Genomic DNA, 144,179 nt, shown 5'->3' on the forward strand with positions numbered 1-144,179 from the left:
TGAGGAGGGGAAGGGAGAAAGAAATAACATTCACACGTAAGAGGAATTAGACGTGTTTGGTCTGGCCCCACCATGCTCAGGACATTCAGATATTTTTCTGCCTTTCCCTCTATATTATCCATTCTGTCACTGGACCAACTCTGTAACAATGAGAGCTTCCCCAAAGTGGAATGGGCTTCTTCAGAACAGAGTGGGTCCTCTCTCGCTGGAGGTCATCCAATAGACTGGATGCTCATATGCTGGAGGCACTGTAGAAGGAGTTCTTGGGTAGAGATGGCTTGAACTACATGGCCTCTGAGGTCCTTTTCAACTGGGATTCAGTATCCCTTATATGTATGCTATAGATATATAGTGAGGGCAGGGCCAAACCAACTGAATAAAATTTGATCAGAAGAGAAGATTATGTACAGTATGGTGGCTGGAACGACAAAATAAAATTCTCTTTTTGATATACTCAGGACCGCCCAGAGAGAATTCAAACAAGTTAATGTTCAGCCAGGTAAAAATTTACTTGGTTGAGAATCAAAGGTTAACACAGCCAAATGCTGAATTGCTACCATATTTTGGCAGTTCAGCCTGACCAGGAAATACATATAAAGGAATCCTGAGCAACTGTGGCGGTCCTATTGGGGGTGGCCTGGAACATGTCAGCTTCCAAGTGACTATAGGTGGGCTGTACCTTAAAAGGCATGTTTGAGGCTGATCCTTGTTGTCTCCTTGGCATTGTCTTTAACGTGCTACCCACGAACATGTCGTGGCCAGATCAACAGTAATTGCCCATATACTATATCACCATCTGTCCTCTGGTTTTCAAATCCACTTACCTAATTGGATTAGAATGTTCTCCTGTTGTACAGCTTCTGTTTTAAGTGACAGCCATCGGAGTGTAACTGCAGCCTTTTTGGTTAATAATCATTGCCTTCTGTTCTCATTTACCAAGGCATTTGGAAAAGGTAACTTCTTCATTGGATGGTTCTTTGAGGCCTACTTGGATATAGGTAAATTTCAGTGGTGGTCCTATTGTCTTTCTTCATGGGTTGAGCTCAGTAGGTAGCCCTAGAATTGAAATGACCATCCTATTTCTAGGGAGTTGGAAGGGGTGATGCAGTCCATCCCCTTGCCTCTACATAGTTTGGCACCTGAATAATGACAAACAATTCTGTACAGCTCCAGGTTTGTGGAGCTATAGCTACTTTGGGGTAGACCAAGCTAGTATTCCTGGCTAAGCTGGTGCCTCCTAGCCAGGCTCTGATAGATCCCTCCAATCTAGTGTGGCATGCTCCAGCAATTTCCCTTAGGCTATAAGGGAGGCTATATGTCAGTGGTGTAGAGATTAATATGGTTCAGTGTATATGGATCACATACATATTTTGACAGTGAGAAATGTAGGGCTTATAAATCTCCCTCTGTGCTTCTGGCTATCTCTAAAAATATCCATCTACTCCTCAGTAGACATTTATTAAATGCCTACTGTGTGCAGAACATTCTGCTAGATGATGAAGGAGAAACTGAGGTTTTAGTTAGAAAAGACAGTCCTGTCATTATGAGACTTGCAGTGTAATAAGAGCTAGTTTTTTATAGACTTTTAAGGTTTGTAAAGCACCTTGCAGACATCTTATTTGTTCTTCATGACAACTCTGTGAAGTAGATGTTAGTATTATCCCTATCTTAGAGATGAAGAAACTGAAGCTGAGAGGTCAGGGTTAACTCAACTAATATGTGAATGGGGTCTTCCTGCTTACAAATCTAGCATGCTAGCCGCTGTCCTTGCCTAGGTGACACTACACAAACACAGATAGCTATAACATACAGTGTTATGTAAATGCACCAGAGAGGCACAAAATGAGGGAGAAGTCTGTTACTGACCTGACCTGGACCAGCACAGGTCATGGAGAAGGTGACGTTGGAGTTAGGCTTTAAAAGGTATCTCACAATTTCATGACCAAATTGGGAAGGGAAAAGATTGTAGGCATATGAATTGGCTTTGGTCAAAGACACAGAGGTGGGAAAGTACAGGGCATTTTAGGTAGATAGCAAGTAGTCCAGGTTGACTGGGAGGGTCGAGTGCATAGAGGACAGTATTAGGGAAGATTAGGTGATGCTATATCAGGGAGGACTGAGAATTTCCCTGGGCTTAGCCTCATTATCTGTATCAAGAATGACCTTAACATCTGAGTGGAAATGTGCTGGGAACATTTGGAGGGGTATATGTGGAGCTTCAGAAGAAAAATCAGACTTGGCTGGGGGTGTGGATTTGAGAGACATCTGCATAAAAGTGACTTGACAAAGCTATGGATGGGGTGAAACATGAGATGGCCAAGATCTCAGTTCCAAAGTATGTCCCAAAAATCTTAGTGCAGTTTGAAGCTATTAAAAGCTTTTTGTTAAACGTAATTACGTTTGGTACTTAAAAATACATTAAGACTTCTGGGACATCCCGTATAAAGAACAACTGTAGGCCAAGGATAGAACCTTGGAGAGTGCCACCAAGGGTTTGGGAAACAGATGAGGGACCAACAAAGAAGGCAGAAAACTGCAGTGCCTTACAACCCAGGGGTTGGCTAAACATGGAGGATGCCACAGTGCTGGACTGAATGGACCATTGGCACTATTTGGGAACACAGCATCTGGACAAAGTCTGGAAAAACTTCTGCTTTGTGTGTATCTTCTATATTTCTCTGTCATGTTCATTGTTTCTTATGGTTCAGTCATTCTATTACAGTCATCGTTGCATACTACAATTTGTCAATTCATTCACTCCCTGATGGGCACCTATTTTGCTGCCAGTTCATTGCTTTCCCTGAAAGGGCTACTGTAAATAGTTTGTATGTGAATCACCTTCCTCTTTCTTTGGTCTTTTTGGGATGGGCCTAGGAGTGGTATTTCAGGGTCCAAGAGTGAGTTTTAGGGCTTTATTCAAAATTAATTTTTACACTGACGGGCTAAACCAAGTCACAACTCCATCCACAAAAATTCACTTCCTTATTCAAGCCTTTTTTATGGTTTTCTTTGTATATTGAAATGCTTGTGCTTGTTAATGATTAAGCTCATAATAAATAAGGAGCATTTAACCAATTTAACTGGATTAATACAGAACTGTGGCTAAGAATTTTTGTGGTTGGGGCAAAGGGTGTAACTGGGGTGGGGGAAGAAGATACATGTACCAGGACATACTGAGGTTTCTGTTCTACTGAAGGACTAGGCACTGTTGGGGATGGATAAAGGTGGGAGGGAAAGGAAACACACCCTGGGGTGGTGTTATGGGTACCCTATAGATGTCACTGCTCTGAGACAACACCCCAGTTGCCCCCACCCTAGTTAAAGCTCTGCATCCATATGCCTCTTTATGTGAATCCTGATAGATTTATCCAAGCTGTGAATTTTAACATGGTTTTGAGATAAAAGGACTCGGTGAAACGTGACTTCATGACGTTTTTGGTCTTCAGTGCTAGGGATTTAACAAAGTTTCCTTTTGGCTAATAATCTTCCTTCTTTTCCTGCAGTACACAGTTTGGAACTTTCTTCCGAAGAATCTTTTTGAACAGTTTCGGAGAATCGCAAATTTTTATTTCCTGATCATTTTCCTCGTCCAGGTAAGGCCTACACAAGTAGAAATCCCATTTTAAAGGTGTGGCTACTTCAAGCAATGCATTACTCTTTCTATTATTGGTAATTAAAAGCTTTTAGTGAGCTTCATTAAAAATGAAGCTTGGTAAAAGAGGGTTTGGGACTTGCTGCTGACATGCATAATCTTTGTAAGAGGAAGTAGACATTTGTGGTCATTTACATATGTCTCTCATATAAGATCATAGTCTTAGGGTTGGAGGGGTCTTACAGATCATTGAGTCCAAACTTGCCATTTTACAGATGAGGAAACTGAGGCAAACAGAGGTAAATGACTTTTCCAGGGTCACATAGCTAGTAAGTGTCTGGGGTCCAATTTGAACGCAGGCCTTTCTGACTCCAGGCCCAGTGCTCTATCCACCGCACCAACTAACTGCCTACATACATATTCATATCATCTTATATCTTAGTAGTTTTTTAAAAAAGGCTTAAAAAAGGGTAGAATTTCATATCTGTGTCCATTAGGGAATCGACATTGGTTTACATAGCAATTTTCACCTTTCTTTACCCCCATCCAAGCTTATAGTTTGGCCTGTTGTTCGCAATTATAGATATTGAGGTCTTCATCCATTATTAAAGTTGTTGGTTAGATGTAATATGTCATCTTAGAAAGTGCCTGGTCTGCTTCAGAATAAATCCTCCCAGCTTTGAAAGCTAGAGTACACAAGAGCCACATGTTTGACTTTTTTTTTCCATACACTAAGACCCCTAATATGACCATTGCAGCCAGTGAGATGCCAGGAATGTATATATATATCCATGTTTATGTAACTCTTGAGAATTCTCTGATCAATCTTGGGTTGTTAAAGTCGAAAACAGTGAACATTATTAGAGCTCTCTTAACCCAGTCATGGCCCCTAAAGGCCATATTAAGACTCCTTTCCTTGTATCCAACCAAAGGCACTTTGTTTCAAAGAAACTCTAAAAATCGTGTCCACCGTAGTGAGCTCTCTTTATTTGCTGGGATCGTGGCCTCTTCAGGTCCCATCAGGGGATATGCATTTACTTTGGGCAAGTGGGTTGAGATGCTCATTTTTCATTGTCTCTGGACTTTCTTGGAAGCTTAAGGGCACAGACTTCATCAGTGAGCATATAAGGTAACCCATGCTCAGGAAGCGGCCGGTGACACTGTCTCCTGCCCTCAAGTTGTGGGGTAACTACAGGGAAAGGTATAGCTTTGTGGGGAGAAGCTACCTAGGGTTTCATCATATGGGACAAATAAAAGGTCACAAACACAGAGGAACATAGAAAGTCGGAGGAAGGGAAAAATACCAGCCAGTGAAAAGATTTTCTCATTTCTTTGTTTTCCTAGTTGGTTCAGGGGCGCGCGCGCCTGTGTGTGTGCACATGTGTGTGCATGCACGCATGTGTGTTTTCATGTGTTCATGTGTTTTTATGTGCGTGTGCCGAGTAGATATCAAGACAGTTTCAGAGTCAGGAAGACTTGGGTTCAAATCTCACCTCTGATACTGACTGTGACCCTGGGCAACTCACTTGGCCTCTCAATGTTCTAGGCAACTCTCAGACCAGCAATTATAGAGAAGATGCCAACCTGCATTGGTGGAGGGAGCTTTCCTCATCTGGGAGTTCTCTACATCAGTGAAATCATGGGTTTGGACCAATATCTGTATGTCTACATGCAACTTTTCTTTTTCTCCATCTGCCTCTAATTTTTCTTTGTATCTCCAGCCCAGGGTGCCTGGCATACAGTAGGAGCTTAATAAATAAATACTCATTGAGTTGGACAAGTGCTTTGGCACGGGGGTAGAGAATATCAAATGTTTAAATGTAAAATATTACTATGAGGAAGGCCAGGATGCCATTTGGGGAATTTTAACATTTGAGGAGACCTTCCAATGGTTCTTTAGGCACTTAACACCCTCGATAGTCGTTAGCAGAATGAAACACTCTTACTCTAGTTTCCTGGCGATTTTGGAGGAAAGCCAAGCAAAACCACCTCGTACACGCATGCTCACACACATACACGTGCATTTGAAAAAATGTGAAATACTCGTTAGTGTTTCCGAGACAGAAGGGATGTTGGATGCCTCCCAGGGAATCCACATATACCCAAACCATGGCCTGAGGAGTTGGCAGCTGGATAGCCAACCTTCAGAGTGCTTTCCCTCCCCTTCCCAAACTAGGGGAGAAGTCTGCGAGTTTGGCCTGGTTGCCCCAAGTGCCAAGAGTTCCTTGCTCTGGAGGGTTCCTAAAGGCCCCCTGCTTTTGACTAGACAAATATAGCAAGGGGCAGGGGATTCTGGGAGGGGAGCACAGCAGAGGTTTGAACTTCAGGGTCCACATTGGGAAGAGAGGAAAGTGAAGCTAGAGCAAAGACAGAGATGAAGTAGTGCCTGCCCTCAGGCAGCTTCCTGCTGAGTGTTTGAGGTGGGGATAGGGTGCAATGCACTTGAATGAGTGTTAAGTTCAGAACCAGAAAAGCTGCCTCTTGCTACCTATATGATCTTGAGCCAGTCATTTCTGGGTTACATTCCTTAGGTGTAAAATGTTGAGCGATGGGGTTTCTGAACTAGATGACCTCTAAAATCTCTGACATTCTACAGTCTTATGACCCATATGTCAAAGAATGGTACTTTTGTCAGTGTGTTGGATTATCTTTTGGGGACAATGTGATCCTTCCACTCCCCACCCCCTCAAAAAAGGCATCTCCTGTTGGCTAAATTGCCTTTTATGGGCCTGGCTTTCAATCTAGGATTCTGTGAGTTTGTCTACATGACAAGGTCCAGATTGAAAGCTGGGAGAGATCTCAGAAGCCATATGGTCTGACCTCCTCATTTTACAGTTGAGGAAACTGACACCTAGGGAACTTAAGTGACTTCCCCAAGGTCATACATGTAGAGCTGTGTCAGAGGTGCCATTTGAGCCCGTATCCTCTGATTCTGGTGATTCTGGAGCTGCTGTTCTTCTTTGCCCCAGAGAGCAGAACTGGATGCCCAGGATTGCTGAGAGGCATATCTAAGCTTATGGTCAGGAAGAACTTCCCGCAGACTAGAGCTATGCCTGCATTGAATGGACTGACTGCCTCAGTTGTCACTGCTGGTTCCCCTGAATGTCTGGTCGATCATGTTTCGGAGTCACTGTAAGGGGAATCCTTGTTCAGATGTGCTCTGGACTAGAGGCTCTTACAACTCTGGGTTTCTCTGATTCATAGGATCCTCAATCGAGAGCCAGGAGAGACGTCAGAGGCAGCTAGTCCAACCTGCTTACTTTATGGAGAGGGAAACAGGCCCAGGGAGATGCTAAAGTCATACAGCTAACACCATGGCCTAGTTGAAATCTGAACCCAGATCTTCCTGGGTCTAAGTCCAATACTTTATCCACCATTCCAGAATCTGTGAAAGAAATTGGCCTCTTCCCCATTGGGGTCATTTTTTTATACCTTGTCCCCAAATAGAAGTGGGAGGGTTTCCTGGCAAAGACAAAATGACCTCATTGGAGCCCAATGTTCTGTTACACTAGGAAACACAGACACCCTCTGCAGCCTTTTATCCATAGCTGAGGTCCCACATGGTCAAGGCTCTGCTGTCTCCCAGTGATTTCCCAAGCATGAATAATCTTTCGGAGGGTGGGAAGCAGGTCTGATTATCCTTGAAGCCAGGGGGCGGCTCGGTATCCTGCCCACAGCCTCCCGATGCATGAGGAGCGGCCTACTATAATCCTATGGCAGAGGCCTCGTGACTGCGCTCAGATCAAGATCGCTAGTGGGCTGCTCGCTTTGGTTTGAATGAAAATTGAGCTCCACCCCAGTCTTTGAAAATTAGCTGGGCTTGGTCTACATGTTTCTGACCGGAACATAAGCTCTAGTGGCCACGTATATAAATTAGGACCGTAGGATCATAGGTTCAGAGGGGGAAGGGACCTCAGAAGCTATTGAATCCAATCCCCCCTCATTTTGCAGAAGTGGAGACTGAGGCCTGGGGAGGGAAAGTGGTGTGTTATATCCCCCAATTAGCATGTGAAGTCCTTTAGGCCAGGGACTATGTTTTTGCCCTTCTTTGTGTCCCCAACACGGAGCACAGTTTGGCCCATGGTAGGTGCTTAATAAATGCTTGTTGACTGACTACAGTTGACCTACCCAAGGTCACACTGATAGTGGGAGAGTTAGGATTTGAACCTTGGACTTTTGACTATCAATCCAATACTTATTTCAATTTATTATGCTTTGTTTCTGTTTTACCCTAAATTGGATTTCTCTCTGTTCGTAGGTCACGGTAGATACACCAACCAGCCCAGTGACCAGTGGACTCCCACTTTTCTTTGTGATAACTGTCACTGCCATTAAACAGGTAACCCAACACTTCTTCATACAAATAACATGTGGTACACCTCATGTGCCCCTCCATGGGGGGAGGCACATATTGGGGGTTTGCCTTGCCCATTAGCTTCCACATTGTTAACTTGTCTCCCAGTCACAGCCCAGATCGAAGCCTTTCTTCTCATCACTCCCCAGTTCCCTTGTGACCTCTCTGCTCCTCTTCTTCTGCCATTTCCAGTATGGCCCTATTGAATATTGAACCACAGCTCCAGAATGATCTTACAGTGGGTGCTAAGTGTCCTCCTTCTTATTCCTGCCTTCCTTTAATTTTTGTTTTATCTGAACCCATGCTTGCTTTAGGGTGGGGAACTCCCAGTGTGAAAACTCCCTTCACCGATGCAATTTGACCACCCTGGTACTCCACCTTAGAGCACTGGAGATCTTAAGGCTCTCTTTCGGGGTCACAGGGACAGGATGTATCAGATTTAAGACCTGAACTTAGGTCTTCCTGACTACAAATCTGGCCCCATATTCCCTATCCCACTCTGCCTCCTTATTTCTAAATGAAGAACAACTATTCTCTTGTATCACTTTCTGTCATCTTTAGCTGAGAATGAAGATTAAATAAGCACAGGTCCTTCTGTAGGTAGGCCTAGAGAGGCAGTGGGACATATTGTATAGTATCCTGAATTTGAGTTCAAATCCTTCCTTTTATACTTAGTAGCCATGTGACCCTGCACAAGTCATTTCTCACCATTCTTGGTTTCCTCATCTGTAACCTTCTAGCAGTAGTACTTGTCTACAGTAGAGGTGTAGTGAAGCAGAACCAAAGGCCAACCTTGGAATCTCAAACGCTGGAGTTCAAGTCAATTGGTCATGTGACCTTGACCAAGTCACTAAACTCTCAGTACCCCAGGCACCTCTCCAAGACACCAAATTTTAGGTGACATGCCTTATCTGCATTGGTGTTAGATAGTAGTTTCCATATTGGGAATTAAAACAGATGAAATCACAGGTTTGGACAAAAAAGCCAAACATGTTTTTTAAAAAAAAGCATTCACTTCCAGGCCTGTTGTGAGAATTTGTGGACACACAGCACATTATCAACCTGTATACCTGTCAGTTATTACTCAGAATATTCCATAAGATTTGCTACATCCTCAATGTAGGCATTCCTTCCAATGATAGAGATTGCCATCAGTCCATAGTTACTTATCCTGAACGACTCCCATCTGTGTCCTCCCCAAGTTTTCCCCTGGGGTCCAGCCACTGTCAGCTGTTATTTGTATCCTTCATCGAGGACTGGCCACAGTCGGTGGTGTTGATATCTGGCCTTCGAGCTCTCCTCTCAGGGAGGGGGAGCTCCATTGCCTCCATTGCCTCTGGGAGTGACTTTTGCAAACTGAATGTTGACTTGGGGGGATTGGGAGAACGGGTGGACTTGAAATCCTTCAAATATACCTTGACAGTTCTGGGTTCTCGGCTTATTAAAAAATATACTGTTCGACAGTGATTTATCGAGACACTTAAAAAAGAGACCCAAAGAAGGCAACTATTCTGAGCTCTGTTAAGCAGCAGGGAGCAGCCCAGATCCCTCTCTTTCCTCTTGGGGTGCTCTGCTCTCCTCTTGCCTATCAGATACGGCAAGAATATTTTAGGAAGCCCTTGGCTGCTAAATAAAGACCTAAGAATGGTTTCCTCTCAGTCCTGTCTTGTCCACCCCTTCCTCCCTTGCCCCCGGGACTGCAAAGATTATTTTTTCCTTTTTTAATGACAGTCTATTTATCAAAGATTATTTTCTTAAACATCACTGAATTTCTGTTTCCAAGAATAGCCGTGTATAGTTTTCAAAAGCTGTTCGCGATTTATCTTCTCTCAATTAACATTCATCCCCTGGTCACTTCATGGGTATCTCTAGAAGTACCCTCTGGAGCCATTATCTGGAATTGCCAAAAGGAAGAGGAAGAGATTAAATACAAGCCACAGGAAAGAAAAAGGGCTTGGGAGGGAGAGAAAGAAATGCTTAGGAAATTTTCCTTTTTAATAAGTTTTGTTGGATGTGTTTTTTAAAATCACATTCATTTCCAGATCTGTTTCTTCTCCCAAACTCCCCCTTCTCCCTCACTCTTTTATAACAAAGAAAAGCAGTTAAGAAACAAAAAAAAACCACCCTAATACAGTGACCATATGTAATGTAGTGACCATGTATATAGCATGCTGCCTCTCTGTTCAGAGCACAGGGATATGTGTTATTATCTGGGCTTCTGGGCTATGATGGGGTTCTTAGATACACAGAATTCATCTTCCTCATTCTGTTTTTCAAGCAGCTCTCTTTGAAAGGGAGCAGAGATCATTACAGTAAAAAGCTATGATCTGCTGAATGAGACGAGATCATGCCTTAGTGGCCCTAGGTAGCAGGTGCAGCTTGGAACTTCTTCCTTCCTTTGATTCATCCCAGATAGAAGGCCAAAAGTGAAAGCAAACACTCTCCTGCTTTTTCTTAGTTTGTGAAAATGAATGAAGGCACTTTACTAAACCTGAGCCTCAGTTTCTTTATCTGTAAAGTGAGAAGTTGAACAGGATGGTAGCTGAGGTCCCTTCTAGCTATAGATCCTATGACCAGCTGGCCTCTAAGGTACCCTTCAGCTCTAAATCTGTAGTCTTATGATTATAGGATCTGTCCTGGGGGGATAAAAAGGACCCAAAGCACATTGAAACCCAAGCCTGTTCTGGTAAAAGGATGACAAGATTTGGTATGAGGGAGGCTGGATCTAAACCCCTCCCCATAATTTTGCCGTTGACTAGAGTCAGGAAGACTTCTCTTCCTGAGTTCAAATCTGGCTTCAGACACTAACTGTGTGATCCTGGGCAAGTCACTTCACCCTGTTTGCCTCAGTTTCCTCATCTGTAAAATGAGCTGGAGAAGGAAATGGCAAACTACTCCAGTATCTTTGCCAAAAAAACTGCATATGGGGTCATGAAGAGTTGAATGTGACCGCAAAATGAGTAAACATCAACAGCACCGGAACCCTAAGCATGTCAAATTATTTCCCCTCTCATTCCTTACTTACCCCATCTGTAAAATGGGAATAATACCATTTGTGTCACAAATGGCACTGAATTATTATTTATCTCAAAGTAATGCTTCTAAAGTGTCTTGTTAGTATAAGTCAGCTGGTCAAGTTCTTATGATTTTAGCCTCTAGTTTGGCAATTCATACCACCAATTCAGGTGGTCCCTCCTCTTTAACTTAGCAGATAATTCACAGTGTTGCCAGAAGCTTAGAGAATTCAGGTCACTTGCTCATGGTCACATAGGTAGTTAGTGCCCTAGGTGGGATTCGAACTCAGGTCTTCCTGGCCAAGCCCGGTACTCTCTCCACTCTGCCATGCTAGACACGTGCTCTTTTGTGTTTCACGTTTTGTTTTTTCTCATATACACAGTTTCATAAATCAAGCCAGCATAGTCACTTGTCATTTTTGATAGCTACATCACATTCTACCGCACGTTTCCTTATATGCCTGAGTTTCCAATGCATTTCCACTTATCTTGGTAATACAGACCATTTAAAAACAATTAAGCTATTTCCATCAGGGCCAACCCGATTGTGCGTCTGCTTTGTGTTATCTGGTGTCTTGGATCTTTGGAATGTTCCCCGGGTGACAAGATTCCCCGGGAGGGTGATGTCTAAAGTGTGACTGGAGAGCTCGATGATTCATTTTGCAAGGGGCTGGCTGAATTTGCTAATGTCTTTGCTTCATTCTCTGAGACTGACTGGGGAGTTGGTTGTTTTTTTTTTTTTTTTTTTTTTTGCATCTAGGGATATGAAGACTGGCTTAGACACCGAGCTGACAAAGAAGTAAATAAAAGCATTGTCTATGTTATTGAAAAAGCAAAGCGAGTGAAGAAAGAGAGTGAAGCCATAAAGGTAACTTTTCCATTTTAATTCACTGATTTCCTTATTTTTAAAGATTTATCGATGTCTTTAAAAAGAAAATACACATCACAGACATTTCCAGATCCACTCTTCTCTCCACCTCCCTTCCACCCCAGTGACCCTTCCCTTAAGGTCCACACAGTTACCGCCTCTGACAGGGAATGCCGAGGTCCTTACCTATAGTCGCCACAAAAGGAGTCTTTTATTCTACTCATCTCTGGAACCTCATGAGGTTGGTCACTATAATTACATGGTGGTGAGTTTTGGGTTTTTTTTTAAGAAAAGAATCTATTTGTGTGCCACGGAGGCTTAAAACTCGAATGCTACTAAAAATCACTTCCCTTCTTCCCACCTGTCAAGAGAGGGAGGAAACATGATAGGAAGGGGGAAAAAAAAAGAAAAAAACTGTTGATGAGAGAAGTGTCTGAGGCTGTATTTGAACTCAGGTCATCCTGACTCCAGTAGTGTGTTGGTAAACAACCAGCTCTGATACACTTTTAAGTTTAATTTGCATTCTTAACATCTTCTCCACCATTTTCTTAAATCTGGACTGGCAACAACACAATGGATCAGGCCCTGAATTTGTAGCACTTGCTCATTTCTAGAGTATAAATGCTCACGCTGAAAACTTGATACTCAGCTCTCACGATCCTGTTTGACCTGGCTCCAGCACACTCATGGGAACAGGTATCATCTGGGCCTGTTTTGGGGATGCTCAGAGATGTCCTAAGATGAATTACAGCTCATGGGAGATTCATTTCCCATACTCCCAACTCTTGTTGAATTTATGATTGGTCTATGAGGCCTCCAGTATTTATGGGCTAGGTTCTAGTGGACCCCTGAAATAAACCTAAAGATGAAGGCAGTACAGGGAGCCATGCGAAGGAGTTACCTGAGAATAGGGATTTTAGCCTTTTTAAAGCATTTTAAAAAAAATAAATGTTTTATTGATACCTTTTTTAAACCATTACTGTCATATCCTAATGAATCCCCCCACCCTCTGCAATAAAACCCTTTCCTGTTAGCAAAGAATTGTGCACCTCTTATACTTGGAATGAAAGAAATCAACACATTGGCTGTTTAGGTCACTGTGCTGCTAAGGCTTTAGAGTTCTATCTTTCTTTTTTGGTCACCATCCAAATTATTCTCCTGGTTCTGCTTACCTCCCTTGGCGTGAGGTCATTAAATTTCTCTCAATTCTTCATTTTCAGATTCTGATTTCTATCTCATCCTTTTCCTCCCTTCTCCCATCTCTCCCTTCCAGAATAGACTTGACATCTCACTCTTGCATCGGCAGTATAGAGTATAAAGTACAGTAGAGGAGTTGGAGGACCTGAGTCCAAATGTCACTTCTGATGCTTCTTATGTGACCTTGGATAAATCACTTGACCTCTCTGGGTCTCCATTTCCCCACCTACAAAATGAGGGGGTTGGATTAGGTGAATTCTAAGGTCCCTTGGAACCCTAGAACCCCATGATTCTGTATGTGACCTTGGTTAAGTCATTTCAGTCCCCTGGGCCTCCCTTTCTTCCTCTGTAAAATGAGGAGGTTGGACTACCTGGTTTCAGAGGTCCCCTCTGGGGATAGATATAGGATCCTAGGATCCCCAGAGGCACAGGCAGCAACCACCACAGACAGCTAGATCTAGGATCTTAGGATCCCTGGAGTCACAGGCAGCAACTACCCACAGGCAGACTGGCGACTTGGGCCAAGTTCTTCTGCGTCTTCCCCACCTCCCTCCTCCTCATCTTGTACCCTGCCGACCTTTTCATCCCCCTTAGGCTGCTGTCCATAGTGTTCAAAGCCTGAGGTCCCATGATTTCATCACACGTGCCCTTGCTTCATAGCTACCCCTTCTCTACCTACCCCCATTCTGACTCGGTCTGATCACTGAGGCTAATCTCAGCTAAGTATTGATTTGATGAAAGCAATCTAAGGTGAGAGCAAACCTTAACCCTATCAGGGAAAGTAGCTGCTTCCTCAGAGACAAACTTGGCAATAGAGGCTGGGTATTCTCAAAGTGGAGTCTGGGGACCCCTTTCAGATGGTTTGTGAGGTTGAAACTCTTTTCTTATTTTAATTTCCAGTATAGTAAATATTTTAAAAATTTCTAATACAGTAAATACTGCTAGATACAACACACAAAAGTTCTTTGGGGGTGCTTTTAATATTTAAGAATATAAAGGAGTCCTCCAATTCCCTCATTTTATAGATAAGAATAGGGGTAGCTAGGTGGCACTGCAGTGTTGAGCGCCAGGCCTGGAGTCAGAAAGACCCCTTTTCCTGAGTTCAAATTCAGCCTCAGATACTTCCTAGCTGTCTGACCCCAGGCAAGTCACTTAACCCTGTTGGCCTCAGTTTCCTCATCTGTAAAATGAGCTGAAGAAGGAAATGGCAAACCACTGCAGTATCTTTGCCAAGAAAACCCCAAATGGAACCATGAAGAATTGGACATGACTGAACAGCAACAACATAGATAGGAATACTGAGGCCTTAATCACAGGCTCATACTATCTTAGATTTTAACCCCAGAGATTAGAGGAGGCAAGTTACTTGATAAAGGTGATGAAAGGACATGGTGGAAGCAGAACTAGAACACAGGTCTCCTGCCTCTCAGCTCAGTAGCCTGTTCTGCCAGATGGTTGATGGAATATGGGGAGAGCTATGTTTTTGAGCAGAGGACAGCCTATCTCTTTGATTCCATGTGCTATTGCCTGCTCGCTCTATCTAGGCAGAAAAAAAACATTGGAGTCAAGAGTTGCATGAAACTGTACCTTCAAACAAACCACTTCTTCACCTTTGCAAGTATACCTACAGCACACTGGGCCTTCATCCAAACCAAATCCTCATTGGGTGAGAGAAGGCAGTTGGGCACAATGCCTGTTCAAAACTCAGAACGGCAAATCAGGGAATGATAGGTAATGTTTGTCTGCCAGTAGTGCGCTAGGTACAAAGTTAGGCCCTTTGGAGTCGAGGAGTCAATCAGTAACATTTCTTGGACATCTCATATATGAGGTTTGGGTCATGGGTTGAACAAAGGCCTAGGAGAGGGAGAGGACTGGACATAAATGAGGTTCAGAGAGTAGCCAATTGTCTTAGAAAATAGAATGTGGTTAGACTAGAAATTCTAAGCCTTTTTGGTATCCTGGATCCATTGGGCAGTCTGATGAAACCTATGGACCTCTTCTTAGAATCATGTGTTTAAAAGCTTGAGTAAAATATTATATATTACATATTACAAAGGAAACCAATTATATTGGAATGCAGTTCTCAAAAGATTTTTTTTCAAAAAGAAATTCCTGGGCCTCAGGTCAGGAACTCTTGGATTAGGGGCTCTTTAGTTCCAAGCCTGGCTTCTTCATAGGCCCTGTTGCTTCTTACCAAATTTTTAGCTCACTTTATTTGTTTGTATTCAATTTAGATGATTGATCGAGGGCTTCCTGTGTGGTAGGCCCTGTGCTAGGTACTGTGAGAGACAAAGATTAAGAAGAAACAACAGCCCCTGCCCTCAAGGAGTTTCCATTCTGTTGGGGGATGCAGCACATACACAGATTGGTTCCATACAATGTCATTTGAGGTGGAAGCCAGTGCTGACATCTTGGGGGAATGAAGGAAGGTTTCCTATAGGACGTGGCACCTGAGCTGAGCCTTCAAGGAAACCAGGGATGCCAAGAGGAGGAGGCAAGGAGGGTGATGATTTTGCAGATAAATACCCCAGTGATCACTATATCAAAAGCTGTAATGAAGGGTGTGATTTTCATGTTTCCCTTTGAAATTGAACCAGAGTAGAAATAATTTAATCGGTGCTTTAAATAATCGGAACATTTAAAAAAATCTGACATTGGATTTACCAGAAGCGCTAAAGATGCATGATCCATTGCAAATTGGTGATAAAGCAGCTCCAGGCTCTTTGATTGCTTTTCCATAGAAGTTTTGTGGTAGGTTTTCTCCTATCTAAGGTTCCTTCCCTTCACTATGGGAGCTTGTGTGCTCCTGGATGAAGTAATCATTTACTGTGTTTAAAAAATAAATGTTTGTTGATTTTTTTAAAATCCATTGTTGTTACTTTCAAGTGGCTGGAGCCTATTCCCCACCCTCCACCCCCAAATGCAAATTATCCCCAGCCACTGGGCTCCATGTATGCCATATGCCACACCTGTAGTTTACCACCTCCCCCCAGAGAGGAGAGAAGCATACTTCACTGTCTGTCCTCTGTAGTTATGAGAATGAATTGATTTTCAGGGTGCTGGCTGACTGTATGGCTAGTGGTCCATAGGTGAAATTATTTTATATTCATGTATGATGTTCATGGGAGTGGCAGAGGGAATATATATGGAGTCTAGGTTCCTTCTGGTCGCAGATTGTTTTGTTTTGTCCATGTATCCCAAAGGTCTAACAAAGGGACTTCTGCACAGCAGGTACTTAATAAATGCCTACTGAATCAAGTAGATTTGACCAGGAATTCCTCTCAGCCAGCAAAGAAAGAGCCAGTCCAGAATACAGAATAATTATAACACCTCAGCCAATGTGTCTTTCCTGATTTGTCACACAGACTTTTCTGTGAGCACATTTACGAATAAAGGCATTTGGACATATCTGGAAAATATCATTGTCAGTCAGGACAGGGAAGAAATGAGAAACGTGATTCCCATGTAATTGGTGGAGGGCTAAGGTCAGCCTGGGCAGCCTATGAGTCTCATAAAGTACCAGAGGATTTCTCTTCTGTCCTTATGACCTTCAGGGAGGATTCTTGTCATTCACACAGTATGATTTCCCCACCTTGACATGATACAGGACTGATGAGTCTCTTGGTTCCAAAAGGGAGGTCTTTGGGGCTAATCTACTGTGCGCATAGAATTTTCTCTTGCTCCAGTGAGAATTCTGCCTAGAAAACGAATGAATGCCTTGAAAGGGACTAAGCTTATTTATCATTCTTTTCCCTTCCAGGTTGGCGACATTGTTGAGGTGCACGCGGATGAAACGTTTCCTTGTGATATTATCCTCCTGTCATCAGGCAGTGATGATGGGACCTGTTATGTAACAACGGCCAGTCTTGATGGGGAATCCAACTGCAAGGTAATGTGGCAAGGACTCGCATTCTTTGCTTCCAGCTCGGGGCAATTAATCTTTCAGAGGGAATTTGTGTTTTTCTGCTGTCTTGGTAGGTCTTGTTGGAAAGTGGTTTTGGTGCAATTATCTTTGGAGGTTATTTACCCCCAGTTTCATCTGCACAAGTGTGCTCAGCTTGGGTAGTGCGAGTGGAATTCCAAAAGGCAAAAACAAAACAGTCTTTGCTCTCAGATAAATTCCTTTCTACTGGGAGAGATACCCTGTGGTCTTAGATAAATAAGGTGGGAGAGATGGTGCTGACATCTGCGAGGGGGTAGAATCGGAAAACACTTCCCAGAAGATCACAGATTTAAAGCCAAAAGGGAGTATAGAAACTGAGGCCAATCTCTTCATTTTACAGGTAAGGAAACTGAGGCACAGAGAGTAAAAGTTACCTGTCTTAGGTTGCACAGCTAGAAAGTGTCTGAGGTCAGATATGAACTTAGGTGTTCTTGATTCCAAGTCCAGTGCCCTATTCACCATCCTGCAGCTGGGTGGCCCCCAAGGTGAGCCTTGAAGGAAGACAAGGCTTCTGAGAGGTTGGGGTGAGGAAAGAGTGAATCCCAAGCATGGAGGATGACCTGTGGGAACTCAGGAAGCTGGACAATGGAAGGTCAAGTTCAGGCTAGAATACAGAGTTTGTAAAGGGAAGTAGTGTTACATGTTGTCAAACTGTGGAAGGCCTTAAAGGGTTGACTCTAGGGGCAGTAGAGAGCTCTTGATGCTTTTTAGCAGGAGTATGATATAGACAGATCTTTACCTCAAAATGATTATTTCGGCAACTGTATGGAGGCTTGATTGCAGAGGGGAGACAGTTGAGGCAAAAAACCAATTACTAGGCTAGTCCATTAGTCCAAGTGAGGGCTGATAGGGCTCGAACTAAGGTGATAGGCACGTGGGTGGAGAGAAGTCGGGGAACAGGACTGGTGTACAAGGCATTTTGGAAATGCTTGTTGGATAGACTTGGCAACTGGCTGGCTCCAGACGGGTGAGACCAGTTATAAATCTCTCAAAGTGGGGCGGAGGCTGGTTAAAAAAAACAAACACAAGTCTATAAAACAAACCGCACCGACATTTTTATGACCTACTATTTATTGGTGACTGTTCATCTAATTGGTGAAAACTTGGTAATGAGCATATTCCAAGGTGGTAAAGTTGAGGCCCAATTTCATGGAGCTGAACTTGCTGGCTTCTGTCTGGTGTTGACATTGAATCTTTTCCAAGTGAGGAATACTCTCTTGACAGAATGGCCTCTTTCCCAGGGTGCAAGTAATATGATTTGAAGGAATTTGATCACCCCTTTCAGTCCTTTAGGGCACAATTTCATAAATTATTGTTGGGAAGAATTATGAATGTGTGAAAATACATTTACTTAAGCCAGTGAATAAGGTACTCACCTGATCGGCTCTGTCAATGTCATCTCCAGCTCCACGTGGTGTAATAACCCTTCAAAGCCATGGGGAAGAGAAGACTTTTTATGTATTGAGCCTTTGGGGAAGGAGGAAGAGATGTTCTCTGGCCTCTGGCCCAAGTGATGCTACCATGCCTTGGAGCCTGGGAGCTGGAGGCTTAGCTGTCATTTAAACTGTAGATTCAGTTGAATTTGTTAAGCTTTCATTAGATGCCTACTGTGTGCCAAGGGCTTATTCAGCCTTTAAAGAGAATAGCATTTAATTGTATTCAATAGCATAGGATGATAGCTGTGGAGTTAGATGGAAACTCAGAGGCAACCACTTCATTTTACAAATAAGGAAACTGTAGTCTAGAGAGGGCAAGTGATTTAACCAAGGTCATGGGATCATAGGATCATAGGACCTTGGAGGTGATCTAGTTCAGTCCTCTCATTTTTCACACAAGTAAACTGAGGCCCAGAGAAGTGATGTAACTTGCCCAAGGTCACATAGGAACAGGGAGAGATGGGTGTGAACATTCAAACATGAAATTTCCATTTATTTTCTCTTGATTAAAAAATGGACAGAGCTGAGCTTGCATCCTGAAATTATTTTTGAGTCTCTTTGTCGAGAGTGGAAACCTTTTAAATGACTTCTCTCTGAAGGAGCTAAAAGGAAGGGGTGAGGGGCAGGGGTTCAATTTCTGGAGCTAGGCTGCTAAGCATGACTCAGACATTTCCTTAATATCCCACTTAGAAAATGACACCAACCTTCATCCAAGATGAGTCCTTTGTATCTGCATTAGGCCTTGGTTGGGGGGGTGGGGGTGGGGGTGGCTTTATAAGATGTCTCAACTGGCGCCATACTTTCCATGTGAAATTAATCAAGTACATAATATATAGCAAGAGAAAGGTCCAAAGGCCTGAATAAAAGTAGGCGCATAATCCCTCTCACCTCAATCTCAAATGTAGTCGCTTGGAAGCCTCTTAGATTTCATTAATAAAGCTATTTGGGTAATGGCACTCCTAATGCTGGTTCTTGCTCCTGGCAGAATTGGAGCATTTTCAACACCGAGAGGCGGCTGCTTAGTTTGTGCATGTTGAGCCAAGTCAGTCCACTGTGGCGAGGGCAATAATAGGACTCAGTTCCTTGAATAGGATAAAACTATGAATATGTTGATTTTTTTTTTCTGTGGGCTTCTCAGTTAATTACATGCGTGCTGCAAACTGAAATCTCCCAGCAGTAGGTCATGAGAATGGTTTCAAGTTCTTCAATATCATTGAAATCCCAAAGCAGCAGGGGGAGCATCTAATTACCTCTGATACATTTTAAGAATAATATTGTACAACTTATTTGTGGGTAATATGCGTCAATATTTGTAGGCTTCTGCCAGAGAGGCTCGCTGAGCCATACTGTGTTCCTAGAATTCCGTGGGTAGATGTTTACAAAAAAACCCACTTTTTTCTTTCTTTCTTTCTTTTTTTTTCTTTTTTGGGTTTTCACTTCTGCTTTCACCCAGACACAATATGCTATCCGTGATACCAGTTCGCTTAATACGGCTCATTCCATTGATACCCTCCAAGCCACGATCGAGTGTGAGCAGCCTCAACCTGACCTGTACAAGTAAGGAGTCCCAGGTTTCCTTTACTACTGTCTGTGGTCTGGTTTCCTTTCATGCAAGCACTACACAGAAATGCAAAGCCTTCGGCCAGCCCTTTTGCCTTTGTGTTTGTAAGACCTGTTCCTTCCCTTGGCAGCAAAATAATTCAAAAATCAGCTTTGCTCATCACGGTCCTGGCAAAACTCATCATGGTCCTGGGAAACTTAAGATTGTCCTTTTGTTTTGAATTTACCAACACAGTTGTCTATTAGACATTCAACTCATGAGCATAAGGCTTCCCATTCAGAATGCCGGGATTTTAGGATTGGAAGGGACCTTAGAAGTAAGGCATCCAGTCCGTTCCTCTCATCTCTCTACTCCTCCCTCTGCTCTTTTTTCTGTCTAGGACAGTCTCCCTCCCACTTCTCTTTCCGATTATTCTCATACTCTCTTTAAAATAATTCTTTCCAGAATTTTCCTGGAGCTGTAGTTTTAGGAATACATCTTTTCCCCCTTTTACTTGAACACTTAGGATGTTTTCCTGGCCCCAGGCAATTGGCATTTTTCCTGATCTCCATTATTACTTAAAGATTACTCACAGTAGTTCAGGGATTATAGGATCATGAGATTATTATATAGATTTCAAGCTGGAAGGGATCTTGAAGTCATTGAGTTCAACTCCTTCATTTTACAGATGAGCAAACTGAGATCTAAAGAGGTTAAGGGACCTGCCCAGGGTCACATGGCTGGTGTGTGTCTGAGGCAAGATTTGAACCCAGGTCTTTCTGACTCTAGGTCCAGTGCTTTGTCCATTATAACATGCTGCTTCACATGGGGAAATTCTTTGAAGACCCTGGGATAGAACTGATGTGGGTCAGGAAATGGTAACTCGTTTAAATCAGTGCTGTCAAAAATAGAAACAGATCCCTATGGACTGCATATTGACTTAGAAAACCACATATTAGCATTATTTATGTCTTATTGTATTTTTGTTTATTTTGCTAAACATTTCGTACTTACATTTTAATTTGATTGGGAGTTTTGCAGGGATGGACTTGACACCTGACTTAAAGTATCTAGGTGCTCTCTTATCTATTGGGGTGCATTTCTCTTAGCTTTGTTTGCTCCACCCTTTTCTATTTTACATTTTCCTCAACAATAAAGGTGGAAGTAATCTTGAGTGAGTATTTCTGCTTCCTCACTGTTGTTTGCCAACGTTACACCATCTGGGAGCAATGAGCCTATCTCCTCCCTTTTTTAAAAGCTGACTTCATAGTCTTTAACATTTTTCTTTAGCCTCAACTAATTTCTGTCGTTATTCCCTGTCATCCTCTAACCTTTTGTATTTGTTCACAGTTATATGTCCTTGCTTCCATCTTTTGTACCCATTCTGTAAAAAATTAACTGGACAGCTAGGTGGCACTGCAATGGATAGAGCACTGGGCCTGGAGTCAGGAGGACCTGAGTTCAAATCCAGCCTCAGACATTTACTAGCTATGTGACCCTGAGCAAGTCATTTAACCCTGTTTGCCTCAGTTTCCTCATCTGTAAAATGACCTGGAGAAGAAAATGCCAAATTACTCCAATATCTTTGCCAAGAAAATCTCAAATAGGGGTCACAGAGTCGGACATGACTGAAACAACTGAATGGCAGCAGTGACAAAATTTAAGCTCCCTCAAGAGCTGCATATGTAGTCACAACATTCTCATTAGATATCTCCGTTTCTTCCTCATTGGCATTATTTATAATTGTTTTGTCAGATTTTCATTTTTTAAGGTCTCCCATCTTTCTTAGAATCACTAATCCTTTCTACCCATGTTATCACTAACCTTCCATCAATCTTCCACTGAGAATTCATTCAACATAGTGTAGAGTTTCATCTAACCCACATGTCATAAAAGCATCCAGGGCCCCATTTACTCTTCTTAACTAGATTAAAATGTGATTAGATAGTATTTAACAATATGAATAAAAATGCAGTAGATCATGGATCAGGAGTGGGGAACCTGCGGCCGTCTAGATCCTTAAGTGAAACCTAAAAATTTGGATTCAGTCAAAAGGCTGCACTTAAGGATCTAGAAGGCCACAAGTTCCTCACCCTTGGCATAGATAATGTTAATATATGGTTTTCCAAGTTATTTGGGACCTGCAGGAATCCTTATGTACAGTTTATTATCTTTCATTTCTATTTCAGTTTGATACCACTGCCCTAAACCTCCCAACATTTCATGGTACCATGGTCCATACTGGTGCCTATTGCCTGATTCTCCCTACATAGAATTGCAGTAGCTTGCTTTCCCTTGTAGCCACCTCACAGTGACCAGAAATGTGTAGGAAACTTTCCCATAAAAAGGATAACATTCTTGTCTTTCTTTTGCTTTCAGCCCTACAAGGCCCCAAGCTCCTGACACTGGGTGACCTAGAGCATTGTCACTTCCCCTTTCTGGGTCTTAGTTTCCCCATTTGTACATTGATGGAGTTGGACTAGTTTCATGGTCCCTGAGGTCTTTCCAGCTCTGATGTTCTTTAATAATTCATAATAGCTTTCCAAATCACTAGAATGGATACATAACACGGAATTTTCTTAGCATCACTTTGTGACACATACCTAATAGGCTTTCTACTTTATTCTGAAGACCCATATAAATCCATTTTTCACATTATTTGATTCCTGCTGATACTAGTGGTGGTCAATTATCAATTGAATGTAACAACAAAATCTCATTCTATTATGTTCTTTTTCCAGGTTTGTTGGGAAGATCAATATCTACGGCAATAATGCAGAACCCATTGCCAGGTTAGTTCCTTTACCATTCACTGGTTCCTTCTAGATGTTTCTATTTGCACCTTGTGTAAATATCTTCTAATGCTTTTCCTTTGGAAAGCGATGCCAAGATTGCCTGGCCTCCCTCTAAGCTATGGTGGTGGTGCTGTGGTGGTGGTGGTGGTGGTGGTGAGTTGTTCTTCTAGGATGCTTTGTGCTCGTTATCAATGGGGTTTGGGAAATAGAGGTGCACAATTGTGGGCCAGGGGAGGCAATGAATGGACTGGAAAACTACCTGAATTTTAAGGCAAGTGAAAAGACTAAGACAGAATTATCTGGGTAATTAAAGTCTTTAGAACATACACACAATTTCGGGAAAGAGGTAGTATGGCTTAGGGCATAGGAGGTGAGACTGGGAGCCAGGAACACCTGGATTCAAGTCTTACACTTAATATGTATACTAGTCATATGCCCTGGGAAGACCTGAAGACTATAAAGGATGTATTGTGTTGGTGGAAAGAATTTCCACACTAGATGTCCCCCACACATTTACAATCACATTTTTACATCTCCCCGTCTTCCCAAAGGAAAACAGTTAAAAAGCCTTTCACTAAAAGTGTGGGTCTCTCTCATGCCTTCAATTAGACTTATGATTGTCTCAGCTCTCTACTTCGGATGACTAGAAGCAGCCACAGGATGTTAAGAATGTGGTGGGAGTTAGGGAGCTGAAGGCTACCCACAGGTCCCTGCTGAGGCCTGTCTCATTTTGTGTAGAAGGTTCATATTCTCTCCTAGTGTCTGTTTTTCTCTTTCTCTCCCCATTTCCTCATCTCTCTGCCTTTCTGAGGCTCAGCCCCTCTCTATCTCTGTCTCCGTCCTTCCCATGTCTCCTTGTCTAAGCCTCTAGCTCTCTTTGTTTTTTCTCTGTGGGCATCTGTCTGTCCAGGCCCACACGTGCCTGCCAGAGATTGGGGCTTGGAATTGTATGGAGGCATGAGCCCACTTTTTTATGCTACACACAGACAGATAGATATGAAGCCTCTGGGCAGAGGGGATGTAGGGAGGGGGAAAAGCACCCCAGAAATTTGATGATGATACTGGATTTTGTGGATAAACAATATTCACTTTCTGTTTAGGTCTTTGGGGCCTGAAAATCTATTGCTGAAAGGAGCTACTCTAAAAAATACCAAGAAGATTTATGGTGAACATTTTAAAGAATTTATTTATCAGAAATATACTTTATAATGCCTCTGAATAATAACTGAATTTTAAGTAACCATAGCAGATAATAATAAACATTAATGGAAACCTATTTCTAGGTGTTATGTTTTTTATAGTGTGACATGCTTAAAGAGAATATAAATAAAATGAAAATGTTTTAGGGATATTAATTGTATGAATTATACCTTATATTATTTCTTAAGCCTAGTGTAACAAGTCACGTGTAGGGAAATGTTTGAAATTCTGGTTTTTGGTTTTTTTTAATTAATATCAGAAGGGGATGAGGCTTAAAGGGTTTGTTGGTCACATGGGATTGGGAGTTGGTCAGTTGTAAACCTAGTTTAATTATACTTTATTGCTCTTCAGGAGTTGCTGTTTACACAGGAATGGAAAGCAAAATGGCTTTGAATTACCAAGGGAAATCTCAGAAGCGCTCCGCTGTGGAAAAGTAAGGATACACCTGAAAATTGGGTTGCACCAATCAGTGCGGGGCTTGGCTCTGGTTAAAAAGCCTTAGGAAATTTTTCCGAGGACTTCAACCTTTTGTTTACTTGGATTCTGTGGCAAATCGAGCTGGTAGTTTGGGAGGGGCTGGGAGAGGTGGACTATGCTAGCTGGTAGAAGACTGACTGAAGTCTCCATTTGATAGAACATGCTGGCTGATCATGAGCTTGGTTGCTACTCCCCCATTCTTTGCTTCCCTAGCTAGCCCAGATTTCTGAACTCTAGCCTACTTCCTCAGAAATGGATTGGCCTGATGTGTGAGGGCTGTAGGCCACCTCTTCACGAACCTCAATGTTCTAGGGCTTTTGGGGTTCTAGGTAGGTAAAGGGGCTGGGATTCACTAGAGATTTAAGGGTGCCAGGGATACCTATATTCCCGTTCTCATCCCAGGGTTCCGAATAGGGCTATTTGAGCCTTGCTGTGAGAGGATAAGGCTGTATTCGTGAGTCCGTGCACATGGGGGAAGTGGTGGTATTCTCTGACAAATAACTCCAACTTCTCTTCCACTTGCCCGTTTCAGCAATACTGATGACAGTGATGATGATAGCAAGCATTCATAGAACACTTTAAAGTTTTCAAAGTGTTTCACTTGTTATCTACTTTGATCCTTACAACAACCCCATAAGACAGGTGCTCTTACTATCTCGGTTTTACTGAGGAGGAAAGTGATGCACAAATAAAGTCAAGTGACTCTGCCTGGGGTCACACAGCTAAGAAGTATCTGAGGCAGCTTTTGACCTCAGGCCTTCCCGAGTTCAGGAAGGTTCAGCATTCTACCTCCTCTACCACCTACATGCCTGTAATTATAATGACAATCCTTAATATGCCTAATAGGCCTTTTTAGTTACAAAAATCTTAAAAAACAAACCAACAACAACCCTGTGAAATAGATAGAACAAGGGTTAGTATCCCAATTTTACAAAAAAGGGAAAATGGGCTCAGATGATCAGAGTAACTGAGCTGGGGTCATGGTGATGGAATTTCAAGGGCTCTGACAGGACTTGGATCTCCTCTTCAGAGTAGAAAGATGGGGCTTAGTACCTAGTTAGCAAGTCAAGTCCATAAACATTTATTAAAAGCTTACTATGTGTAGCACTGTGTTGCAAAAACAAGAATTAGCATTTTAATGGGAGAGACAACAGGCAAGTAACTATGTATACCTATGATTTATAAAGCGTAAGTGGCATATAATCTCAGAGGGCAGGCACTAGCAATTGAGAGGGTGGGATGGGGAGGATGAAGGAGGGAGGGCGGCCCATGGGAAATGATTAGCAAGAATAATCAGCTCAAATGAGAAGCTAGCTAGCAGATGGCATTCTTCATTCCTGTCTTCAGGTGAGCTCTTCCATAGCCCATGCTTCCCTACTATTCCTCATATCCGCTCGTCTCCTCTTCATACTCCAGGAAATCCTCACTCCCCGCAATTGATTGCCCTATGTGCCAAAAGTGCTAGTTCTGACTCTGCTGTGGTCAGTTGACTGACTTGTTCCAAGTCAGACATTTGCATGAGAATAGAACTGGGCCTCAAATTTAGTTCATCTGATTTCAAGTTTACTATACCATACTCTGTCCAAGATATCTTTGTCCAAGATATATTTGCCTAGGCTTCTATTGTCGTGAACAGTCCTTAACCATAACTAAATGACCAAATTAATTTTTTAAAATCAGCCATCTTTTCTTTTTCAGATCTATCAACGGCTTCCTGATTGTGTACTTGTGCATCCTCTTGTCCAAAGCTGCTATTTGTACCGCCATGAAGTATGTGTGGCAGAGTGTCCCCCACAATGATGAGCCTTGGTACAACCAAAGGACCCAGCGTGACCGAGACACCGCAAAGGTAATCAGTTTAATGTTTTCAATCCTGAAGATATAATTTGATGTTCAATAAATGTCAAGAAAACAGTGAATTGATTATTATTACTACAGATGTTTTTTTCTAGTTGTATCCTCTTCTTTAAAATTTTAAGCTTTTTTTTAAGTCAATAACTTCATTTATACTTAGGCCTGACTTTTCAACCAGGACCTGCCTACAAGCTGTTTGGCAAGCAGCTATGATACTTTAATACCTTTGATTTGTAGCCTCCTGAAATCACAAAATATCCATGTGGGAAGGGCCCTCAGTGGGCATTTTGTCACTCATCTTCTTCTTGAAGCCCTCCTGTAATGGAGGGACCCCCTACTTCAGAGGCAGCCCATTTCACTGGGGGACAACTCTAATCATTAGGAAGGGTTTTTTCAGTGTTGAGCCTAAATTGCCTTCTCAGCAAATTCTAGCCCTTCTTCCTAACTCTACCCTTTGGTTCTTTGTTTCGATATAGGGTCAAAGGATCATAGATTTTAGAACTTGAAGTCACATTAGAGCCCATTGAGTTCAATCTTCTCATTTTTCAGATGAGAAAACTGAGGCACAGGGTGACTTAGAGTCAAGCTGCGTTATCAAGTGTCAGAGGCAGGATCTGAACCCAGGTCTTCTGGACACTAAGGCCAGCTCTCTATTCAGTATACCATGCTGCCCTTCTGGGAGATGATAAAAACATTTGATCTTTCTGCCAGATACCACTGGATTTCACCTAGAGGTTAAGTGGGACAGGGTTAAGATTTAAGGAGGAGAAAAAATACTATTGCCTCTTAAAAAACCCTAAAAAGAAGCATTTTGGAAGAAACTATGATATTCATTAAAAAAATTAAGGATGACTTTTCACAGATGTTCAAAATCTGCCTTTGTTTCTGTACTTGAAGATTTACCCTTTTGTTAAGAAGTGTCCTTTGGGAAGAATTTTTTTCCATATCAAGCACAATTTCCTCAGCATTGAAGCTGAGAGTCGGAAAGGCTTCCTAACAATTAGAGCCATCCCCAGGCAGAATGGGCTGCCTTGATGGGTAGTGAGTCCCCCCATCCCCACCCCCTGCCACACACACACACACACACACACACACACACACGGAGTGGAGGTTGTCTAACAGAGGTGAGATGGCTGATCATTGGGGATCTTGTAGAGAGATGAGAGATTCCTGTTCAGCTGTGAACTGGCCTAGCTGGCTGCTGAAGACCCTTCCAACTCAGGTTGGAATTTGATGCAATAAAGACCAGACAGTATAAGGCTAGCCCTCCTTCTCACACCTTTGCAGAGGTTAGGGGGTGGAGGAGAAGGTCAGTAGGTGGAACATTGCCTAGAACATTAGATTTTCTTCAACATGATGACTGATTTTGCTGAATTTTTTTGTTATTTAAAACAAAATCCTTTGTTATAAGGGATTGCTGGAGGGGGTGGATAGGATATGGGGGCTCTGAATGTAAGGCACTTTGAATACTTTAAAGTCCTATAATTAATTATCATCCATTATAAATAAATTCTTCTTAATTATGATAACTATAATTACTCTTTCTAGGTGATGTCAAAACAAGACTATCAAAAATCTATTATTAAAAAAAAACTAAAGACCAGATTTTTCACATTCCCTTCTCTTTTTAATGTCTCCACAGGAGAAGCCTGCCTCTGGTTACCATGACTTATCTCTTTTCTTCCAGGTTCTGAAAATATTCACAGACTTCTTGTCATTTATGGTCCTGTTCAATTTCATTATCCCCGTTTCCATGTACGTTACTGTGGAAATGCAGAAATTCTTGGGGTCCTTTTTCATTGCTTGGGATAAAGACTTTTATGATGAAGAAATACAAGAAGGTGCTCTGGTGAATACATCCGACCTCAATGAAGAGCTTGGGCAGGTTAGAATGCATTTTAAAAGATCTCCCCAACAAAATGAATTGCTTCCAATGTATTGCTAATATTTTTTCATAATGTTAAGCTTACTATCTGGTGACTTCATTTCGTATCACTCCATCTGATTCCTCAGGGCCTGTATGTAATCTGACTCTCCTATACCTAGAATCCTTTGTCTTCTCACCTGTGCCTCTTGGAATCTTGAGCTGCCTTCGAGGCTCAGCCTAGATCTACACAAGCCTCTCTTACCCCCAATTGTTGGTGTCTTCTCTTTGAATTATTTTTACATTTGTTTTATGTATTTTTTCATTCATTTATCTGTGTAGATGTTATCTTCTCCAGCAGAATATGATGTCATTAGTAGCAGAGATTTTGATTTTTGTCTTAGCACGGTGTTGGGCACATGGTAATAAATGCTCATTGTTAATCAGGCATGCTAGAGAAATTGAGTATTGGGAAGGACATATCTCATTTTTAAAACTTCAGCTTTATGGATGCCTTCTATTTTTGATATCATAGACATTTCCTGATATCCCCCTCCTCCCAAAGATCCTTGCCTTGTCACAAAGAAAAACAGTTGAGCCAAACTGGCCAAAGCAGTGTCCTCCATCCCCCTAGAGGAGAAGAGGAGGGGGAGTTAGCAGGAAACAAGTCTTCCGAGAATAGCAGTGCTGTCCCAGACAGGGGGAGGGGGCGCCCTGCTGCTCTGCTAGCCTTTTAAAACATTTTTTTAGGCACCTTGATTTCTCAATTATACTCGAACATCCTCCCAGTACTCTTTAAGGCTCACCTGGTGGTAGATTATGGGTTTATTGCTTCAGTGCTGGCGTCTGTAATTGTCCTCATTAACAACAAACATTTATTGAATTTCTGGAACAAAGGGAGAGGCAATGTTCTCCTCTGGAGACGTGTTCCCTGGAGAAATGCAGCGAGAGATTTGTATGCTTTCCACGAACCTGATTGACCAGAGTTAGGCCCGTGACATTTTCCAGACCTCTTTCTGATCAGATGCATCATAGACATAGTTGCTTGCTTTACAAGAGGCATTTCAATGAAGGCAGCATTTGATGGAAGTACGCTCTTGTTTCTTAAAATCCCAATGTAATGCAGGAGCTGACCTCTTCTCTCCTTTGAAAAAAAATACATGTTTTATTGATGGGTTTTTTTCCACATTGCTGTCACTTCCTGATCACTGCCTTAGATTGGCAGGCCCCCCTGCCCCCCTTCCCAACCTGCCCTTGTGAGAATTAAGGTCAAACAAAACAGATCAACACATTGGCTGTGTCTGATGGTGCATGCCTCATCTCACACCTGTAGTCTACCACCTTTCTTTTGAGAAGAGTGAGATGTAGCCCATATCATTAGTTTGCTGGAATCAACTGCCTGTATCCCTGCCCCCCCACCTTTTCTAATTCTTTTCTATTAAAAAAGTGCTGTTATAAATTAATTTTGTGTCTGTGAGGCCTTTCCCTCTAGCTTTTTTCTCCTTAGCATGGTGGGAACTATAATTCCCTCTGAGATGCATACCCATCATGGGGTCAAAGGATATGTGCAGTTTAGTGTCTTTTTCTCAATGCCAAATTGTTGCAGAGAACAGTTGGACCGCTTCACAATTCCACTAACAGGTCCTCCGGCCTCTCCAGCATTTGGCCCCTTTGTCTTTTTGTCATCTGATGCACTTATTTACCTTTGCTGTGGTTCCTCAGGTGGTGACTTTTCTCATCAGTATTCAAATCTTATTCCTTTGGCTGTTTTTAGCATGTTTCATGATCTTTGTGATCTGGGAAGCTTCCTGGCTTCTAGTAAATGTTCATGATACTGTGGAAATGTCAGTTCCATGACTCGGAAATGGGGGTTGGGTTAATAGAGGAACGTGGAGGGAAGAAGACCTTACCCACTTTGGGGTGTGCTTTTTTTCTACCTCTCAGAACTTCTTTGTCTAACATTCATACCTTTGCCATATATGAAATCAGACGACTGAATGGGGTCATCAAAGGTCATATGCTCTATTCAGACTACCAGCCTTGTCCCAGAGGTCAAATGGGTCGTGGTGGGGAGGGTGACTCTAATGCTGAAGAGGGTGAGGCTGTACTTGGTGAATCTCAAGCAATGGGTCAGAGTGCTAAACTTGAAACCAAGAAGATCCTACTTCAGATCTTGCCTCAGACACTTCCTAGCTGTGAACCCTTGGCAAGTTACTTAACTTCTGCTTGCCTCAACTTTCTCATCTATAAAATGGGGTTAATAACGGTACTTACCTACCAGGGCTGTTATGAGAATCACATGCGATAACATGTAAAGCATTTGGCAGACCTCAGAGTGTTATACAAATGTGGTGGCAATGATGACCCAAGACCCCTTGCCTCGGGGGCCACAAGGCCTCTACATCCTGCAGAACATGTACACCCCAGATGGGACACATGGCTGTTGACTAGTTTAAGGGGACTGATTCTCCTCAGGAAGCTGTTCCAGCTTGTTCTGTGGAGTCTGCAGAATAGCTCAGTACCATTTAGAATGAGTGCCGCAGCCTACAGCTTCCTCATCTGTGCTCCAGCACCATTTTCTACCTCAGCCATCTCAGGAATGAATCTTTTCTGTTCTTAAACATTGCCGACTGTTATATGTGGAGGTCTAAAACTTAGCCCAAGGTTGTTGAGGTACAGTTTTGGATAGTTGCTCTATCAGGAATATAAGCTCTAGGCTATCTCAGGAAGGCCTTGTCATCACAGCCACAACAGTCCTGGAAGACTGATATCCCCATTAATTGTCCCCCTAGTCTTCAGGGAGGTTCTAAGGGTGCATGGCCATAGCCCACATGCCCATGGGAAGAGAAAATGCAGACATAGCACGTAGTTCCCCTGGGCACCTTCCTACAGGTTATCGTGTACCAGGGAAGAAACAGTAACATCCTTAGCAAGGAACTGTTCCAAGGATCTTGGACAATGTTGCTGTGCCCTACCGAGGCTTATCTGGGTATGAAACTCTAGCCATAAACCATAGAATCTCCCATGGAGCACCACATTCGAATTCCTATAATAGCAACTGTGCCGCCCCTTTTTAATTCCCTTTATTACCCTCGGCACCCCTCTTGTATCCATAATGCCTTTCTCTGGCTTTGCTTCAGGAATGATCAAAGGTGTTGCTCTCTGTTTCACCACTAACCATGGCTGTGACATAGCTAGATACCAGCTAGCCCAAATTAATCCTAGAAATGCAGTCCAGTACTAAACTCTAGGCTGTGTCTATGCATTGTAAAATCAATCAAGTTGATTACTAAATGAAATCAAGCTGATTTGGTGATTGTAAAGCCACACCAAAAAAGTGAGGGCAAAAAAAAAAATCCACGGGAGGCCTGACTTATTAGATGTGGTTATTTGAGTCAAGTTTTTCCGTTATTTACATGCCTCAGTAGTGTGTGGACACTGCTTGCCACCATTGACTGAATTATTTTATTCTCCTAGGCAGTCTCTGCCACTCTGGCTTTCCTTTGCCTCCATAGCTAGCCTTGACCCCATGTCCAGTGATAGCATCAGGAGGAAGCTACAGTGTATTTCTGTCTTTGGTAGATCTGAACATGGAGGAAATGTGAAGGATAATGTTCTCTATAGTGGATGCCGTGATGGGCACAGAGTCAGGAAGACCTGATGCGTTTGAATATGACCTCAGATACTTACTATCTCTGTGACCCTGGACAAAACATTTAATTGTTGCCTGTCTCAGTTTCCTCATCTGTAAAATGGGTTCATATGGGGAAACTAGGTGGTGTAGTGATTAGAGCACTGGGCTTGGAATCAGGAAGACTCATCTTCATGAGTTCAGATTCAGTCTCAGACACTTACTAGCTGTGTGACCCTGGGCAAGTCACTTCACCCTGTTTGCCTCAGTTTTCTCATCTGTAAAATGAGCTGGAGAAGGAAATGGCAAACCACTCTCTGCTAAGAAAACCCCAAATGGGGTCACAAAGAGTCGGACATGACTAAAACAACTGACCAACAACAAGAACAAAAATGGGTTCATAACAATTCTTAGTTTTCTTCTCCTTATTCACTAGTCACTAGAAGCCCTTGTCCCTTAGTCCTTCCATCATTCCCAACCTGGAAATCTCAACTCTGGCTAACCATTAGCCTTGAATTCTTCCATTTCTCCTCATGGGCATGCTGATTTTACTAGAGAAAGACACGAAATTGACTATAAATTCCTGGGGCATGACCTCAGCTAGGCCCTTACTGCTGCTCAGCAATCTCCCTCTATACTTATTGATTGCCTAATTCCATTTTCTGCTCGGGAAGTTCCAAATGGTTTCCTGTCTCCTCAAGCACCTGACTAGATGCTTCCCACCCCCCCCCACTGTCAGCAGGTGACCTGACTTCCTCTCTCCAATGAGATCTCGCCCTTCTCCTTCTCACAACTTCTCCTCATTAATAAGAGATGCCATTCCTGGGGCACTTTGAGCCTCCCCACTCTGAGGTTAAATGCCACAGGAAATTGAAGCCTAGAGAGGTTAAGTGACTTGTCTATGGCCACACAGCAGCTTAACTCAGCAGTTGGCCTCTCCGTGTTGTATGTCTTGCATCTCTCCCTCACTATCAACTCATTGTGATTGTTGTCCAAACATGCTTGGGTCGCCCAGATCGTAGAGAGGCCCTCCCTCCATCCTTCTAACTCATCCATGACTTCCTCACCACTAATTTTTTCTTCGGTCTCTTGGAATCCAGTTGATTTCTCCATCACTAGATAGAACTTCCTCTCTGCAAGTTCACTAGTGACCTCCTTCATGTCCTATCCCGGGTCTTTTTTCGGTCCCCATCTTCCTTGACCTCTCTGGAGCAGCTGACACTGTCATCTGTCCCTCTTTCTGAATACTTGTCTGCCCACCTCTAGAACCATTCTTTCTCTGTTTCCTTTTTTCATTCTTCTTCTTTGTGCTAATCCCTCAAGGTAGATGCTCTCCAAGGTTCTTGGGCTTGGCCTTCTACACCTTAGGATATTAGCAACAGAGCTCTAGAGCTCAAAGGAACCTCAGATATCACCTAGTCCTACCTCTTCATTTAATAGGTGAGGAAACCAAGGCGTAAAGAGCACAAGCAACTTGCCCAAAGTCATAAGTAGTGAGTGGTGGAGTGGCTCTTACAGTGTTCTAACTCCTAACTCATTATTATTTCTACTGCTAAGTGGCACTGCTGTGCACAGAACATGGGGCCTGGAGTCAGGAAAACCTGAGTTCAAATGTGACCTCAGACACTTAACTAGTTGTGTGACCCTGGACAAGTCACTTGACCCTGTTTGCCTCAGTTTCTTCATCTACAAAATGGTGATAATGATAGCACCTACTTCCCAGGGTTGTTCTTGTGAGGATCCCCAATGAGATAATAATTGTGAAACACCTCGCATAGTGCCTGGCATATAATGAGTGCTAATCATGTATTAGCTATCATTACTATTACTGCGCTGTGTTACTTCTCCCCTTGGTCAGCCTCATTCACAGCAGTGCTTCAGCTCTTGCCTTTGTGTACATTACTTCTTAGTCTCTACCTCCCATTCTGACCTTTACCCTGAGCTCCAGACCCACATTTCCATATGGCTCCATGAGCACCTCAAACTCAAAAACCATACTCATTTTCTCCTTCGACCTCCCAGGCTGCTCCTACTTTGGGCTCAGTGACAATCTTATCCACCTTCCCAACTGTACCTTTGTCACTTCTCTCGATCTCTCTCTCTCTCTCTCCTCTCTCTCTCTCTCTCTCTCTCTCTCTCTCTCTCTCTCTCTCTCTCTCTCCTTTTCTCTGTCTCTGTTTCTCTCTGTCTCACACACACACACACACACACACACACACACCTCTCTCCTTTCTTCTCTCTCTCTCTGTCCTCTCTCAATTTGTCTTTCTCTCTCCCTCCTCTTTCCTTTCATTTTTCTTCTCTCCTCTCTCCTTTCTTCTTCTCTCTCTCTCTGTTTTTCTCCTCTCTCCATTTCTTTTTCTCTCCCCCTCCTCTCTTTCCTTTCATTTTTCTTCTCTCTCCTCTCTCCTTTCTTCTTCTCTCTCTTTCTATTTCTCTCCTCTCTCCATTTCTCTTTCTCTCCCCCTCTTCTTTTTCCTCTCTTCTCTCTCTCTCTTTCCTCTCTCTTCCCCATCTTACCCTTTCTTTCTCCCCTTCGCCAATTACCACATCTGCTTATTTTCCCTCCCCAGTCTCATCTTACCCCTTTTCTATTCTGCTGACATTTATTGAGCACCTACTATGAGCCAGGCACTGCTGATACAGACACAAAGAAGGAAATAATCCTTACTCAAGGAACTGACATTCTTACATACAGATTAATGCACCACATGTTATGCTACTTAGTGGTGGCTTGCTTATTTCTGAATCAGACTGTAGATGGTACAATTGAAAAAAAAAATCATTGACTTTGAAGTCAGAGGACCTGGTTTTGAATTATGGTTCTGCCACTTGCTTATCATTATCATCTTGTACAAGTCACTTGCTGTCTTTGGGCCTCAGTTTCCCTCAGTCTCTTCTAGCTCTAAATCTAAGGATACTACCAAATCTGAATGGTGGAGATAAGACAACCCCATGGTAGCTTGAAGAGAAAAATGAAGTTCAGAAATTTTGATTCCCTAAAGACCAAATTGTTTCATTTTGAGAGAGAGAGAGAAATAGAGAGAGAGAGAGAGGCAGTCAGAGAGAGAGAGGCAGACAGAGAGACAGACAGGCAGAGAGAGAGATAGCATTGTGGGTGGGGGGAGGAATTAAACCAGAACCTGATAATGCTACTGGAGTGAATGGAAAGAGAGGATTCCAACTTGGCTGCCTAACCAGAAAGAAGGTGGGAGGGGGTGGGAACTGGGAGGGGTGGGGCTGGAATGTTGTCTCTGTGCCAGCACTGCAGCAGGAGAAAGCTCAGAAAAAGAAATTAGAAAGTATCTCCTGCCAGGGGTTCATCACTTTCTCCCTTAAATAATGAAAACCTTAATCTTGTGTGTGCTTATGTGTGTTCCCATCAGCTGCTAACGTTAACTATTTAAGTACAAATTGCCCCAATAGGAGGATCAAATTGTAGGGTTCTTCAAGGCAGATGTTATAAATAGTAGACGAGAGGAAAACTGGAGATGAGATGGGCATTGTGTAATGTGGTGGTGGTGGTGGTGGTGGTGGTGGTGGTGGGGGAGAATTTTAGCTATGAAAATGCCCTCATTAGACTTTGATTTCTTATTACACACTGTCTGGTCACCCCCTCCCTCATCCGCCTCCGGGCCCCCCAACCAGGTTTGAGTCTTTCTTTTAAAGAAAAAGTTTCATTTGAAAACCTTGAATCTGAAAATAGACACTCTGGGTATAGAAACAACTTGAAAGGATCATGGTTGTCTGCCAGATAAATGGGTTAGGTGACTGCATGGCCTTGGCCTTTTACTGTGTGATGGACACACAGATGCTATACAGTACAGTACCCAAGATCCGTCATTGCCCTGTTGGGGAGATTCTACTTTGGAAAAGAAACATCTCATGGCATGGAATGCATTGTGATGTAGCAGAAAGGGTGCTGGACTTGGAATCAGAGACCCTGAGTTCAAAACCTTCTGTCCTCGGCTCTGCTCTTACTTGCTGTGTGACCCTGGGCAAGTCACTTAACCTCTCTCAGCCTCAGTTTCTCTTCTGTGTAAGGGGGGAGGGTTGGATGGGTGAATGACCTTGAAGGTCCCTTCCATCTCTGAAGCTGTGTTTGTAATTTGTTCACTTATTAAATTTCCATTTTCTTAAACAACCAACTGACTTTGAGGCAGTAGAAAAGGCCTGGGCCTCACCATCAGATTGTGAGTCAGTCACTTGATAGGATCCCAGACAACTGGCCCTCCCTTTCTTATTTTAGAGATGAGAAGGTTGAACCCAGAGAGGCTGATTTAGTGCCCCAAGGCCCCCCAGGTGGTAAGTGGCAGAGCCAGGCATCAGCCTCAGCCTCTCCAACTCCAAATCTCTGTCACTTTCCTACTGTTCCTTTTCAGGCTTCACTTTCTTCATTTGTAATGATAATAATAACAGTGGTGATGGTGACAAGTGCTGAGTGATAGCATGGCTTATTGGAGGCATGAAGACCTTATTCAAGTCCTTCCTCTGACACAGGCTACTTGGGTGACTAAGCAAATCACATACCCTCTCGGGGCTCAAGGCAACTCCCTCTGACTTAGTTACAAACGAGCTGCTGATATTTATGGGGGGAGGACATTGCCTATGTCAGGGGTGGGGAGCCTGAAGCCTTGAGGTCACTTGTGGCCCTCTAGGTCCTTGAGTGTAGCCCTTTGACTGAATTCAAACTTCACAGAACAAATCCCTTTAGTAAAAAGATCTGTTCTGTAAAACTTGGACTCAGTCAAAAGGCTGCACCCAAGGACCTAGAAGGCCTCAAGTGGCCTTGAGGACTCAGGTTTCCCACCCCTGAACAATGATGAAATTACAGACTTCAACCAAAAAAACCCAAAACCTCAAAGCATATGTCATTTCCATAGCACCTTAAGCTTTACAAAGTGTTTTACATATATCATCTCTTGTGAGGCTCAAAGCCATTCTGGAAGACAAATGCCAAAGCTCTTCATTCACTCATCTCTCTCTCTCTCTCCCCCTCCCTTCCTCTCCTTCTCTCTCTCTCTCCCTGTCTATTTTTCTATCTACCAACATTATCTACCTATCTATCCATCATCTATTTATCTACTAACATATCTATTATCCATCTCCCAACCTCTATATATCTATCTATCTATACCTACCAAAATGATACATCTACCAATTTGTCCATCATTTTTCTGTCAACATATATATTATCTATCTATCTATCTATCTATCTATCTATCTATCTATCTATCCATCTATGTCCATTCATTCCCATTCTCCAGAAGAGACTGGGAGCAATTGCTGGTGGTCACATGGCTAGTAAGTGTGTGAGGCAGGATTCAAGCTGAGAACTTCTTGAACCCAAGTCTGGTGCGCTAGCCATTATATTCCATAGCCTCTACTGGGAAGCCTTCCAGTGTCGTTGTCAGGAAAGTGCTTTGTAAGTTGAAAAGCTATGAAACTGTGATCTTATTTTAACAATCCACTCAAATTCTCCACTTTATTTTGAACTGAAGTAAGAGCTTTGTAAACATATAATACTTTGTGTATAACTTGGATAAGTGGTGAGTAAGTTGTCTTTGTTATGTTTTTGGAAAGCTGAGTTTTCCTCTAGAAATTGTTTAAAAAAAGAAAGAAAAAAGGCCTATGCCTTTTAATAAGGTAGTTCTCGATTTGGAAAAATCACCCTTATTTTCATTCCTTGGAATGGGTTCACCCTTGACATCTTCAGTCAGTTTGAATTCCTTTGCCATTGCCCCATTTGGGAGAGAATATTATGTTCACTAGGTGAAGTTTGGTTATCCCTATCATCCTCATCCTCATCCTCATCCTCATCCTCATCATCGTGGTTATATTATCATCTTCTTGTTCTCATCTTTTTTTGATAAAATTAAAATAAGAACGATTAGACAAAACCTTGCTATTTAATTATTTTATGTGGACGGGTAGATAAAATGTCTGCTTTCTCTAACTGAATCTGAATATTATGATCTAAACTCATTTTTTTATAAATTCACTGAAGGCATTCTTGGGACCACTCTGATAGTATAGAGGATGACAAGGATGATGCTTACCTCATCCTGCTCCCATATGGTTCTAACTTCTTTTGCTAGATCTCTATATTTCTAAAGCTTTTCCTTCTATGTAGCTTAGAAATTATGTGTGTTTGGGATAGTAACAACTATTAAAAATATCCTTAAATTTGTGTGGATCCCAGTTTTGTCTGGGCAGGCATGAGCAATGGTTCCCTCTTCAGTTGTGCTAAGGTTACTGTGAAGTTTATTTGCTGAATTCTCATGTACATTTTGAGGTTGTGGACTTGTTGTTAGTTTGTTTATAAAGAATAGTGAGCTTCTGATGTATAATTTTAGCCACTTGATCATGTCTTGCTAGGTAGTTTGGAGATGTTAAATGCACACAATTCCCAATGATGCTGTCTTTGTTACCATGACTGTCATCAGTTCCACCCTCATGGCTTATTTGCATGTCTGAAAATAGGAAATTCAAGTATTTTATATCCACATGGAAAACATCAGTATTTACAATACCCCATCAACACAATAATGTTAAGAACAAACGATATAAAAAGGGGCATTTTTCAGAGACTTAGTTTAAGCTTATTGTATCTCTGCTTGGCCTTAAAACCACCCAAATAGGGGTATGCATAGCTTCCAAATGAAAGGGAGGGGGCATTGAACCAAAGCAGAAATCTTACTAATCACTTGGTATACGTGGTTGGTATCAAATTCTAAGGTTCTTCCGGAAAAGACAATTAATAGGTTCTTGATTACATGGACCATCTCTCTGACGAAGTGTAAAATTGGGGCAGCTAGGTGGCACAGATGATAGAGTGCCAGACCTAGAGTCAGGAAGACTCATCTTCCTGAGTTCAAATCTGGCCTCAAACACTTACTATGTGACCCCGGGCAAGTCACCTAAGCCTGTCTACCTCAGTTTGCTCATCTGTAAAACAAGCTGGAGAAGGAAATAGCAAACCACTCAAGTATCTTTGCTTAGAAAACCCCAAGTGGGGCAATGGAGAGTCAGACATGACTGAGATGACCAAACAAGAACAACAAGTATAAAATTCTTAACTAGAGGTCCAATTGAAACATTGGATGAAGGCTATACTCATAAAAACCTTGGTGTCCTCCACATAAGATACGTGAACATAAAGCTACAAAGAAGAAAACTCTGGCTGAGTGTTAAGATATGTACAGGCCTCCTGAAATAAAAACTTAACGTGAAGATCATATCTAAAGCAATTCACACTTATGCATTGCCAGTCAATGCATACTTTCACTACTGTAAAATGGAACATAACACATTTGGAAAATATCCTAACAAAAACCTATACAATATTAACCAAACCCATAGCCCATCATCTTGAGTTTTAGAAACATTAACATTTCCTTGCCAAGGAGGAAGAAGATTTATAGCCATTCTGAGAGCATGTGGTAAACATGTCTTAAACTTACAGAAATACTTTTGGAACAAGCGATCACTGAGTCATAGGAAAAGCTTATAACAGGCACACATCATTGGATTTGCAGAATATGCCTTTTGATGCAGGCAATGAAAAGGATGAGATTGAGTAGACTGAAGGGGCAGCTAGGTGGCGCAGTGAGTAGAGCACCGGCCCTGGAGTCAGGAGGACCTGAGTTCAAATCCGACCTCAGACACTTGGCACATGTACTAGCTGTGTGACCTTGGGCAAGTCACTTAACCCCAATTGCCCTGCCAAAAAAACAAAAAAAAGAAAGAGTAGACTGAAAAGGCCCTTCATGGGCAGCATCTTCATGAGCTCTGCCAACAATGTGTTAACAAAAAAGTATCAAACAAATGTCAGTCATATGGACTTTTTGTGCAAAAAGAAGGGTTTTTGATGGCCATGCAGGACCAGGTCATGTCTACTAGAAATTATAATAGGGTTATCCTTCAGGAGATGGATCTTCATCTAATCAATGCAAATCATGTAAGAAAATGGTAGAAACTGTGTTACTGCAGCCTGCAAAAATGTAGCATGTGCTAGCATATATAAGCCTAGCAATATAAGACCTGGTGGCCAGAATTATACGTCAGAAACTGCTATCTTTCATGGACAGATGGATGACATATCCCCATAGTACAGAGGCTGCTAGCATTTATATAGCACTTTAAAGTTTGCACAGAGCTTTACAAATATCTCATTTGATCCTTACAACAACTCTTTGAGGCAGATGCTGTCATTAGCTCCATTGTACAGATGAGTAAACTGAGATAAACAAAGGTGAAGTGACTTGCCCAGTGTCACACAGCCAGTGTCTGAGGCTAGAGTTGAACTAGGGTCTTCCTGATTACAAGCCTAGAGTTCTGTCCAGCATGCCACTTAGCTGCCTGGAGAGCTCAGCCCATAAAGAAACTATCAAAGATCTGGAATAGTATAGATCAAATCGTTACCTCTAGTTGTCTGAACATTATATTGTCCATAAAAACTTGCACAATGTTTTTTAATCAATATCCCCACAGTCTCCAAGTTGCCTTTAACAAAAAGAATCAAAATAGAGAGACCTGTAAAATAGAACATAACAGATTGGGAAAATACGCTAAGAAAGACTTATACAATATTACGCACTCCCTTCGCCCATCGCCCTAAGTAAGTTTTAGAAACATTAACATTTCCTTGCCAAGAAAGAGGAAGGAGATTGATAGACATTGTCAGAACACATGGTAAGCATGTCTTATACCTACAGGAATACTTTGCTGAGTAATAGAAAATGTTCCCCCAATGGGACAGAATGACGTCCAAGTCATTCTTGTCTTTGTCTTTTCCTGGAGTTGTACTGAAGATTGCCTGGTGACATTATTATATTCTTATTAATTACTAAAAGCTATGATTTTAACAGTCCCTGCCATAGTCCGCAATACATTACGTGAAGAAGAAAGAACATTTTCTAGGCCTGCTTCTATCTGAACTCCACTGAACAATATGAGAAGAAAACTTTTGTCCCTGATAGTAATAATGAAGATAGTACCAATGGCCCTCACTTATATAGCTCTCTCTGGGCTTTACACGCCAGTTTACATACATTCTCTTATCCGATGCGCGTAATAGTCCAGTGATGTTGGTACTCCTATTCCCATTATTCAGTTGAGGAAACAGTCTGGGAAAGGTTAAAGGACTTGACCAAGGTGTTTCTCTCTCTCTCTCTCTCTCTCTCTCTCTCTCTCTCTCTCTCTCTCTCTCTCTCTCTCACACACACACACAGAGTGGCTAAGGCAGGATTTGAACCCAGATCTTGTTAACTCCCAACTTCAACACTCTCCCCAATTTACCAGGCTGCCTTAAAATCAAATGGTTGGATAACTGTACTTGCTTTCTAAGGTCTCTTTTAGTTAGGAATAGTTAACCTTTCCTCTAGCCCTTTAAGATTTGCAAAATGCTTTTACATAATTTTTCTAGCAACTTAATATGTGTTCCTTGCCTTAGAATTGGGTAGAAATGGATGACAATGAAGAAACATTTAGGAAACTCTGACCTACCCTGTAGATTCTAGGTGCTAGCCTTACAAAGACAAAAAGATCCACACTAATCCTTACATTCTATTCCCTTTGTGTTTTTTTTTTTAAGGTGGAGTATGTATTTACTGACAAAACTGGGACACTTACTGAAAACACCATGGAATTTATTGAATGTTGCATAGATGGGCACCCATATAAGGAGGAAACTGCTGCCGAAACTGCCGAGACATTCTCTGAAACTGATGGAATTCAGCCGTTTTCTGGAAGAGCAGAAAAGGTTAGTGATTGTGGTTGGGTTTTGTTTTTCATTCATAATCTCTGCCTTGAGTGAATTTGAATGAATTCTCTCCAATGATGCTAATAGAAGCCCACACATCAGTCCTTCACAGGGGATCCATCCTATTGCATGTATAATGTAAAGTGGGAGTGGGGAAGGGAACCAAATAGCTCAAGCTTTGGTTAGCCCTCTGCTCTCTTGACCCCACTGGCCCTTTCTACTCCTACTAAACACCTCTAGAATGGCCTTCAAAAGGAGGCTTTAAAAGGTTGGACATTTTATTTAGGAGCCGACATTAGAGCAGGAAAGGAACTTGATTTTTTAAAAAAAAATCTTTATTTTTTGTTATTTTAAATTTGACAAATGTCCACAGATGCAACCATTTCTGTAAACAAAGAGCAGAAAAAAAGATTATAAATGGAACTGTTAATCCTCTTTCAACACAGTTTTAGAGCTGATCTTTTCTGTATCTCCCTTTGAAATTCCTTTTCTGGTCATTTTAAAAAATGTTTCAATGATCTTTTTTTTTCCCCTAGCATTCTTGCTAGCCCCTTTCTCTTTTCTCCCCCACAAACAACCTCCTCCCCATTAAAGAAAACTCCCTTCCAGCAAGATAACTTTAGGGGCCATCTAGTCCTACCCATTCATTTTTACAGTTGGTGAAACTGAGGTCCAAGGGGGCGGAGATGTTTGCTTGATTGTCCCTGTACCTTGCCATTCACTGGATAATTTCCTTGAGGGAAGGTCCTCTGGTCTGAATGTTTTACCAGCCAGATTCTTATTATGCCTAACCTCCTGCCTGCTTCTGAGGGAGGCCCTCAGGCTATCATTCATTATAGGGTCTGGTTGATTTACAGGATCATCCAATCTTGTTCTGCTCTGAAAGTGTTAACACATCTAATACTTAGAGGTATTAAGGCTTATAACCAGAGACTGCTGAGGCACTAGAAGGCTCTGCTTTTTTGAAGACATAATAACTTTCTGAATGGATAAGATTCTGTTTACCTTCCAGTTAAGATTTTTTGGGTTGTAGTGAAATGCTCCCAAGCACCATGGGTGGAGCCCTTATGGCAGCTTTCCCAGAGGGCATCATCTGTACGAGATTAGTGGAAGGGACTGCCCATATCTACTGAACTGTGCATATCAGTGGTTTCAACTCAAATAGAAATGGAAGCCATGAATCTAGTTACCAAAATGAATGTTATCTGTACTTTATTGTAATTTTATTTATTTCATGGAATATTTTCAAATTCTGTTTTAATCTGGATTAGTTGTGTTGCAGCTGTAGGTGGCCCTTGGGCCACACATCTGACCCCTCCTGTCTATATCACAGCCTCTTCTGATGATGTCTTTTCTGTGCTCTTTAATTAGTTTGTTCTTCTTTAGAGAGCAGAGGTAGGAGCACCAGGTGAAGTTCGGGAGAGGCAGATTTAGCTGTTTTTTTTTTTTTTTACATTACATTTTATTTTATTTTTTTCCCAGTCACATGTAAAACAAAAAAAATTCACATTCTTTTTTTTTTTCTGAGTTCCAAATTCAGATTTAGTCTTGGTAAAAGGAAACCCTTTTTTTTTTTTTCAGTTCTCTCTCTGAAGGTGGATAGCATTTTTTTAAATTTAGTTCCACAAGTTTTTGAGTTCCAAATTTTATCCCCTTCCCTCTCCTCCCCTCCCCCAGACAGCATGTAATCCAATATAAGTTCTACATATACCTTTGCATTAAACTTATTTACATAATAGTCAAGTTGTAAAAAAGAATTATATCCAAGGAAGTGAATCATGAGAAAGAAGAAACAAAAAGAAGAAAAAAGAAAAGAAAAAAAAAGAGAGCAGATAGTTTGCTTCAGTCTGCATTCAGACTCGGTAATTCTTTCTCTGGATGTGGATACCTTTTTCCATCATGAGTCTTTTGGAGTTATCTTAGAACCTTGTATTGCTGAGAAGAGCCAAGTCTATCAAAGTTAGTCATCACAGATACCGTGTGTCTGTAATCTTGTATAATGTTCTCCTGGTTCTGCTTCCCTCACTCAGCATCAGATCATGTAGGTCTTTCCAGGTTATTATGAAGTCAGTCTGCTCCTCATTTCTCTTTTTCGAAAGTTATCTATTTATTTATGTATTTATTTTTGGTTTACAGCACTCAGTTCCACAAGTTTTTGAGTTCCAAATTTTCTCCCCTCACCCAAGACGGTATGTAATCTGATATAGGTTCCACGTATACCTTCACATTAAATTTATTTCCCCAATAATCAAGTTGTAAAGAAGAATTATAACCAATGAAATGAACCATGAGAAAGATGAAACAAAACCAAAAATAAAATAAAGAGAGAGCAGATAGTTTGCCTAAATCAGCATTCTTTCTCTGGATGTGCGTACCTTTTTCCTTCATGAGTCTTTTGGAGCTGCCTTTGAACCTTGTGTTGCTGAGAACAGCCAAGTCTATCAAAGTTAGTCGTCACAGATAGCGTGTGTCTGTAATCTTGTATAACGTTCTCTTGGTTCTGCTCCCCTCACTCAACATCAGATCACATAGGTCTTTCCAGGTTATTATGAAGTCCATATCATCCTCATTTCTTATAGCACAATAGTATTCCATTACATTCATATACTACAACTTGTTTAGCCATTCCCCAATTGATGGGCATCTCCTTGATTTCCAATTCTTTGCCACCACAAAAAGAGCTGCTATAAATATTTTTGTATATACGAGTCTGAAAGGAAACCCTTTTAGAGACAGAGCAGTCTGAATGTGGACACCTGCCCTGAGGTAGTAGATACCTCAACACTGGGAGATCTTCAAGCAGAGGCTTGAGGCCTGCTTGTCCTAGATGTCACAGAGAGAAGAAGAGGAAGAAAAGTTGGATTGGATGACCTTTGAGTTCCCTTCTTATCAGGGAATCTGAGATTTTGTGATCCTCATTGACTAAAACAGAAACATCCTTTGTTATTTTTGCAATTGCAGAGTCGGGAACAGCTCTTTCTTCGTGCCTTGTGCCTGTGCCATACTGTGGAAACCCAAGTAAAAGATGATATTGATGGAATCGTTGAAGAGACCGAGTTAACATATATCTCCTCATCCCCTGATGAAATTGCTTTGGTAAAGGGGGCTAAGAAGTAAGCACAGTCTTTTATTTTTCTCCTGAGGAGGATTTTATTTTTTGAGCTGCAAGAGATGGAGAAAAACATGGGTTTATCTCTGTTCTAGTGTCTTTGTCTAGTGCACGTGTTTACAAGTTAATACAGAATCAGAGTCAGATTTTAGGGCTTATGAGGGAGTCCCTGACATGAGCAATGAATATAAAATATTGCTGTAGGCTGGAGGCGGTGTGTCATGGATTAGGGGGCTATCCTCTGACTCAAGAAGACTTGGATTCAAGACTTGCCTGTTTGCTTCCTGGAGAGGAGGGATTATTTCATTCTTTGTATCTCTAGCCCTCTGCCCCATAGTAAGTATTTAATAAATACTTCTTAATTAATTACTAGTGTCCCTGGGCAAATCACTTAACCTCTCGGTGCCCCAGGCAGCTTTCTATGGCTACAAGTTGAAGAATCCTTGCCAGTCGGCCTTGGCAGAGGGAGGTTTTATGCTTGGAGTTCCCCATACCAGTTAGGAAGGAAGAAAACAAGCATTTAGTAAGCACCTGCACTGCACTAAGTACTTTACAAATATTATTTCCATCAATCCTCACAGTAACTGTGGGAAGTAGATGCTGTAATTATCCTGATTTTACAGCTGAGGACACCGAGGCAGACAGAGATTGAGTGACTTATCCAGGGTCACGCAGCTAGCAATTGTCTGAGGCTGGATTTGAACTCAGGTCTTCCTGACTCCAGGTCCGGTGCTCTATCCAATGTGCCACCTAGCTGCTTTAATTGAGTCACAGAGTCAGACAAAAATAGGACCTTGGACCACTGATATTGTTGCTTGTCAAATATGAACTCTCAGAGTGTTTACTTTTTGTCAGTTATCATTTTGTCCACCTCTACCGTAGACGATACAGTATTGACTTGTCCTAGGACCATTTCTATCAGATCTCCATCAGAATGCTAATAATGGTAGGAGCCAGGATGGCTTAGTAGATTCATGGCCAACCTTTGAGTGAGAAAGAGCTGTGTTCAGGTTCCATCTCTGTCCCAGGTGTGAGCCGGGGCACGTTCCCTACCTTCACAGTGCTCTAGGCAGTTCTGTGAGACAAGAGGTCTTAACCAGGGTCTGGAGACCCCTAAGGAGCCCATGGATAGATTTCAGTGGGAAAAACAAGACATCTTTAGTATAATCATGTGTATTATTCTATACACTTAAAGCCATTTTTCTGAGAAAGCTTCCATGAATTTCACCAGACTGTCGGGGGGGGGGTGGTCCAGGACACAGAAAAGTGATAAGAATGCCTGCTGTTAGACTATCAGCTGTAACTGCCAACCTGCTTTCGTGGAGGAAGTTCTCCATATGGGTGAAATCAGAGCTCCAGACTTGATGATGCTGACAGTGATAACCGGGACATATGGGAAAGACCTTAAATGTTGGTTTGCTCTCTTGCAGGTATGGGTATACCTATTTGGGAATTAAGGATGGCCGCATGAAATTGGAAAACCAACAGAATGAAATTGAAGAGTAAGTAGAGTTAATAACAGGCCTCATTTCCTTGACACTTCAGTAAACAACCAGTGAATTCAGAAAGGACCACAAAGGAAGCTGGCTCCAAATAAAGAACAAGGGACCTCTTTTCTTTGAGGGGCCTGGCCTCCATGGGTAGAAGGTTGAACTTGGTGACTTTGCTCCCCAATAATGGTAGTTATCTGGCTTTGGTATGAAAATGAGCACTGTGGTTTTCCTTGGCTGATGAATTGAACCTTAATGGAATAGGTCAAGGTGACCTTCCTGCTGAGAGGGTAACAATGGTTTAGGTCTATAGCTCATACTGCTAGGTCAGCTTGCCCTGACCTCAGGACTATTCAGCCACCTTTGGATTACAACCTTGGCCTTAGCATGTAATTTCAGACTTGCAGGGATGCATAAATTTTGATTCATTGTGGATTATCATGTGTGGAAAATTTTATTTTTTGAGCTGCAGGAAATTGGGAAAAACATGGGCTTATCTCTGTTTTAGTGTCTTTGTCTAGTGAATATATTCACAAATTAATGCGAAGTCAGAGTCAGACATTTAAGGGCTTATGAGGGAGTCCCTGACGTGAGCAACGAATAAAAATATTGCTGTAGGCTGGAGGCAGTGTGTCATAGTGCATTAGGGGGCTGTCTTTTGAGTCAGGAAGACCTGGGAAAGAGCATAGGATCTGGTGTCAGAGGAACTGACTTCATATCTGTCCCTGCCACTTATTTGCTGTGTAGCTTTGGTTAGGTGAGCAAGTCACTTAACATTTCTGGGCCCTGGGTCTTTTTATTTAAAAATATGACTGGGTTGGACTGGTTGACTGCTAAAGGCCATTCTAGTTCTCAATCTATAATCCTATGAACACACCCTCTCAGCAGCACCACCTGGTGACAGCTGCCCTGTTTTACAATGCCCAGGTCACAAGCAACATGGTCTGGAAAGCTGTCCCCATCCTCTGGCTAGAAGTGACATCTCTTCCCCATCTGCTCTCGGAGCACTTTGTACTCTTTTTAGTCATATATCATATTCCCATTTTATTATATTTATCACAGACATAATTTGCCCCCCCCCCCCGTCAGTTAATGAGCATTTAATGAGCACTTAACTATGGGCCAGTAGGGCAGCTGGATGGCACAGTGGATAGAGAGAGTGGAATCAGGAGGAGTCATTTTCTTGAGTTCAAATCTGGCCTGAAGCTAGCTGTGTGACCCTGGGCAAGTCACTTTATCCTGTTTGCCCCAGTTTCCTCATCTGTCAAATGAGCTGGAGAAGGAAATGGCAAACCATTCCAGTATCTCTGCCAAGAAAACCCCAAATGGGGTCGTGCAGAGTCAAATATGACTGAAAAATGACTCAGCAACAACATGTGCCAAACCCTGCTAAGTGCTGGGAACACAAATACGAGTTGAAAGACAGTTCCTGACCCCTCAAGGAGCTTACCCAGATCGTTAGTTACTTGAAGGGATTGTGGCCTATTGTTTCCTATGTCTCTCCCAGTCCCTAAAGGACAGTACTTTGCTTCTTGTAGCCAGTCAATAAATGTTTGTTGAATGACTGAATGTAATACCTTTTTATTTAAAAAAATAAAATAGTGCCCCCACCCTCCCAAATGGTCACGCATACACATATTCTTAGTGTAATTCAGGTTTTCATTTTTTCAATCTCTTTTTTCCTAAAGGTTCAGGCTTCTCCATACTTTACACTTTGATTCTTCCCGGAGACGTATGAGCGTGATTGTGAGAAATGCCCGAGGTATGTGTCGAAGAATTATGCTGCTGGTGACAATGTCTGGCCATCCCGTGGTACTTTATGGCCCCCTAGCACCTCTGTTAACATTAGCTTATTTGAACTATACCACACCCCTGAAGGAGTATGACAGATATTATTTCCATTTTGCTGATAGGGAAATTGAGGCCTAGGAAGGAAAACTGAGATTGAATAAATGAAAAAGCAATTATTAAATACTCATTGAGTGCTGAGCACTCTGTTAAATGCTGGGAATGCAAATATAAAAGTTCCTTCAGGGAGCTTACATTCTAATTGGAGAAGACCGGTTGGGGAGTGATATTCAGGGAGGGGTATTTTGGTTTGGAAAGTTACAGGGATGATGAGTCTAGGAGTCATAAGAGGGTGGACAGGGGCACCCTTTTCGGTTGCAATGGCAGTATTAATTATGGCTTGAGAGCTAGAAAGTGGGGGCACCTGTCTACATAGAGTGGGTGGTGTGAGGCCCTCCCAATCAGGACGACAGGGCCCCGGGGCAAGAGTTACAGAAATGAAAGGGTACTGTCCTCGAGGGCATGGTGTGATGGTGGCGATGGCTGGAACTCAAAGTTCATTTAATTAGTTCTCATCTATTTTTATTTTTTCATTTCTAAAGGTTTATAGCTACCTTGAATTTTTCATAAAAGAAAAAGATCTTAATTATATTACTTATATTAATTTCTGATAGGATATAAGCTCCTTGAAGAAGGGATTATTGTTATTTGCTGTTTGTTTTATTTTGTTTTTTTTTCCTCTGCTAGTTCCTGGCATATTGCCTCTTACCTAGTAGGCATGTAATAAAGATGTATTGAATGGAACTGAATTATTAATAACTTCATGGAGATTTTTTTTTACCCTTTTCTCATCCACATTTTCTGGTTCTTTATTTTAGGTGACATATTTCTCTTTTGTAAGGGAGCAGACTCTGCTGTTTTCCCCAGGGTGCAAAGGGACCAGGTAGAACGGACTAAAGTCCACGTGGACCGCAATGCAATGGTAAGTGGTCCCCAAGGACAATTGGGTAAGGAGGTTTCTGCTTTAAACACGTTTTGATTTGGTATTTATTTTGCATCTTAGGTTTGGAGAGGGCAGCGTTAAGGGACATTTTCTTTTCCTTTTTTCTTTTTTTGAGAAACTCCTCTTGGTATAGTTTTCTAGGCTGGATTTATAGTTTTGGAGACTTGTCCCAACTCTGCTAGTACATCATTTTCCTTCCCTTTCTTTGGAGTACTCAAATGCTGATAGCAACCCATCCATGCCTACCCATTCAATGCCATGCTTGTCCTTGTCATTCCGTAAGTTTGCCTCGGGATACCTCATATGTCCTGAGGGTCATTCTTTGCTTTCTCTTGACATCTTGAGGATAACAGTAGAACAGATGGGCTGTCCAGTGGTTACCCCTCCTTCTCACCATATGGTTAGCCAATTTTTTTTCCTATCATACTTTGTTATGGCATTTACTACTTTGCTTATTTTTTTTAAAACTCTTCATCATGTCTAGTTTTTGTTTTTGTTTTTTTTTTTTGCTCTTCATCATTTCTATAGTCTTGGCATCATTTGCCAGGACTATAACTTTCACGAAATGAACTATTTTGTATGCTAAAAATAAAAACCAGTTACCTTTTATTTAAGATAGAATTTCCATTCATTGTCATGTGAATGGATTCATGTTCATTGTATGTATACACGTGGAAAATCCAGAAGCATTTCAAAGGCCCTAAATTAGACCTGTACCTAGCATGGCAACCAGAGGCCACTTTGTTGTTTGCTTCCAGGATGGCTATCGAACTCTGTGTGTGGCCTACAAAGAATACACTCTTGAGGAATATCGTGCAGTTGACCATCAGATCCTTGAAGCCAAGATGGCTTTACAAGAGAGAGAAGAAAAGTTGGCAAAGGTTTTCGATGACATAGAGACTGACATGAATTTAATTGGATCCACTGCCGTAGAAGACAGGTAAATAAGAACATGGCACAGGACCTGGAGTAAGAGCCCTAGGTTCCAATTGTGGCTCTGCCAATTATTCACTGAGTGACCCTAGTCTTGTCCCTCCCTCTCTATTCAACAGTGGAGAATTCAGTCTACCCTAGTTCAGACACTCATTTTTTGCCTGGTCTGTTGCAATAGCTTCTTCATTTGTTTCCCTGACTCTGGTCTCTCTAGTCTATTCTTCACGCAGCTACCAAACTGATATTCCTAAAACAGATCTAAATATATCATTCCCTTGCTCCGCTCCAGAATCTGCAGTGGCTCCCTACTACTTCTAGGATAAAATAGAAATTCCCCAGGCTTACATTTAAAGGTCCATACAATCTGGCTCCCATCCACCTTTTCAGACTTGATTCATGTTGCTCCTTGTCTGACCCTCTATGTTTCATGCAAACTAGTATGCTAGGTATTGCTGGTACACAGCGTTCCAATTCTCACTTCCCTTGTCAGCAATGCACCTCCTTTTCCCATCTACCCCCAGAGAATCTCGCTTTCCTTCAAAGCCTAGCTCAGGAACTACTTTCTATATGAGGCCTCTCTTAATCATCCCTGATTGTTAGCACTCTCTTCCTCTTCTACCTCTCACCCCAGTAGAATGTAAACTGTTGTTGGTAGAGGCTGTTTTCAGTTTTTTCTTTGTATCCCAGCACCTAGCACAGGCCTACCATGTAGGCCCACTGCCATGTATACCCACACAGGCTCACCATGTCGGCTCTCTACCGTACATGCCCACGTGAGCCTATAATGTTGGCCCCCTACGATGTAGGCCCATTATCATGTTTACCTACATGGACCCACTATGTAGCAAGTGCTTAATTAGCATTTCTTAAATTAAATTTAGCATCCCTGAGCCTCAGTTCCCTCCTATAAAATGAAGGAAGAGTGCCATTAGACTAGATATCCTTCAAGGGACCATTTACCTCTAATACCCACTGTTTCAATGATCCTCTAAGCTAGTCTAACCCATATTTGATCAAGAATCAATCCCCTTTGTAATACGTAGCCTTGGCTTGAACACTTACAATGAGAAGAATCCCACTTCCTCCCAAGGCAGGCCATTTCCCCAGCTAATTACCATGCAAGGCAATATAGAGAAAGCAACATTAGTGAGTTTCAAAAGTGCTCAAGGAATTCATGTTGAGGAGAACTCACTTAAGGCCTGAGGAATCAGGAAAGCCTTCTTGGAGGCAGTGGCATTTGTATGAATGTTGTTGTGGGAAGGTGGGACAGAAATAACGAAGATTGCTATTTTGATAACATTTTAAAGTTTGCAAACCACTTCATATACATTGTCCCGTTGGAACTTTACAAATAGACCAGTGAGATAGGTAAGATAGTTATGCTTATGCCTAGCTTACAGACGGGGATACAAATGAACCAGAAAGGTTGACCGACTTGCTCAGTGTCACACAGCTCGTAAGCTTCCGAGGGAGGATTCCAGGCCGTCTCTCTGCCTTCGGACACCTCAGTGCCTCGCAGAATGGCACCAGCCTTTTAATACTTCCCCCAGGCTAATGAAATGGAATCAGAACCATGTTCCCGTATTGGCCACAGTTTTATATAACCTACTTAAGTCGAAGATGATTTTACGAAAGGTGACTTCAGTCCTCCCAAAGCAAGCCACAAGCTTTGTGTTTATCCTGCCTTGGAGCTGACTTTTTAGACTCTTGGCTATCTTCACATTTTCCCCTCTTTCTTATTAGAAGGCAGACACATCAGCCCTTCCTATCCAAAATAGTCAATATTCAGAGCAGACAGGCAAATGGTTCTGAAATGTGATAAGCTTCGTCATTTCATCCTGCTGAAGCTTAAGCAGAGCCCAGGTTACTCTCAGATATTAATCCTCATTTCAGGCTTCGAGGATTCTACCCTTAGGTGGGTAGGAGGTTCTATCCATTTTAATAAGATCCTCTTCCTCTTCAAGGCAACCTGGCCAAGTAGATAGTGGGGCCGGTGTTGGAGTCAGGGAGATTTGGGTGCAGGGCCTCCTTCTGATATGTACGAGCTGTCAGAAATGGAGCAAGTCAGACAATCTGAGGTCTTCGAGCTGGACGGGCCCTCAGAAACCATCTGGTCCAGCCTCCTCATTTTACAGAGGAGAATACTGAGGCCTGGGAGTTGGAGCCATTTACTCCCAGGCAAAGGTCACACCTAAGATCATAGATCTGGAAGGAGAAAGGGCCTCAGAGGCCAATAGTCAGTAAACATTTAGTAAGCACCTACTATGGGTCAGGCATTGTACTAAGTAAGCATATGATAGTCCCTGCCCTCGAAGAGCTTACAATCTAATGGGGGAAGATGACACATAAAAAGAAGCTGTGAAAGGTATGGGGGAGGTTACCCAGCATGGGGTCATAGCGAAGTCCTGCAGCCTGGAGGGAAATGATGAGAGGCAGGGTGAGTTTCTGAGTCGATATCTTCTGGCAGAAAGACTTTCTGGAGATCATGAAATCCATGAGGTCAGCCAGGTAGGAAATGATAAGCTGAATTCCTTGTTTGCCCTCCTGAAACAGATGGTCTGGGAGGAGCTCCCAGATATCTCCCCTCCAGGGGCAGGGAATGCTAAGGAGTCCATCTAGCCTTCATTTTACAGATGAGGAAACTGAGGTCTAAGGAACAGGAGTGACTTGCCCAAGGTCATGCCAAGTGGTAAGTAGCAGAATTGGGATTCAAAACCAGTTCCTTTTGACTCTAAATCCAAAGTTCTTTCCCTAGTACCACACTGTCCTTGATCCTTTTGCATGGCTCCAGATTGAAGTTCTAGAGCAGGAATGGACTTCAGAGGCTATGTGGCTACCCTCTCATTTTACAGGTTAGGAAACCAAGGCCAGGTAGTGAAAGTGAGAGGATTTGAAGCTAGGACCTCTGCTTCCTGAGTTAATTCTCATTCTGTTGTATTCTCCCTCTATCAGTTAGCAAGCATTTATTAAGCACCTACTATGTGCCAAGGATGCTATACATTTCAGATAAGTTGCCAGTCTTTTTTGGTGGATAGGGTTTCAAAACTGGTAGTGTCTGACCCTTGTGAAGTCATGAGTTCAAAACACCTCCTTCCCCAAACAAAAGGACATTTTATTTAGCATCATTTGTAACCCTGGTGCTGAAGGAGTTTTTCAGAAGGCACCTACTTACTCTTCTTCCCCTCCCTACCCTTCCAATCTTAACAGCCAGGGTTATAGTTCAATTCAGAAATGGTGATTCTCCATCCTTCCTTATCATTCACTTGAAGTGCTCTTCAGGGATATGGAAGTCACCAGTCTCTGTTTTCTTCGATCAGAGAGAAATACAGGAAAGACTGAGTTAATGAAATTAGCTAACGTGGCAGTAAAATGGGCATTTGTGAGTTTCCAAATATTTGAGTTAAGAGCAATGAGTGTCACTCCTAGTTTGGTTATACCATAGCCTATCACAAGGGCTGTCCCTTAATTGTGGAGACCAAAATTAATTTGAATTTGCTTAATTAATAAATGGATGACCTGTAGCACTGTAAAGGGGTGTGTGTGTGTGTGTGTGTGTGTGTGTGTGTGTGTGTGTGGAGAGGGATACAAAGAAAGGAAACAGAACAAGGTACAGTTTCATGATGGAAAAAAAATGTGAATCACAAGGTTAAAATAAATTTCATGAAGTTAACGTTGGGAATGATTCTGGAAATCTGCAGGGAAAAAATTTGTTGTTTTTTTGTTTGTTTGTTTTTACCTTTTAGGCTTCAGGATCAAGCAGCTGAGACTATCGAAGCCTTGCACAAGGCAGGTATGAAAGTCTGGGTGCTCACCGGGGATAAGATGGAGACTGCCAAGTCCACCTGCTATGCCTGCCGCCTCTTCCAGACCAACACTGAGCTCCTGGAGCTGACCACTCGGACCATCGGAGACAGCGACAGAAAAGAAGATCATTTGCACGAACTGCTGGTTGACTACCATAAGAAGCTGCTATATGAATTCCCCAAACGTAGAAGCATCAAAAAGTACGGAAGAGACTGGCAGATGGGCAACCACATTTCTGCTGCCAGTTTCATGTTCTCTTTGTTTGCCATGCTTTTTTCATCCTTTGGAGACACTGCCTAACTTGAGTAGCTCCCCTGATAACACACCCACCAGAGGTTGTGGGCCCCTCCCTATCCCATCTGAAAATACAATCAATTTAGATTTTCCTAAAGCTTAGAAAGAAGCAAAAGGCATAATTCATCTTGCTCATCAGTATTCAATGTCAGTATTAAAAGAACAAAAGGACTTTTTTAAAAAATGTTTTTATAGCTTCTTATTTTTAATTTATTTTACCCTAATGGAGGCATGATTTGAACTGGACTTAAAAGTGACAGAGCAGACACAAATCAATGATCACATTAAAAAAAAGTTTCATTGATGTCTTTTGTGTTTACTCCACAGTTATTTTCAGAAACCTCCTTTTCCCATTGAACTGTCATTTCTCATAGATTGAATTAGTGGGGTGGAACCCACTGAGGCAGCAACTATGGCTGAAAGCATATGTCATTCTGCATCCATAGTCCCTCCGTAATGAGAGGATGGAGATGTGTTTCATCGTCCATTCTCCAAGACCAAGACTGATCATCATCGCTCTTGAAATCCTAGGGTCCAGAGGGAAAGCACTGTCTTATAAGAACTCACTGAAAATTTACCTATTTTTCCCATCCGCCACATTCACCAAGGATCAGCCTTCTCTAAATCATGTTCTTGGTTTAAGTTGGCCATTTTTAGTTTTGTTTCTCTTGCTTTAATTCCTTTTGCATGCTCTCCATCCAATCCCAATTGTACTGTACCCATGGCAGTGTCTTACTGAGTCTCACCCTTCGTGAGCATCTCAACCTTCACTTTGAGTCTTTCAAAAATATATATACGTATATTAGACATGAAAAGTTTTTATAAACTCAAATTCATTTTTCTTTTCCTTTTTTAGAGGGTGGGGAGAACACCAGGAATATGGATTGATAATTGATGGATCAACTTTGTCACTTATATTAAATTCTTCCCAAGAGTCCACATCGACTAATTACAAAACCATCTTTATGCAAATTTGTGTCAAGTGCACTGCTGTTCTCTGTTGCCGAATGGCCCCTCTACAGAAAGCACAGGTAACTATGACCAGGGAAACAGCCTTAACTCTTAGTGCCCTGCATTGGTGGTGGAGTGGGAAAGAAGAGTTCAGATCTCACCTGGAAAATGCATTTTTCTTCCAAGTTTTCCAATAGGAATTATGATCAGCACTCATCTCTCCCACTGTTCTCTAGCTCTTCCATTTCTGCCTTTGAATGTGAACTTGAATGAATAAACCTTTTGCTTCACTCATCTGTCCTGTCTGGCTATGGTTCAATTTTGTTCCTTCCTTTCATTGTTAGAACTTCTTAAATGAGTAACCTTTTCCTGCTGCTCCCCCTTTCCTTTCCACCCACTTATGACCCTATTACCTGGCACTCACACTTTCCCGAAACTCTACTCCCAAGAGACATCAGTGATCACCTTCTTGTCCAGTCCATTGGCCCTTTCTCTGCTTTTGTAACCCATTGACCTCTCTGGCACATTTGACACTGCAGAACATACCTTCCTTCCAGAAACACCCTCTTTTCCTGACTTCTAGTTCTCCTTCCCTATCACCCCCCTCCACTCTTCCTTTTTCTTCATTATTGGCCCTTATATCATTTTTGTACATTTCATTTCCCCATCTCTTAGACCGTAAGAACATTGAGTTGAAAAGACCTAGTCATTTTTCACTTTTGGTACCCCCTGTGTCTTCCACATCATAGGGGATTAAGAAATGTTTGTTGAATTGCATTCCTGTTAATGGTACCATCATCCTTCCCAACAATCTGACTCGAAACTGCTTTTGATTTCACCCCTCTCTCACCCCGTAGATCCAGTCACAAAGTCTGTTGTTCCTTCCTAATGTTTCTCAGATTTGTCCCTTCTGCTATCTTTTCATTTCTTTTTTATAATTCATTTACTTATCTTTAGTTTTCAACATTCTCTTCCATAAGATTTTGAATTCTAAATTTTCTCTCCCTCCTTCTCCTCTCCCCTCCCCAAGATGGCGTTCAATCTGATATAGGCTCTGCTTATACATTCATATTAAACATTTTCACATTAGTCATCATGTAAAGAAGAATTAGAATTAATGGGAGGAGCCATGAGAAAGAAGAAACAAAACAACAAAAGAAAAGGAGAGCAAACAGTATGCTTCCATCTGCATTCAGACTCCAAAGTTCTTTCTCTGTATGTGGATAGCATTTTCCATTGTGAATCTTTTGGAGTTGTCTTAGATCCTTGCATTGCTGAGAAGAGCTAAGTTGATCAGTTAGTCCTTGCACAGTGTGGCTGTTACTATGTACAATGTTCTCCTGGTTCTGCTTACTTCACTCCGTTTCAGTTCATATAAGTCTTTCCAGGTTTTTCTGAAGTCCATCTGCTCCTCATTTCTGACAGCTCAATGGTATTCCATTACATTCATATACCACAACTTGTTCAGCCATTCCCCAATTGATGTTGGAACTTTTCATAGATTAGACCAAACCTCTTCATTTTTACAGATAAGGAAACCAAAGTATGGAGAAGTGTTGTGACTTGCCCAAGGTCATACAGCTAATAAATAACAAAACTAGAATAATAATAATTATCATTTATGTAGCACTGACTATATACCAGGAGCTGAAATAAGTGTTTTGCAAATCAATCCTCATGATAACCCTATTAGGTAGATATTATAATTATCTCCATTTTACAGTTGAGGAAACTAAGGCAGATAGAAGTGAAGTGACTTGCCCAAGGTCATATAACTAGTAAGTCTCCAGCTCTTTGACTTCAAATTCATCTTTTTCCCCTGTACGCCCCCCCCACTTCACTCCCTCATTAAGGCTAATAACTTTGCCCACGTCCCATTCCCTCCTGCCTCCCCAGATCCTCGCTTGTGGGTCCACATTTCCCCAGTCACTTAACCTCTGTTTTCGTCACTTCTTTCATCTGTAAAAATGAGGATCATGATGGCACCCACCCTGTAGCATTGTTGTGAGGATCAAACAAGGTAATGATTAGAAAGTGCTTAGCACAGTGTCTGGCACATAGTAGGTGCTATTTAAATATCAGCTATTATTCACTGTCATTGGGTAATATAGTCAGTCCCACTCTCTCCATCCCCATCCTTTCCCCTCTGCTCTAGTCAAGCTGGGCCTCTGACTCCTCCCCAAATGTTCATGGCATTCTTAACCTCTCGCTCCTGGAGTGCTCACCCCCTTGCTGTACTAAAGTGCTTAGAGGGTTAGACCAAGAGTCAGGATGACCTACATTTAAACCCTGTTTCAGATAGATATTTAGTAGCTGTGTGACCTTGGGCAAATCATTTCACCTCCCTTGGCCTCAGTTTCCTCAAGTGAGAGCATGAGCCTCTCATTTTGCTTCTTCAGATCTGATTTTCAAGGTCAGCTGAAGTCTCTATTCCTCCATGAAGCCTTCCCTTCCCAGATCACTCTAGCTCACACTGACTTGTCCCTTCTGGAAACTCATAGTGATTGTTGTCTAATTCACTCTTTCGGTAATTAATCACTGCTCTCCTGAGACATATTCTCTATTGTTTTATTATTTAACACCTGCATTTGAGTATTTTGCCAATAGGCATGTCAGAGCTTGAGATTCATAAGCATTGTATTTGACAACCCTGGGGCCACCTCCAAACCGTGATGGCGCATAAAAAGAACTTTTATGGAGAAATCAACTCTTAGATGATTTAAGTTTTCACCTATTTCTGTCTTCAAATCCCGACTGAATTCAGTCAGTCAAGCATTCATCAGGCATCTCTTGTGTTTGGTGCTGTGACAAAGATGCTGTGCTTGGTGCTGTGACAAAAGTGGAAATACCTTACCTCCCGGAGCTTACTGTGTAGCCAGGGCAGATAGATAACGAACACATATATAGGCATGTGTACGTGAGAGGGAGGAGGGTGTCCAGGAGGAAAAGGTTATTGACAGTGTCAAATGCTGCAAAAAGGTCAAGGAGGATGAAGACTAGGAAAAGGTCATCAGATTGGCAATTAAGAGATCATTGGTGAGTCTGGAAAGGGCACGTTTAGCTGAATGATGAAGCTCGAGTACAGATTGTCAAGGATTTAGAGGAGAGCAAGAACAGAGGAAGTAAAAATACTGACTGGAGACAGCTTTTCCGTGGAGTTTGGCTGAGAAAGGGAGGAGAGATGTAGGATGATGTTAGGGTCCAATTAAGTCTCAAGGTAATTTACAATCAAGCAAAACCTTGCATAAGCAGTGTTAACAACACAGATCCCATAATAATATTCAACTGTAGTTCTAAAGTACTATATGCCTTTCATTTCCAAAATAATTAGTGTGTAGTCACATTTATAACAGGGATGGCTTTTGAAGGCTGGGGGAAGAAAGACATGCGTATGTTTCTAGGCATCAAGGAAGGAACCTGTAGATAGGGAGAAGATGGAAGGCGGGTAGAGAGAAAAGTGGGGAGGCTAATGGGGGGGCAATCTGCTTGAGAAAGGATGAGCTCAAGGTGGGTGGTGGCCTTGGCAAAGAGACTGGAGTAAAGGGGGAAGGAAGGAGGATGATGGTAAGAGGTTGTGAAGAGAAGAAAAGGGGGGAGGAAGGAGGAGCTCCTGGAAAAATAGAAAGGGAATGAACATTTATTTGGCACCTACTATGCGTCAGGCACTTGGCTTAGTACTTTACAAATATTGCTTCATTTGATCTTGACCACAACCCTTCGAGGTAGGTGCTGTAATTTTTCCCATTTAGTTGGAGAAACTGAGGCAGGCTGAGGCCACGTGACTTGTTTGTACATTTCTCAAAAGAGGAGACTTCACTCTCTTCTGTACTGTTTTTCTTTTTCACTGCCTAGCATAGGGGCCTTGCCCCTGGTAGCTGCTACATATAAAGTCTTGGTAGATTGAATTGATTTGTATTAAAAACATGTCTTCCGGCCTTGAAAGAAGGTCCCTTACTGCTAGGGTTTGTGGATTCTGGGCTCCGTTGCCACAGCCTTGAGGATTTTTCTGACATCGCACTACAGACCTTCGTACTAGATGGCTGCAGACAGAATGTGCCGTAACGTTCTTAAGCCATGCTCTCTTGTAGAAGCGGAAGTCCTCTATCTTTCCCACGTGTGTCTCTTGCCACGATTTCTGGTTCCAATTTGTCTTGCTTTGGGTTCTCGCCATAACTGGGCAAAGTATAGCAGGAGTTTCTAAGGAGGATTGTAACCTGCCAAAGACCTGTTTTGTTTGAGTTGTTGAATTTGTTGGTCTGCTTCCCTCTTTGCCATGTTTCTGTCATACTGACCAGTTTAAAGGCCATTCTCCTTGTCAGAGAAGACAAACAAAAAGGGAGCTAAAATAAGTATTTTTTCTCTGCCACAGTAATAATAGTAACAGCTATCATTTCTATAACACCTATTATGTGCCAGGCACTGTGCTAGGCACTTAACAAATATTCTCTCATTTGATCCTCACAGCAACCCTGGGAGGTGGGGGCTATTATTGTGCTCATTTTACACATGAGGACACAGAGGCACGCAGAGGTTAAGTGACTTGGCCAGGGTCACCCAGCTAGTGAATATCTGAGGGCAGATTTGACCCCAGGGCTTCCTGACTCCAGCCTCAGCACTCTCACCACTGGGCCCCCAGCTGCTTCTAGCAGGCTGTCATCTGCTAATGTTTCATAATCTCCCCCAGGCTCCCAGGGTGGGCCTCCACTTCAGCAGCTGTCAGACGTTCTTTTAATATTTGAATCCTGTCCACCTGAACCCCTGCCCTTAGCCTTGGTGACTTTAGTATTCTTGCTGAGGTCCTTCATAAAACCATTCTTTGCCAGTTTGCCACCTATCATGGCTTCCTTTTCTGGTCACCCCCAGGGGGTTGCTGTTTTTTCTGCCATCATGGTGGCAGACTGGTTAGGCAGCTCTAAATTTCCCTCTGGTCACAGTTTCCTGTTCTCCCATATTATTCTTCCTGAACCTATTCTTCATCCTCACTGCGAGCTCCAGACCCTCTATTCCCTTCCTGTTCTGAGTCCATCGCTGCTATTTAGGCCTATTCAGGCAGCTAGTGGGGCAGTGTGGGTACAACACTGAACCTGGAGTCAGGAAGACATGACTTCGAATCCAGCTTCAGATACTCACTAGTTGAGTGACCCTGGACAAGTCAAATGACCTCAATCTGCCTCAGTTTCTCCAATAAAATGGGAATGATAACAGCACCTACCTCAAAGGGCTGTGGTCAAGATCAGATGAAGCAATATTTGTAAAGCACTAAGCAAAAGTCCCCAACACATAGTAGGTTCCATATAAATGCTCTTTCCCCTCCCCACCTGCCCCCTTCCCTCTCTTAGCCAACATAAGAAGACACCATCCTCCAATTTTGAATCCCTTGTTCCCTTATTCTTCCAATAATCAAACCTAGGTAATCCATGACTGTTTGCCACCTCTACCCTCTGCCTTCTCTGCTCCTCCTCCAAAGCCATAGCATACTACTATTGGCAGTTACAAAGTTGTGCTGCCTGGCATGGTACACACTATATAACATCTTTTGGGCCCTCACCACAGCACGGCAACCCTTCTATTCATTTCTTACCACCAGCAGTTCAAACATCTAGTTCAGGCACCGCACTGGTCACTAATGAACTTTTCATTGCTAAGCCTGATAGTCTTCTTCTTTTTTTAAAAAATTGAATTGATAACATTTCCCTTTTCCAGTCCTGCTTGCCTAGATCTTTAAAAGTTCACTGACAGTGACCCAGCAAATCACTTATGCCAGTCTATTCTGTAGAAGCTTGTACGTTTTTTTTTCTTGACTTGAGGCCAAAATCTCTACTTAAGGACCTTAGAGTCTATCGAGTTCAACCCCCTCATTTTGCAGAGGAGGAAACTGGTGGCACAGAGAGGTTAAGCAACTAGCCTAAGGTCACAGCTGCTAAGTATTTCAGGCAGGATTTGAACCCACGTCTTCCCAACTTGAGGCCGAATCAATCAACAAGTGTCTATAATTTGCCAGCTCTATGCCAGCTAAATTCAGTGTCCTATCCTTTACACCATTTTAGTGTCAAACTCGAGTAGAAATGGACACCTGTGGGCACGTTGACTTAGAAAAGCAAAAATTAACATCATCTGTGTTGCACTGCATTTCAATTTATTTATTTAGTTTTTTTGTGATTAATTAATATGTTTTTAGTTTTTAACATTCACTCCCATAAGATTTTGAATTTTAAGTTTTCTCCCCCTCCTCAAGATGGCATGCAGTGTGATACAGGCTATACTTATGCATTCATATTAAACATATTTTCACATTAGTTATGATGTGCAAAAGAATTAGAACTAATGGGAGGAACCTCAAGAAAGAAGAAACAAAACAAAACAACAAAAGAAAACGGGAGCAAATAGTATGCTTCCATCTGCACTCAGACTCCATAGTTCTTTCTCTGGATGTGGATGGCATCTTACATCATGAGTCTTTTGGAATTGTTTGGAATTGCTGAGAAGAGCTAAGTCTATCAAAGGCAGTCATCGCACAATGCGGCTGTTACTATGTACAATGTTCTCCTCGTTCTGCTCCCCTCTCTCAGCATCAGTTCATATAAGTCTTTCCAGGTTTTTCTGAAGTCTCCCTGCTCATCAGTTCTTATAGCACAATAATATTCCATTTTGTTCATATAGCACAACTTGTTCAGTCATTCCTCAATTGATGGACATCCCTTCAATTTCCAATTCTTTGGCACCACAAAAAGAACTGCTATAAATATTTTTGTATATGTGGGTCCTTTTCCCGTTTTTATGATCTCTTTGGGATGCTGACCTAGAAGTGGCATTGAAGAATCATACACAGTTTTATGGCCCTTTGGGCATAGCCTAAATTGCTCTCCAGAATGGTTGGATCGGTTCACAACTCTACCATCAATGCAGTGGTGTTCCAATTTTCCTGCATCTTCTCCAACATTTATCTTTGTCCTGTTTTGTCATGTTAGCCAATCTGATGCCTCACAGTTATTTTGATTTGCATTTCTCTAATCAATAGTGATTTAGAGCATTTTTTTCATATGGCTATAGATAGCTTTAATTTCTTCATCTGAAAACTGCCTGTTCGTATCCTTTGACCATTTATCAATTGGGGAATGACTTGTATTCTTATAAAGTTGACTCAGTTCTCTATATATTTTAGAAACGAGGCTTTTATCAGAGGCACTGGCTGTAAAAATTGTTTCCCAGCTTTCTGCTTCCCCTCTAATCTTGGTTGCATTGGCTTTGTTTGTGATTTGTATTTGTTTTGTTATACTTTTTTATTTTGTTATACTACCCAATACTTTTTATTTTGTTTCTGGCCAAAGGCCCCAGCCATACTTCTGCTCTCCACCATACTGCCTCTTCTCCTCCCTTGTTGTTGTTTGTCCTTAGTTCTGAAAGAGGTCCATGACATGAAAGTGAATTAGATTTAAGTGAGGGAGGGTTGTTTTCATCTCCTTGCTAGCCATTTTTTCTACTGTTTCCAGTACAATGATCATTTTTTCTTGGAAAACAGAAGCTTTTTCCTTGTTTTTGCTCCAAATTTGCCTTAAAAGCACTTTTAAAAAATTGTTCCTAATTTTTTTGTAAGTGTCAGCTTGCTCTGGGCTTTTGCCTCCAGGATGTTATTTTTGCAGGGGAACACTACTCCTTTGTAGTCATCTTTGCCTTTCTTTAATATTTTATGCATATCTCTTGCAAGTCTGAGCTCATTGCACAGCCCCCTGTGTGGCCACATGGGTTTCCTTAGTTGCTTTTCACTTATCTTCCACATTTGGATCATTTAAAACTACATTTACTCTAATTTTCTTTTCTCAAATCCTAGATACTCATTTGGTTATGTCCTATTGTTTCCTTTTATGATTAGGACTAGAAGCTCTAACCTAGCAGCACTACTTTTCCCCAAGGTTCATATCACTTTCACTTTGCCACTTCCTTGTTTATCAGGAGTAAGTCCAGGGTAGCAAATTACTGCATTGGTTCCTCTACATTCTAAGAGGTGAAACAAATGGCCAGGCAAAGCAAGAGTTTTTTAAATGCTTGGCTTTTAGCCACATGAGACTTTGAGTAGATGTTACGATTGTTGAAATCCTCCATAACTACTCTATCTTGCCTTTTTTCTGGGTTTTATGATCTTTATTAGGAAATGATCATTTGTGCTCTCCATCTGGCTGGTTGGTCTATAGCAGGGGTGAGGAACCTGTAGACTTGAGGCCACATGTGGCCTTCTAGATCCTCAGGTATGACCCTTTGACTGAGTCCAGGTTTTACAGAAAAAATCCTTTTATTAAGGGGATTTGCTTTGTGAAGTTTGGATTCAATCAAGGGACTGCACTTAAGGACCTAGAAGGCTACCTTCGGCTTTGAGGCCACAAGTTCTCCACCCTTAGTCTGTAGTATACTCTCATGGCACCATTCATCCTCTCTGTTTTCCTCTCCTTTTATCCTCCCTCCAGAGCACTCTACTGTTAACTTATACATCCTGGTTTGACAATTTCCATTTAGGCATTTACCTTATCGATACTTTGCTCTTCTGGTACCCCATCTCTCAGAAATGCTTCTTTCAAAGAAGGCATGCCCTTCCATTGTAATTTCAATTGTAATTTTTATTCTACTAAGTTTCAGTTTAACCTCTGAAGTTGTATTTACCTTTTTGATTTTGGCCCATACTCTTGTCTGGGATATACAGATATGCCCCATAAAATGTTGCATCATAATCAACTTCCACCATAATTCTGCAAAACCCCTCTGTAGTATCCTCTGATTAGTCGGCCAAAGCACAGATCAGTTTGTAACTGATGATTCACACTAGCTGCCCCCAGAATGTTATTTTGCCTCTGTTCATATTTTCACAGATCTAATTAATTAGGTGGCGTCTGTCTACAAATATCTCAGGCCACAAGTGTTGTTCCTAACCTTCTTCCCAGTTTTCTTCCCCTATGAATTATTTGCTACCTCTTTCAGTATTATTTTGTCTTTTTTCTACATACTTGAACCTTTATAGCATCTGGTTTTACCATTTTATCTGAACACTTTTCTCTCTCCTCCTCTATTTTCATTTTAAGACTGTCTTGTTCAGATTGGTAAACATATTCTGCATTCTCCTGAGATATGCAGTAGGAATCTCTCATTCTTCTACCTTATCCCATGGTCTAGAAAACCAGATTCTGTTCTATCGTGTTATTTATGTAGTCAGCTGTTCACTTCTCATATCCTATTTTCTCCCCCAAAGTCTGAACTTTCAATTAACAGCAGTGATGAAATCACTGGCTGTCTGAAGCCCCAAGCCATTTAAAAAACAGCAAGTGTCAGGGAGTGGGGTGGGGGGGGGAGCTGGATGGGAGGCATACTTGTCAGTTCATGTTCACAGAGTTCATGTCTTAATTGTGATTGAATGGGGTTGTGTGTGCCACTTAGTATCAGTGAAGCCACTAAATTTGGGTCAAAATTAAGGTTGCAGCCAGTCTCAGCCCTGTACAAATGATTCCTTCTCCTTCCAGATCTAGAGAGAACTGATTTCATTTCTTTTAATAAGCTAGAGAAATCATGGAGACCAGCTCCTCAAAGTCCCCTTTAGCTGCTGAGTTGTATAACCAAACTTGGTAGGATTTGAGGAGGGGGTCCAGAACTCAGGGTTTGGCATCTTCTTAGAGGTGCCCTGACATGTCGTCATTTGTTTTCTGCCCTGTGGGCAAGCACCAAAAGAGGTGTTGCACACTTACTGAATACAAGATATTTTGCTAGGTCCCATTGGAAACATCCTGCTGACCATTTCCCAGCGCCTTTGCAGTGAGCTGGTGGGGAGAATGGGGGAGAGCCCATGGGAGGGAGTCTTCTCCCATCTCCTTCCTGTCTTACCCACCTTCATGTTTCCTTCTATAGCCCTGAAGAATTCCTTTTCTAAATGTAAACTACCTTTCAGAGGGGTGATACACCATCCATGTGACATATCAAGTAGCACTTTCATGCTTGCTAACTTAACAAAAATTGGTTTAGAAGCCAGGTGGGATGAAGAAACAGAGAATGTGTGCCTAAGCCAGTCAGTCAATAAACATTTATTAAGTGTCACTGAATGCCAGACACTGGGGTAGGCACTTGGGATACCAAGAAAAGGAAATGGAGTCCCTGCATTCAAAGAGCTCATGGTCTAATAGGGAAAATGGCTATTCAAACAACTGTGTATGAACAAGATATAGAGAGAGCGAATTGGAGAGAAAACTCAAATTAAGGGTGATTAAGAAAGTCTGGCGAAGGTGGGATTTTGCTGGGATTTGAAGGAAAACAGGAGGCAGAGATGAGGGGAGAAAGCATTATAGAGATGAGGGACAGCCAGTGACAAGGCCCCAAGTTGGAGACAGAGTATCCTATATGAGGAATGGCAAAGAGACCAGTGTTATGGATCACATCATACTTGGCAGAGTAGATATAAGAACAGTGGAAAGGAAGGGGGTGAGCAGGAGAACACCAGACAAAGGATTTTCTGTTTGATCCTGGATAGGGATCTGGTCCCTAGGCGTTGATATGATTAGCACTGCTCCTGAGGGAGATGAGAGTACCCACAGGAGGAAAAGGGCTTGCCTATTTCACAATTTTGATCACAGTTGGGTCTCAGCTGAACTGTTCCAAATGATCTCGAATGCCACCTTGGCCAATCCAAAATCACACATTCAGATTTGGATTCTTCAGCATATATTCTCCTTCCCTCTCTTCCTTCCCTGGTGTAGGTCATGACCCATTCGTGTCTTCTCATCCTGGGTGCTGCTTTTCTATATCCTCCCAAAGAGGAACGTTCAGTGAGTTTTGTCTTTGCAACCCATGAACTCACTTACTGGCTCCCATGGAGTTCTAATCTAATAGAAATGAATATTCTTCCAGTGATACAGTTCACAAACCATCTATGAAACCAAGAGAAAAACCCATCTGTACAACAAGAAAAAGTGTTAATATCTATGCCAGATACAAGGTTTGGGAATGTGGACAATTCTTCCATACATAGAGCCAAGGTTAGATGTCAGAGAAGCCTTTCTAGCCAACCTGAAAATTAGAAATGGTCAGTTGTGGGCACAAACTACTCCTTTATTGGGAGGCTCTTAGTTTACATATATATATAAAATGTGGGTCTGACTAGTATGGAAATATATTTAATATGATTGTACGTGAATAACCTCTATCAGATTGCTTGCTGTCTTGGGGAGGGGGGTGAGGAGGGAAAAAGGAAGAAAAGTTTGGAAATCGAAATCTTATAAAAGTGAATGTTGAAAACTATCTTTACATGTAATTGGAAAAAAAATAAAATACTAGTAAGCGGGAGAAAAAACTAGCAAAATGCAGGTCTGAGCCCCCACTGTATTTCCTACTGACATCCACTTTGACCTTTATCTCTCCCTTATGTATAATACTTTAGATCGTCAAAATGGTGAAGAACATCAAAGGCAGCCCAATCACTCTCTCCATCGGCGATGGTGCTAATGATGTTAGCATGATTTTGGAGTCCCATGTGGGAATAGGTAAGCTGTACCCTATGTTCTCTCTGTTAAGCATTCTCACAACTGCTTTTAATATCACTGACTCCGTGGAGTTTCTGGGGTAGAGGTCTTAAGTCATCAGTAATTGAATTGGTGGTCTGCAACCTTGAACGGGTGTTCAAACAAGTCTTAATTGATTTTTCTCCAGGAGATTGTATGTTGGGGGGTGGGGTGGTGGTGTATAGGAAGGGCCTGGTCTAACTGCCTGCAGGCTGCCTGCCCAGAAACTGTCAGTAGAGGAGATGAAGAAAAACTGCCCCCATTTCCCAGTTTGGCCCAGAGTTGATGCTGGCTGGGGCCCTTAAAATCAACTGGAATGTTTCACTGTAAGAAATACTCTTTCTGGCTCTGTTGGCTTTCATAGTAGCAGGAAATGACATTGACCCAGCTGCCCCCTCTCCCATTGCTGTCATATTTAGTGGGGATTCCTCAGATATTTTTTGTATTACTTTCCCCATCTAAAAACAGACAAAAATTATCAGGTTTTTTTTGCATAGAAATTCTTTGTTATTTTTCTTTTCCTAATAATTATTCTTAATTTTTTATTACTAATATAACAATAATCATCATGATGATGATGATGTAAGACATATAATGTAGTGCTTTACCAAGACTTTCCCAAGTGATACCTCAGTTGATCCTTCCAACCCTATGAGATGGGTAATACAGGCATTGTTATTCCCATTCAGAGATGAGCAGACTGAGTCTCTGGGTTGGGACTTGCCCAAATGGAATATTCCAACCCAGGCCTTCTGATGCCAAGGCTGGTCTTACTTTTCCTTAAGTATTTTTTTAAAAATCCATGTATTGATGTTCTAAAGACTTCCCCTCCTTACCCTAAGGAAAATTTCCCCTTATAACAAAGGCAAATTCAAGCAAATCAAAGGAACACGTTGACCATACTGGCCAATGTATGTGTCATTGCTCACCTACCACCTCTTTGCCCTGGGGGTGGGGGGCAGGAGATGTGCTTCTTCCAGAGCTCTATCCACTGCCCCATACTGTCATGTCCTGTGATGAGTGAGTAATAAGGTCGTTGCCTATCCTTGCATTTGGCAAGACCCCCTAGAGCTACAAGCTCTGGATAGCTTACTCTGATAAGGCCTAATAGAGTACTGTAGACAAGAAGGTATTTAATTAATAATGCTTTCATTTTGATGATGGGGTTTTCATTTTTTTCATATCTAGGGATTCTCTGGCTTAACTCTTCTCTTCTTTTGTTCCTCCCTCCATTCAAAAGCATTTACTAAGCACTTGCCACTGTGGTAGAGATACAAAGGCAAAAATGAAAACCAGTCCCCGCTCTCAAAGGGTTTACATTCTAGGGGAGGATACAGTATATGCACAGCTAAGTAAAGGTAAAATTGAGGAAATTCACAGCACTACAGGGTGTTCCTAAAGTCTGGACACATAGGTAAAAATGCATATTTTCAAGAAATGAAATGATTGAAATTTTCAACCACATTTTATTTAATCGGAATATTAATGAATAGCATCTTCAGTATGATTTCCATCATTTGTGATGCAAAGGTTCTTTGCAAGATTCACGTGAACTTGATGCAATAACTCCATGCTGCCGTCAATTGCCTATGTGTCCAGACTTTAGGAACGCCCTGTAGAAACTTGAGCATTTAGGGCTAGTTTCCTAGAAGAGATGATACCTGAGGTGAGCCTGGAAAGGAAAAGTAAGGATTCTGAAAGACAGGTGAGAAATTGTATATCCTATAATTAGATGCTTCTCAAGCTTTTTGGTGTCATGACTTCTTGACAATCCTAAAAACTGTTGAAGACTCCCCTTTGGTGCTCCCCCCAAAGTAATTTTATGTGGATTCCATCTATTGATATCTACCATATTAGAAATGAAAACTGATAAATGGATAGAAATGGCTAGAATACTGGACCTGGGGTCTGGAAGACCTCAGTTCAGATCTGGTCTCAGACACTTACTAGCTCAGTGATCCTGGACAAGTCACTTAACCTGTGTATGCCTCAGATTCCTCACCTGTAAAACAGGCTTAATAATAGCACCACTTCTCAAGGTTAAAATGAGATCATATTGTAAAGTGCTCAGCACAGTGCCTGACACATAATAGATGCTTATTAGTTATTAAAATAAAATTTTTAAATATTTATTAATTCATTAAGAAGAACAATAATGAATCCTTACATGTGAACATAAATAATGTATTTTATGAAAAAAGATCTGTTTTTAAAAATTAGTGTGAAGAGTGGCATCGTTTTAATATTTCTGAAAATCTCTAATGTCTGGCTTAATAGAACACATCTGGATTCCCATATCTGCTTTTGCAGTCAATCTGTTACAATATGTTTTGGTTGCAGTATATGAAGAGAATTGCTTGTAAAATGGAGGAGTATTTTAATAGGCAAGTAAAGTCTTGGTACCATGAAAATGTGGAGAAGGAGATAGCAAATCACTCTAGTATCTTTGCCAAGAAAACACCATGTCCATGGAGTTACAGAGTCGGACGTGATTGAATAACTGAACTACAACAATCATGAAAATAGTTTTTACCTTCTTTATCCCCTGAAAGTATCTTGGGGACCCTCAGGGATCCTTGGACCACACTATGAGGACTGCTGGTCTAGTGGGAAGGGTCCTGGACCAGGACAGGGTTTAAGTCCCAGTTACTACCATGGGCAAGTCCATAACTCCAAGAGCTCACAGGTACATTCCCTCCCAACTCCTTAGGTGAGCTCAGGCTTCTTCTCCCTTTTACCCCAGAGTGTCACTTCTGTGAGTCTCAGTTTCCTCATCTGAGAAATGGAGCTAATAACCCTTGAACCAATGACCTCACATGGATGTGGTGTGGAATAGAAATGTGAATGTATGCCATCAGTGTGAGCCGTGGTTATTATAGTTTGTTGTTTCTGAGGTGACCCGACTCATCAGATAAATTATCTTCTTTGGTTTTACATCATGTTAGATGCACGTAGTTAAAAACAAATTAACCGAGCTTGCGGCTTTCCTGTTTAGTTTTCATGCTGTTATTCAATCATGAGATCAGACAAAGGAGGGATGCAAAGAAGGAGCTAAACTCGGAAACAAGGGCATAAAATGTGGCCATTGATTTTGGCATAATAAATGCCCAAGTCAATAGCTCGATGTTCTGCAGAATATTTACTGCATGGCAATAACCTGTTGTTTTTTTTTAAAGGCATAAAAGGCAAAGAAGGTCGCCAAGCTGCAAGAAACAGTGATTACGCGGTTCCCAAGTTTAAGCACTTAAGGAAGCTGCTGCTGGCCCATGGGCATTTATACTATGTGAGAATTGCACACCTGGTACAGTATTTCTTCTATAAGGTATGTGGGCAGGTGTTTGTCATTTATCTGGACATGTTTAAAGCACCTTTATCTTTCGGGCTGGGCAGAGGTTTGCCTCAAAATATATTTCTGCCACCTACATCTGTTAAGTATAGCTGTTTGCACTTTTTACTGGACTCATTACTCAGCTTTGCAATAACAAATAATGTTCGGTGGGGTTCACTAATGGAGCAGAAGCCAGAGATTGGACATTCAGTTTGTTTATAGTGTTACTAGCAAGCTATCCAAGCTATTCTCTTTTATCCTGTTTAGACTTTATCTCCGTCATGGCAGATATTGGGAAGGGGGGAGGGAGGAATTCAACAAATTCACATACCATAGTAGCTCAAGAAGAGACTTAATAAATGTTTGCTGAATGATTGATCGATCCATCGATCTGCCCATTTAAATAGGACCTTTGTGTGTTGATCACAGGTATCAGTGCCCCCAAATTCTGGCTGATTTCATTGCTCTGCTGCAAAATTCAAGGTGTACCGTTCTGACACTGATGGCTTTAATCATAATAGACAAATGATTAACCTTGAGAATATCGGTGTAAACAGGGCCCTAATTCATGAATGTGGTCATTTTTCTTCCCTGGATAGACAGGAGCTGGTGCTCTGGCCAACATAAATCCTGCTGCCTGGTCTTTTGTCTTTTCCTAGCAGCAAACAAAACAAGAGAATTGATAGCATTGATGGAGGAATGAAAAAGGATTGTGTCCCTTGAGAAAGAGTTTGAGGGAAAAAACATAGCTGCATTGTGCACCTTGGTTTTTCTTTTTTTGTTGACTCCTAATAACATAAAAATGTCTACGTTGGATCATACTCATGGGCCATTATTCTGACTCTGACCATGGTCCTGAAGGCCATATTTGGTGCATATGGTACCTGATTCACCTCTCTGCTGGGTCAGAGCTGTACTTCTGTCATATGTTTATCCCTGAAAATAGGATTGAATTGACCAGGGTTGGAACTTTGGCCAGCAATTCAAGTCTTGGTACCATGAAGTACCAAGTAGTTGTGTGGTAGTGCTCTGTTGTAGGGCCCAGAATTAAGAGCTAAAGTTCTTTCTCTTCAGGAAGAGATGAAAGAGAATATCTTTGTTCAAATTTATTAATTTGTTATTTGGTCTGAATCTGAATTTCATTGGTTTAGGATGGAAGGAGGCCCGTGTTGACTTAGAAAGCCACAAATTAACATGATCTGTATTGCGTTTTAATTTATTTTGTTAAACATTACCCAATGCCATTTTAATCTAGTCCCAGAGGCCTAAGTTTAGTGAGGTCCCACTGTAGAAGTTCCCTTTCCCAGTGCAGATCAGTACCTGTTCTGCAACTCATAGTTTTAGGGAGTCACCTGGGGGCCCTGAGAGGTTAAGTGACTTGCCTTTAAGGTCACGCAGCCAGCATGTGTCAGAGGTGAGACTTGAGCCCAGGTTTTCCTGACTCCAAGGCTGGCTGTCTATCTGTTGTGCCAAAATATAGGACTACTGATTTAAAATAAAAAATTGGCTTGTCGGCTACCTGCTTTAAGAAGAAGGGAAGCAGATAGGCAAAATGGACAAGTTAGGACGCAACACACATAGCCCCAATAACATCCTCCTCTGATGCCTCATCATGACTGTGGGCTCCTATTGGCTACATATATGTCAAAACTGGGCAGGATTCCTGGAAAAAGAAAGTAGCTGAGATATCCTTGTTTGATGAAGCTCTGGTCATTAATATCAGGAGAGGCATACAAGGAGGAGACATAGATGGTGGATCTCCAACATCAAAGAAGGTGTTCCCATGGTTGGTGAAGCACCCCTCTCTCCCCTGTGTATCTGCTTGTGTTTGTCATCAAACCTTGGAACATTGCAGAGTCTCCTCAATGAGCTTCATAGTCATTCAAACATTTTTAGCTTAACTCTCCACACAAGACAAAGAAAGGGCATAAAAAATGCCTATTGCCTAGAGTATGATATGTAATTGGACAAACCTATAGAGTTTGTCCATCAGTTAATGTGTCTTGGACAGACACCACAAGTGAATTGAACAGGAGTAGGAGAGTGTGATGGATTGCCTATGGGCAACTGAAAGTTCTTTTAATTACCTCAGCCTTTTTAATGCCAATATTCTTCTGGCAATGTTGTATGACTGTTAAATCATGAAACACTACATTCTCAGACCCTCCATGCTTCTCTCTGTTGCCACTTGGATGAGGGATCCTCGACCTCACATTTTCAAGACTGTTATCCTCAGGAAGCACAAGGAGAACCAGTTACAGATATTACCAGAGAAATAGAGAGTTCAAAAATCAAAGACTGGTCACATGTACAGTCAAGGAGAATGAATCAGCATGTTGGGTGGACTAGCGAGATGAACTTACCATGAATGAGAGGCCCACAGGATGATCAGGTGAGGGTAGATTGCAATCTGGATTAGTGGAAGGAATACCCACATCAATGAAAATATTAAAAGATGGGCTGAGTGAAATATTGGAATAAGTATGTGTCCTACATATTCACACGTATATGTTCATGTGTCTATCTATGTGTATCTATTTTGCCCACCTACCTAATTTCTCTCTGTCTCTGATCTACATATAACCTTCCTATTGGTCTATCTCAATCTTACTCTATCTCAATATATATTATCTCTGTCTTTCTCTCTCACTTACCTAATTTACATATGTCACTCTCATCTACATCTCTCATCTTTCTACCTACCTATTTCAATCTCTTTCCCCGCCCCCGCCCCCCCCCCCCCCAATCAAGGAATAGGGATTGAACATATGATTTCCTTAATAAAGGAAAAGTCCCAGGAAGCTGCCTCTGCCAGTGCAGGTCAGTGCCTTCTCTGCAATTTCTAGTCTTAGAGAGCTGTCTAGAACACCAGGAGTATAAGTGATTCATCCAGGGTCACCCTGACAACATGTGTCAGAGGTACTACTTGAACCCAGGCCTCCACAATGCCATGTATTATTTGGGTGTTTGTGTGTATTTCAATAATGTTGCTTAAAACTATTTCGGGACTATTTTTTGGGAATTATCTTAAAATCTGCAGTTTATCTTTTGACTACTACCCTTGTTTGTGGTCAATCCAAAGATTTCAGAATGGATTCTATTCTTTGAAAACTACAACAAATTTGGAACAAAATCCAGGGGAAAAGACTATTTAGTTAGTCTGAGGAATGGTATTAGTATTGGTTCAGAAAATCAGAGTATCGAATGTTATTCTAATAAGAGCCATGAGACATATTTGCCTTTACTTGACTGGTGAAGGTGGGTACCCCAGCCCTCACCTCTCCCAGTGATTAAATCTGAAGTCTTCCTCACCCTGGAACCTACTGCCTGGCATGGAGGCTGCCACTGCTTTGTCCTTTGTCTCAGCAACACTGCAGCCATCCCTTCCCATCGAGGGCCCAATGGGTCAGAGCTGCTGCTGGCACCTGGGCTCTTGTCCTGGCATCTCTCCTTTCCTTCAACATTATTGGATCTCAACCAGTAGGGCTTCAGCCCCAAACCTGCCAGAGATGGATGGACTTTGGAAATCTCCTATCAGCAGAACCTGGTGTTAATTGCTCTCCCCTATTTCACCAAGTGATCCAAGCCTTAGGGGGGCTCCCCAGAGCAACCGCCAATGCTCTTCAGTCACTTAACCAACATGCGAATTTGCAAATCAAGGGAGAAAAGCAAAAACTCCTTAGCACTCTTTAGCCTGGGTGCCCAGGTATCTGGCCTCTTGCCACCAAGACTAAAAACTCAGACTGCAGGCTTCTCCCTACTGATCTCTTCCAAGATCAGGCCCTCAGATCCCAGGCTGGACCAGGAATCAAGCACATGTTCTACTTTCTGGGGCACTGCAAAGTAAGATGACTTGGTCACATAACTGATGTCAAAGGCTGAATTTGACCCTGGATCTTCCTAACTCCAAGTTCATGAATGAACCCTCTACCCTCCTTCTCAGGTATTTTAATCAATAGATTAACGAGAGCACTAAAATATCAGGGTGAGAATCACAGTGTTCTCTTTGGTTTTGGTATTCATGTCTCCATTTGCAATCAATGCCTTTTATAGTGATTTGTAGAGTCTAGCGCCATTTTCCTGTGGGCATTGAATGTCCAGTAGTGCTATTTTTTGCGGCATAAGCCCATTTATTCCCAAAATGCAAACAGGGTTTAAACTGAATTAAGCAAGACCACCCTTAGTGAGAGTATTGTGATGGTTTGAGTGCTGGACTGAAAGTAAGGAAGGTTCACTTATCCCTTCCCCATTGTGACTTTCCCCATCGCTGCTTTGCTATATCATGGGTTGACATAAGAAATGGGAATTTTGGGGGAGTTTCACGGAAGCCACAGATGCAAAGGCCAGCAGATGACACAGAAAAAGTTTAGAAACTCAGAAATGCATAAAATATATGAATAGTATTGTATGGTATCAGCATATATTATCTTTTGTTGCCATAATTCAGACTTCTCTGGTATGAAGGGAGGGCCAAAAAATTTTACGTGGATTTTCCATGTTGCCAGAGGGGTGGGCACTGTGCCCCTAACCCCCACGATGTGGAAGGGATAACTGTATTTGAAATCTGCCTCTTGACACTTTGTAGCTGTGTGACCACGGACAAGTCACTTAACCCCGGAGCCATAGGCATTACTCCAAAATAATATGTCAGGAGATATGGTATTGTTATACATTTGTAGCAACCTGACTCATTGAAAAGAAGTCACTGACCTTTGACCTTTCAAGAAGCTCCACTGAGATCCGGAAGCTGTTTGACTATGGATTCGTCTCTTGCTATCAAGCTGTTTCAGTATGATACTGTTAAAATATTGAATGCTAGGACTAGAGATGATTCATAGGCCCAAAGATCAAACAGAAAGAGGGCGAATGCTTCTCACCTCACTCAATTTTTAATTTTGTTTTTCAGAACCTTTGTTTCATCCTGCCGCAATTTTTGTACCAGTTCTTCTGTGGCTTCTCCCAACAGGTATATTTCAGTATCGTCTTGTGTGGCATGCACTTTCCAGACTTTCTGTTAGTTGATCATATATTACTTGCAGTGAAAATGTCAAGAGAGGCTTGCCCTCTCAACATACCTCGTAAGCTCAACTCTTATGAATGTCATTGTTTATTAGCCATAAAGTTTTAGAAGTTGTCATTTTCTGCATGATTTCTGGTATCAGCAAATGTTGCTATCTTTGCTCCAGTAGCTTCCTTTGCAGTCAAGCCTCATTTTTGACAGTTGTTTGATATACCCAGTAGGAGGTAAGACAGTATTTTGATTGCTTTGCTTCTCATCCTTCCATAATTTGCAATATGAAAACCCAAATTAAAAACATGCTCTGATAATCCTAATACTTTACAATTTAATGCTGCATTAAATCCAGTCCCACCTAGCCACTGCTTCTTGTTTGGACTGCTTTGGGGAGAATTCTCCACTGAAGGGATTTGAACTGAGTTCGTCCTCAGTCTTGTTTATCACTCAATTCAATTCAACGAGCATCATTATGTGGCTAACACTGTTTTGGGGAACACAAAGACCAGAAAAAAAAGTCTCTGCCCTCAAAGAGCTTCCACTCTAACTGTGGTTCCCACATAAATATTTGTCTTTGAATTTTTCACCCCTCAGTTATTTTTTTTTTCCACCTTTAATAATAGCTCAAAATAATATGGCCCTATGGTAGCAATATTTTGGCTACATCCTCAATGGGGAAAGGAGAGGCAGATTTGCAGGTTGGTTAAGCCACTGAAGAGTGTTGGCAGTTGACTTAATAGCCCCACTAAGGCTCAAAGGCCTATCTATGCCTATTTCAGGGGTTCTGGCAAGGTACTCTGCAGTGCTGCCATGGCCATCTGAAAAAGCTTCTACCTTTCCAGGATGAATGTTATTTTTTGTGCTTCCTTATGGCAGGAACTTATGGTTTTTCTAGTTCCATCACAGGTGGTTATTGTTGTTGTGGTTTAAGGAAACTAATAGGATCATAAGATTGCGAGCTAGGCCTCAGGATCAATTCTACCCTCTCCTTTCTACAGATGAGGAAACTGAGGCCAATGCAAAGTGATTTCCTTGCAAATCTGCCTCCTTGCCATTGCTTTTCCAGTTGCCATATGATCAGCCCCATGGCATCAGCTGAGTCACACACCTAAATAGCTGTTGGCAGTGTCATGACTTATTGTATGTGCTGCCCCTGCCATCCCCCACCAGCTAGCTGCAGAGAGCAGTATCTGTTCCGGTGGCCGTGAACCAAGACCTTGAGCATTTCAGCTTTCCTCCTTTTAGGATGTCTTGACTAACACAAATGAGGCTCTGGATGAAAACCTTAGAGATCATTTCAGGTGACCCTGTTTAGCTATTATGCAGCAAAAGGCCACAGGGAAGTGGGTTGATTTGGAACTTGGGGGAGGGCTTGTATTGTTTCTCTACCTCCCCCCTTCCTTCTCTCCCCCTATACCCAAAACAGAGATAGGAGATCTCACCTTGGGTCTTAATATGAGATGGGCTAGGTCTCCAATTGTTAACACTTTGTGTATATTTTGTATTGACTTATCTGTATACCTATGGTTTTCCTGGGGTGTAATGTAAGCTCCCCAAGGGCAGGGAGTTTTTTATTGTTTAGTTTTGTATCCCTAGCACAGTGTCCAGCCCAGGAGTTCTTAGGTTGTGAATAGAGCCTAGGCAAAATGAAATTGTGCAGAGAGGGGATTCAGCCCAGGGTTTTTACTCTTTTTGAAGAGCATTGGTTTCTGCCAAATTAGAAGCTTTCACAGGGCTTCTTTTTTTTTCTCATCTACATTCAGTTCAGTTTTGCAAGCACATGAGAGGCATAGAAGATAGAGAGTTGGCCTTGGGTACCAGGAAGATCTGGATTCAGGTCCCACCACTAGCTGGGTGACCCTGGGCTGGTGACTTAACTTCTCAGTGCTCTAGGCAAGTCTCTAAGGCTAAAAGTTGGGGGTAGAGGGAGTTTTCTCATCCAGATGTTTCCTCACTCCCATATCAATGTAATCATACATCTGATCTATATCAGTGAAGGCACAGCTCCAGTCTATATCATTATGTGTCAGGCATTTCTGCTCAAGATACAGAGCCCCAAATGGGACAATTCCTGCCTCCAAAGAGCTTACATTTTAATGGTTAAATTCTGCTAAAGAATTTTGATGAAATTTCAGTTGAAAGAATTTCAATTTTTATTCCTTCATTTAACAGCCGATCCTCCTGACTGATCTATTTGCTAGTTTCTAGGAGGGTCTGGCTAGACTAATTCATGTTCATTTCTTGGAGTGCTCTCTTCTATTAGTGGGGAAAACATAATTATTGCTTCTTGTAGTTATGGGAGATTCAGGGCTAACTTCCCCCACTAAACAGTCAATTAGAGCCCTAGTTTTCAATTTAGTGTTTAGGGAAAATTAACAGTTTCCATAGAAACCATCTCCTTCCATGTCTCAGAATGATCCCCCCTGGAGAATTCCTAGGTGTGCAACGTCCCCTCAGAGCCCAGCACTCCGATACGCTTTGGCGTAGTTACCACATTAAAAACGATTGCCCAGAAGGCTGTGTAGGATGAAGGGCCTCTATTTTCTCCATGGGCTTGTATTCTTAATTCCCATTGAGAATATTATAGGCCTGCAGATCATCATGTGTGTTGCCTGGCAGTTCTCCCTAATATTGCCACTTGAGTATCTTGTCACCTCTTCAAGCAAAACACAGGAGAGGGAAAAAAAACCCAATACTGCTTGCCTCCTTCCCTCCCTCCTCCAGATCTTGGCTGTTTTCCCATGGTTTTTGACACTGAGCAACACTGCCATCTGCCTGGGAGCTGAGGCTGGGGATCCTGGAGTGAGCCTGGCCTTCCTCCCTTTCTGTTTTCCAGTATAGGCAGTCCCCCAAAATCTGCTCCTTCACTCGCTAGTGTCGCCAAAAGTCACTGTTCAGGGTTGATCCCAATAAAAAGCTTTCTAAGTCTTGGCAATAGTTAGCTGTTGCCCTCCTCAGAATCTCAGCCTCCCGATGCTTTCCCATCTAGTCCTCTAGTCTGTGTCCTCCCTGAAAATCTCTAGTTCTTTGCAAGACTTGGTTCAAGAGCCATCTCATATACTTGACCTGTCAGGATCGCTCCCTCTTATTAGTGATTCTTTGTTCACACTCAACCACCCCAAAGTAAATTGCTTTGTGTCTATTTGGTGTTTATGTATCTGTATATGTTGTTTTCCCCTGGTAGAATGCAAACTCCTTGAGGCAGGAGCTGTTCTATTTTTACATTGTTCTTTGTATCCCCAGAGCCTTGCAACATAGTAGACCCTTAACAAACATTTGTTGAATGATTAAATCAGTGCTGAATTGAATTGAGTTGAAATGTCAATCCAGAACAGTCCTGTGACTGGCTTCTTTGGCTTTATCATTGTGTCTTGGGCCTTCCATGTACATCTTGTGCCAGATTGTTGCCACTTCATTGTGCTGTGAGGTCTTAGCTTCCATCATAGGTCACTTCATTCATCCACCATGGTCAGAAGATCCCTTTCTTTGTTCTAGTTCATGCGAACGTGTTTCTATCCCTCTGTACCCTACTCTCATTCTTGCCTCCTGTGTGCCCTCTTTGTGTCAGCTTCCCTTCCACATTTTATCTCCCAACCGATGACCTACCTCACTTGGGTTCTCTGCAAGACCTAGCTATTCCTGGCAGACCTCCAAGATTAAGAAATATAGTCTTGGGACATGTAGAAAAGCCACATAAACCTGACACCTTAATCTCTCCTCTCCCTTGCCCTACCTAGGGTAATAGGATTGTGTAGTTAGAGCCAGAAGAGACCTTTGTAGGTAAAGAATTTTACAGCTGGGTGGGATCTCAGCAACTGTCTAGTCCAACTGATATTCCCAAACAGTATTCTCTACAACACACCTGATGGGTGATCTTTCAGCTTCTGCTTGAAAACTTTCAGTGAGCTCATCTTATTCAGTTCTCCCTTTTAGAGATGAGGAAACTGAAGCCCACAGAACTGAAGTGACTTGGCCAAAGTCACACAGATTGTAGTGGGGCAGGGCTTAGGTTTGGGTTCAGGTTCTCTCTGATGCCAAGGCCAGGCCCTCTTACACCAGACCACATTGAGAGGGAGGGAGGGAGGAAGGAAGAGGGAGAAGGAGAGTGAGAGAAAAAGGCATGTGTGAGAGAGACAGAAAGAGGAGAGGGGAGACAGAGAGGTGGAGGGGGGAGAGAGGGAGAGAACACAGAGAAGGGTAAGAGAGAAGGAGAGAGAGAGGTAGAGAAGGAGGGGGGGAGATAGAGATGGAGGGGGAGAGGGAGGGAGAGAGACATAGAGGAGGGGAAGATGGAGACAGGGAAGGAAGGAGAGAGGAGAAACATGGAAAGGAGAGAGAGAGAGAGAGAGAGAGAGAGAGGTATTTTTCCTCTTTTGTTATAAATTCAGAGTACGGAGGCCCTTTTCTAACCTGGCATATGTAGGGAGCACCCTGCAGCATTAAACAAAGCTGACTTCTTTGAAAGGTCAAGTTTCTCAAGGTCCCAACTTCAAAAGCATTGGGAGCTTCCTGTATGGGGATAAAATTGGCTTCCTGACACCAGGAGCTTTGCCTTCTGATTTTTTTTTGTCCCTGATCCTTTTGGGTCTGTTTATTTCTTTGTTAAAATGGGAAAAAAAGTTTCCTCCAAGGGGCGTTCCACATTCCGATGAGCCACAGAGTGGCAATTTCTCACTTTGTGTAGCACCTAGCAGAGCACAAAGAGACCCTTCCTCCCAGCTAAAGCTTTCACAAAGGGGAGGAGGCTGATAAATTGCTTGGAAAATCTTCATAATTCCACATAAATGCTTCAGTTGGTTGTTGTGATTACAGAGGCAGTCACTGGTTGACTACACCATTGAGTCAGTTCTTAATGGTAGAAGCCTATGTGAAGGATCAAAAATATCAATGGGAAGTTTCCTCTATCCTGGCGAAAGCCACCATTTCTGCTTGTGATGCACCAAAAAAAAAATCATCCCAGACACACAACACTCTGACTCAGTCTGGCTGCTGCCCATGTTTCACTTCAGGGAAAGATGGCAGCCTTATCCTCAAATGACTTATTTTTTTTCACGGTTATAACGCTTTCCAAATTGTATCTATTGCATCTTTAATAGAAATACTCAAGATTGTATTTTATAATTCCAAGCAAGGCAGCAGTCTGAAACTGAGCATAGCTTGGGAGGAAACATATGGTAGAGTAGAATAAAAGACGCTAGATTTGGAGCCACTTAAAACCTGTGACCTTAAACAAATCATTCAATTTCTCCGGACCTCATTCCCCTCGTGTGTAAAAGGCAGGGGGTGGGATATCTTCTTCTAGTGAGAAATCTAAGATATTGTCCGCTTATATCACCTACCTTCCTGGGTCTCTGTTTCCTTGTCTCCAAAATGAGGGCATTGGACTAGGTGACTGCAAACATTCCTTCCAGCCCTAGATCTTTAGTTATTTAATTTCTGTGGGTCTCAAGGGAGGGGGTTAAACTATATAAACTAGGTTCTTTCCAGATCTAAATCATTTTTCCTGTTCATGGGCCAATTGGTTGGGAGGGTGACAACCCAATAAGACATGGAATTATTTGGATTTCTCTTCTATAACTAGCAAACACTAAGAAGAATGAAAACAAACCAACCCCATGAAGAAAGGGACCAATTTTAGTCATGATTTTCAATATATAGAACTCTTGCCTATACCTGTTCGTTACTAAAAATCCCTTTCCACATTGTTATGTCACTTTCTCCACACCACCACTGAAGCCGTTGTATGATGCTGCTTACCTTACGATGTACAATATCTGCTTCACTTCGTTACCGATCCTGGCCTACAGCTTGCTGGAACAGCACATCAGCATTGACATTCTCACTGCTGATCCCAGATTGTATATGTAAGTTGAAAAGCACAGTGGCATTTGGGGAGCATGGGGGGAGGAGGTGACCCAGTTCCCCATGTGTTTGAGTGTCCAGGGATCTCATTCGAGAGTTCTGATTTCCAAAGCTCTGATGTCAGTTTTTTGTCTATTGAAGTAAGGCAGTGTGGGGCATAGTGACTCCAGGGCCAGCCTGGGAATCAGGAAGCCTGAAGTTCAAATTTTGCTCTGGTTCTTACTCGCTGGATGGTTCTGGGTAAGTTTCTTCAGCTATGTGTCTCAGGCAGGTTCCTGCGACTTAGCTAAGGAGTCAGTCAAAGGAGCGGGGTGGCACCATGGCAAGAGTACTGGACATGGATTCAGAAAGGCTTGAGTTCAGATTCTGCCTCAAGACACCTGGTAGCTAAATGATAAAGGCAAGTTACCCAGAGGGGAATAGAAGCACCTGCCTTCCACAGGGTTGTTGTGAGATTCAAATGAGATGACATGTGAAGCATATTCATTAGATAAATGTGGGCAACAGTGATGGTGATGGCAGTGGCCTACGTGCTTACTGGCTGCTGAGGGGAGCTCATACAAAATCCCAGGTTCTTTATGGATTTGCAAAGTGAGATAAAAAAGAAATGGCTACTTGGACCACTTTCAAGATCTGTATTTAAACATGTAAGAAGTCTTCATTTGGGAATTCCTGGCTCCATCAAACTCGCATTGAATTTGAGTAGAAGTTGCAAAGAGGTCAATCTAGGCAAGATGCCAGGAGAAACTTCCTGACAATATGGGCCATCCCAGAGTGGACCAGGCTACCTTGGGAATGCAAGCACGAGTGTGTGTCTGTGTCTGTGTCTGTATATGTATCTGTGTCTGTGTCCGAATGTGTGTGCGAGTATCCTAAGGTCTTTAAACAGATGTGGTCTGGCCACGTAGCAAGGTTTCTTTGGAAGTTTTCATTGGCCTAGATGGCCTAGGATCATTCCCAACTCTGTGATTTTAGGGTCTATTTTTCTGGTAGGTCAGAGGTGTGCCATTGGTACGTCCCCTACATACAGGGGGAGCCTCCCAAAGACCTTATGCTCATGAACAAAAGATTTTTAGTCATTTTGATGACTGAACTCTACCTGGGCAGAATAAAGATGGTGAGAATCATTAGCCTCTAACTCACGTAATGTTCCAGAGACATTTTTCCCCCTCTTAATCAGGCTCTAACTCTACAGTTTTATTGAAGAGCATAATTAATTCAGAGAGTAAAGGAAAAAAATGGATTTGTCTTGAAATAGCTGTTTCTCCTTATGGATGGGTAACTTGGAACTGTCCCCAGCAACTGGCCTATTATTAAATTGGATTTTTTTTATGTCAGGATTATAATGAAGGATGAAGATGTTAATCTAGAGGATTGCTCAGTAGTGGGTGCCAGTTACCTCCTTTATAAAATGAGTGGGTTGGACCAGATGACCTCCAAGTCTCCCTTGGAGACTGAAATCTAGGATCCTGTGATCCCTATGTAGGGCAAGAAAGAGGAAAGATGAAGTCAGTAGATACCCCACCTGGAATAAGAGGAACTAGAATCCTAAACCAAGAGGCTTAGAAAACCAGCATCTGTCATATGTATTATCTTAGTGCTAAAAGGGGCATGGGAAACATATGGTCTGATCCCTTCATTTTACAGAGGGGAAAACTGAGTTCTAGAGTGGTGCCAGGGACTTACCCAAGGTCATCCAGGAAGTGAGTGGCCCAGCTGGGACTTAGCCCCAGGGCTCCTGGTGCTCTTTCCACTGTCTGTGGCTTGTCTTTCAAATGCTGCTAACTTGTTGAAATATGAGGGCAAAGTAGTGGTCAGGGGGTGGGAGGGGGAGCAAGCTTATGTAACATCTCTGACTGACTGCACTGCAGATAGAGTTCATGAATTTTTGAATCATCTTGCTCTGGAGTTTGCGCTTTGCCAGAGATGATGCTGGAATTGATGCTGTGTCCTAGCGACGCCCCCCCTCCAGCCAGCCTGAGCTTGCCTTCTGGCGGTTTCTTTGCCAGACACATCAGGTCCTGCTCTCCCCATGCCACTGTATCTCTGTATACCAGAGGGCATGGGCTCCCTCTGCTTGCCTTTCAGCCTCATTTTTAGTGACTCACCTACTGGTAAAGGCACCCACCTCAAATATGAGATGTACTTGACCTTTTTTATTATTTATAAAGCGAAATTGAAAATGGCGTATGATGTTTCTTCTAAAGAGGAAACAGGGTTCTTCCTTCTTCCCCATTCTTTTCCCCCTGAAAATTTATCAATGAAAGGTAGCATAAGAACCAGGATCCTCTTTTCAGATCCCACCTCTCACATATATTATGAGATGTTGGGCAAGTCAGCTAATTTCTTGGTGCTCTGAGCCACTCTCCAAACTTTAATTTCCAGATTTGCCTTGGTGGAAGGAGATTCTCCGCCTGAAGCTCCCTATATTCTCTATCCCAATCTGGACTGCAAAATAAAAGAAATAAAAAGTGATTTAGCAAGGAGCAGAAATTCATCCCCCTGCCCACTGTGCTTTGTTATGTGACATGTCAATTGGCCCCTCTCTGTAAGCAAATATGATTACTTCCTCTTCCCAATTTTTGATTCCTTTTTTTGCCTCTTCTCTTCGAACCATAAATAACTCACATTTCTAGAGCATCCTAGGACTTACAAAGCACTTTCTATCACAGAAGTCCTTTGATGTAGGTAGTGTGACCCTTATCATCCCATTTTACAGAGGAGAGAATTGAGGCTTAGAGGAAGGGATTTGCCCACAAACACGGCAGGAATCGATATGCATCCTGGTCTTCTAGACATGAAGGCCAGTGGCATCTTGTTCCTGCTCTGCCACCCTATCTCATGGGATACTAGCATGTAGTGGCTGGAGGGCTGGACTTGGAGGCAAGAAGGCTTGGGTTCCAATCCCACCAAAGATGTTTCATAGTGTGACCTTGGACAAGTCATTGCTGCCTTCTGGGTATTATTTATAAAATGAGGATGGTAATTCCCAGAGCACTTACCTAGGGTTGTTGTGAGACTCAGATAAGAGAATGCATGTGAAGAGTGCTTGAGCAAATTTAAAGGGCTATGGAGCTGGCAACCAGTAAGAACTGTAGAGGTTGTCTAGATCACATACCTCTTTTTGTTTTGGAAGGGGGGAGGCAATTGGGGTTAAGTGATTTGCCCAGGGTCAGACTGCTAGTAAGTGTCTTGGGCCAGATTTGAACTGAGGTCCTCCTGACTCCAGGGCCGGTGGTCTATCCACTGTAGTAGCTGCCCCCATACCTCCTTTTACAGAGGAGAAAACAGACTCAGAAAGATGATTGATACTTACCCCAAGGGTGCTATGTCACCCTGCCCCATAGACTGCTAGAGCTGAAAGGGATCTTAGAGGTCTTCTAGACCACTGGGGTCAAAGTAAAATAGAAGCATGTCTCTGTTGGCTTGTGTCTGTTGACTTAGAAAACCACAAATTAACATTATCTATGTTGTATCTTATTTGAATTTCTTTCTTGTTAAACATTTCCCAATTACATTTTGATCCGGTTCAGGCCAAACCGCTTTCCTTTTACAGAGGAGGAAGCTGAGACTCAAGCCAGGCAAGAGCACAGACTCAACCAAATGCTCTTTGCCTGGCATAACATCTTGTTGACCATCCTTTTCCTGGTTTTGCCATTCATGTATATGCATTACACAGTGGAAAGAGCACTGGACTTGGGGTCAGGAAGACCTGAGTTTCAATCTCACCTCCGACACTAAATATGTGACTGTGGGCAAGTCACTTAACCTTATTATGCCTCAGTTTCCTTCTCTGTCAAATGATAGGATTAGGCTTGATCATCTCTAATCCCTTCTAACCCTAGATCTCTGATTTTATATCTTCTATCAATATTACTACAAAGCCCTACGTGTGGCCACCTCCTTCCCTCTCCTTGAAAAGTTACTGTTCTTCTTTCATCCATTTCCCCAATCCATGGCATTACAGTGACTATTGGAAGCCAATGAGTAAACCAATCAACAAACATTTATTAAGTGCCCCTTTTGTGCCAGGTGCTGTTCTAAGTAAGCCCTTGGGGCTACAAAGAAAAGTAAAAGAAATGTCTTCTGGTCATCTCTGGGGTAGGGCTTTGAATAGCACGCAAAGGACATAGGGAAATGAAAGGCACCCTTCAGTGCTGGTTGCTAGAATCTGGGGGGCAGGTGGCCTTGTTTCCTCCCTCCTGCCATCTTTCCTGGGCCGTCACCTGCAGAAGTGAAGGGTGCCACCTGTACGGAGTAGCCTTTAGCTTTTTTGTTCCCAGAGGCCTCTGCCCATGATCTTTGTGGTCATTTCGCACCATTACCTCATGGGTGCTCCTAACCGAAATAGCCATACTTAACATCAGTACCCAGTAAATACGTAGACCAGAGCTATCCAAACCAATCCCTCAGTGCAATTTATGTGGCCCACCTACAAGTGTAGAAATTTACATGAATGCTTTAGTAAAGGAAGCCGAGCTAGCGCAGAGCTCTCACTAAAATGACAAATCAAAATATATTGTCTATTGTTTCAATAAAAACCTAAGGTTGGACAGCCCTGATGTAGACACTCCTGAATGCTTCTAAAAGAGATCTTCTTTCTCTGTATGTGTGAGTAACATCTTAGGAAGCACTGGTAGTAGGTAAAGCATTTGGGTGGCTAGATACCTTTTGACAAACGCTAAGAAGGATTTACCACAGAAACTGAAGGCAGCATCCATACGGGCCTATAGTCTCTATGTCTGGGATGGAAATGGTCATTTATCATTTGGCCTCCCATTGAGGCAATGCAGCATAGTGGAAGTAACACCTGAGGTTGGAGTTGAAGGACCTCCGTTCAAATCCTAGCACTGTTAATAGTTACATGACCTTGGGCAAGTTAATTAATTTCATTGGGCCTCAGTTTCCTCCTCTGTTAAATGAAGGGGCTGGATCCGATGATCTCTAAGGTTCCTTTTCCATGATCCTAAGATAGGATTTTTGAGTGATTTAACCTACCAATCACCTACCATCCAGTATGGCATAAAGGCCCAATGTTCTAAGTCAACAGGAAAGGCATAGAGGACATTTTGTTAAAGATCTGAATTCCTAGGAGAAGCTCAGAATTTAAAAAATTAGCATTTTATCCATGATAGTTTTGTCATAACCAGAGTTTTAGGTTAATATGATTTGTCAAGGCATCATCCAAATGACTCATTGGTACCTTTTAAGCCACCAGAGGGAGCCCTCTTCCAGTATAACCATATGCCCACCCCAGTACTTGCCCTTCATTTGGGGTATGCCTTTCTTGCGTTGCTCCCTTGGAATGGCAATATGGGGAAAATGCTCTAACCTGCCTTCTTCCTGTACCATTTCCCAATAGGAAAATTTCCGACAACGCCAAGCTAAAGTGGGGCCCTTTCCTGTACTGGACGTTTCTGTCTGCCTTTGAAGGAACCGTGTTTTTCTTCGGTACTTATTTCCTTTATCAGGCTACAACCTTGGAAGAGAATGGAAAGGTAAAATTTGGGTTTGCAGGCTTTATTTATGTACTTGTAAATATTATATTGTGATGTCATCTGTGACTGCTCGTTGTCTGTTGCTCCCCAGGAGGCAACCCTTACCCTTGACTAGAGTCACTTGTAATGGGGTGGAAGTGAGAATGCCTTGGATCAAACGTGAATGAGCTGTAGTATACTTTGCTCTGCATGGACCTTGAAGTTTTCATCTAGCTCTAAAGCTGTGGCCTTAATTTGGTTGCAATTTTTGCTGAAATGGTCACTAGCTCATGACCTTAAGATTTTAAAAAAGAAAATACCTACTTTGAGGTCAAAGTTGAGATGTGCATAATTACTATTTCTGTTTGATTAAAATATTCAGGCAATATGAATTTCCTGCTATGTCCAAGAACATGTGGTAGAAATGGGGAGAGATGTAAAGATGGAACTCCTCCATCGACCCCCATTTGGCAGCTTGTGAGTTGCAGGGCAGACCATTTGGAGGTTTCACACAGTGGGGGGAGGTGGAGAGGAAGACTTCACCTTTCTTTGGGGTGGGCTCTGGCTGGCTCTCCAGGCAACCAAGGCTTGGCTGTTCCACTTCCTTAGCTTTGGCCTTCCCTACCCACCCCTATGACTGTTGGAGCATAGCGACTGACTGCCCAGGCATGACCCTGCAAGGGGAGCTCCGAGGGTTGCCAAGAAACGCTTTTCCCCGGGTGAACAAGAGGCCCCTAGCCATACTTCTGAGAATTGAGTCCAGCATATCACATCCTTTGCTTTAATTACATCCTGTCGACTTCAGGGGGGGCCTTGTTAGAGGTGTTCACGTTTATACTCTATTGAACTCCATAATCTGTCTCTGACTGACCTTTGTGGCCTTGTTCACACTCTTCCATTTCCTTGTATTCTTCGCTCCAGCCAGACTGTATTACCGATTGTTTCTCATTCCCTTTCCATTTCTGTGCAGTCACCCAGGCCATCCCCTGTTCTGGGGACTGTGCTCCTTCTTCTCTGGGCTTCTTGAAAGCCTTCTCTTCCTTCAAGGCCCAGCATAGGCCTCACCTCCTTGATCTGTACCCCTACTCGCAGTTGAAAGTGAGTTCTTCTCCTCACATTTTTCCCAAGGTTCTTTGTCTGGCTTTCTCATTTAAGCCCAGCTACCTTGTGGCCTGCTTCTCTCTGTACACACTTTAAACCTTGCTCCTTGAAGCCAAATACAGAACCATTTTTCATATTTACATACCCAGCACCGAGCCCAAGGCCTTCTTTGTACTTGGTCGGTGCTTTGTAGAGGTTTGTTGTTGAATTAATGAAACCCTCATTTTCTCCAAGAAGTCCTAAGCAATAAGATCTAATTATAAAGTGGATAAGATCATCAGATTAGAGTGACATGGTGAAGTCGGGGACCGCAATCAAACCTCATGACTTTGGACTAATTGAAATTTGGCCATCTGAATCAGCAAACGTTCTGAATGAGCGAATAGTTTTCTAAAAAAGTCCAGTCTGATTACTTTCTGGTCCATGCAATAACTCAGACTGTGGCCCACAAAGTGGCCAAAGGGGGTTACTACCAGGCCTGCCTTAAGAAAAGCATTCTAAGCATCATTTGTAATTAGCACATTAATTGTCTGCAAATGGCTGTTGGGAAAAGAAATGCTTCCCAAATGGGTAAAAAGACCCCTGGGAGCTTGTTTGCCCTGTTCATTTGCTCAGCAGAGCCTTTTTTCAGCTTGTACAAGGGGAAACTTCAGCCTGGCCTCTGTCCAAATTATTCCAAATGGATGCTGTCTTATTGCCTCTGCCACCGTTCCAGTAAATGCTCGTTAAAATGACCGATGAGTGCAAGAACTGCTCCCAGCAATTAATCCTAGCACCCATGCGTGATTTGATTGAATCTTTCTGGGTTTGGGTTTTTTTTTTGTTGCTTTTATTAACTTTTTTTTTGCTTCATTTAAATAAAAAAAGAAACTTTCACATCTCATTTTCTGTTTTAATGCTATACATTCAGATCTTGACCACATTTGGTAAGCATACACATGCCGTTCGTTGACTACATTTGGATCGATTCAGACTGCTTTTCCCTCTTGTTGGGCCAACAGTCAGTGGGCTCTTGAAGCCCACATGGTAGGTTGGAGCTGGAAAATGGGAAGCCCCCTCACGTTTTATTGCTGCCATCTTTGAGGAATAGAGCCCCCCAGTGGCTTTTTGGTTTGCTAGAGGAAGAGCCAATTTGAATCTTTAAAGACCAAAGTCATCCAAATGACTTGTTCCCGTGAACATTGCTGTCAGAGTAGGGGGTTTTTCTGCCCTTGCCATCCCTGTGATTTAATGCCTGGGCCTCATATACAGTATGAGAGTGATTCAGCCACAGCATTGCAGACAGATATGGGGTCCTCCTCGGGGAGCACTGAAGTCCACACTGAAACTCTGAAATGTGATTCTCCCTCTGTAGACAAAACAACTGGTTCTGAGTGATTTTAGTTGGCCAATGAAATACAAAATGGTACGTGTAACTCTGGTTTTTTTTTCAGGTTTATGGAAACTGGACTTTTGGAACTACTGTTTATACAGTCCTAATAGTCACTGTAACACTGAAGGTTAGAGTTTTTAATTTTTATCATTATTGTTGTTCAGTTATGTTGGAAGAACATTTTGTCCTTTCAATTTGCTTCCTAAATCGGTTTCATGATCTTCATTTTCAAAGTTGCTTGTTATTTGTTATAACCCTTTTTTCTGACCTCTCCCCAAGATGCCTAACATCCAGGTTTCATCAGTGACCACTCTTTCTTAGGATGTTTCCCCTCCATTGTGTGTGTGTGTGTGTGTGTGTGTGTGTGTGTGTGTGTTTGTATGTGTGTGTGCATGTGCATGTTTTCTTTTTAGCATGTCTTCGCACCTTGGCATTTTTGCAGGTGTTACAACCTAGAATGAGAAGAATGTGAAGTAATGGATAGCCAGGTACTCTTGGAGTTGGTCTTTATGCTGACATATATTGGCCATCTCAGCGCCTCTGGTGGCTCTCTACAACTCCCAAGTGCTGATATGCAATGGTGGAAGGTGTTTGCATACCAGGAGTTCTTCATGCCAATGAAACTTCAGGCACAGGAAAAAAAACACAACTTTTTTTTTTTTTTGATCAGTGCTATATCCCATGCCAGAAAGCTCACTTTGGCTCAAATCATTCATGTAAATAAGTATCACCCGATCATCCAAGATGAGCCTCAGTGTCCATGCCACAATAGGTCTTCTTGACTCTAAGCCTCATACTCTCTCTGCAACTCCACACTACCTCTCCTACTATAGTCTCCATACATTTAATAATGTCCTTCTTTTTTTCCTGGAATGACCATTGTCCTCACTTCTACTCCTCACTGCGTCGAGCCCTTCTGTGCAGTAAAACCAAAAGCAGTTGAGCAAAACCAGCCGACACAGTGACCATGTCTGCCAGCACATCCAGTATTTTGCATACATAGTCCCCCTACCTTGCCAGTGAAACTTCCCTTCTCTTGAGAAGCACCTTCTTTCTCAGCATCTTCTTAGCGTCTCTCTGAGTTATGGGTATTTGGCCACATTGGTGGTATTCTTATAATATGGTTGTATAAATGGAGAAACCAAGGTACAGATGATCAGGACCCTTTTGCAAATGGCAAGATGGAAAAGAACACTCAGGTTTTCCACTTCCCAGTCTCAGGAGATCTTAAACCCACCTAGTGGACAGAACGTCTGTTGTAAAGCTTTATGCTAAAAGTCCCTATGTTCCAAATTGGTAAATCCTGGCTCCTGGTACCCTCTTCGTTGCTCCTTCCTCTTTCCCCAACCCAGACTAAGACCTACCATATCATAGAACTTTGGTTGTATAGGGAGCAGATTTTATTCAAGCAAAATTACTTTATATTCTTCCTTCACTGAATTTCTAATTTCCCCCTTTTTTTTTTTAGCTTGCCATAGATACTCGGTTCTGGACTTGGATCAATCACTTTGTGATTTGGGGTTCCTTAGTCTTCTATATCTTTTTCTCATTCTTCTGGGGAGGTATTATCTGGTAAGTACCTGTGTATTCCTAAGTAACCCTGTAAATATACCTTTTTATCCACACCTGTATTTATGTATACTTAAACACTTGCCATCCTTTATTTCTAGTAGGAGCTGGAAGGCACCTCAGAGGTCACTGAGTCCAATCCCCTCTTTTTACAGAGGCCTAGGGAGGAAGTGAGTTGCCTAGGGTCATCGGAGCTGAGAATTGAACTCAGGTCATCTTGACTTCACATCCAGTGTTCTCTTTTTCCCTTTATCTGTTGTATAAAATGAAATGAACCTATCAATGAATTGATGTAAGGTTTATAATTAATAGCTTATATTTGCATAGCGATTTATGCTTAGAATGTATTTTCCCTAGGTTATCGCATTTAAGTGTCAGGTAAAGCATGTGAAGTAAACAAAGTGAATATCATTCTTTCCATTTTACAGTTGAGAATATTGAGGCTTAGAGGTATTAAGTAGCTCGACTATAGTCATGCAGCTAGTCAGTGGCAGAACCAGGGCTTCCGACTCCAAGTCCATTTTTATTTCCACTATACTGAGTCCTCTTTCAATTCCACAAGCAATTAAGCATCTACTGTGTGCCAAGCTGGAAATTTAAAGACAAAAAATGAAATGGTACCTGACCTCAAGTAGCTTACATTGTACTGGGGTATATCATATGTATGTGTATGTGTGCATAGATAAATCGGTATAAAATATATCCAAAAAGTCAGTCCTTCAACAACCCATTTCTTGAACGGACTCATATGCCTTCCTCCATTTTTCCTATCATGAATTCCTGTTTTACTGTGTCAAGGTTGCAAAGAACGCAGAATAAAGAGTTGATTTGCTGAGCACATAATAGGCAAACACATGCCTCAACTTTATTTTACTCTAGGCAACCATAATGTCCTTTAAAAATTTTTTAAAAATATTTTATTATTCCAAATTACATGTAAAAAACAATTTTAACCGTCATTTTTTACAATTTTGAGTTCTAAATTGTCTTCCACCCTTCTGCCCCTCCCCCCTCACTGAGAAGACAAGCAATTTGATAAACGTTATTCATGTGCAGTCATGCAAAACATATTTCCATATTAGTCATATTGTGAAAGAAAACACAGACAAAAAAGAAGACAAGAAAAAGAAAGAAAGCAAAAAAAAAATACCCCTCGATCTGCATTCAGACTCCATTAGTTCTTTCTCTGAAGGTGGAGAGAATTTTTCATCCTAAGTCCTTCAGAATTGTCTCGGATCTTTAGATTGCTGGGAATGGCTACATCATCCCACTTGATCTTCATAAAATATTGCTGTTGCTTCGGACAAAACCATAATGTTCTTGAAAAGAAATAAACTCATGTCTTTGAACTTTGAAAACTTATACAGGCGACATGTCACCGGAAATTAGACTAGGTGAGCAGAAACTATTACTAGGTGCAATTGGTCAGAGATGAGAGTCATAACTAGGGCGGAGTGACTGGGGCTTCGGCCTAGGATGCCACATTTAGATTTGTTAATCATCAGAAGGTCAAAACAGTGTCACTTAGAACCAAGTTAGCGAGAAGAATTAATTAAGCTATAAACCTACCGGGTGGGAGGCAGTGGGAGGCATTAGAACTGGACTTGTAGTCAGAGGACTTGGGCTCTAATCCCAACTGTGCTATTTACTACCTAATTAAGTGTCTTTGGACAAATCATTTAATTTTCCACTGTCTGAGTTTCCTTGAGTATGTAATTGGGATGGGGAGGGGACAGAATGAATCCAGATGTCCTCTGAGGTCCCTCCTATCTCTAGACTTATAATTCTATGGTCTTGAGTCATCTAATCTTTCCATGCCTCAGTTTCCTTTTCTGAAAAATGAGGTCCCTTTCAGCTCTAGACTGATGATGATGATGATGATGATGATGATGATGACAGTGGCAGGGCTCTCTCCGGCTGAGCTCATGATTTCTGGCACTTGCCCCAGGCATATGGATTCCTAGAGATGGCTCTCCTATCTTTAGCCATTAGCGTCCCTATGGCTCCAGCTCCAGGAGACATTGTGCCACACTGTGGCTATGAAGGCTCAGCAGGGAGAAGCCCGGTGTGCATTTCACCCGAGTGGGAGTCCCTCACCAGTTGCAGAGAGGTTAAATGTTAGTGTTTTTGTTGCTAAGCCTAGTTAGGCCTTGATTGGTTCTCGCTGGCAATGTTTACATAGCTCAGTGCTTTGACTAATAGAGCAAATTGCAATCATCTATGTTGATGATGTTAAGTGAAACCCACTGAGGTTTCCAAACCCACAGCTTGGCCAGGTGCCCATTTCTGGCCCTACATCCTTAACACCTAGCATAGTACCTGGTGGAGAGCTAGTGGTTTGTTGATTCTTCCTCGACTTGCTTAATTGCTTATTGAGAGACAGCATTGTGTTGTGAGGGCTAGATGTGGAATCAGGAAAGCCTGGGTTCACTCCAACCTCTGAGGCTTACTAGTTGTGTGGCCTGTGCGAATGACTTTACCTCTTTAAGCTTTGATTGTTTCGTCTGCAAAATGGGAATGATAATACCCTTACCACCCACCTTCCAGAGTTATTTTGAGGCTCAGATGAGACAATGCACATGGAACATTCTGTGAACCTAAATCATTGTCTGATAGAACTTGAATTTTATTTTCAGCATCGAGCACAGCATGGAGACCATCAGTGTCTGTGGCTTGACCGATTGCTTTTGTTCTTTTGTATGTCCTCCTGCCTCCCTTTCCTTATCCTCATCTTGTTGAGACAAATAGTCTGGGGAATACATTAAAGCTGGAAGAAACCCTAGAGACTATCTCATCCAACTCCTTTTTACAGAGTAGGACAACTGAGGTTCCCAGAGACGGCAACAGACTGGTCCAAGGTCCTATGGCAGATTAATCGCAAAACCAGAACTAGGTCCTAGCTCATTTGACTCCCAGGCTGGTTCCCTTTTTACGAAGCCAGGTTACCTGATCGGCCAAGAGGGAAAAATGTACCTTCCATATTGCCATGGGCATAGACGAATTGCAATAAATATTTGTTGATGGGCAAGAGACCAGACCAGTCTTCTAACTGCACAGTCTCTGTTTATAATAATAGTATATGATGATCTAAGAGATTAATTGAGGGACTACATAACCTCTTAACCAAGGCTCAGCCCAGCTAAGGGCCAAGGGACTTATCACCAAGAGGTTGACCAGTAGGAGGTAAAGGTGTTTGACCCTGATGACCTCTCTAGATCACAACCCTTTCAGCCCTTCTTAAACTGTGGGTTGTGACCCCACATGGGGTCTCATTGTGATCATCTACTAAGGTAAGGAGGGGGTATGATGTATATCAGTGCAGGGAAGTGCAGAAGATCTCATTGGTGCCATGGGAAGAGTTCTAAACTTGAACCCAGAAGAACTGGGTTAGAATCCTGCTACTTTCTAGTTAATGGAACCTTGGATATGGTCCTTAACCTTTGTGGGCCTCAATTTCCTCCTCTATAAAACAGGGGGTTTAGGTAGATGACCTCTGAGGTCCCTTCCAACACCTATGATCTATGATTCTTGAAGGTTAGAAATGTGAGAAGTACATTTGAAATAGGTTCTTATCACTTGAGACATAATTAAAAGAAGTTTTCACTGTTTTGAAAGGGCATTGATTTTTGTTTCTGAAAGAAAGCCCAATGAGAGCAATCCTGGGAAATGAAGGTGAGTAGGAAAATCAACTATATAGAAGGCCAAGGCCTAGAGTTGACAGGCTCTGAAATGTGTAATTATGGCATGCCCATAGCACCTGGGAAGAGAGCCTTGCGAGCACAGGGGCCAAAGGAAACATTCCTTTGTGTTGGTTTTGCTTTGGGTTGTTGTTCGGGGATACTTCAATATGGGGAGGTGGCAGGGGACAAATGGATGGATGACAGTGCAGTGGAAGGTTTAAGACCTTTCATTTCACTGTTGTATGGTACTCCCTGCTCCCTCTGCCAATTGTGACGAATGAAAAGTTCGAGAGAGAGGGTTTCTGGGTAATTCAAAATCATTAAATTAATTATTAAATTAATAATTAAAAATTACCCAGAAACTCTCTCAAACTTTTCATTTGTCACACAATGCAAATTAGTGATTTCATGTGTAACATAACCCAAGATTGTTGTCTGGATGCCCTAAGAAGTGAAGTGGACTTGTCCAGGGTGCGTCAGGCCAGTATTTATCAGAGGCAAGACTTGAGCCCTGGTCTTCCTAAACCCAAGGCCAACCCTCCATTCGTTCCACCATGCTTTGATACTGTGATGGATCTATGCCCTCATTCCTTGTGCCAGTCTAGATCATAACTCCTTCATGTTTTACCATCCTGGACATGTCTCATCCATGTCTCTCTATCTCTCTTCTATAGAAGAGTTTGTCCTGTGGCCTGGAGGCCTTCACTCGCTTCTTGGGGGGGTACCAAGCACAGTGCCAGTTAGGATGTCAACCTCCAGTTTCTCATGCCCACCACCATTTTTCATCACATATATATCTCATATATTTCATGCATGTCTTCAGTGTATGAGCTCTTTTCAGTGATATGAATGAATTCAAGTGGGCTCCCCAAAGCTCATGTCATCTGGCTAGGCCCAAAGCAGAGGGCATCCTGGTGGGAGCTCCGGGCAGAGAGCAACTGAATCCATTTCACTCGGTTCTCTGAACGGTTGAAATGTTTCTGAGAAATTCACAAAGTGCCTCTCTCTTTCCAGAATGTCAGTTTACTTTTATTTAAAATTTTTAAGGTGATTTTCTACCATAACATTTTCTACCGTAACATACCAGGGCAACTCATGAGGTGGCTACAGCACTGGACTAAGAATTAGGAAGGCCCAAATTCAAATACCACCTCAGACTCTTACTAGCTGTGTGACCCTGGGCAAATAAGTCACTTAATCTCTGTTTGCCTCAGTTTTCTCATTTGGAAAATGGGGATAATAACACCTACTTCTCAGGGCTATTGTGAGGATCAAATGAGATGATATTTGTTTTAAAAAAAAGTTCTTAGCACAGTGCCTGGCACATAGTAGGTACTATCTAAATACTTTTTTTTCCCTTCCCTTCTCTTCTTGAACTTTGCTTTCCTTGTCTTTAAAATGGACATAAGGGTCGCTCCTGTACATCGGGGAATTGTTGTAAGCCTCAAATGAGAATATGTGTATCAAGCATCTTGCCAAAGTTAAAGGCTCAATTTAAGCATGATCCATGCTTATTATTTGCCTTCCAGCCTCTGAAAAATGAGGGTTCCAGTTCCCTTTACAATCTCTAGGATCCCTCAGTGCCAAAGCCTATGATACGTGTGTCCAATGGTAGTCAACTACTCTAGGGAGTCTGTTGTTGTTAGTCATTTTTCAGTTGTGTCCAACTCTCTGTGGCCCCATTTGGGGTTTTCTTGGCATAGATCCTGGAGTGGTTGGCCATTTCCTTCCCCAGCCCATTTTACAGATGAGGAAATTGAGGCAAACAAGATGAAGTGACTTGTCCAGAGTCACACAGCTAGTAAGTGTCTGAGGTTAGATTTGAACTCATGAAGATGGGCGCATCTATTTAGGTCCTCTGTCCAGTAGAATGGATCCCAATCCATTCATACCTTCTCATTTTCTGTGCTTACTGTCGCCCTTGTTCATCACAGGCTTCAGTGGAGGCCTTCCTGTTTCTTTTGTCATCCTAAGAATACTAATGGTGTTAGTTATCATTAGGTGATTAATCCAGAGCCGGAAGAGATCTCAGGGACCATCTCATTCATCCCTCCCCTCATTTTACACATGAGGATATTAAGGCCAAGAGATGTGATCTGCCCATCTGCTTTAACGATCACTCATTTCTTTGATGCCATTCTTTATGGTGGTTCTCCATGCTAATTCAACACCTGCACTCTATTCCTGCCTGCTCATCTCCACCATGGCCTCTCAGCAATACTAATTTTTAATTCTTAAAAGTCCGTTGTGTTCATCCCTGGAAAAATAGGCATGGGGATAGGGACAGGACCTGTGATTTTAGTGCTATAAGGCATTCCCAGGTGAGGAAACTCTTTCTACCGGTGCAGGTTGGCACTTTTTCTGCAAGTTATCGTCTCAGACAGCTGCCAGAGTCGTTCAGTCACTAAACATTTATTCAGTACCTACTATGTGCTAAGCACTGTGCTAAACGCTGGCAATGCAAATACAAAAGAGAGAGACAGTCCCTGCTCTCAAAGAGCTTCCAGTCTAATGGGGGAAGATGATACACAAAAACAAACTAGAAGGGGTGGGGAGGAAAGGAAAGGTACCTGGCAAGGACATGATGATAAAGTCCGAAGAAGCGCAGCCAGGTGGGAAATGAAGAGCTGGCTGGCCTGCACACCCTCCTTAAAGGGAGATTTCTGGGAAGAGCTCTTCAACTTCCACCCTCCCACCAGAGACGAGCCCCACTGAGGAGTGAAGTGACTTCCACACCAGAAGAATACTGGTGTCCCCATCAAGGCAAGGTTTGGGGTCATTAAAAGAACTCAGCAGTTTCCTGAAGGCAATTTACCCATTTTCTTCCTCTTCCTTCTGTTTAATTCTAAGCCCATCTTCATCTTCATGTCCATTTGCAGTGTCTGTTCAAGATATATCCATTGATGGATGAGCTCTATGCATTGTTCATCTAACTGTATGTCCTCGTCTGGACAATATACATCCTTCATCTACTCTGTTTGCATCAAAGCTTGGAACACTGCAGAGTCTCCTGGATGGAATCCATAAGTGCTCCAGAGCCTAATCAGACACATAGAAGAAACCGAAGCCCAATGATATGATAATTTAAACATTTTTGACCCCACCTCCAACCCCCTTCATTTAAAAAAATAACACAAGTCTAGACAATCTCTAAGGCCCTCTCTGACTTCATGATTCTCTGATCTGTACCAAGGAGGAAAAATATAAATTCTTTTCTATACCTTTTTGGCAGTAGACCTATTAAGTACTACTACTAATGTTAAAAATTGCTATCATTCCCATAGCTCTTTAAGACTTGAAAAATACTTTTTATTATCTAATCCGGTCTTCCCAACAACCCCTGAGAGGTATCCCCATTTTGCAGATGGAGAAACTCAGACAGACCCAGGTTAAATGATTTGCCTACGATCAGCCAGCTAGTAAGAGTCAGACAGGATTTGAACTTGGGTCTTCCTGATTCTAGCATTCTTACCCACTGGCCCACTTAGATGTCTCCCAAGTATACACATGACTAAGTCCAAGTGCTACGTGAATGTAAACAAGCTGGCAGAGAGTGACCAGAGACTACGTGAAATCCACTGCTTAAATGTTGTCAGAGCTAATCTCTTGAGGCCAACGGGGTCTCGCACTTGATATTGACTTATGAGAGAGAGTTGTGATGAGGCTTTCGACAGCAAGACTGATCCCTACATTTTTGTGTTATCTTTACACATCTTAGAAGCTTAGCTTTCTGAGTCAGACTGGACCTCGAAGGTCATCTAGTCCAATGTCTACTGTAGCTTTCTGTCAAATGATCATTTAGCCATCACCTGGATACTTCCAGTGATAGGGATTTCGTTGTTAGGCAATTGTTTCAGTCATGTCCAACTCTCCATAACCCCATCTGGGGTTTTCTTGGCAAAGATACTGGAGTGGTTTGCCATTTCCTTCTCCAGATCATTTTACAGATAAGGAAACCAAGGCAAGCAAAGTGAATTGACTTGCCTAGGGTCACACAGCTAGTAAGGGTCTGAGGTCAGATTTGAACTCAGGTCTTCCTGACTCCAAGCCTGGTGCTCTATCTACTGCAGTGCTACCAGCTGCCCCTTACAGTGATGAGGAACTTACAACCTAATGAGACAGCCCATCCTGCTTTGGGCTAAATCACACTGATAAAAAGTTTTTCCTTAAAACAAAAGTCCAAACCTCGCTCTTGTAGATCAAGAACTAGGAGGGACCTTAGAGGAGTCCAACTCCTTCATCTTCAAATGAAGAAAGTGAGGTCAAAAGAGGTTAAGTGACACACAGCAGAATTTAAACCCAGGTCTTTCTGACTCCAGATCCAGTGCCCCATGTACTTACTACACCATGCTTCCTCCCTTATGATTACTGCTCACTGTTCTTTGTTCTGCCCTCTGGGGCCAAGCAGAACAAATGTAATATGTCTTTCATGTGACAAGCCTTCAAAGATCTGCTTTGTCTTCCTTTCAGGCTAGATACATTCCCAGTTACCTCAACCAGTCCTTGTCTTCAGTCTCTTCTCTACTCCTAGCCATCCTCCTGGATGTGCTCCAGGTTATTGATGTCCTTCCTGAAATGGGGAACCCAGAACCAAAAGCTGATACTGCAGATGTGTTCTACAAAGCCCTGACCCAAAGTCATCTGACCCCATTTGGCCATTGGGTTTGTGTGATGTTAAGCTTCTAGTTCACTAAGTCCCCAAGGTCCTTAACTCCCATAAATGGCCACGTCTTCTCCATTTTCTACTTGTGCAATTGGCCTTTTGAACTTCAGTATGTAGAACTTTACAGTCATTCCTGCTAAATTTTGTCTTCTTTAATTCAGCCCATTAAAAAAATTGAGGCCTTTTGGAGGCCTGATACTATCAATCCAGTCTCTAAGCCATTCTTTGCAACTTCAAGTTGTCCCCAGATTTCATAAGCATGCAAGCCGTACCTTCATCCAGATCACTAATTACTCCCCAAAACCCACAACAAAATGGTGAACGGAACAGGGACAGAGCCCTGTGGGCTTCCGCTGGAGTCCACCCTTCATGGTGACTTCAACTCATTACTTCCCATAATTGGCACTTCTTAAGATCAAAATAAGTTGATAAATAGTACTGAATGTAGAGACTTATGGTATGTGGGGAAAGGGTGCCCTCTAACCACCTGATGGCTTTTCAGCTTTGTGTAACAGAGGTCCACATAATTCATTCATGACCCTAAAAGCTGCCTAGACCTTAAGCATGACTTTAGTTCAAGTCCAGTTATGGATTTAATAATACTTTTATGACTTAATGGCCTCTCTCTGGCCAATAAGAAATGGATTATTGGCTTTAGGCTGAGAAGGGTAGCTATATGGAATAATTCAGATTTCTTTTGTGCCCCTTGGTAATAGCAAATCCGTTTCCCTTGATTTTTTTTTACATTAATATAGATATGATTGCTGCTTTTTACCTTCCCAAGATTCTTCCCATTTCAACAGCCCGCTGAGAACATTTCCAATTATCCATCTCCTGGTGGTCTCCAGGAAGACTTGTTTTGGTAGACTAATCTTAACCCGTAGTGTAAGAATTACTGTTAGCCTCTTGGAGGACAAACCTTTTCTTACATTGCCTACTTTAGCATTTTTCTTAATTGTTTTTAAGTATATTTTCATTTATTTTAGAAATATACATTCATTTTTAAAAATTTTGATTTGCAAATTCTTTCCTGCCCCTTCCCACCTTGGGAAGGCAAGAAATATGATATTGATTATACATGTGAAGTCATGCAAAACATTTCCATATTAGCCATGTTGCAAAAGAAATTGCACATGAGAAAAAGCAAGAAGAATTAAGAAAGTTAAAAAAAATTACATTTTTCTTAATTGTTAATGACCACACTAGAATCCAAATAGATTTGGGCCTATAGTCACCACTTTTCATCCACCTGTCCATCTATCCATTAATCCATTCATCCATCTATCTAGAAAATATTTGTTTGTTAAGCACCTACCACATGCTAAGGGTAGCAAAGATATGGGAGCAATGGAAGGTCATATAGATCTATGGAAACACAACTTTCTACCTACAGGCTGGAGGATCAAGCCTAATATACCTTCGGTTTGGGATATTGCTTTATTTTGGGTATTGGTATTAAGGTTTTAAGTTTCATTGATAGATTTTGTTTTTATATGACAGTTATTTCTAGATAGACTTTTATACTTTTAGCTCCTATCCTATATTGCCTGTCATCTTCTCTCAACACCTTTGCACCCACTGAGCCTTCCTTTCTTACAAAGTAAAGCAATTAACTAAAACCAACCAACACAGCGATCGAATTGGAACCCATTCGCAACATTCTTAACTCATTGTCCCCCAGTTCTCCAATGAAAGGATTGAGGTGCATGTCCTCATCTCTTCTTTGGGGCCACAGTTAGTCATTACGGTTACACAGCAAGGCAACTGCCTGATAATTAACCCTTCATTGGCTAACTTAGGGCCTTTACCAGCAAGGGAAGAACTCTGATATTAAAGCCTTCTAGATTCTCTGAATATGGATATGTTGTATCAGAAACATACCCCACTGGACACAAGATTTTGCACCAAGCCAGGGCTTGTCAACATGCTTGATAGATACTTTCAGTTCACAAGAGGTTATGAGCTGGCTTCTGGTTTCTGTGTGGCATACTAGAAGCTTTTACGTTCTTGGTGGTCATACTCTGCTCTCTTGGTAAAAGGTGAGTTTTATATTTTTGAAGGTGAGTTTCTGAGCCATATTTATATTAATGAAAGCAGCAGGGGCAAATGGGATCCCCATCCTCCTAAAACTTCATCTGAATTTTTCATGAAATAAATACCTTGAAGCCTTGGTGTTCTCCAGTGCTCAGAAACATTTACCACTTGGCAGCTGCAGAGCTGAGGCCCTAGTTGTTTTCAGCTCAAAAGTGTTTTACCATCATCTCCTTTCTTACAAAATATTTGACAAATTTTTATTGGTTCATTTTGCTCATTCATTCATTCACTCATCTATTTAATTATTTACTTATTCATTCATTCGTTTATTTATCTACTTATTTATCTATGCATCTATTTATCTATTTATTTATCCATCCATCCATCCATTTGTTTGTTTATTTATTTATTTTTCCCAGATGGGCAAAGGGGTGGTGGGTTCTATGCATTGTGGAGGTTTTTATGAAATTTGTTTCCTTGACATTCTAATGACTCAACAGGTGACATCTGCTTCATTCCCTTTATCCTTCTTCACTCCAGGCCTTTTCTCAAGCAGCAAAGGATGTATTTTGTATTTGCCCACATGATGACTTCTGTATCAACGTGGCTGACAATGGTTCTTCTGATATTTGTCGCCCTTTTCCCTGAGATTCTTATGATAGCGATTAAAAATGTCAGGAGAAGGACTCCCCAGGTAAGGCCTGAACCTAATTTATACAGTTATTTCTGAGCAAGGCTTCTCTCTGCCAGGAGTGAAAACCAGTTGCTGTAGAATTGCATCCATCGCTGCATGTTAAACCCCTCCCTACAGGCCCATCGCTTCATTGCCACCTCTGCATTAACAAGTATAGTTAAAACTGGGTTTCCTGACCAAATGGTAAGTAGCCATGTTAACAGTTTTCTGTTATAGACTTATACAGTTCCTGGAGCCTAGGACCTCTTCCATGTAGGATGGTGAAACCTGAGTACCTAGCTTTGCCCTTATGGCTCTCATCTGATAGACAGTTGCCCCTTGAGTTCCTTGAACTTAAGGCTGACTCTTTGGTGGTCAATTAGGCAATATGGTCCTCTTCAGTACACTCGCGTCAAACCCGAAATGTTTTATATTTTCTCTTTGAGCAGCTTCAGTTGTCTGAAGCTCATGAAATGTCATTGCCCTCTGTCAGCCTAATCAGTTGGTCCTGTGTTGTCTGTCATTTTTTCTGAATATCTCAGGAAAACATTGAGAAAGGAAAAGGTAGACCAGGCTAGCATAGATGATTTGAGCCTTTGCCCATTTTGATGAAGAGCTTCATTAAACGTGGCAGATCCATGCCTATGGGAGCTCATCTGATTAGTCAGGCCCCTTAACACCAAGTTTCTGGCGTATTGACAGCAGCCAGAGTAAAGGGAATATGTTGAGAAAACAATCTTGAGTTGTGGCCACATGGGCCCATATGACCAAATTGGCTGATCAGCCACCAAATTGGTTAGACTGAATATTTTTCTTTAAATTGAATTACTATAGTTGATTAGTTTTTGGCATCGTGTAGACTTGGGCAGAGAAATCTCTACTAGGAAAAATGGGGCCTTAACATGATGCGCTGTCCAAGGTCTGAAAAGGCAAAACCAGGAGGTTGTTGCAGCAGGAACGCTGACCAAGTGTATGAAGTAAACATGCTTTGACTTAATCAGGCCCTTGTGTGTGCACAGGTAGTGGCATAATTGGGTGGGGGGCAGTATATTAATTTCCCAAGGGCACCAGTGGCACCACTGCCCTGAGGCCTCTTGGGAAAGACAGCTAAAATTCCTAAACCAGGCAGGTCAGGGCTCATGTCCCCAGGCCCAGAGGGCCACTCAGGACCTCAGATCCTAAATGCTGTTTATAAGAATGGCTCCTATTTAATCGACCTTCAGGATTCCAAAGTGCTTTATATTCAGTATTTCATTTTATCATCACAGCAGCCCTATGATTCTCCTCCTTTTTCTTAATCCTCCAAAGCTTTTCCCTCCTTCCATCCTGGTTCTTAGTCTCTAGGATGAAGCAGTGATGTTTTAACAACTGATTCTGCTTTCTGATCAGTTGCCCTCTAGTGAAGATTGTTCATCTTCCCTCTTTCTCTGTTTCTCCTCCAGAAGAATTCATGGGGAATGTGGGGCAGGAATGAATCAATTAATAAACATTTATTAAATACCTGCTATATGCCAGGCACTGTGCTAAATGCTGGGAAATACAATGAGATAAAAATATTTCTAGATCAAAGCTGTTGAAGATTGTTTTTGTTGTTGTAGTTGTACTTAATAATTTTGAATGGGTTGACTCCCAGTGGATCTTCTCAATATGTTGAATAATCTGTAGCAGAGGTGTCAAACCAAAATAGAAATGGATCACTTAGAAAACCACAAATTGACATTATCTATGTTGTATTGCATTTCTGCTTTGTGAAACATTTCCCAGTAACCTTTTAATCTGGTTCTGGCTGCCCACCTTTGGCTAGTGAGTTTGACACCTCTGCTGGGGTATTCCAAAATTTCCCTTCTGCCCCCAGGTTAGGTAAGATAGAGGGTCCTGCCAACATAGCTGCCATCCAGAAATATAATCTGAAACCCAAGCTCTGGAAATCACAATAAGACAATTTGAGCTTTTGAAAAGAACCTCTTGTGGTCTTCCTTAAATTCTTTAAACCTAAGCACACACACCCTTCCAAGCTATAGATAGCTCAGGAGCCCTTTCCCATGATGTACTTGGGGCAGTCTCTATGCAGGGAGCTCTAGTGTAAGGCATAGAGTTCTTCATTTATAATGTGCCTTGACTTTTCCATGGGGTATTTGCTAGACCAGATTTACTACACCCTCCCCTGCCATTGAGAGATGACTCCTCTAGGCACCTTATCTTTCCACCCAGTATCTGAATGACAAAATCAACTTTGAGATACTGAGTTCCTTGAAGCTTCAGAAAAGAAACCCTCATAGGAACCCAGCAGTACTGCTCCTCCCCTTTTTCCTGGTAAAGAAGGTAGAAAGGAGAAAATGTCAAAGCAATTTAAACTCTTATTGATGGGTAAAGGATGGTGAATAGGTTGGAGCTCATGACTTTCCTTCCTCCCCCCCGGGATTCTTTGTGGTATAGAGGTGACCCTGGGTTCTTGAAGTCTGTGTCACCAACACCCAAGCTCTGAAAGACCCTAGCAAGATAGAAAGGTTTCAAGGAGAGGCTCAGAGACTGGCTCCGTATGGGTCACCACACAGGGAGGAACCAGTCTTGTTCAAGTATGGAGAGGCTTATCACCTGAAAGTCAGTCATCGGATGATAAATTTTTGAGGAGGGGCTGGGGTCACAGCACCTCAAGAATTTCCTTTCAAGGAAAGTGTTTGTAATATTGAATTGGAGGTCCTCTACTGACATGGAGAGGGGGGCGCAATCTGCATCACTGGAGAGTATAACCCATACCAGGGACATTATAGAGCCTGGAGTTACTGCTATTTTGGTAAAGTAACAAGTCAGCCATTCTTGAGGCCCTAAAGTGAAGGTGAGGGAAAGGGACTCCTTAATGTACCCCTAAATATCACAGAGTATCATTTATCAAGCCATGGGCTAGCAAACTATGACCTGGGGGCCAATATAATAGAACTTTATTTAAAAATACAAAAGCTGGGGCTGCTAGGTGGCACAGTGAGTAAAGCACTGGCTCTGGAGTCAGGAGGACCTGAGTTCAAATCTGGTCTCAGATACTTGACACACTTACTAGCTGTGTGACCTTGGGCAAGTCACTTAACCCCAATTGCCCTGCCTTCCCCCCCTCCAAAAAAAAAGAATAAAAATAAAAAAGCCATCCTTAGTTTGCAGGTGGTGGGCTGGATTTGGCCCATAGGCTCTAGTTTGCGAACTCCTGCACTGAGTAATCAATAGGTTGGGGAATTTCTTCCACAGCTTCAGCCAGAGAGTGTAGCAGCAAGGAGTTAGTTTGGAGCACTTTCCAATGGGCCTGGACATACACACTTCACTTTGGCTCTATGGGGAAGGCCACATCCTCTGACCCCTCGCCAAATGGTATCCACAATCAGAGACTCCTGGTTGGTTCCTTGGACCCTCTGGTGGGGGTAGGGGGAGGTGGCAACCATGTGGAACAAGGAATTCACCAGGAGCTTTTGTCCGTGCTTGCCCTTTAGTCAAGGGCCAGAGCCCTTGGTTCCTTCCACATGGCACCAAAGTATATGTACCCAGCTGTACTCCAACCCTGGATCTATATAGATACACATCTTCGTCAGCAGCAAGCCTCTGAGTAGACTGACTGGGATGGCACCAGGGCCACAACCTCAGGCACATAATCATTAGGATAGACAACTATGCCTCCCCACATAAGACTCCTTAACTAGTTGAGTTCCTTCCAAGTCACTGGGTGACCCATGCTAAGAAGCCACCCTCAGGCCAGGCTTGCTTTAGACTACTATCCAAATTATAATGTTGCAAGGCTCCACCCTGACCCACCAGCAGAGGGAGCATCTTGAAGGAGAGACAGCAGTCATCACGCTTTGTCCAAGGTCCTTTGCTAAGACACGGGTTTGACTGTTAAAAGAGGTAAGGGAAAAGAACAATTCCTTTCTTCCCCTCCTCCTCCTTTCCTCCCTCTGCTCTTCCCCCACCCCCACCCCCACCAGCCCAGGCCCATATGGCTCTGAAGCCACCAAGAGATAGTAAGCAATGAAGAGGCCAAGAGAGTATGATTTGCTGGGGCAGCATGAATCTCCTTGCTTTCTTGCTGAAGCCTGGCTCACAGTGTACCCCGTTTTCTGTGTGGTATTTGGGATCTCTGGGAAATGCAGGCTTTTCTGTTCTAGCACGCATTCTTGACAGCTTTTCAGAGCAAGGGGCCTTCTGATTGTGGCAGGGGCTGCCCCATGCAGGGGCAGACATGATGTTGTAAAGGCTAGTCAGAAGTACTGAAAGATCCAAGCAGGGGGGATTGGGAGCTGGGGGGTGGTTGGTGGGGCAAGGAATGGGATCTTGCAGATATATTGATATATTTAGCCCTGGTTTGTATACCCTGCTCCAATAAGCTGTCTTCTCCATTTTCCCCCTCCAGGGAGGCCTGACAGTGAGTGAATTCCCAGGTACTCTGGATAATATTACTTTCAGCCCTATTCCTGTGTATCTAGATGATGCTATAGTTCAGGAAGCTCTGAACCCCGGGATCTATGCCCGACTGCTTCTCCAGTTTCTCGTCCAACCGTCGGACCTTTGTAGATGGCAGGGCTATGTCTCCTACAGGGGGTCCCCCACCCACTATGCTCTCCCCAGCAATCTTACAGCCTACCTTGAGTGCCGACTTTACCATCAGTTTGGCCCCCTCGACTCCAAGCAGTGGTTGGAGGTATACAAGAATGTCAATAGAGTTTTGGGCATATGCTGATAAGTTTAAGATTCCTCTCTCTGGGGATCAGCCACCTGGGATGCTCGGAGTGTCTGGCCATCCACTCACAGCTGCCATTGCCTTCAATGACCACCTAGTGCCTCTGCCGCTGTGTACTCTCACAGCAATAAAACTTCCAGTTAACAGCTTGTTTGTTTGGTGTCCTCTTTGAGGGGTAGCTCTAGGAGGGGTGGGAATTGGTGGGGGTTCAGAGAGTCGCTGTGTGCATTATTCTATCCATCAGCTTCCCTGGGGCCCTGGATTCCCCCACTCCCACCCCCCACTCTCACCACGATGGCATCGACAGTCTTTAAGTCATTAGGAGGCCAATAGCAACTTTGAAAAGAAATAGAGAGGTAGGCTTTATGGGCTGTGAGTATTCTAGTTATCACAGATCATTTTCCCTATGGCTAATCTATAAATACGTTGAGGATATCTCCCTAGTGGTATGTGTGTTTGGGGGTGTGAGGGTGGATTTGCGGGCAAGTGATAGAGTCCTTCCCAAGCTGGCCTGAATTCTGTCCAGGAATCTGACCTTCTCCTCTCCTCCTCTCCTGCTCTCCCCTGCTTCCCCTGCCAAGAACAGTGGGTTACACATTGCTACACCTTTCAGTTCCACCTTTCCTATCCCTTGGCCCCAAACTGCCCACTCTCCTCCCTTCCCACCCCTTTGGGAAAAGGTGAGGAGTTTAGACATCTTAGTCTTTCCCCAAGTGAGTGGCTGATGGCAAATCCTTGGGGGCCAGCGGAGCCTAGAACCCTGAGGAATCTTGGTAAATCCCCATCTCTCACCTAGAGGAGATAGACTGGAAGGTAGGGGCTGCACCAAAGACCACATGCTTCTGGAACAGGCATCAGACATGAAAGGAAAGGGGGAGGTAAGTACTGCTTACTCCAAGGAGGCAGGTAATGATTTCACTTGGTGACCTGTACTTGGGAGAGGCACCACAGATGGTATCCTGATATGACCTGTTCTTTTGAGACTGGAGGGCCATTGAGGGAAATATGTTAGACCAAGATAGCAAGGCAACCCCTGCTTCCTATCTCCCCTGCCTCCCCAATGTGGCAAAAGTTCACCTAGCCTCTTCATACACATAGCCAAGGCTTTGCGTGATAGCATGCCCATCTGGACTTGGGCAGTTACTTTTGAGGTGCTTACTCAGAAGCCGTGTGCTCTTTAGCAAGTGCCTTTCCTTACCTATCAAATGAAGGGGTTGCACTAGATAATCACTTGGGTCCTTTCTAGTTCTGACACTATGAACATCTATGACACTTAGGAGAGACAAGGCTGTGCCTACTTTTTGGTTGCTGCCAGCAGCCAATATAGAACTGGCCTTGGTTTCAAGGATGTTTAGTGTGGGATGCTTATCTAAAAATGGTTTTGAAAGAGTTCAGGTAGCATGTGGCTCCTTATCGTACACACTCAGTTGTGTCACAGGGAAAAACACACTGCCGTGAATTATTATGAATTATTATGTCTCAGTGCAGGAAGATGCTGGTCTAATGAATGATCGCACAGGTTTTCTCCCTGTCTGCTCACTGGGGCATGAGAGGTAGGGGTGGGGGTGGGGGTTGGTTGTGCTGCATAAAGGCATTTCAGTGAATTTGAAAACTCATTTGCCCTCAAGCATTCAACCTAGATCATCTCACAGGTTGGAAGCAACTTCCCTTTGTGAGGTACCTTTCCAACCTGGCAATTGATATTGGCATTTGATCTCCATTGCCAAAGGAGGGAGCCATGGGGCAATGGGAAGAGCACTGTCTTGAGGAATCACGAGACCAAAGTAGGAGCCTCCACCCTTGCAATTGCTTAGAAGTGGAAGTTAGGCCATTCTCTCCCCATCCCTGGGCTTTAGTCCCGTCATGTAAAATGAAGGGATGGGACCTGAAGGAGAAGGTCTCTTCCTGCACTGATACTGATACTCTCCAAGTCCTAAGGAACCTGGGAGCTTGTCTGTCTCTGCCTATCTCTCTCTTTCACTCTCTCTCTCTCTCTCTCTCTCTCTCTCTCTCTCTCTTCCTTCTCTCCCACTCTCCTTTAAAACTATGGCTTCATCAGTGTGGGGGAACTCTCTGTATTGAAATTCCCTCCACAGATACAGATTCATCATTGTAGGGAACATTTTGACAAATCTCTGAGTTCAAGTCACCTGGAGCAATGAGAGGTTAAGTGACTTGCCCAGGGTCACACAGCTAATAGGCATCAGAGAAAGGACTCAAACCCAGGTTTCCCTGACTACAGGGAGGGTCCTCTAACTATGTAAGCCATGCCCAATTTCCTTTATATTAGGAAGTGGAAATGATGCTTCAAATATATGCTGAAGCCAGTGTGGGCGATCATCTGGACACCAGAGCAAAATTTCAATAATACAGCCTTAAAATCAGTGGCTAGACTTCAAACAAGCCATACCCACAATAGTCAACATTGTTTATTCTCAGTTAGGACTTTGAATCGTCAATAAAATACTCTGGAATTTTTATAGGCCTATATGTCTATAACATAAAAATTGGAAGAGCAGGACTAAGAAGTGGCTTTCACATAGACTCTTTGCTCTTTTTTTAACATAGACATCAGTACGGTACAATTTGGCCCACTTTGGAATTAAAAGGCCTGAGTTTAACTCTTTTACTAGCTTTGTGACCCCTGAGTAAATCATCTCTCTTCTTTGGGTCCCAGCTTCCTCTTCTATAAAGTGGAGCCCATGACACTTGGACTTCCCATCTCAAAAACTGCTGCGAGGCATAAGGGGAAGAAGTGAGCTCCCTTTTTTATAAACCTAGAGGCAATGCCTTGGCAGGGGGACAAACGCCCCGTCAGGAAAGTCTCTTGTTTCTTTTGCCCTATTCTAGCAATCTTAAAGGGCAAAGGCAGTGGGTCAGGTAATTGCCTCCAGCAGAAGGAAAAGGGCTAAGAAAGAACAGCCCCCTTCCTAGGAAAATTGCTTAGAGAAGGATTAAGGTGTTCAAAGAGATTTATTCATCTGATTCAGCTGCTGCTTTAGTCTCAGCAGCAGGAGTGGGCTCTGAGGCATTGGGGATACATCTGTCAGCACTCAACCCAGAGAGATCTTCAGTGAATTCTAATCCCAATGTCATACAGTATGGTCATATGACCCTTTAACCATGCCAATAGCCAAGGTGGAAATGTGCTGTGTGATTTCAGAGGGTCATGGGAATTGAACATTGATTTAAGAGCTGATGACTTCACCCCCCCATCCCCACCTCACATAAACGCACGTATACACCCACACATAGACATACATACACATGCATTCACATATGTGTGAATACCCCTCTCCTCTCTACTTTCCCCTCTCAATGTCAGTCTTAGATTGTTTATAACACCTTTCCACTGTGCTCATTACCTTCTTTACCTTTTTAAATTTTATTTTTTCCATTCTGAAGTAATTGTAATACCATCCCAACCTGGTTTATTTCTGCATTCATTTTTCTCTTATTTCTAGGTGTTATTTTTGTTACTAGAAATGGGTGATTTTTTTTCAGGGGCCAGGCAGGGAAATATGGCCAGAATTGGGCTTGTGACTGGGATTTTTGGTAGGGTCTTCCCTCTTTGTCCCCCACAACGCGGGGATATTTGATATTATATGAGGTTCATGGCACAGGAAAGGAAAGTCAGAGTCAGGTTTTTGGAAGTATATTTAGGAAGTAAGCGCTGCTTTTGAGAAGGTGAAGCTTTGTCTGTTACCCAAGTTGCCAAGCTTACTCAGTGTGAAATTGATGTGTTACCACCATTAGTGATGAGGTGGAATCTGTTTTCTCAAGGAGAAATATGAAGAGGGAATGAAGTGTAGCCTTGTTAATGTGTAAAATAGCAAAGCTTTAAAATGTATCGTTATTAGGCTATATTGGTTGCATGCGTTACTTTCTCTACCTGATTTTTATTTCCTTTAGTCTTTTATTAGCCATTGAATGAATAAAATGGGCTGGACCATTGACATTAAGGAAAATATGGCTAAAAAGTAACTTGGTATGTTGGAGCAAGCACTGGGCTAAAAACCAGGTCATAGGGCTTGTAGATTTAGAGAGGATAGTGTATTAGAAATAATCTAGTTTAACCCCCTTAGTTATTACAGGTGAAGCCCACAGAAGTTGAGTAATTTGCTCAAAGTCACATAGGAAGCAAGTGGCAGAGTTGGGATTTGAACTTAAGTCCCTGGACTCCAAATCTAGAGCTCTTTCCACTCTCCTCTGCCAGGGCTCTTTCCACTTTCCTCTGCTCTCTTTCTGGGTCCAGTTCCTGGCTTTGCCACTTGCTAGCTTGGTGACCTTGAGTGAGTCACTTCCCTTAATAAGGGCCTCCATTTCTTCCTCTGTAAAATGAGGGGCTAAATGGTCTCTCTTAGGCTCAATATGCTATTATTCTGAATCCACTTCTAGAGTTGAATTCTGGCTTGGTTTTCTGTGCTTTATTGGGTAATTTGGAGAGGCTAACCTTCCTAGGAAATCAAATGAAAGGATTTTCCCTTACCTTAAGACCAATGGAGTAAGGGGGCAAAGCACTTTCTTAGAAAAGTTAGCAGCTCTTTAACCAGGACTTCTTCTAGGGCCCCTCAGTGAACACTCCAGCTGGCATTTATATCAGCTTGAAATGGCAACTTGAGCAGGTTTGTCTAGTAGGAACTCAGTCTGATTTGTGTTGATTTTGCTAAGGTTGGCCCAGTTACCTTCCTCTGAACCAATAGTTACTGAGTGGCAGGTCTATCATGCTGGGGTCACTCAACTGGAGAGAGGAAGCGTTCCAATGTAGATGCATTGGTGAGAGGCTGTGGATGTGTAACTTGACCAGAGCATTAGGAATGAGATAATGTCTAGATGGGTGGATTTTGGACAAGAGTCTACTCAGAAGCCAAGATGATTTTCATTCAGAAGCAGGGGCATTTTCCATTACAATACAAATTGTTCCCATGGTTCTGTGATCTCCTCAGTTGGGAAGTTCCTTCCAGTGACAGAGATCACAACCCTTCCATGCCTGACCATCCTGGGTGACTCTAGTCCATTTCTTCCCATAAAGTCCCCACAGGAGTCTGCCCAGGGTGCTGGGGGTCTTCCTCTGTGAATGATGAATTTTAGCTCAAGATATGGAGAAAAGAATGTCACCCCACTTTCCCAAACCCCAAAGACCAGTGACCTATTTTCCATTTTCCAGCACTATCTTTGCTACAGAAAATAGCTTAATTTTCCAAGCTGATGTGTCATGTTGGGCTTAAAATTCTCAGAGTTGCTTTTGAAAAATGTTACATATTTACATTTCTTTGGTTTCTGCATTTCTCTTTTTCTTCCCACCCTTTGTGCATTTGTGACCAAGGTAACGCAACGCCTCCCCTCCTCAGGAGCATCTACTATCTTCATGCTTTCTCAAACTTCCAGCAATCACAGTTTCTCTTGGAGTGAATAAGGTGATTTATTTTCTTACTGTCTACAAACTGCCTCGCCTTCTGCTTTGCTTTGCATCTTTATTTTGTCCTCTTTATGGAAAGAAAATGACTCCTTAGGGCTCATTTCCACCTCCTCTATTGATGCATAGTATATTTTGTCATCTTTGAAAAGATCATGTGTTTCACCTTCTAAAATTGACAACCTGGAGAGGAAGCAATTTACAAGAACTTGGGCTGTAAGTCACTTGAATGGCTGCTAGGTACACAGCAGGGCTCGGAATTTTTTTCTCCCCCTCGAAAGGTAACTTGGTGTAGTGCAAAGAGTGCTGGACTTAAGAGTCAGAAGACTTGGATTTGTGTCCCATCTCTGCCACTCACTCACTGTGTGGCCTTGGGCAAGTGACTTCATTTCTATCAGCCTCAGTTGCTTCCTCTGTAAGATGAAGATGATTGTATTTCCCCTGTGTAGTTCACAGGACAATTATGAGGAAAGCAGGAACTGGGAAAGGGCCTGTTTATCAAGATGGCATCCTTTGCCCAGATTTTTTTACCTTGAGCACCCCATGTGGCCCTAGCATAATACACTAAATGACAATGAAAAAGATGGTAAGGTTTATCAGCAAAACCTTATGCTTACCATGTTCTTTGGCAGTGCCATTTGCAGACACCCAAGTCCAACTTCCAGCATGAAAACCAGATTAAAAGTTGAGTTTCCAAAAACCAAACAAGACTAGTTGTTGAGGTATGAAAATGATTGTTGAGCTTAGTCCTTTGTGTATTAGGTGGGAAATGACTAGTGCATGTGGGAAGTCTTTCACTGTGTGCCACCAGGTAGGTTGCAAGAACTTCAAATGCTCTTAAGTATTTTTGCCTCACCATTGCAGAAAAATCTGAACTGTAGAAAAGCATCTGATTCATTATCAGCCAGACCTTCGGTCAGACCTCTCCTTTTACGAACATTCTCAGACGAATCTAATGTATTGTAACAGGTACCTCCTCATACTAAAAAAATAGGATGGCTTTTCATGACAAACATTAACACCATTAAGAGGGAAAAAAATGAAAATATTACTCCTTTGGTTTCTGCTGTCAATGTGATGCACCTTGTAGTCTTTGAGAAGCATAAAGATGCAGGTCTTGGAATACAGTGACTAGTATTTGAAAATGTGGTTGAGCCTTGGAAAGCACAGGGGAGGAATGTTCAGAGCTCAAAAGGCAATTTGCAATTTATCCAGCATTCAGTAATCACTTCCTGAGTTCTAGGCACTGTCCTTGGTGCTGGGGAAACAAGGAAAAACACTTTGTTTTCCATTTAAAGACAGTCCTTCCCCTCATGTAGCTTATATCTTACTGAGCCATTTTAACCAGTGAGACACATTTGTCATGGTCTTTTCACCATTAAACTGCGCTCATTCCTAATTTTCTTTGGTCTAGTCATCTAATTTGCATTTATATGAAGATTTGGAAAGTGAAAAAATATGTATTCCAAGATCATATCTATAGAATAACAAATTAGTTTTAGCGTTGCATGCTTGTTAGAATTAAGGGATTACCGTTCAGTGTGTCTGTGCCTCCTCGTACTGTTGGTCCTGTCTCCAAAGGTATGTTAAACGTCTTTGTAAATTACTCATTCTAAAAATGTAGCCAGATTAACCACTTTACCTTAATTATAATTTTCTGTGCTTGGGGGCTTGGGATTTTTTTTAATGTCAAGTTTTATTCAAGCTTCAAGTCTCTGTGGTAAAACTGGGATAAACATTCTAGTGGGTCCTTTTCTACGAAACAATATCAATTGGGCAACATCTGGCTGAATGGCTGAGCCCATAATATTGGGGCAGAATGAGTAAGTGCATGCTTTGTTGCAAGCTCATTTTTTGAATTTGTTCCCTTTACATTAGGGTGCATCAACTCCCTGGGGGAAATACTTGGGGGAGAGGTACTCACAGTGTGTCCTAGTTCTTCCTGTACATTCATGTTCATCTCCTATCATCTCATTGCTGAGCTCTCCTCTTGCCTGCTTGTCAATGGAAAAACATCTACTGGCAGGTTAGGAGGTAGCCATCTATACATAGTACTGAAACAAAATCTGGCTATTTCTTTTTGTCCCCCTGAATAAAACTGTAGGGTCACTTTGAGGACGGCATTTGAAAATCAACCTTCTAATTTAGGTTGTACTAAGGAGAAAACTGGGCCAGGTGTCAGAAGACCTTGGACACACTTTCTTCCTTGGGCCCTTAAAGGGATCGCATGATATCAGCAACTCAATTAAATAAGAATTTAAACAATGAAGTGGCCTTGTCCTCGAAGGGGTTATATTCTACTGGTCACAGATATGAAGATGCTTTCTAAAGTACAACATACCACAGACAGATTTCCTTTTCCCCTCATGAGTCACACCATGTTAACACTGAAAGCTACTACTACCTGGATGACCTTGTGCAAATGACTTCCCCCTCCCTGAGCCACAGTTTCTTCCTTTGGGAAATGAAGGGATTAGATTAAGGGCCCTTCCAGCTCTAAATCCTATGAACTGAATGGTTCCACCTGCTTATTTTATAGAGGAGGAAACTGAGTCCCAGGGATGTGAACAGGCTCATTTCAAGTCATGTAGCCAATAAGCGCCAAGAGTTAGAACCAACACCTGGGTTATCCAACTCCCAGCCCAGCATTCTTCCCACTGCGCCAATATTGTCCTTTGAGTCAGATGGTAGTCTACCCTCTGTTGTCCATTAATCTCTGTCGTCTGCTGCTTTATTGGGGGGGGGGGGGAAGCAGACAGTTTCATTTGGCCCAAGTGCTGCTCTGGGCCTCCTTTATCTTTTTGGAATGACTCAGCCACTGATTAGTTTTCCCTAGTAAATGAATTGGCTTCCCAATCCTCCTGACAGGTACTCGTTGGCAGCTGGTAGTTTTTTTCCCCCTCTGGGATAGACTTGTCCTGCATTGTTTTTATTTAAGGCTATATCCCCCTCTATAGCTTCTTGGGCCTTAATTTCCAGGTCAGGTGTTGAGGCTGCATGAGGAGCCCAGACTTAAGCTGCTCTGGGATTTACTCCTCCATTTGTATCCTGCTAGAATGAGAATGGATGAGCTGATGGCATTTTTCTTTCATTTTGTTTCGTTTCATTTTCACAAAAGTTAATGTGGTTGCTCTCTCTAGAAAGAGTGGCAACATGGTGAAAGAGCACTGGACTTGATGTCAGAAGACTTGAGTTCAAATCCCATCTCTGCTGTTTATTCTCTGTGTGATCTTAGGCAAGTCACTTCACTGGGTCTCAGTTTCCTCTTCTGTAAAATGAGCCAGTTGAACTAGATGACTTTTAAGGTCCCAGCAAGCTCAAAATCTATGATCTCTGCCCTAGATTTAAGAGCTTAGTCCCTTCCCAGCTGTTTGACCTTAGGCCATCTCCTTTCCCTCTTTGACTGTATCTTCATCTTTCCACAAAGAATCACAACATTTGCAGTTCATTGGATCACAGGTTTAGGTTGAGAAGGTCTCACAGAGATCATCTAGCCATTAGGATCCTAGATCTTGAGCCGAAAGGAACCTCAAAGGTCATCTAGTCCAAGCCCCTCATTCTACATGGGAAATAACTGGGGCCTGGGGGGGAGATGACTTGCCCAAGGTCACACCTAGGATCATAGGTCTAGAGCTGGAAGGAACTTCAGAGTCCATCCAGTCCATCCCAAACCCTTCATTTTACAGAGGAGGAAGCTGAGGCCCAGCCAAGGGAAGTGACTTGCCCAGGTCCACACAGATAGTAAGTGGCAGATCCCGGATTCTAACCCAGGTGCTCTGACTCCAGATCCACCCCGCCTTTCTTGGCTCAAAATTGTTAGGCAAAGCTTGGAGCAGCCCAAGAGCAAAGTAAGTCTGAAGCTACTCAATCGTGAATGACAGAGGGTTTATTGTCTTTATTTTTCGTCTCGTTTATTTTTCTCTTTATGTGAATAAAACTTGGCGCTTTCTTAAGGCAGTACCATAAATCTCTTCACAAAATTTTCTATTTGATTGACTTTTCCAACATGCCTACAAAGCAGCTACTCGGGGTCATTTAAATGGACCTTTGAAATAAGTGTGTCTTTTGAAAACTTTTTTTCAGGCCTCGAATTTGGAGCTGCCTATGTTAGTGTCCTACAAGACTATTGGCAATGGCTACGTCTAAGACAAGATACTGGAAGAGGCTGCTGCAAAAATGTTATCATCCCGGGATACTTGAAATGCAACAACTTGAACTCATGTCTGTTTTCACTTCTGGGGCCCAGGAAGAAGGCCCTCTGTGAACCAAATGACTTTAAATCCTTAAATGATAACGCCATTATTGTAAGCAGTCTTGCTCCCCTGAAGTGTCATGGGTGGGGGGGTATTACTAGGGCAAAAACCTTGAAAGTCTAAGAAATGCATACCATTGAGATTAGCTAAAATTCGAGTGTAACTCAACAAACTTTAACACAAATGACAAAATGGGTGCTTAAAACAAACAAAAATCCTTAACTCACGCAATGAGTTAAAGAACATGGAATTTAAATGCTGTAATGTAGGAATCATGTAATGAGAATCAATGCATTTCGCTGACATTACTTTTTTGCCTGGCAAAAGAAATAGCCTGTCTCAATCACTCGTTTCTGTTTTCTCCTGCTGAATGAGATAAATATTTAAGTCATCATACTCCTCCAAATGTAGTATATGAAAAGGTTGGAGTTAATGTTTTTCATTGTGAAATGTGTTGATTGCAAAACCCCCTCTGTGTATTGGGGGAGCTGTTAAGTGTTCTCTGTTTGCGCATATGCCAAATCGTGTCCTGCTTTGACAAACTCGCTGGAAAAACATCTATGTCAAACACCTCTGTGGAGAGCAGGTTAGCAGCAGAGAATTCTGCCGAAGAAGAAGGAAACTTGGTCCTTGCCTTTTTCTGTTCTGCTGATCAAACACCACTCTGAGTGGTTTTATTAGATTTGAAAATACTCCATCACTGTTTCATATCACATAAGGTTATTTAAAGTCATTTTGAAGCAAACAGAACACAAGTCATTGCTATGGACATGAGAGAGGAAGGTGGGTAAAAACTATATTTGCACAAAAAATCAATGTAATCATAACATTTTATGTTTTATGTTGAGAAGGAAGACGTTTATGATGTCTGTTAGAAACCTGCTGTCTGTGAATTAATGTCACACTAAGATTGCTGCTCAACCCCTTAGACCATGACAGGGTCACCATGAATAAATGACTTTCTCCCTTCTCTCGTCTGGCTCAAGTCATGGTAGACCCCAGTTCCGTTGGCCTGTATGGAAGATGTAACCCCTATAAAAAGTTAGTAGAAAATGTGGAAATAAATGACAACTATATACACTTTGTTTTTTTTTTAACCAACCAACCAAATATGTATATATATATTTTTATAAAGGTGATTACTTTTAATTTTTAAATTGAAACAGTCTTTTAGAAATATTTTCATGTCAGTTTCCAATTCTGTTTGATTCGCCATCTGGCATACCTATTATTGTTTGTAATGTCTTTATCTTGGTTTAAAAATCTGACTGGTGCAATTTCTATTGATACATTTAACACGGTTTCTTCTATAGTTTTTTGTCCATGTTTATGTGGAATATTTTGTAAATGCTAGGACTGGTGCAATTTTGGTTATTGGACCCCATTCCAGTCTTGACTGATCATTTTTTTTCCCGTTTTCCTAGGTGCTCATTCATCAGTGTTACATTTGTATATTTTGTCAGGTATAGTGCAATGCCTCCCAAAATGTGCTACAAACAGAATGAGAAATGTTGAAATGAAGGGAAAATGTTTGTTCTTAGGGGTTTGATTTTGCCCTTCTTGTGTTGGGTAAGAGAAAGCAAGCCCCTTCTGAGAGCAGTGGATACAATGAAGACATCTGGATCTGGAGTCAAGAGTACCTGGGTTAGAATCTGAGCTCTGCCACTTACTATCCGGGTGACCTTGGGCAAGTCCCTTCCCCTCTCTGATCCTGAGTTCACTTCTTTGTAGAGTGACAATAATGGATTAGATAGCTTCAAAAACCCTTTCTAGCTTGAATCTCCCATTATATGAACTGTGGACACTGTGAATACACCTAACAGAGGGGAATGAAGGATTTCTTGCAGAATTGTTGTGAAGAACTGTTGTAGATATTTATACCAGTGCGGTTAAAACCCCCCCAAGGTAGAATACGTCTCTATTTCTAGGGGCTTCAAGAAAGAATTTCAAGTCCCATTTTAAAAGTAAAAGAAAAGAAAGTTTGAAGCCATACGTCTGCCATAGATTAGTCATGCATTCATTCAAACAATATTTACTATGTTCAAGGTACATATATATCATTTATCATGTTGTATTGCAGCACATAGTTGGGCCTAGTAAGGGATCCATCAACGTACATTCCTGTTGTAGGCATCTGTCATTTTTTTGCAGGTTTTATTAATGAATCAAAAGAGCCCAGCATAGGGTCACTGTTGAGGGGTAGGGGAAATGAAAGTATGGAAAGAATGCTGTCTAGTATTGCTAATAATAGTTTGCAGCTCTTTAGCCATTCCATTTGAGCCATGCTGGCGGGAAGGGAAAAGCATGATGGGACGTGCTACCCTGGCTTTGCATAGTTTGGAATGATCTGAAGTAGGATTTCCATGTCATGTTCAGAATTGTTCTCCAAAGTAGGAAGATGGGATACACTGAGAGAAGACCATGACACCAATTACATTCACACCAGCGAGATGTAAAACTGCAAAACTCCTCAAGGTGCTTAGCTGTGGAATAGGCTGCTCCTGTGCCCGTATTGTGTATCGATGTGTAAGTCTTGTGCATTGTGCACTTTGCAAAGGTGGAATATCATGGGGTTTTTTCCACCTAAGCAATTTTATACATTCACATGGTGGCTTTCTATAACAGAGATTGAATGTGAATGCTACTTTTTATGAATGCAAATCGTCTTTTTCATTACCAAAATTTTTCGTTTGATGTAATCAATAAACTTTGGTATGATCTCATTAACTTCTTGGCCTGCTTGTTTATTAAAGATGCCAAGTTGGCAGTAGAATTGTCTGGGAGCTTAATTAAGTTTCATCTGTTTGGGGAGAGGGAAAGAAGAGTATTTCATTCCCCTGCTAAGTGCAATATATAGCTGATACATAATAATACAGGAAGAAATCCATATCATCCTTGGTATCCTACTATTGGAGTTGTCATCTAGCCAAGAGAAAACTAGCCTGCATTCTCATATATTTGTTTGATTACCACCCCCCACCCCACTCCGACCCCTCACCCAACCCAGCCAACTTATCCAACTGTGTGAAATTTTGCCAGATACTAAACATAAGAATGGTGGCTGGATGGTGACTTGTCCTAGAATGATTTCTATATGCACTTCATGGAATGTGAAGAAGACAAGAGCAAAACAATAGCTCAGCATTCCATGTATATCCATGATGCTCTAAGGCAGAGCTGTCCAACCTTAGGTTATCTTAGGGCCACATTAAAATAAAATAATTATTCGAGGGCTGCACCCAGAATAAAAAATACAGCACACTAATAGAAAGTGGAGGAACATGCATCATCAGCACAACAGGCGAAGGCACGAAGCACGAAAGCAAACACAAAACAGCAAAGCGACAACACAACAGTATTAAGGTAGGTGCATACTGACTAGTCTGCATCATACAGATGGAACACATCCCACGGATCGACTGGAAATTGTGTGCGATGTGTTCCTCAATAATACCGCTTAAAAACACCAAAGGAAAAAAAAGGAAGGTAGAGGGCAGCTAGGTGGCGCAGTGAGTAGGGCACTGACCCTGGAGTCAGGAGGACCTGAGTTCAAATCCGGCCTCAGACACTTGACACACTTACTAGCTATGTGACCTTGGGCAAGTCACTTAACCCCAATTGCCTTGCCTTCCCCTTCCAAAAAAAACCACCAAAGAAAACTAACTTCACTGAGATTATTTATTAGTGATAGTATTAAAAAATTGAATATGTATTCCATGCAAATTATTATATTTTTGCTCGTGAAAATTAAAATCCACAGGCAGGCTGCATGCGGCCCACGGGCAGTATTTTGGACAGCCCTGCTCTAAGGTTTGAAAACTACTTCACATCTGTGATCTCCTTAATTATTACCAATAAGTTTTGCAAAGTGTTTTATATGCACGGTCTTATTTAACACCAAAACCAATAACGGCTCGCGTTCACAATGTTTTATTGTTTGCAAAGAGCACTTTACATGATACATGATCTCAGTAATTCTCAATAATAATGGAGGCTTAAATTGCACTTTAAGTTTTGCAAAGTGTTTTCCATGCACGATCTTCTTTAGCAACCAAAATAATAATAGCAGACATTCACGTAGCACTTTTAGGAGTTGCAAAGAACACTTTATCTACGGGATCTCACTTGCTTTTCTCAACAAGCCTGTATGAGGTAGGCGCTATTATTCCCATTTCATAAGCGAGGAAACTGAGGCCACTGAGGAAATGAAGCCACCTCCTCAGGTTCATGCAGATAATTGTCTGAGGCAGAATGTCAACAAGGTCTTCTTGGGCCTAAGCCTCACTGTTTGCTATTCCTTTTTTATAATTTCATATAAGCTATACTCCCCATGTTACTGCAGTGGCCATTATAGTGAATCTAGGCCCAAGATTAGAACAATTACAACTTCCCTGAGTCTGCAGGCATCACCCTGGCCCTGGGAATATGGCCAGCACTTGATCCCAGGCAAATAAAACACAGTGTGGAGGTTAACACCACCTGGGCCAAGGTGAGCTTGTGCCAAGTCCCCCCTTTGCCTAGAGACCCTGCTTAAACTGAAACTTCCAGCCCCACTGAGAGAGAACGTTTCTCAACTCTAACAGAAATTCCATCTGTTTAGTGCAGACTCCTGGTACTTGCTATCACATCCCTAGAGGTTGGGACATTCTTGGGGCCAGAACTATAGGGAATAGCTGTGACTGTTTAAGGCCACTTACCTAGAGAATAACTTCATCTCCACATGTCCCTCTGTATAACCTATGCTAGTAAGCTAATACCTGGCTTGTGTCATTGTATCGGATCAGGGGAATCCTTTGAACCTAGGAATATGTCACCCATTGGATAATAGGGAGAATGGGAAGAAATGGGGACATTCAATAAGAGGCAGCCATGTTTTTTTTTTAAATAAAACATTTCCACATTAGTCATGTCATGAGAGAATTATCAGAACAGAAGGGGAAAACTACAAGAAAGAAAAAGAAAATAGTGTGCTTTGATCTGCGTTTAGACTCCATAGTTCTTTCTGGATGTGGGTAGCATATTCCATCTTGAGTCTTTTGGAATTGTCTTAGATCATTGCATTGCTGAGAAGAGCTAAATCTATCAGAGTTGATCATCACACAATGTGGCTGTTACTGTGCACAATGTTCTCCTGGTTCTGCTCACTTCACTCAGCATCAGTTCATGTAAAGTCTTTCCAGGTTTTTCTGAAGTCCACCTGTTCCCCATTTCTTATAGCACAATGGTATTCCATTACATTCATATACCACAACTTGTTCAGCCATTCCCCAATTGATGGGCATCCCCTCAATTTCCAGTTCTTTGCCACCACAAAAAGAGCTGCTATTAATATTTTTGTACATGTGGGTCCTTTTCCCTTTTTTATGATCTCTTTGGGATACAGACCTAGTAGTAGTATTTCTGGATTGAAGGGTATGCAGAGTTTCATAGCCCTTCAGACATAGTTCCAATTGCTTTCCAGAATGGTTGGATCAGTTCACAACTCCACTAACAGTGCATTAGTGCTCCAATTTCCCCACATCATCTCCAACATTTATCATTTTCTTTTTTTGTCATACTACCCAGTCTGATAGGTGTGAGGTGGTAACTCAGAGTTTTAATGTTCATTTCTCTAATCAATTATTTAGATCATTTTTTCATATGACTATAGATAGCTTTAATTTCTTCATCTGAAAATTGCCTCTTCATATCCTTTGACTATCAATTGGGGAATGACTTGAATTCTTATAAATTTGACTCAGTTCTCTCTATATTTTAGAATTGAGACCTTTATCAGAGACACTGGCTGTAAAATTGTTTCCTAGCTTTCAGAGGCAGCCATGTTGTAATGGGAACCCAGAGGACTAGGCTGCAGGGCACCCAACCTCAAGGGTTACTTTTAGAAGTGGATCACTCAAACTCTCTGGACCTCAGTTTTCCTTCTAAAAGAAAGAAGGTTGAACTACATTAGCTATGATGTTCTAGCTCCAACAGTATAAGACTTCAATATGATAATACTAGCTCGCTCTTAAATAAGGTTGATGTTTAGGTGGAGGCAGGGTAGCTTAGTGGCTAGGGTACTGGCTTTCAAGTCAGGAATAGTCCTGGGTTCAAAGCCCACCTTTGACACTATCTGCTCATAGCCCAGAGTAAATTATATAGTATCTATATGCTTTGGACAGCTGTTTAGCTGTCAATTAACCCTAGGTGAGATTTTCTATTCTGGGTCCATGAACTTTTTTTTACTAATATTTTATTTTTTCCCCAATTAAATGTAAGAACAATTTCTAACATTCATTTTAAAAAAAATGTTTTGTGTTCCAAATTTTATGCCTCTCTGCCTACCTGAGACGGTAAGCCATCTGATATAGGTTATACATGTGCAATCATATAAAACATTTCCATATTAATTATTTTGTGCTATAAGACTTGAAAAAAAAGAGAAGAAAGAAACTGAAAAATAGATGCTTCTGTCTACATTCAGACAACATCAGTTCTTCCTCTGGAGGCAGACAGCATCTTTCGTCATGAATCGTTTGGGATTGTCATGGGTCATTGTATTGCTAAGAAGAGCTAAGTCCTCACAGTTCTTCATCAGATAATGTTGCTGTTACTGTGCGCAGTGTTCTCCTGGTTCTGCTCCCTTCACTTTGCATTAGTTCACCTAAGTTTTTCCAGGTTTTTTCTGAAATCATCCTTGTCATTTCTTATAGCACAATATTATTCCATTATAATCATACACCATAATTTGTTCAGCCATTCCTTAATTGATGGGCATCCCCCAATTTCCATTTTTGTACAAATAAGTTCTTTTCCCTTTTTAAAGAAATCTCTTTGGGATACAGACCTAGCTGTGGTATTGCTGGATCAAAGGGTATATACAGTTTTATAGCCCTTTGGGCATACAAGAACTTGGTTTTTTAAAAAATGTTTTGACAACTGTTTCAATATCATTGGTTTCCTTTTCAATTTTCTGTATTTTATTTTATACATTTAAAAACATTGTTCTGAGAAGGATTCTATAGGCTTTATCAGGGGCAAAGAGATCTACAACACAAAAGAGGCTAAGAGACCCTTACCATAGATGGTCTACGATCCATACTAATGGAGGCTACTCAGGAAAAATACCTTTCTCATATTTGACACTTTGTTCCCAGTCCTCCAATTAAACTCTGATCTGATGGATAACTACGGATGCAGAGATGACCCTGGATTTGCCCAGTGGAGTATAGTCTTTGGCAGGTTACCAAGTCGGGGAGACTTTGAGTACAGAGCTGTCAGTAGGCTATGTGGCTCTGTCACCTGAAGACCAGCTTGTCTAAGCTCAGAGAGGCTGATCACCAGAGGGCTCAACATCAGTTGATGAATCTTCCCATCCTGAGGATTCATGAAGATGGTTTAGGAAGATATAGGAGGTTTAGAATCCAAATAAAGTCATTTTTTTCCCCAAAACAAACCCTATAAGGCAGATGCTGAAAATGGTACTGGTAATAGGAAAATAGTACCCCCATTTTACAGCTTGTGGCATCAGTAGATCTGGAGATTATAGAGCTGCAAGACCTCAGAGGTCACCAAATCCAACCCCCTTTTTACAGATGAGGAAACAGGCACAAAGAAGTCAAGTGACTAATGTTACACACGGTATCATAAGAGCACAGGTTTAGAACAAAAAGGCACCTCAGAGACCATCTAATCCATTTAATTTCATTGTTACAGATGAAGAAATTGAGACCTAGGGAGGTTAAGCCTAGAAAAATGTAACCCTCGCCCCATCTCAAAATGTATATCTAATATATACATTATAATGCATCCACAGTCAAGGATGGTAAAGAAAGAAAAGCATCTGTGTTGTATGGCTGCCATACCCCACATATAAACTACATTCAGATAAGTCACATAGGTTTTAAAAACCAGGCAAGCAAGCAAGAAGCAAACATGTATTAAGTGCTTACTGTGTGCCAGGCACTGTGCTAAACCCCACAGATACAAATACAGAAAAAAAAGAAACGCAGTCCCTGCTCTCAAGGAGTTTATACTCTAATGGAGGAACACAACATGCCCAGGGGTGCTGAAAATTGAGAGGGGGAAGAAGCCTGTGGGGGGATGTAGGTGTCAAAGTCAAGAGGGTCAAAAACAGCTGGAAAGAGAATGAAGGATGGCTGGCCTGGACCCCTCCCCCAAATGGAGACTCCAAGAAGAACTCACCAAAGAGAGAGGGGGCTGGCCTTATGGACGGATGTTCCGGGGTTAGAAGGCAGAGGAGGAATGGAAATTCTGGAGAGTAATAAGCAGAATCTAGAGGGGAAATCATTGCATATGAATTTATATCCTAACTTCTCTGATGTGTAAAGATCAAAACTGCAAAGATTTTGCTATTCCTGTAAAATGAATGAGGAAACTGAGGCATAGACATTTGAAGAGATTTGCTCAAGGTCACATCTTGTGGCTCAGCTGACACTTGAACTAAGATTGTTGGAGTCCCAGTACATCTTTGGCATTTACATCATCCCTATCTTTGAATACATCTCTCAGGCTCCTTCCTGCTCCCCAATGAGCCAGTCATTGGAACAAAGAATAAGAAACAACAAGTGAAAAAAACAAGTACATACCCTTTTCACTAGACCAAGCTGTGTCTTGAACATGGATAAAAAGAACAATTAAAGCAAGAGATGTATATTGATAATGCACAAGGCATTGTGGCAGCCTGTTAGATAGAGAGCATAGTAACTAGTATGCAGAAGCCTCATCGATTGATGCTGACCAGTAGGACTGCCCAATATATGCAATTAGATGGTAAGAGGCCAGAGTGGAGGGGCAGAGCCAAGATGGTGGAGAAAAGGCAGGGACTTAGCTGAACTCGCCCAAATTCAAATATCACCTCAAAACGAAGTCTAGAGCAACAGAACCCACAAAAGGATAGAGTGAAACAATTTTCTAGTCCAAAGCAATTTAGAAGCTTGGCATGGAAAATCTGTCACATGGCTGAGAGCAGGAGTGCAGTAGAGCACAGGTGCATCAGTGCAGGTCACACCCCAGCAAGATGAGGAGGGGGGTGGTGCAGGGCAGGAGGCTGGAGGGAAGGAAGGAGGACTGGGTAGTCATGTGACTAAAGCAGCCTCTGTGGAGGATACTTTGGGGAAGCTTTCAGTCCATAGAAGGTAAATGAGTCAGATAACCTGTTAGGAGATTACAGGGGTCCCCTTTTTGGGCACTGGGTTCAGGAATCTGTTACATTGCCCATAAGAGGATCCGGGTCCCAGTCTCAGGGTGAGGAGGAGCACTAGCACACTTGAGCTTTTGGCCTCAGGGGAGTGGGGCCTCTGGGCACAGAAGAGTGCTTGAGGTCACTCAGACCAGTGCATGGGCCAGGAAAGTGGTAAACACACCTCTCCTTAGGTCACACCACCTTGGAAGAACCGAAAACTTAATAGGAACCCTCCCTCTCTCCGTATCACACTCTGCCCCTCCCCACTCAGAACTAGCCCTGAAAACAGCTCTGCAGAAAGCTGAAGCCTAGGACAGTGCTGCCTTCACCCAGGGAACAGAACCCAATTTTAACATCAAGTTACAAGTCAAGAAATAGGCTAGAAAAATGAACAAACAATAAGACTCTGACCATAGAAAGTTATTATGGTGACAGGGAAGATCAAAATACAAACTCAGAAGAAGACAAAGAAGTCAAAACTGCAACATCCAAAGTCTTAAATAAAAAAATGTAAATTGGTTGACCAGGCCCAAAAATAATTCCTGGAAGAGCTCAAAAAGGATTTTCAATACCAAATAACAAAGGTAGAGACAAAACTGGGGAAATGAGAGTGACATAAGAAAATCATGAAAAAAGAGTCAACAGCTTGGTAAAGGAGGCACCAAAAATACCGAAGAAAATAATACCTTAAAAAACAATAGGTCAAATTGTAAAAGAGGCACAAAAATCCAATGAAGAGAAGAATGCCTTAAAAAATCAGAATTGGCCACATGGAAAAAGAGGTACAAAAGTTCATTGAAAAAAATAATTCCTTAAAATTTAGAATTGGGCAAGTCAAAGCTAATGATTTCACGAGACATCAAGAAGCAATTAAACACAATCAAAAGAATTGAAAATAGAAGAATATGTGAACCATCTCATTTGGAAAAGAACTGAACTGGAAAATAGATGGAGAAGAGATAATTTAATAACTATTGGACTACCTGACAGCCATGATAAAAAAAAGAGCCTAGACATCATCTTTCAAGAAATTATCAAAGAAAACTGCCCTGATATTCTAGAACCAGAGGGTGAAATAGAAATTAAAAGAATCCACTGATCATCTGAAAGAGATACCAAATGAAAACTCCCAGGAATATTATATCCAAATTCCAGAGCTCCCACGTCAAGAAGAAAATATTGCAAGCAGCCAGAAAGGAACAATTCAAATACAATGAAACCACATTCAGGATTTCCCAAGATTTAGCAGCTTCCACATTAAAGAATTGCTGTTCCAGAGGTTAAAGGAGCTAAGATTACAACCAAGAATAACCTACCTAGCAAAATTGAATATAATCCTTCAGAGGGAAAATGGATATTCAATGAAAGAGAGGACTTTCAAGCATTCTTGATGAAAAGACCAGAGCTGAATAGAAAATTTGAATTTCAAATACAAGACTCAAGAGAAACATAAAAAGGTAAGCATTCCTACATGGAAGATCATACCTGTAACTCTTAAGAACTTTATCACTATTAGGGCAGTTAGAAGGAGTATACAGAGACAGAGGGTACAGGTGTGAATTGACTGTGATGGGATGATATTCAAAGACAAAATTAAGGCAAGACAGAGGGATGCAATGGAAGAAGGGGGAAGGGACAGGTAGAATGGAGTAAATTACCTCACATAAAGAAGGTACAAAATAACTTTTATGGTGGAGGGAAAGATGGGGAAACACTTGATCCTTACTTTCATTGGAATTGGCTTAAAGAGGGAATAACATACTCAGTTGGGTATGGAAATCTATCTTACCCTATAGGAAAGTAGGAGGGGATGAAGAGGGGGCTGATTGAAGGAAGGGCAGATTGGGAAGACAGTAATCAGAAGGAACACAATTTTGAGGATGCACACGGTGAAAGTAAGAGAGTAAGAGAGAGTGAGATAAACAGAAGAAAAATAGGATGGAGGGAAATACACAGTAGCAATAGCTGTAAAATTTTTTACAGTAAGTTTCTCTGATAAAGGCCTCATTTCCCAAATGTATAGAGAACTGAGTCAAATTTATAACAATAATTGCTATTCCCCAATTGATAAATGGTAAGAGGATACAAACAGGCAGTTTTCAGACAAAGTAATCAAAACTATCTATAGTCATATGAAAAAATGCTCCGAATCAATATCAATTAGAGAAGTGCAAATGAAAACAACTCTGAGATACCACCCACACTATCAGTTTGGCTAATATGACAGAAAAGGAAAATGATAAATGTTGGAGGGGATGTGGGAAAATTGGGACACTAATGCACTGTTGGGGGAGTTATGAACTGATCCAACCATTCTGGAAAATAATTTGGAACTATGGCCAAAAATGCATACCCTTTGACTCAGAAATACCACTACTCGGTCTGTATCCCAAAGAGATTAACGAAAAGGAGAAGACCTATATGTATATAGCTGCTGTTTTTGTGGTGGCAAAGAATTGGAAACTACGGGGATGCCCATCAGTTAGGGAATGGCTGAACAAGTTGTGGTATACAAATGTAATGGAATACTATTGTGCTATAAGAAATGATGAGCAGGCGAACTTCAGAAAAACCTGGAAAGACTTACATGAACTGATGCTGAGTGAGGGGAGCAGAACCAAGAGAACATTGAACACAGTAACAGTATAATGATCAACTGTGAATGATTTAGCTATTCTCAGCAATACAATGATCTAAAACAATTTTGAAGGACTTATGATAAAAAATGCTATCCACTTACAGAGAAAGAACTGTGGAATCTGAGTGCAACTCAAAGTATAATTTTTAAAATTTTCTTTATTTTTCTTGTTTTATTGGGAGATCTGTGTTTTCTTTTACAACATGGCAAACAGAGAACTGTCTTTTGCATGACTACACACGTGTAACCTATATCAAACTGCTTGCCTTCTAAATGAGTGGGAAGGGAGAGAAGGGAGGGAGAGGATTTGGAACTCAAAATTTTAAAAAATGAATGATAAAACATCTTTAAATATAATTATGAAAAAGTAAAATATTAAGTAAATATTTTAAAAAAGAGGATGGAGTGCTATATTTTGGAGTAAGGAGACCTGGATTCAAATCCTACTTCTGCCATTTTCTGTCTGTGGGATCTTGGGCAAGTAGCTTCCCCTTGATAGAGTTTAGGTTCCTTGTAGGTAAAATAAGGATATTGGACTAGATGAACTCCAAGATCCCTCCTAGCTCTAAGGCTATGTAGCAAAATCTTGCTAGCAGCTACTGTGGCTGTGTAAAACCAACAACAACCAACACACAGAAGGCCACTAACACAGGTTCTTTTCATCTGCTTTACCAAGGAAAGTAATTTTAAGGGGTTTACAATCTTACTTCAAGCCAACATACAAATATAACTGACTTAGTTGAGGAGGAAAAACCTCAACTTCAGAGCAAGTACGAACAAATTACAAACATACACAATATAAACAGATCAAATCACAATTCATAGTTACCAGGAAAGCATCAACATATGAGTTTACAAGCCAAAGACCCTTAAAATGGCTGCCCAGACTCCCATGCCAGTCTTCCAGTGATTGAGAGCTCCAAGGGAGAACGCCAACCTCTGGGTCAACATATCTTGTTCAGGGTCAAAATGTGTCACAATGTGCAACTCAAACCCATGTGACCTAAAAGCGTCACAAACCTGGGACTAAAACCACGTGGCCTAAAAGCCACTGGCTTTATAAGCATGTTACCCCAACTCATGAAAACCAGGCCTTCCTTGATGCAAGGAGGTTGATATAGAATCCTAATTTAATGAAAGAAACAAAGGCCAGATTGCTCCAGGGCACTTGCTTAAATAAGCGCTAAAAGACAGAAGAGTAAAAACGTTCCAACTTAATTAATATTACACATCTGCACAGGGGATTTCTTTCCAGAGTGATGCCTGAGGACCTGCTGAGGATTTCTGGGACTGCATCTCCACAGGGGACCCCTTTCAGAGTGATCTCTGAGGACCTCCTGAGCATCTCTGGGCTGCCTCTCCGCAGGGCTGTCCTTTCCAGAGTGATGTCTGTGGACTTCCTGAGGAACTCTGGGGCTACCTTTCCACAGGGGGGTTCCTTTCCAGAGTGATCTATAAGGACCTCCTGAGGATCTCTGGGGCTGACTGTCTACAGGGGGTTCCTTTCCAGAGTGATCTCTGAGGACCTCCTGAGGATCTCTGGGGCTGCTTGTCCACAGGGGCTTCCTTTCCAGAGAGATCTCTAAGGACCTCCTGAGCATCTCTGTGGCTTCCTGTCTACAGGGGTTTCCTTTCCAGAGTGATCTCTGAGGACTTCCCAAGGATCTCTGGGGCTGACTGTCCATAGGGGGTTCCTTTCCAGAGTGATGTCTGAGGACATCGTGAGGATCTCTGGGGGTGCCCTTGGTAGCAACAATCTGTCTAGTAGCTACAGTAGTGGCTGTCAAAGGCCAACAGTAACCAGCACACGGAAGGCTGGTAACATGTGTTCTTTGATCTGCTTTACTGAAGAAAGCAACATTAAGGGGTTAACAATCATACTTAATTCCAACATGTACATATATCTCACTTTGTTCAGGAGGACAAGTCAGCACCCAGAACTTCAGAGCAAATACAAATAAATTACAAATATACACACTATAAATAGACCAAATCACAATACATAGTTACCAGGATAGCATCAACATCTAGCTATACAAGACGAGGGCCCTTAAAATGTCTGCCCTGACTCCCATGCCAGTCTTCCAGTGATTAACAGACCAAAGGGAGAAGGCCAACCCTGGGTCTATACATTGTGTTGAGTGTCAAGGTGTATAACAAAGTGTGAATCAAAGCCACTTGACCTAAAAGCATCACAAACCTGGGACTCAAACCCACGTCGCCTATAAGCCTATGGCTTTACTAACATGTCACTCAAACCCATGAAAACCAGGACTTCTCTTGATGCAAGGAGATCAACATAGACTCCTAATTTAGTCAAAGAAACAAAGGCCAGATTCATCCAGGGATCTTAACTGAAGTAAGGGCTAAAACACAAAAGATAAAAAAGTTCCAACTTAATAATACATCCTCTGCACAGGGTTTTTTTGAGAGTGAGGTCTGAGGACCTCCTGAACATTTTTGGGGCTACCTCTCCTAAGGGGGTTCCTTTCCAGAGTGATATCTGAGGACCTCCTGCGGATGTCTGGGCATGCCTTCACCATAGGGGTTTCCTTTCCAGAGTGATGTGTGAAAACCTCTTGAGCATCTCTGAGGCTCCTGCTCCATAGGGGGTTCCTTTCCAGTGTTATATATGAGGACCTCCTGAGGATCTCTGGGGCTGCTTCTCCACAGAGGGTCCCTTTCCATAGTGATCTCTGAGGACTTCCTGAGGATCTCTGGGCCTCCTTCTCCACAGGGGTACCTTTTCAGAGTGATATATGGGACTGCCTCTAAACAGTGCATTCCTTTCCAGAGTGATCTACGAGGACCTCCTGATCATCTCTGGGGTTGCCTCTCCACAGAGGTTTCATTTCCAGAGGAATTTCTGAGGACCTCCTGAGTAACTCTGGGGCTGCCTCTTGTACCAACAATCTGGCTAGTAGCTACAGTAGTGGCTGTCAAAGCCCAATACTAATCAGCACATAGAAGGCTGGTAACACAGGGTCTCTGATCATTTTTACTGAAGAAAGCAACATTAAAGGGTTAATATCTTATTTTTATTCCAACATACAAATATATTTCACTTAGTTCTGGAAGAAAACCCAGAAACTTGAACTTCAGAGCAAATACAAACAAATTATAAATATACACAATATAAACAGACCAGATCACAATTCATAGTTACTAGGAAATCATCAACATCTGGCTTTACAAGCTGGGGGCTCTGAAAATGGCTGCTCAGACTCCCATTCCAGTTTTCCAGTGACTGGGACCCCCAAGGGAGAATGCCAATCTCTGGGTCAATATATCTTGTTCAGGGTCAAAGTGTGTCACAATGTGTGACTCAAACCCATGTGGCCCAAAAGCGTCACAAACCTGGGACTCAAACACATGTGGCCTATTAACTTCTGGCTTTACAAACATGTCACTCAAACCCATGAAAACCAGGCTTTGTCTTGATGCAAGGAGGTCAACCTTGACTCCTAATTTAATCAAAGAAACAAAGGCTGGATTAATCCGTGGCACTTCCTTAAATAAGCGCTAGAAGACAAAAGAGTAAAAAAAGTTAGAACTTAATTAATATTAAACCTCTGCACAGGGTGTTTTTTTCCACAGTGAGGTCTGAGGAAACTCCTGAACGTATCTGGGGTTGCCTCTCCACAGGAGTTTCCTTTCCAGAGTGATCTCTGAGGACTTCCAGAGGATCTCTGGGTCTCCGTCTCCAGAGGGGGATCACTTTCCAGAATGATCTCTGGAACTGCCTCTAAACAATGCATTCATTTCCAGAGTGATCTCTGACACCCTCCTGAGGATCTCTGAGGCTGCCTCTCCACCAGGGGTTGCTTTCCAGAATGATTTCTGAGGACCCCCTGAGGATCTTTGGGGCTCCATCTCCACAGGGGGTCCCTTCCCAGAGTGATATCCGGGACTGCCTCTAAAAAGTGCATTCCTTTCCAGAGTGAGGTATGCTGACCTCCTGAGCTTTTATTGGGCTGCCTCTACAAAGGGGGTTCCTTTCCAGAGTGATCTCTGAGGACCTCCTGAGGATCTTTGGGGCTCCATCTCCACAGGCGGTCCCTTTCCCGAGTGATTTCAGGGACTGCCTCTAAATAGTACATTCCTTTCCAGAGTGATCTCTGAGGCCCTCCTTCGGATCTTTGAGTCTGCCTCTCCACAGGGGCTTGCTTCCCAGAATGATCTCTCAGGACCTCCTGAGCATCTCTGGGGCTGCCGATCGAAAGGTGGCTCATTTCCAGAGGGATTTCTGAGGACCTCCTGAGGATCTCTGGGGCTCCATCTCCACAGGGGTTCCCTTTCCAGAGTGATCTCTGGGACTGTCTCTAAACAGTGCATTCCTTTCCAGAGTGATCTCTGAGGACCTCCTGAGGATCTCTGGGGCTGACTGTTGTACCAGCAATCTGGCTAGTTGCTACAGTAGTGTCTGTCAAAGCCCAATAGTAACCTGCATACTGAAGGCCGGTAACACAGATTCTCTGATCTCTTTTACTGAGGAAAGCAACATTAAAGGATTAACATCTTACTTTATTCCAACATACAAATATATTTCACTTAGTTCAGGAGGAAAAGCCAGCAACCTGTATTTCAGAAAAAATACAAATTATAAATATACACAACATAAACAGACCAAATCACAATTCATACTTACCAGGAATGCATCAACATCTGGCTTTACAAGCTGGGTGCTCTTCAAATGGGTGCCCAGACTCCCATGCCACCCTTCCAGTGATTGAGACCCTCAAGGGAGATTGCCAACCTCTAGGTCTATATATCCTTATCAGCGTCAAAGTGTGTCACAATGTGTGACTCAAACCCACATGATCTAAAAACACCACAAACCTGGGACTCAAACCCATGTGGCCTGTAAGCCTCAGGCTTTACAAACATGTCACTCAAACCCATGAAAACCAGGCCTTCTCTTGATGCAAGGAGGTCAACATAGACTCTTAATTTAATCAAAGAAACAAATGTCGGATGGAGGCAAAAAAGTTCCAACTTAATTAATATTACACTTCTGCACAGGGTGTTTTTTTTCCAGAGTGAGGTCTGTGGACCTCCTGAGAATTGCTGGGGCTGCCTCTAGACTGGGGTTTCCTTTACAGAGTGATCTCTGAGGACCCCCTGAGGATTCCTTGGGCTGCCTTTCCACATGGGGTTTGTTTCCAGGGGGATTTCTGAGGATGTCCTGAGGATCTCTGGGGCTGCCTCTCCACAGGGGCTTCCTTTGAAGAGTTAATTCTGAGGATGTCCTGAGGATCTCTGAGGTTGCCTCTCCACAGGGGGTTTATTTCCATAGTGATCTCTGAGGACCTCCTGAGCATCTCTGGGGCTATCTCTCCACAGGGGGGTCATTTCCAAAGGGATTTCCAGGACCTCCTAAGGATCTCTGCAGCTGCCTCTCCACCCGGGATTCCTTACGAGAGTGATTTCTGAGGACCTCCTGAGCATGTCTGGGGCTGCCGCTCCACAAGGGGTTCATTTCCAGAGGGATTGCTGAGGACCTCCTGAGGATCTCTGGGGCTGCCTGTCCACAGGGGGTTCCTTTCCAGAGTGTTTTCTGAGGACCTCCTGAGCTTCTCAGGGGCTGCCTCTCCTCAGGTGGTTCCCTTCTAGAGTGATCTCTGAGGACATCTAGAGGATCTCTGGGACTGCGTCTCCACAGGGGGTCACTTTCCAGCGTGATCTTTCGGACTGCCTCTAAACAGTGCATTCCTTACCAGAGTTATCTCTGATGACCTCCTGAGCATCTCTGGGGCTGCCTGTCCACAGGGGGTTCCTTTCCAGAGGGATTTCTGAGGATATCCTGAGGATCTCTGGTGCTGTGCGTACACAGAGGGCTCCTTTCCAGAGTAATCTCTGAGGACCTCCCAAGGATCTCTGAGGCTGCTGCTCCAAACGGGGTTTGTTTCTAGAGGGATTTTGAGGACCTCCTGAGGATCTCTGGGGCTGCCGCTCCAAACAGGGTTCATTTCTAGAGGGATTTTTGAGGACCTCCTGAGGATCTCTGGGTATTCCTCTCTACAGGGTGGTCCTTTCCAGAGTGATCTCTGAGGACTTCCCAAGGATCTCTGGGGCTGTCTGTCCATAGGGGTTTCCTTTCCAGAATGATCTCTGAGGACCTCCTGAGGATCTCTGGGGCTGCCCCTGGTAGCAACAATCTGTCTAGTAGCTACAATAGTGGCTGTCAAAGGCCAAGAGAAACCAGCACACAGAAGGCTGGTAACAGAGGGTCTTTGATCTGCTTTACTGAGGAAAGCAACGTGAAGGAGTTATCAATCTTACTTTATTTCAATGTATACATATATCTCACTTAGTTCAGGAGCAAAAGCCTGCCACCTGAACTTCAGAGCAAATAAAACAAGTTACAAATATACACAATTTCAACAGATGAAATCACAATTCAGAGTTACCAGGAAAGCATCAACATCTGGCTTTCCAAGCTGGGGGCTCTTAACATGGCTGCCCAGACTCCCATGCCAGTCTTCCAGTGACTGAGACTTCCAAGGGAGAATGCCAACCTCTGTGTCAATATATCTTGTTCAATGTCAAAGTGTGTCACTATCTGCCACTGAAACCCACATAACTTAAAAGCGGCACAAACCTGGGATTCAAACCTACGTGGCCTATAAGCCACTGGCTTTACAAACATACCACTCAAACCCATGAAAACCAGGCCTTCTCTTGATGCAAGGAGGTCAACATAGACTCCTAATTTAATGAAAGAAACAAAGACTGGATTGCTCTAGGGCACTTGCTTAAATAAGTGCTAAAAGACAAAAGAGTAAAAAAAGTTTCAACTTAATTAATATTACACCTCTGCACAGGGGTTTATTTTTTCCAGAGTGATATCTGAGGACCTTCTGAGGATCTCTGGGGCTGCCTCTCCATAGGGGCTTCCTTTCCAAAGTCATCTCTGAAGACCTCCTGAGGATATCTTGGACTGCCCCTCCACAGGGGTTTCCTTTCCAGAGTAATCTCTGAGTACCTCCTGAGGATCTCTGGGGCTGCCTCTTGTAGCAACAACCTGCCCTAGTAGCTGCTGTGGCTGTCAAAGGCCAACAGTAACCAGCACACAGAACGCTGGCAACACAGGTTCTTTGATCTGCTTTACTGAGGAAAGCAACATTAAAGGGTTAACAATCTTACTTTATTCCAACACATAAATATATCTCACTTAGTTCAGGAGGAAAAGCCAGCAACCTGAACTTTAGAGCAAATAGAAACTAATTACAAACATAGACATTATAAACACACCAAATGACAATTCATGGTTACCTGTAAAGGATCAACATCTGGGTTTACAAGCCGGAGGCTCTTAAAATGGCTGCCCAGACTCCCATGCCACTCTTCCAGCGATTGAGAGCTCCAAGGGAGAATGGCAACTTCTGGGTCTATATATCTTGTTCAGGGTCATATTGTGTCACAATGTGTGACTCAAACCCAAGTGACTTAAAAGTATCACAAACCTGGGACTCAAACCCACGTGGCCTATAAGCCTCTGGCTTTACAAACATGTCACACAAACCCATGCAAACCAGGCCTTCCTTTGATGCAAGGAGGTCAACATAGACTCCTAATTTAATCAAAGAAACACTGGCTGGATTCATCCAGGGCACTTGATTGAATAAGTGCTAAGAGAGAAAACAGTAAAAACGTCCCACCTCAATTAATATTACAGGCTATAAACAAGGAACTATGAAGTCTCTCAAGAAGAAGCCTGTCAAAAGCTACAGACAGGTCAACAAGTGTGAGGACCTAGGAAAGGTTGTCTGTCGGATTTAGCAGTACAGAACTTATCAGTGGCCTTAGATGAAACAGTTTCTGTGTAATCCTGGGTTGGATTGCATAAACCTTTATTAAGCATGTACTATGTGCCAGGCAATGTGGTAAGCACTTTACATTTGCTCCTCACAACAACCCTGCGAGGGAGGTGTTATTATCACCTGCATTTTACAGATGGGGAAACTGAGGCAGACATAGGTGAAGCGACTCACTTAGGGTCACACAGCTAGTAAATGTCTGAGGCTAGATTTAAACTCAGGTCTTCTTGACTCTAAACCCAGAGCCTGTGCACGGCAGCACCACCTAGCTGCCCTATTTGGTTGGTTAACAATCATGATGGTGGTAATAGTCACATTTATATGACTCTTTAAGGTTTGTAAATCACTTTTGCTAGGATGCAAAGAATATTTGACTCAGAAAGGGGTGAAAGGAAACAATAGCTTGAGGAAATGGCAGGGTAAATGGAATTATTATCTTTTGTTGTCATAACACCTTCATTTCTTTTTTATACCAATTTTTACTATAAGAATTATTCATACTTCATTTTCCCCTATGTACTTTCTTTTTAAAATTACTTTAAAATTTTTTCACATTCATTTAAAAATTTTGGTTCCAAAATTCAGTCTCTCCCCCACTCATTAAGAAGGGAAGCAATATAATACCTATTATGCTGCTAGATCTTGTATTATCCTGATTATGTTTCCACAATACTCAAATTGTTTCTTTCTGGCGGCCTACAGTATTTTCTCCTTGATCTGGGAGCTCTGGAATTTGGGGACAATATTCCTAGGAGTTTTCTTTTTGGGATCTTTTTCAGGAGGCAATCGGTGGATTCTTTCAATTTCTATTTTACCCTCTGACTCTAGAATATCAGGGCAGTTCTCCTTGATAATTTCTTGAAAGATGATATCTAGGCTCTTTTTTTGATCATGGCTTTCAGGTAGTCCAATAAGTTTTAAATTCTCTCTCCTGGATCTATTTTCCAGGACAGTGGTTTTTCCAATGAGATATTTCACATTGTCTTCCATTTTTTTCATTCCTTTGGTTCTGTTTTTTAATATCTTAATTTCTCATAAAGTCACTAGCTTCCACTTGCTCCAATCTAATTTTTAAGGTGGTATTTTCTTCAGTGGTCTCTTGGACCTCCTTTTCCATTTGGCTAATTCTGCCTTTCAAGGCATTCTTCTCCTCATTGGCTTTTTGGAGCTCTTTTGCCATTTGAGTTAGTCTATTTTTTAAGGTGTTATTTTCTTCAGTATTTTTTTTGGGTCTCCTTTAGCCAGTCCTTAATTTGTTTTTCATGGTTTTCTTGCATCACTCTCACTTTTCTTCCCAATTTTTCTTCTACTTCTCTTATTTGCTTTTCCAAATCCTTTTTGAGCTCTTCCATGGCCTGAGAGCAGTTCATGTTTTTCTTGGAGGCTTTTGATGTAGGTTCTTTGACTTTGTTGACTTCTTCTGGCTGTATGTTTTGGTCTTCTTTGTCACCAAAGAAAGATTCCTAAGTCTGAGTTTGAATCTGAGTCTGTTTTTGCTGCCTGGCCATGTTTCCAGGCAACTTACTTGACCCTTGAGTTTTTCATCGGGGTATGACTGCTTGTAGAGTATATAGTTCTTTGTCCTGAGCTTGAGGGGCTGCATTGTTGTTTTCAGAGCTATTTCTACACAGCAAGCTCTGCCACACAAGCTCTACTCCTCCCCCAAGAACCACCAACCTGGACTGGACTCAGATCTAAGCTGGCTCTGCACTCCCGCTCGGATCTGTCACTTAATTCCTCCCACCAGGTGGGCCTGGGGCCAGATGCAACTGCAGCTGTAGCTCTGTAAGCAGCCTCAGAGCTGCACCACCTCCACTTCCCCCAGCGGTGGCTGAACCATGAACTCCTTTCACTGTGTCCCAGCAGATTTTCCCACTAACCTTCTCTGTTGTCTTTGATGTTTGTGGGTTGAGAAGTCTGGTAACTGCCACAGCTCACCGATTCAGGGCGCTAGGGCCTGTTCCGCATGGCTCCCAGTCTGTTTGGTTCTGGCACAGCCCACGCTGGGTTCTGCTCCCCTCTGCTCCCCTCTGCTCCCCTCCGCTCCCAGCTCTGTGTGATAGACCTTACCCCACGACCATCCAGGCTGTCCTGGGCTGGAGCCCTGCTTCCCTCTGCTATTTTGTGGGTTCTGCAGTCCTCGGATTTGTTCAGAGACATTTTTATAGGTGTTTGGAGGGACCTGGGGGGGAGCTCACACAAGTCCCTGCTTTCCAGCTGCCATCTTGACTCTGCCCCCACAAAAGCCTTTCAATTCCACATAACCGAAATGATCTATTTTTCTTTTGTGATTGTCTCTATCAAAGGAAAGATTTTATTTTTATATGAAACACCAAGTCTGTCATGTAGAACTTTCCCCCCATTTCATTCCTCTTTTCTACCTCTTCTGATCAAACAAACAAACAAAAAACAAAGAAAGAAAAGAAAAGAAAAACCAAACCCCAAGGGAAGTTTTGAAAGGATAGTGGACTCCTATGCTTTTTTTTTAAGGCACCTGGAAAGAAATGAGTAGACGGAGACTAGAAATGAGGGCGAGAGGGAATGATCTCATCAATGGAGCAAGCTTCCAGTGATGACAGCAGATAATGCAATGGATGTTCTAAGCAGTGACTTTAACAAGAAAGGTCACCTCATTTTTTTGAGGCTGGAGGAAAGGACAGGAAGCTTTCAAGGTGTGGAAGAGGGGAAACCATGGTTTCAGTTTACTCAGTAGAGTAAGATGTAATGTCATCAGCAGAGAGAAAAGCTTCAGGGTAGAACTGAGGCTTAAGGAAAGAGGTTTGAAACAACCTCCGTGGGGGAGTATACAATATAGTAATAATTCCCATTCATCTAAACTTTAGGCCTTCAAGGGTATTTTACATGCTTATTTTATTTGATTCTCACAATAGGCATGGGCAATAGGCTATTTTTGTTGTTATTGTTTTTGAGGGGGGAAGGCAGGGCAATTGGGGTTAAGTGACTTGCCCAAGGTCACACAGCTGGTAAGTGTGGCAAGTGTCTGAGGCCACATTTGAACTCAGGTCCTCCTGACTCCAGGGCCAGTGCTCTACTAGCTGCGCCACCTAGCTGCCCCGGCAATAGTCTATTTTTATCCCCATTTTCCAGAGGATGAACTTGTTGTCATTTAGTCATTTTTTAGTTGCGTCCAAACTCTTCGTGACCCCAACTGGGGTTTTCTTGGCAAAGATACTGGAGCGGTTTGCCATTTCCTTCTCCAGCTCATTTTACAGATGAGGAAACTGAGGCAAGCAGGGTGAAGTGACTTGCCTAGGGTCACACAGCTAGTGTCTGAGGCTACATGTGCACTCAGGTCTGTCTTGACTCCAGGCCTGGCACTCTGTGCACTGCAGCGCCACCTAGCTACCTTAGAGATAAAGGAGCTGAGGTTTAAAGTGACTTGGCTCTATTCATACAGCTTAGTAAGTGTCAGAGGCAGGATTTGCTTTGACTCCAAGTACAGCCCCTTAGGCACACCATACCAGGCTGCTTCTCTGCATCATGGAGAAGTCTAGGTCAGAGAATAGAGGCACCTAGGTGGTTCAGTGAATAAGCGGGCAGGACTTGGACTTGGAAAGACTAGACTTCAAGTCTTACTTTGGAGGCTTATTAAATAGCTGTGTTACTCTGGGCAAATCACTTAATCTTTTATCTGCCTCATTTTCTTCATTTATAAAATGCGGATCATAATAGCAAGTACCTCCTAGGGCTGTTGCAAGTTCAAAATGAGATGTTTGTAAAGTGTTTTGCAAACCTTAAGGCACTGTATAAATGCCAGCTCTCAGTATGATGCAGATTTGCCCTCACCCTAAGGGCATCAGCCGGTGACCAGCTCTTTTGAGCTGTACCATTTGTGGACGACATCTATATTGTGTGCACCTCTGAAAAGCCAGCGACAGGTTTTCTTCTTTGCTCTCGACATCACCTCCCCCTTCTCCCTCACATTCTCTAACCTTTCTTAGAGCAACTCAAGGCTTTTGGCTAGCACTCGGTGAACCAGTGTAATGTTTTTCTTCTTTCTGATCATCCTCTGATACTTCAAAGGTGTGTGATTTGGTTGGTAAGGTCTTCCTCCCACAGTGGCAGCTCTCAACCCCTTTGCTACTGAGTAGATGGTCTTAGAGAGTCGCTCCACTCTTCTCCAACATAGTGGAAACAAAGTACTTTCTAGGGGGTCTCTATGGTGACATTGGAAAAGCGTCTCCCTTCCCCCACTGACTGCCCTCCCATCCTGGGAGGTCTCTTAGCCCCTGGAATGTTTTATCCCATTTTGAGGAGCAGCCCTCCACAAGCTTGCCCGGGTCCCTCGGACTTTCCCCCTTATTTGCAAACAATGATGCTGTACTCCTCAGCTGAGGTTGCCCCTAGCAACAGCCTCAGCTCCCAACAAAGCCTTCCAAAAGCTATGCTCTCCAAGGGCCCGTGGCCCTCCCTGGGAACGGTGTGAACAAAACAACACGGAAATTAGGATTTGGAACAGAGATTTCATAGAGTGGGTTTTGTGCTAGGAAGGGGACCTCAAGGGTCAGGCAGTCCAACTCCTTCATTTTACAGAAAAGGAAACTGAGACCCAGAGAAAGAATAGAGTTAAAACTGGAGGGGGGACCTTAAAGATCATTTTATTCAGGAGTTGTTAACCTTTTCTGGGTCCTGGACCCCTTGGGCCATCTGGTGAAGCTTATGGACCCTTTCCAGGAATTATATTTTTAAATATGTAAAAATAAAATGCACAGGATTACAAAGGAAACCAATTATATTGAAATTTATTGACATTTTTTAAAAAAAAGTTCATGGAATCTAGGTTAAGAACCTTGATTGAATCCAGTCCATTTGCTGTACAAAGAGGATACAGTCCCAGAGAGGGGCTAAATTAATTGAGAACTGGAATGAATTTTGGAAAGCCAGCTAATCTGACCACTTCATTTTTTAGATGAAGAAACAGTTAGAGGGAAGAGAAAATACCTTGCGCAATATCATGCAGGCTAATAGGAAGCAGAGGTTAGTCTTGAGCCCTGGCCCCCACCTCCAAATCCAGCACCCTTGCATGACACCATGCCTTCCTTTACCTGGTTTCTGAGGAAGGAATAGGGAGAGGGTGCTCCAAAATGTTTCCAGTCAAGCAGTATTTACTGCCTAGAATGTGCCTAGCAAAGTGCTGAGAAATAACTTCCATATTTTTTCCCCTAACTGAAGTGTGTCCTGTCTGTCAGAGTGGTTGATTCTTTGAGGCATATGCTCCATTCTTTATATATTTTGTTAGCCAAGTAAGTGGAGGAGCTGCATGGGCCAATGCTGTTGGAAATAACTATTTGGTCCGACAAGCACTTATTAAGCACCTTTCTATACGAATCAGGTATTGTGCTGGTGCTTGGGCCCTAAGGACAAAAATGAAAACCAACTCTGCCCTCAAAAAGTTGACATTCTACTGGGGGAAACAGCATAGATAAGTCAATAGAAAATAATTTCAGGAGGGAGAGAGCACTAATGGGTGGTGCCGGATAATGGAAGGCTTCATCATCTATGTTTGCAATGCCGATTTCATTTGTCTCATCAGTTTCATTTGCCTCATCGGCTTTTCAAAATAGGGGAGGATTAATAAGCATCAAAAGTGCTTTTCAACCATTTTATCACTCAGTTATAATGATCATTTTGGAAAGGTGCATGAGCCAAGAAAGGCTAAGTGAAGATGATTCTTAAGCCAAGTAGTCTTAAGTCAAGTTCAAGTGCACTATTAAAATTTAGAGTTTCCTGAGAACCTGAAACCTGGAGATGCATCCACTTTGTAAATTCAACACCTTGCATTTTTTCATGGGAAGGAAAGGTTGCTGAAAAAGCCAATTCCAGCTGATTCCCACCGTAGAGAAAAGATATTTTGGGCCATATGGCACTATTGAAAGGATGCTGGGTTAGAATTCCCTGCTGCTTACTCTTTGGGTGACTTTGGGCAAGTTCTTTGCTTTTTTGAGCCTCAGTTTCCTCTTCTGTAAAATAAGGGGGTTGGACTAGTTGACCTCTAAGATCCCTTTCAGCTCTGTCTATGATCCTATGATGTGGCAAGCATGTGGAGACTTTACTTTTGGTCCCGAGGGCTCTTTACCTTTTTTCTTCTTACCTATCATCCCTCATCTCAGGTGCCTAGTCTTCTGGACATTGGTGGACCCTGATACATTTTGGCTTCCTTTGTTCAGAGGTCCTTTAGACCTGAATCCTAATTGCCTCCTTTCTACCAATTCTGGGTACCTTTCCTTAGTATTCACTTCTTTCTTTCCTTTTTCCCCTCCCCTCCTCCACACACTCCAGACAAAAGAGTACATTTTCTAGATTTAAGGATAAAAAGAATATAAAGATTCAGAAACAATATAGTTTTTAATAACTACAAACACATATACACAAGAAATCTACCTCATCTAGACTAGATGGTCCGAGCCCTCCAAGTGGTCTCATGATAAATTTCCCCCAGGCTGAGCTTGGCCATCCTGGTTTCCCCCTTGGCTTGGAGTGACACCACTGTGCCTGCTTCCTTCCTGGCTCCAGGAGACTGGTGTCTTCCCTTCTACTTTGAAGATTGCTAACTACTTTAGGTTGCTGGACTGAGCTCATTGGTCCATTCCTTCAGTCCTAGGTTGGTTGCCAGCAAATGAGGAAGCCTTCTAATGGCATCATTACTTAATATACCAAGAGCTTCTAAGGAATGATGGTGATGAAAATATACACACCATGTCTTTGGAGGTACCATCTAATGAAGGTTTCCTGTTGGCAGCACCATTCATCAAGGCAGCACCATGTAGTAGGAGGAGACCTGGGTTGGAATCCCAACTTTGCCATTTACTCACTGGTTCACTTGACATTTGTGAATCTGTGTTAGATGAGTCAGTATCCAGGGAGGTTATAGGACCTGGGTTCAAATACCAGACCTGCCACTTGCTATCTGTGTGACTTTGGATGGATCATTTCTGCTCTGTAGGTCTCAGTTTCCTATTCTGTAATAGAAGGGGGGTTGGATTGAATGGACTTCAAGGTCTCTTCCAGCTTGAAGTATGTGATCTTATGGTATGGTAGGCTGGTGTGGTTTCATTCATAGTACCATGGAATCCCATGGCTAATCAAGTGTCTAACAGTACTTCATCCTAAGGGGCAAATAAGGAAATCCAAATAGGCAAGTAGAAGTGTTCCCATAATCTCATAATCAGAACAATTCAACCCAACACATAGTTCAGCTCACAAAAATACCTTTCTCTATGCATGCTTTCAGGTGGTTCAGTGGCTAGAGTGCCAGGCCCAGTGTCAGGAAGACTCATCGTCCTAAGTTCAAATCCAGCCTCAGACACTTATTATTAACGATATGTGACCCTGGGCAAGTCACTTCACCCTGTTTGTCTCAGTTTTCTCATCTGTAAAATGAGCGGTGACTCTGTACAGCCCTCCCTCATTCAGATCCAGTTCAACTGCAAATCATGGCATCATTGTCCTTATGTCATGGTCCTCTGAGAGCGAAGAACAAACTACACAAAATGAGCTGTAGAAGGAAATGGCAAACCACTCCAGTATCTCTGCCAAGAAAACCCCAAATGGGGTCACGGAGAGTGGGACACAACCGAAAAATGAGAAACAGCAACAAAATGCATGATTCCAGTGGTCCTAGGCTTTTGTATACTTTGACTTCTTGCATTTAGTTTTTATAGGCCACCTCCTTCCTTACTATCTGGTGGTCAGTTGTCAATTGTCCTCATCTCTCCTCATTTCTAACTTACTGCCTCTCATTCATGGAACGATCAGAACAGAGACAATCAAGCTTCTTAGAAGTGTGCCTAAAGTAAGAGCAGATAGGCTCTGAGTGAATGCCTAAGCAGGTCTACTCAGAGTCAAACAAATGAGTATCCACGAACGCACTTTGTGATCTCTCATTTGGCTGCTCAGAAGCCTGTCTGGTTTGCTCCTTGGCTCTTGTCCAGATAAGCAACATCTGGATGAGTAAAATGTTTTTTAACTTGTGCTTTACTCTTTGCCAAATGTATAGTTGTCACAAATTAGTATAGCATTATATTTTCTTATACTTTTCATAGAATCATAGAACCTTTAGGTCTAGGTAGGCCCTTAAAGTTAGCCCACAGATGGGAAAACTGAGGTCCAGCTAAGGCATGGTCATGCTACGAGTGAGTAGCAGAAGTGAAACAATACCTTTAGTCTCCAGAGTCAGTTAAGTGAAATTTCTCTTCACCATGTTTCTTCTTTGTGTTTTTTTTCCCTCCAGTGATCAAGTAATTACTATCTCCCAAGGCAATGTGTCCCAATGCTAGGCAATCCTAATTATTAATCATTAGCAAGTTCTTTCTTATGTCTTAACTTTCGCCCATTGGTCTTCATTCTGTCTTCCAAAGCATTGTGGGGGAAGTCTAGTTCTGCTCCATGATTATCTTTCAAGACCATAATTACCTGCCCCATCCTCAGTTCCATCAACTGTACCCCATAACAAATTGATATGACCTGCTTGCCTCCTCTGGATGCAACATGGCTTTTGTGTACTTTGACTTCTTGCATTTAGTTTTTATAGGCCGCCTCCTTTATCTTGAAATATCTTGAAACGTGATGCTCAAAACCAAGCACAATATCCTTGTTATGGCATCTTTCGGGCAGTAGACAGTGGAATAATTAATTACTTCTTACAATATGATCCCTATACTTGTGTTATATAAGGGTCCCGTTTGACTTTGGAACTCTTTATTCCGCAGATTTATTTTGGGGTGTTTTGGATAATCAAAATTATGTAACTGCCTCAAACTTCCACCGAGTGTCATCTCTACCAGCACACCATGAAGAATGACAAATCAAATTACAAAGTATTTCAATAGGACATAATAGCAAAATAACAAGGGAAAATGAAGTAGCCCAATCATTTTCAGCTCCCATACATGATGGGGTATAGTCTCTCACAGACTCTTTAAATTCATTC

The 144,179-nt window shown here is 42.3% G+C and overlaps 1 protein-coding gene across 1 annotated transcript; it reads left to right on the forward strand.

The window, feature by feature from the left end:
* The first annotated feature begins 1,888 nt into the window (after positions 1–1,888).
* On the forward strand, positions 1,889–106,064 carry ATP11C (ATPase phospholipid transporting 11C). The gene is made up of 28 exons (XM_036739807.1): positions 1,889–1,897; positions 3,453–3,593; positions 7,851–7,931; positions 11,721–11,828; positions 16,786–16,914; positions 19,858–19,961; positions 22,686–22,736; positions 23,840–23,904; positions 24,291–24,372; positions 26,115–26,265; positions 27,958–28,155; positions 41,361–41,528; positions 44,490–44,641; positions 46,068–46,139; positions 47,816–47,889; positions 48,794–48,897; positions 49,677–49,858; positions 53,595–53,855; positions 54,806–54,980; positions 66,308–66,410; positions 69,605–69,750; positions 74,663–74,722; positions 80,507–80,634; positions 85,995–86,130; positions 88,644–88,709; positions 90,051–90,154; positions 101,069–101,222; positions 105,592–106,064. The coding sequence occupies exons 1-28, from the start codon at positions 1,889–1,891 to the stop codon at positions 105,916–105,918; spliced, it is 3,531 nt and encodes a 1,176-aa protein (XP_036595702.1). The 3' UTR covers positions 105,919–106,064.
* Positions 106,065–144,179: the final 38,115 nt, after the last annotated feature.

Source organism: Trichosurus vulpecula, chromosome X (assembly GCF_011100635.1).
Source record: "Trichosurus vulpecula isolate mTriVul1 chromosome X, mTriVul1.pri, whole genome shotgun sequence".
In the NCBI taxonomy this organism is placed as follows: Eukaryota; Metazoa; Chordata; class Mammalia; order Diprotodontia; family Phalangeridae; genus Trichosurus; species Trichosurus vulpecula.

Excerpts from the sequence above, each read along its gene's own strand:
- ATP11C (XM_036739807.1), top strand. Across the intron at positions 7,932-11,720 it reads CTGTCACTGCCATTAAACAG|GGATATGAAGACTGGCTTAG; the intron begins GTAACCCAACAC and ends TTTTGCATCTAG. Across the intron at positions 49,859-53,594 it reads TCCACTGCCGTAGAAGACAG|GCTTCAGGATCAAGCAGCTG; the intron begins GTAAATAAGAAC and ends TTTACCTTTTAG.